Here is a 144,179-nt window from a genome sequence, read left to right on the forward strand (position 1 = left end):
CCACTTGAAGATCATATTTTAAGTCACTATCTGTTTTCCCCTTTCAGAACTTAGTAAGTTTCATAATACATTGCCTTCCTTGAAGTTCATCTTTTCAACTTGGTTTTGTTTTGCTTTGAATGTGACTGTTCCTCTCCTTTTCACCTTCAGGATCACTAAAAATCTACTTCATACTGATTTTATTTAAAGCAAGACTTTGTAAATAAAAATTTTAAGTTCAGAATGTGTGTATCATGAATATATTGCATATATGTTTATTCACTGAAAATAATGAAATATATACACAGTCATTCAAAAAGATACTTATTTTGCCTGGCGATATATAGTACATTTTTGAAAACTATGCATTTTACAATTGTTATGTAGTAAATTACTTCTCTCCAGTTGAATTTGGATGGGCTGCAGATAAATATCACAAAGTAAACTACTTAACATACCCAGAACAATAAGCATCTCAGGACTTTTCTCATCCATACACTATTTCATGTTATGTTCATGTCATATGTTCCTCAAGATGACAGACAAGTTCTAGATGTTTCAGACTGAGATTATTTCAGTCTGTCAAGTAGACATAATGGAAGTGGAAAATGAGCCAAGCCTTTGAAATAAAAATCACATATACTTTCAAATATATTGAAAGATAATTTATAATATTGTAGTGCTATCTAACTATTGCTTTAATACTGAAAATCCATAACAACTGTTAATAAACAGTGACATAAGAAAAACAAAAGTGACAGACTTTATTAATACATTTATTTCCATTTTCCATTGAGCAACTTAAATGGTGTTTATACTTCATGTGTCATTCTTCCTCCTGGCATAGTTAACCATTCTCATATACTACCTCAATTATTCTGATTTTAAGAATGTTTACATGTTCTCACATAATGTCTGACAGCATTAGTTGTAACGATTGTTTGCGAAAAACACTTGGGCTGAAAGTTGTTAGTCTTCCTCCGGTCTTCTGAAATTGTTGCATCTGAGATCCTACAATAGATGTGTGACTGTATACTTCCAGTGAATTGCTCTATAGATCATACTAAAATGTATTAATAAAAGCCATGAGAAGGAAGCAGGACGTTAGAACCTCTGGAGTAGAAGGACATCTCCAGGAAGACTTCCCAGAGCTGGTAAGAGTGTAAAACAAGCAGGTACCCTGTGATTGACCAGTTGGCTGGTCTTATTTAAGGAAAGGAGACCTGTGGTTACTTGGACTTTTTGTTGACTAAAAGACATGATAGAATAGGAAGAAACATGAAGGTGGACATTAGAAGAGTCATCTTTATGAAGCAGGCTGCCTTTAGAACAGACTTTCACTAAAAAGTGGGGTTTCTTTGCCATTTGCTATGGCAGATTTATCCTCAATAATATTTTTAGACTCCAATTTGATAGAGATTTCTAGACGTGAATTCCAGAATAAAAGACAAATGTATACTTAATTGCTTAAACATTACCCTAGGGTTCTAAAGAGTATCTGTATGTCTTTTCCTTTCCAGTTATAAATTGTAGTGTTTTTCTTCAAATTATTACTAATATTCTTTTTACGGTGAGGCTGATAGATAAAGAATAAAGAGATGTAATTTTTATAGTTTAAATTTTAATTTATCTTTCAATAAGAACACATTCTGTTTCATTGAATATTGCCATAGAGCAGTCAAGATTTAGAAATAAAGTAAGAAGAAAACACAAATTTCCTCCTCTCCTCCACAATTTGTATAAAGTTTCTATTCTAATACACATTCCCTTACTGTGGTCCATTTACTAATAAAGATAATTATACCCTAAAGTATTTTAACTTGAGCTCTTAGTTTGCATCATTGTCCATTGTGCTGTGCATTGCTTGGGTTTTGATATATGTGGGATGTGTGTTGAATCCCCAATAAACTCTTATGTAGAGTAGTGTCAGGGCCTAAAATAGTGGTGCTTTCCTTGCTCTGTCTATTTGTCTTCACCTTTCCCTCTCAAAAATGACCAAGCATTTCTCTGTCTTTATATTTTTCCCTTTTCTCCATTTTCAGTGGGAATCATATATTGTATACCATTTATTTCCGTTTGGATTTTTCTTTTAGACAAACTGCATACATAAGATGTTGTAGAATATTCATTAAAGATGTGTTACATTTGCTTATGCTGTGGAACATTTGTTTAATGATGCAAATATGTATTGCATTATTTTATGTTGCGTTTAACAGCATAAGCAAGCTGTGTTTTACATGAGGAGGGGGCCCTTTGTTTATCCCTGCTGCTTGGCTAGCTTAGCCATTGAAATACCCACACAGAAACTATGTTAATTAAAACACTGTTTGGTTGTTAGCTCTAACTTCTTATTGGCTAATTCTTACATCATAATTTAACCCATTTCTATTAATCTGTGTATCACCACATCACTGTGGCTTACTGGCAAGATTCTAACCAGTGTCCATCTCAGGCAGAAGATCTATGGTGTCTCCCAGTCTGTCATTCTTCCTAACATCCAGTACTGTCTTCTCTGCCTACCTAAGTTCTGCCCTATCAGGCCCAAAGCAGTTTCTTTATTCATTAGCCAATGAAAGCAACACATAAACAGAAGAACTTCCTACACCAGCTGTGTCACGTCGCCTGCCTAAAACACCTGATTAGTCTAATAAAGAGCTGAATGTCCAATAGCAAGGCAAGAGAAAGAAAAATGTGTGGGGGCTAGAAGGCATAGAGAATAAATAGAAAGTAAAGAAAAAAGTGAGTGGAATAAGAAAAGGAGGAGAGAAGATGCTGGAAGCCAGACACTCAACCACACAGCCAGACATAGAATGCAAAGGAAAGAAAAGAAAGACAGAAATAGAAAAAAGGTAAAATCACAAAGGCAAAAGGTAGATAGGATAATTTATGTTAAGAAAAGTTGGCTAGAGGAAAGCCAAGCTAAGGCTTGGTATTCATAAGAGAGAATAAGTTTCCTAGTGATTATTTGGGAGCTGGGTGGCAGGTCGCCCAAAGAGTGAAGAGTTAAAAATAAAAAACTATCTACACCACAATGTATTTTTTCCTCAAAATTTAAAATGAAAAAAAAAAATAGTGTTGCATCTGAGAACATGACTATGCCTGGAAGACAGTATACTGAAGGAAGGAAGCCAGCCCCAGGACAAGAAAGACAGCTATTCTGTGTATGTAAGGTATTTAAAACGGTTTCATATATGGAGAGGATTTAGTGAAATCTTACAGGAGTTGCTGTAAACAGGGAGAAATGAAGAGTAAGTTGGACACGTACGAAGCTTTGGCTATGCAAGACGAACTTTTTCTAGTGGTCAACAGTGCAAGATTATTCTTGTGGTTAAAGAGTAGTAATTCTGCATTTAAAACATGCTGTGGGTAAATCTTGTGGTAAGTGTTCTTACTACAATAATAAAATCTATTTTTATAGATAAAGGGAAGCTATTTTGAAAATACTTTGTAGTCTCATGGTATGTAGCAAAAGACTCAATACAGTAATAATTCCACTCCATTGTTTATATAATACTAAAAATCAAGTTATTTGAAAGTTATAAAATAAGGCAGTAATTCTTAACCTGTAGGTCACTACCCTCTGGGATCAAACAATCCATTCACAGAGGTAACCTTAGAACATTAGAAAACACAAATATTTATATTATGATTCATAACTAGTAAAAGTATAGTTATGGTATGTGGTAACAACACAATGAACTTTATTAAATAGTTGTAGCGTCAGGAAGGTTCACCTGAGACCGATTTTATTTTATTACGTGTGTATGTGTGTGTGTGTGTGTGTGTGTGTGTGCGCGCGTGCGTGCGTCTATTCATGTGGGTGCATGTGTGTTCATATATATAAGGATATCAGAATTCAACCTTTGGTTTCATTTCTCAAGAGCTATCCACTTTGCTTTGAGATAGGATGCTTCATTCACATATTGAGTAGGCTAAGCTGGCTAGCCACCAAATGTTAGGAATCTACCTATTTCATCCTCCCCTCTTCTGGGATTGCAAGCAATCACACCTGGCTTCTTTACATGGTTGCTGCTGACTGTACTTGGCTCTCAGGCTTGTGCAGCAATTTACTGTCTGAACCATCATCTCCTTAACCCTACTTATGGCCTATTTAGAAGAGCAAAATTATAAAAAGAGACATGGAGAAAATGGGGAAACTTTGAATAACAGATGGTAAGCACAATTAATGAATATCAAATGGAAATACAATTATTTTTAAATTTTCTGGGTGAGGTTGTAACCATGCAATTATCTAAGCAGATATTCATTAAGTTTTAAATGTGTTCACTAAAAACATCTGATGACATATATCTTAGGGTCACTAGTGCTCTGATGAAACATTATGACCAAAGTAACTTAGGGAAGAAAAGGTTTATTCACTTTATGCTTCCAAATCACAGTTCATCTTCAAAGGAAGTCTGGACTGGCAATCAAATAGAACAGGAGTCTGGAAGCAGGAGCTGATACAGTGGCCACATTGGAGTGCTGCTTACTGGCTTGTTTGTCATGACTTATTCATTGTGCTTTATTTATAGAACTCAGGATCACCATCCCAGGGATGGGACCACCCATAATGTGCTGCCCCTCCATGAATTACTAATTAAGAAAATGTCCTACAGGTTTGCCTAAACCTCATGTTATAGAGGCATTTTCTCAGTTGAGGCTGCCTTATCTTTGATGATTCTAGTTTGTTTTAGGTTGACATAAAACTAGTTAGTACAACGTAAGTTCATGAATTTCCCATGAAAAGTTTTAGTAGCACCAAGAAGTCTGCTAGATGAAACAAGATAATTTAGACTTTTGGTGATTAGTTCTTGTGTCATAATAAATTACTGATAAGTTTTGTGCAAGTAAAAACATTTAACTGAAAATTTAAAAATGTAAAATGACAAATTTTGAATGCCACTTTTTATTTATAGGACACTATAGTATAGTAAAACTGAGATACAAAGTCTAAAAACATATAAGTATACAAACCAAATTGAATAAGAAGTTTAATCATATAATTAACAGGTAAATGAGTACCAAAAGGAGAGTTCTATATAATAATAAAAAATATTAAAATACACCAAAAAGACATATGTGGAGTCAGAGAACAAGCATGGAAATAAAATAGTATAAAAACACAATTCTACATCTATAAAATTAAATATCAGAAATGTGTTTCAGGCATTATTAAAAGTGTATAAAATTCACAACATAGTAATGTGGACTAATAAATACCTTGAATAAAAACAGTAGCATAAAGTAAAAATATTCATTTATTTTCAAATTTATTTAATAGTGTTTTGAAATGAGTTTTTATTGGGTGAGATGAGAAAACTAAAACATTTCTGAAGCTGTGGTCAGGTAAGTGTGGTTTTTAGTACTCAAAGGCTGATGAACATACACACAAGTAACCAAATAGCGCTTATGAATAGCTACATTTTTATAGCACACATTTTCCCACATACCTCTTCAATTAAAAAAATTAGCTTAAGACTAATTCTAACAGCCTCTTCTCACCTTAGAAAACAATGAAAATTCTAGACAAAATTTAAAAAAAACTGATAAAAATGAAGGTAATGAGAGGAAAGTGGATGAGAGGACACTGAATGTGGGGAAAATTCTCATTCAAAATAGATTTCTCACTTTTGAAGATTTTAGCCTTAAGCTAAGTGCATCTGGCCTGGCATGTGGAGCTGAGAGAGGAGAATTAGTGAAGTAAAATATCCTGCTGACCTTCTTCTACCTAGAGAACCAGAAAACTGAAGTCAAGCAATCAAAGAGTAGAGGGACTTATGAAAGAAAGCCAGGAGGCAATCTACCAATTTAGTCTACACACACTGGTGGATTCTTGAATCACTCAGATTCAGACCAGACTCTTAGGAGATGGGCCTGAAGACAAAAATTTAGACCTGAGCCTCAAGCTACCTCTTAGTAAACAGAATCACTGTAATCCATTTCAAATTAATTATACACACACACACACACACACACACACACGCACACACACACACATAGAGAGAGAGACTGAATAAAATAAAAACACTGGACTCAAACTTCCTTATAAATCAACATCCTTAGTAGCCAGAATATAATCCAAATTATAATTTAACAATGGAAAAAAAACATGAGAACGGAATATATTCTTAAGGGAAAAATAATCAATGAAGTATATTCTCAAAATGAAGCAGCTATGGGAACTAATTGACAAGAATTGTTTTTAGGTGGCTCATAAAACTGCAGGTATGAAGAAAAATGAAGTATTTACCAATGAAAGAAAACCTCACCGAATAAGGTGAAATAAAAATAACAATAAACATGGTGGTTCTGAGTTTCACAGTAGTCTACTTTCTGACTCTAACCATCACTTAGAGAAGTGCTTCCTGACATGAACATAATGGGCTAAACCTCTGAACTGCAAGTCAGCCTCAATTAAATATTTTTCTTTACCAGACTTGCTATGGCCATGGATTCTCTTCATAGTAATGAAACCCTAATTAATACAGTTATCAGTTGTAAACTGGCTTATTCTATTAAATGAGTACATCAGCATTGCCTATAGCACTGACAATATCAAAGGTACATATTGATATTTTTGATAATACAAAGAAATAGACAGTTTTACTGGTTCTTTTGGAAAAAGAAATGAATAAACAAGAACATCAAAATGACCATGATTTGGAAATTATCTGATTAAGGAATTTATCACCCAATCAATTTAAAGTAAAATACAGAGACTTTCAGTAGACAAATTGAAACTAGGATTTTAATTGGTAAATTAAAAGTTTAGAATGAAAATACCAGGTTTCATCACATGGGCTTAAGTTCCAGGCACACCTTTGTGAAATCAACTCCAAACCAGACTGCATGAACCCAAGTACTAGGTCAACATCTGAGACCAGCTCACTTGAAGACTTTGTCAGAAAACCAATCAGTGGACGTTGATAACTGGTGCTGTAAGGTAATTCTACTCGCTAACAAGTTTTTGCCAAGGCTTTCTCATTCTTCATTATATGTCATGAACTCTCCTGAAGATCACTTTGGTTGCATAGCTCTCTCATGCTACTTAAGTGCAGAACTAATATCACAAGAACGTCACTAAGATTGGTAGCTTCTACTTTCCAGAGCAGTTATGTCTGGATGTACTCAAGCTGCCTGCCATGGTTAAGGTATACTGCCTAAAGTTAAGAGAACTTAGTTCCAAGGTGACATAGAGCACCAAATTCTTGGTACAGTTGGTATGTTTCTCTGGAAAATTTGCCCTCAAGGTCCTTTTTGGCCTTGAAGATTTCCAAAATATGTCATTCTCAATGTCTTGATGAGAAAGCCATAATCCTTTCTTCATACTAAATAATTTAATAAATTGTTGTTTGATCATTCCCTTAGTTTCATAGTTATTCACATAACCTTCATTATAAAATCCATCTATAATTAATTTTTCCCTCTTTTTAGCTGTAAGTGCCAAGAAGATGCCAAGAAGCATATAAATGGTTTGTTTAGATAGTTCTTATGCAGTATATTCTAGGTCACTCTTAATTTATGTTTTCTGCAGTCCTGGGACATGAAAGTAATTTTGTCAAGTTCTCTGCAACTGCGTAACATTTATAACCTTTTCTTCAATTTCTGATATCTTTTTTTGTTTCTTTCTAAGCCATCATGAAAATAGATTGGCCATCCCAATTTTTCCTCAGCATTTTTATAACAATGTCTTAAATTATTCCCTAAGAAGATTGTACTCTGCACCAGTTACACTTTATTGAGCTAACCAGAGTTCCTCTGAAAATTTTTATTTGTGGTGATGTAGGATTTTCTAGGTTTTTCTTCCAGATTTTTTGCTTTTACCACAGGTTCATAGGAATTTTTTATATTTTCTGGTATTTGTTAAATCCATAATTCCACTACTGTTTCTTTTTTATTGATTTATATTGAGCTCTACATTTTTCTCTGTTCCCCTCCCTGCCACTACTGTTTCTTAATTTCAGTTGTTTGTCTATATCTTTTTTTTGTGTTCCTACAAAACATATCATATGGGAGGTAATTTATGAAAAGCAGAGATATTTATTACACAATTCCATATCTTACTATAGAGATACATGCTCTCCCATGCTCATCTCTGTTTTATTGGCAATGTTCAAAAAAGTTGAAACAGCCTATATTTCCATCAGCTGATGAATAGATATTGAAAATGTGGTATGTTTACACAATAGGATATTCTTCAGATGTTTAGAAAAACAAAATTATGAAATTTGTAGGTTAATAGATGAAGTTGGATAAAACTTCTGAGTGAGATAACCCAGGTCAAGAAAGATAAGGTTTGTATGATTTCTCTTATCTGTGAATGTTAGCTTTGAATCTTCAGATATGCATGTTTCATTCATAATAACCATTGATTTCAGGAAACTACCAAGGGCCATGAGGCAAGGATTCAATGAAGGGAATAAGAAAGTAATGGTATAAAAGCTTAAATGGGATTAATGGACCAAATTGGGCTTTAATTGGTCCATTGGGTTAAATTGGGTGGGAGGCAGGAAGTCGGGAAAATGGATGGAATATTAATGGGACAAATAACTCTAAAGACTTTATGAGCATTTTATATGGAAGCCTACCAACTTCTGTAGAAAAATTCTAAAATTTGTACATGTATGTCATATACATATGCATATCCACAGAGGTTAAAATAAAGTTACCCTTTAATGGAGCAACAATGCCTCCACTTGAAACTACATCTATTTGAACATGACTGACCTAAGAGGTGCCATACTTCTAAAGAAAACTAATTCTACTTCTTCTAGCATTCTTCAAGGCCAGAAAACAATTTTCTTTTAGGCATCTACTGTCTCTGGCTTTCACAGTCTTTAAGCCCCTTCTTCCAAAAGATTTCAGAGTCTTAGGAGGATGGACATGAGGTGTTATAAATATACTATTTGTGTCTGAGTATTCTGCAGGCTCATTGCTGTACTTTGACCAGTTACATGTGTCTGTGTTGATTGCTATCTACTTCAAAAAGGAAGTTTGCTAGTAATGGTTGAGAGATACACTAATCTATATCTATAAGAATAATAGAAATTATTTTAATCACCTTGTGGAATGGGTGGGCTTTAATCTGACCAGAAACTGGCTACTTACTTCAACCATGCTTGTGCCATTATTAAAACAGTGAGCACATCTTTACTAGGCTGATAACTTATTGTAGATTTCAGGGTTCACAGTTCAATATTGCTCATAATTAATTTTTCTCTCCACAAGTGTGGATGACACCTTCCAGCACCATGAAATTTAACGTGTAGAGAAGAGTCCAGGTCAACACCACCCTCAGTTATCCAAGTTCTTTACTCAGGTATGATGAAATCCCTTTAACAACAGAGTCTTAATACTAAGCAATAAGGGTCACCTAAGAGCAATGGCATGAGACTTTTATCACACCAAACACAAATATATTTTATTTATATTGATTATATAAAAATATAAATAAATATACATATATCTTTATATTTAGAAAGTTTCTTCTGTAGTAATTATTCAAATGGCTTTTTCCAGGGGGTCTTTAATGCTATTTATTCATCCCTATACTTTGTAGTCTGCTGTGCCCTCACACTGCCATCCTTTTTAACCTTTCCTGTTCCATTATTTCCCTTCTATTTATATCACTGTGTTCTGCACTCTTGAGAGAACCCTTCATCATCCCTTACTAGCTCCCTAGCTTTTACAGAAGAAGAGGAATTTATATCTTCTTATTTAGAGAAATTTTTAGCCACGATGGTTTCACAAGAACATACAGACCTGTCCTGAGTCTAACTGAGCACTGATTTTCTTGTCAATCCATTTCACCAGGTAAAACAACTCTTGCTTTACAGTAACATTGCCTCTGTACATTTCTCCATGCCCTCGTGGATTTCAAATGATACAACCATTACTAACAGGTTTCTGGTATAAGTATGGCATCATTTTTTTTTTACCTGGCTGCTTTCAGTATCTTTGATTTTCACGGGATTATTCCTTATTGTCATGGATTTCTTTGTGCAATTAAAATTTAGTCTTCAAACAACTTGAATTTGAAGCTATAAAATGTATAGTTGAATTTCTGAAGAAGTTTATTTTCTTCATCTCTTTGAAGACTTTCCGACCCTTAATCTCTCTCTTTCTGCAGATTGTCATAAAATGCCATTTCCATTCAGTGTTTCAATACACATGTATTGAATAATACTTTATATTTCCTAATGTGAGTTTGTATGTTTTCATTAGTAACTGTTTCTTGAAGCAAAATTTAAGTAACAATTAGTTACCTTCCTGGTGTGTCAGTTTTCATGGCTCTGTTATCCAAGCACTGGCACCTCTCATCTCTTTAAATGGCTTGCCAGACATTCCTGGTATAAGAGCAATTTTCTACAGAGATCTGGAAAGATTTGCTTGTGTCCTGTGTAACAGTCCAGATTTAGCATTCAGACTCCTTAGACACCCAAAGGAGGGGAGCTCCTCATTACTGCCAGGCAGGATTGGGAGCAACAGTTAGACATTGCATCATCGGTCTTGGGTAGTTGCCTGTGGCCTCAGTACAGCTAGATGTTATAAAAGTCTCGATACCCCAGTAAGACTATTCTTCGTCTACCCAGTTGTGAGTGAAGGGTCTCTTTGTTTGTGCTGTATTGGTGTTGAATTTCTGAAACCTCATGAAGCCTGAACTGACACCTACAGAGGTGAGGATGATGTCAGTATTTGATGGAGGAAAGAAAATACAGGCTCTCCAGTTGATAGTCTCTGACACCACCTCTGTAGTAATGCAGCAAACAGTTCGAGACTACTCATCTAGCATTCTATCATGAGTTGAGGTGAGATAAATATTTGCATTGGAGTTGATCTAGAGCAGACAAAAGCTTTTATATTTATATTTTAATATTTCATATACATGTTATGTATTTATGTTATTTCTCAATTCCCTTCCCAGGTTTACACCAACCTGGCTGAGCCTCAAATTTATGGCTTCTTCTTTAGTTACTATTGCTACCTATTTATAAACTATATATATCCTACTGAGTCCATTTAGTGTTGTTTAGTGTTGCTTTCTTGTATATGTGATTAGGGCTGATCACGGATATTGGATAACCAATTAGGGAGGGAATGAGTCACTTTAACAGTCATTTATTGCCTCTAGTTTTTCATCTATGGTGGGAGCCTGTAGAATTTCAACTGGTGGTGTTTTGTTTGCTTATTTCTTGTTTCTTTGTTTGTTTTGGAATGACCAGGCTTTTGTCAGGACTGTTTTACCCCACTCATTGGCATTCTGGTTAGGTGATGTCTTGAGTTTCAGTGTGGAATACTGAAGGGGGATCATATTTGTGTTATGCCTGAGATTTCTGGGATCACAGCAAAATGCTGTTTTCTAAATTGTACTTTTAATGTTTGTTTTACGTGTAATATTTAGGGACTTAGACGTAGCTTAAGGGAAGGCATGGGGCAGAAAAGCCTACTGAAAAATTCTGGCAGCAACAGTCCTCTTTAGTTTTGTTTTTCTTTTTGAACTAAATGCCCAGAAATAGTGATATAGTATGCAATATGGGGATATGCTTCTAAGTTAAAACTGTAATACCCAGGATATTTGAAAAGGATGAGAATGTTTGTTAATGTGTTAGAATTTATGTTAAGTCCACAAAAGTTATTAAAAAAGATTTGGGGATCAATTTGGAAACACATTTAAAATTGTGATTAATACTGAAGAATCATGAATATACAATATATGCTCTAAAAGCAATGTTGCTAAAACTGTAGCTTTGCCAGCGTCAACCTGGAAGCTAAAATTCTTTAAACTGAATTTACAAAATGGTTCGCTTGCAAACCTTAGTAACAGGAAGGGATTGAGACCAACTGTAAGTTTTTCGGGAAACAATCATTTTGAATTAATATGTTGGAGCAACCCTCTCCCACCAAATTTGCAATTGTTCACCATTTCTAGTCCACATGGAACAATGAATCAAGATTGGGGGCTGGGTTCTCAGCTGCTTCCGTGTGAGAAATCATAACTTCTTGTAAATAAATTGCATTCAGATAGGGAACAGGTGTATAATTTTTAAAATTAAAGTGCTCAAACTTTGGCTTTGCTGAGTGTCCAGGTCAACTAGGTTTGGGGCCCTCTCAGTGCAAGCCTCCCGAGTCAAGCACCACCTAAGAAAGCCAGTCTGTAACAACTCAGAAATTACCTTCCATATTTTCACTTCAGTCACATTAGCCTTTTTTAGAGAGGTAGTCTGCTCCTCAAAGAGTGTACAATGATTAGGGCTACACCCAAATGCACTGATGTGATTAGCTCTCCAAAAATGTTTCTAATAATGCTAGCTTATCATTTTCGATATTTTGTGATAAATACAACCATAGGCAGAATGGTTCAAATCCATAAAGGACACCAGCTAAGCTACTATAAATTTTTCAAGAGATTTTACAACCGTGGGGTTTCTAAGTATGTTATTTTACAACCGTGGGGTTTCTAAGCGTCTTATTTTACCCTTTTAGGTGTTTTGCAGTGTACATGTTTTAAGTATTAATGACTTAATGCATGTTACCTAGCCATGCACTAAAGTGGATTAAGTTAGAAATCAGCACTTTGTGAGGTGGTTTATACACATTTCCTTCCCACAACTATCTTTTCCTTTCTACAGGGTGAATCTGGCCATCCTTTAAAGATTTTAAAGACATTGCTCCAACACAGTTTTTCTAAATTTTTGCTATGTTTCCAAAAAAACTTTTTTTTTATTATGTTTCCAAGATAAGTGTTCAGTCTGTTAGGACAGCCATTGCATGTGAATAACTATCTAGCTATTGGTTGTTTTCTCCACCACACACATACAAAAAAAATCCCCCCAAAAAATGGGTGAGGGTTCCTAAAACTAGGACATGGTGTTCTTAATTGTATTTATTTCTAAAGGTGTTTACCAACCACAGTGCCTAATTACTGCAAACAGGACTGGCTGTCAAGACTCCACTGTACAGTACCCTGATCCTTATGGCACATTCTGGAAAGTGGCTTAAGAAAATCAACAGAGCTCAAATCAAATTACATCTTGGTTTTCTGTAGGTATCTAGTAAGAAATTAATAAACTTAAAAGTTATTAAGGCTAGAGACAACCCTCAAAATACACAAATTGCAAAACTAGAACAGGCATCACAGGGCTCAATGGTCAGAGAAATGGGCTCTGGGAGGTGATGTGACATTCTTAGCTACCTGAATAGTCATTAGTGGATGACTTTAAAAACCTGCTCCCAGGAATCTTATATGATTGATTGCTATCTGTCAGGAGACTTTATGTACCATTGATTGTCTCACTAGTAAGAACTAAGTCAACAGCTTTTCAATTACTTGGCCAGGAAAAATCTTCCCCGGAATATGGTCTATTTCAGAGGCCTTAGAAATAATGTAAAACCTGACTGACAGTCTTTCTGGGCATTGTCTACTCTCCCCTCGGAAGAGAGTCTTGCTCCACCAGGATCCCTTTGGCTATCACCACTCTATTCCTTTTAAGGTGGCCAACTCTACTCTTAAAGAGTTCTGTCTGTCTTCTCCACCACCTCCTAGTGTCACATTTCTCTGGTTTCAGAGGAGCTTCAGTTACGAAGAAGCAGAGACGCAACTATGTGGTCCTGGTGATACAATTAGCATTAATAACAGAGAATATCAGATGATTAAGTTGTCTATCTAATTTTGCAAATTGTGACTATATTTTTAAGTAATTATTGACATTACCTAAGTATAACTCTTTTGACATAATATAATTCTCTTACTAGCATATACTTTAATTACTTTTATATTGCTTATAAATTCTATGCATATAGTTCTAACAGTGGGGGATTGTTATATGGCTACATGCTTTAATATAACAACAGAAAGATGTACAGGCTAGTGTTGTAGGAGCTGCGGGCTGTGTTCCTGCCGCCCCAGCTCCTGGTCGCCTGGCTAACTTTTGCCCCAAAATAACAACACACAAACTGTATTCTTTTAAACACTGCTTGGCCCATTATATCTAGCCTCTTCTCGGCTAACTCTCGCACCTGGACTAGCCCATTTCTAATAATGTGTGTAGCACTCCAGGGTGCACTTAATGGGAAGATTCTAGCCTATGTCCATCCTAGGTCGGAGCCTCATCGCGTCTGCTCCAGAAAGCAGAGCTATCGAGTCTGAGCTCACTTCCTCTTCCTCCCAGAATTCTGTTCTGCCTACTCCACCCACCTAAGGGATGGCCTTTCAAACTGGGCCAAGGCAGTTTCTTTATTAGCCAATGACATTCTTCCATCATTTCCCCTTTTTCTGTTTAAACAGAAAGGAAATGCTTTCACTTTAAGATAGCAAAATTACATATAACAAAACAGTTATAAAGCAATAATGACAGTTACAATATTTACATCTACTTTATCTTTTATCATAACTAAGGAAAACTATAACTATTTATATATTCTTTGATTCCATCAAAGACTCCAGAAGGATATAATATTACCTAATTAAACAAGAAATAAGCAACTTCCAAACTCTAGAAATGACAGACATCTCACTGCCTGGAGAGTCATCCAAAGTTCCTCTTTACCATTGGGGCATCCATCTTCGCCCTACAGGCCCATAATATCCAGCAGACTTTTTCCACGAAGCAGAAAATTACAAAGGCAGTTCAGTCACGATCTGCTGTGTCCTGCAGAATGTATCGCAGACTCTTTCATGAATCAGGAACCCTGATAGATCATCTCACCTTTAGGCAAGTTCAGCAGTCCTCTCTCTGTGGGTTCTCTGTGTCCAGTTTATACAATAGTCCAGGCAAGAGCAGTTTCTTGCCCAAATGGCTATCAAACTCCATAAGGATCCTCTTCGATGCCCATCTTCCTCTCGAAGTAGATTGGTGCTGCCAGGAGCAGAGTGTCTCATTGTCATGAGAAGTCTTAAGTTATTAAAATATTTTAAATGCCATATTCTGTAGCCTTTGAAAGATATGAAGACTGCCTATTTAACTGAAATATATCTCTATATATCTGGAAAATCTAACTAACATGACTATAAGCTTGATTATTATTGATTATCCATTAACAACCTATATACGTTACATTTTTAAGTGAACTACACAATCACAATACCTTAATCAAGATCAGAAATACATATACATATAACAAAATTGACCTTAAATCTCTATCAATAAAGCAAAATCTATACTAATGCAAATTATTCATATCTATATCATATCCCCCCTTTAAATGTAAAAGAACATTTACAAACAATATTTGGGAACATGGGCGCAGTTTTTTCTCTCCAAGCTGCTTTCTGCTGAATGGGGGCCCTGTTATTTAGGTCTTTTATGGTATAACCTGTGTGCTAGATTCATCTCAGTCAGCAGTTGAGTGAAGTATTTTTTGAAGGTGTTCACAGCAACCTTCAGGAGGGCATGGTCTATCATACCATATTGGGATGAAAGCAATCCACAGGGTCTCATCTCCTGTGGGGAAAAAAAGAATCTCTTTTCCAAAGTATCATATCGTTAGATCCAAATTCTGAAGTCAAGGTATTTTCAAAGTATCTATGTTGGATTAGTTCAGCAGCATTTATAAACAAATATCTTTTAGCAGCTGTTGTTCCTTCCTCAGCATTCAAACAATTCAAACAGAGCATAATAGCATAGAGTATCAAGATTCTCTGTGTATTTTCCATATTTGTACGGCTTTATTTTAACTCTATTTTGTTTATTTTTACTTTTTGAGACAGGTTTCTGTATATCTTTGTCCTGGAACAACTCTGTACACCAGGCTGTCCTTGAACTCTCAGAGATCCACCTGTCTCTGCCTCCCAGGCATTGGGATTAAAGGCCTGTGCCACAACACCTTGAAGTCACAGAGGTCAATATCCCTCTGCCTTCCAAGGGTTGGGATTAAAGGTGTGTCCTACTACACCCAACTACTCTCTTTCTTCCTTTTTTTTTTTTGTTTTTTACTTTAAGAACTTTAACTTTTAGTCTGCATATGTTTTCAACACACTGTAAATCATTTAGAGGTTTTCTTTGTTTTTGAATCTCTCTTTACTGTATATCTCTCTTTCTTTTTCTGAACCTTTAAATTACTGAGCAATACGGGTAGGATTAAAGCCATGGCTTTGCCAGCTAGATCCAGCCCATTCCTTAGCTTTCTGCCATTCCAGCCTTGTGGCTGAAGTACGGGCCACAGCTGTGTTCATTGCCACAACTCTACAATGTTTCAAGGTCCTTGCCAGCAAGCAAGCTACAATACTCAAATGCTCTCTCTGTAGCTGACCTCCTGCCTCAAAGAGTCAGAGTTTTCCCTGGCAGGACGGCCCAGAAAACCGGCATTTTAAAACAGCACAACTTTTTTCCTGCTACGGCTGAAAACAAATAATCATGCAGTCAGCTTTTATCAACACCAATTAAGTGTTTCATGGCAAGACCTCCTAAGAGCTGAAGGATTTTGCAGCTAAAGCTGAGTCAGGAAGCCTCTCTAAATAAACACTCCAGTATAGTGTTTCATATTATATTAATTGGTATGAACACATAATAGCTAATTTGCTTTGAACTGTAATAGATTTCCATATATGAAATGGTGGGGAATTCAGTTCACGATAGTTGAAAATCTAAATTTTCAAAACAGTTTCACTGGTCTCTGCTCACTCAATCTTATGAAGAATAGAGAAGGTTAGGAAACTGATTGAGAATCAAGAACTGATATTTATAAAATAATATCTCAATGACAAATATGTCACATTCCATAATAATAAAAATTCATGTTTCAAAGATGGTTTTTAAAAAAATGAACTCTGCTTTTAAATTTACATCATGGACTCTGTGCTATTGTTTTTCTGAATGATGAATATCTTTCATAGGATCAGGCATTTGAAGACTTGGTCCCCAGTGGTTGATACTATTTCAGGAGGCTTAGGAAATGCCTTGCTGGCAGAAATATTTTAGTTTAGGCCAGAGTCGTGTTTATAACCTCTGCCCAATTCCAGTTTTATTTCTACTATGTGCTTGTGGTAAAGTTGTAATCTTTCAGCCTTCTACTTCTGCTATCTTGCCTGCTGCCTACATCAATGTGATGATGGATTCTAATCCTCTGGAACTCATGACAAAATAAACTCTGTTCCTCAAGTTGCTTTGGTCATGATGTTTTTCCACAGTAGCAGGAATGTAATCAATACATATTAGGTAGTGAAAACTTTTAGATGCAGCTAGACCAGTGTCGAGGAATATATAGGGGAGATAATTCTCAGATGGATCAATAGCTTAAGCCCTATTAACCAACTAAGGAAATTTTTGATGTTGCAACTCAGTTCTCATAGAAAGAATCATTTAAAGTCCACTTGACTGAATCTTAAATTTGTGGGTGTCAACTCATAAACTACTTTTAATTATCTAGCTTTCTTTTGTTTCATCAAAAATTCAAGAACATATTTTGTCTTATACGCAGGTGGAACATATGTAGTTTTTAGTTTGGTAGAAATGAAGCATTTGGAAAACCAGAAAACTTTGTGTTCTTTAATTAGGAAACCAATGGAGTATGAAGTAAAAGTTATTTATACGAGACCCTAATTTCTTTGATGCCCATGATTCTCCACAGCTCTCAGATGAATTTTTTGACATTGTTTAGCAGCACTAGAGAGTCAGAATAACGCAAGGCTCAGACCTGCAACATCTGGAAGCAGGCTTATTGGCTTTGTGTTATAGGATTGCCTTGAGAAAATTAATTAAGCATTCAGTACAAGCTGCACTCCTTTCTATTTATTAAAACTTGTATTGAGATACTGCTTAGTGATATCAAGTTTAAAGAAACAAAACAATTCCATTGAACTTAACATTGCAAGTTAAGTTTAATACTGATATTTCACAACATTGTACTATAATATCAAATCATGTGATATTAATGATATCTAATTGCCATATTCATGTGTCTGTAGTCTTATTTGTATTCATTCCCTGATACAAATGTACATAAAATATATTTCATTTATCTCCAATATATATGTATACATACACATACACACACACACACACACACATATATATATACACACACAATTTTATCAAATTTGAGATTTTGTGTCTACCATTATCATGATGTTAAATAAATCATTACCAGCTTTTATTTCAACCATATCTCTTTTTTCTCCTGCCTGCACTAAACTCCTATGAAACATGATTTGTCTTACCTTTCTTAAATTATTTTTAACATGAATGTTGTACAGTGCAATATTTTATGGATGCTTACAATTTTTTCTTTCAGAGTTATTTTCTGGAGATTCACAGATGTTGTTGTTACATGAATCCAACTGGTTCCTTTTAATTGCTGTACAGATCCTCCTCATATCCTGATACCAAAATTTGGTTATTTATTGACTTCTTAAAATATACTTTGTTTTGAATATTAAGCTACTAAAAATAATACTAGAAGATCATGTGTGCGTATTGTTTTGTGCAAACCTAAGGTTTCTTCTTACTGGGATGCATACTTCAGAGAATGGTCCAGCATGCACTCTGTGGTGAACAGATTTACAAGGAATTGTCAGAATCTTTCAGATTTGGCTGTAGCACTTTAACTTGCAGTAGGCATACATTGGTAAGTCAGTTTTCCAGCAATCTTAATAAAATCTGATATTAATTTTTTCAGAAATCTGAATTAAGACTATATCTCACAGAAAACAAAATATTTACACATTATTGAGATGTGATACAGTGTCATACATACATTGCTTTACGTTTCAACCAATCTCATATGTCTTTTCATCATTTTGGATTAAGTTTATTTTGTGATTTTTATACTATGTTCAACTACCCCAAGATTTACTATACATACTATACTTAAATTAATCTATTATTATTTAATTTCAGGTTGTAAAATAATTTTTTAAATAGTTTATTTTAAAGGAAAGTTCTCATATATTTTAGGCTGCCCACCAACTCAGACAATTGAGAATGACCTTGATCCTCTGGCCTCTACCTTCTGAGTGGTGAAATGAGAAGTCCCTGTCACCATGCTCAGTATTATCTACAATTTATACTACTGGGAATGAGTCCAGGGTACTCTGTGTGAAAGACAAACATGCTGCCAACTGAGACCAAGCCCTAGCCCTTCAAGTTGTACATCTTATAATCAAGTTCATTTAATTCTTCAGCTCATTATATGTCTAAGTGTTACCTCACTATTTATTGATGGTCTTTCTTTCCATCAGATTGTTTTACCTCTGTTTCCAAAAGTGATTTTCTGTGTTTATGAGGTCCAGCTTGTCGTACATTTTCTACCACTGATTTTTTTTAACAGCATCTTCATGCTAAATGTTTGAAGAGAGCTTTGATGTGGCCAGAATGAATTCCTACTTCAGTTGTCTTTGTCCCATTAAAGTCTTTTAGTTCCATTTTTTCCTCCTATAAATACTTTAGAACAATGTTGACCATGCCTGTAAAAACCCTTGTTGAATTTATATGAAATCCTTTAAACTTGAACTGGGAGATAACTGGAGGAAAATGGAGCATCTGCCATAAAGAAGCTTCTAATAAAAAACACACCCCTTTCCATTTACTTCCGCCTGTGATATTTTCTCCATCATTATGTAATTTGATGAATATACATATCTGTTACATTTTTTTAATTGTGTGTCAGTTTCATTAACGTTGAAGCTACTTCAAGGTGGTAATGTATTTAAAAGGTCTTTTTTGTTACAAGCTCATTGTTAATGGATGAATTTTGCAGCGTTCCATATGCTATGGCCTTGCAAAACTTACTTGACAGTCAGAGGAATTTTTAACAGATTCTCGGAAGTTTCATATTCACACACATGTGAGTCATCTGCAAATAAAAACACACAAATTCCTGACTTTCCAAGCTGTCTACATGTTACTGAAAGAATATGATCTTTCTGAAAGTTTGAACTTGACTGGTCAGAGCAGAGATCATTATCATGCCCCTGGTTTTATTTGTTTTAGCCACTAAGTGTGACATTATCAGTAGGTATGTTTAATGCTGAGGTAATTTTCCTCAATTTTTAAGCAATGAACTTTTCTCACATATAGATATTGGATATTGTCTAATGTTTTTCACTATCAACTGATATAACCATATGGATTTTTTCTTTGGCATTTCATTTTTGAACATTAAATAACTCATGCATGGATAAATTTTCTTTTGTTATGGCATGTTACCTATGCACTGTTTTATCTGAACTTGTAGCTATTCAAGCTATACAACAATCCTCTCAAAAATATAGCAATATGCATCCTATTCAAGCTTATAACTGTTCAGTCTCTAAGTTATTCAATGATCTAGTGGTTCTCAACCTGTGGTATGTAAATTATAGTCATAAAGTGGCAATGAAAACAATTTCATGGTTGGGGGTCAGCACAGCATGAGGAACTTTATTAAAGGTTTGCAGCATTAAGAAGGTTGAGAACCATTATAAGCTAGACCATGTAGATATATTATCTTAGCGTTTTCAGTGAAGTACGATCAATAGGAAAAGAAATGTATAGTTTATATGCATATATGTTTATGTATATTTGTGCATATGTATATGAGTTTATGCATATCTAAGTGTGTCTGAGGCTGTACATGTGTGTGTGAGTTTGGGCATGCATGCATTTATAAACACCGTACACACACACACACACACACACACATATATATATATATATGCATGTGGTGTATATGTGCTGTGTGCACATATTCATATGCAGTCGATTGCATTTTTAGAAAGACTGAGAGACAGGGAGGAAGAGAGAGAGGTAGAGAAGGAGAGGAAGAGGGAAAGGGAAAGCAAAAGAGAGGGAGGGAGCAGAAAAGAGGAGAGAGGAAGGGGACCAGGGAGAGGGAAGGAGGGAGGGGAAGGGGGACAAGGGGAGAGGAGGAAGGAGGAAGAGAGGGAGAAGAAGAGAGAGAGGGAGAGGGAGAAGAAGAGGAACATGGAGAAGGACAGGGAGAGGGATAGGGAGAAGAATAGGGAGAGGGACAGGGAGAAGGACAGGGAGAAGGACAGGGAGAGGGAGAAGGACAGGGAGAGGGAGAGGGACAGAGAGAGGGAGAGGGACAGGGAGAGGGAGAGGGAGAGAGAGTTCAGGAAGTATATGAAGTTGTGGGAGTTCCCAACCTGAAGTTTGCATGGTCAGCCCTTTGACTGGAGTTTCCCAGAAGGTGATTATGCACCAGCTGAAGTCTAAAGGCTGTTTGCCTGTTTGCTAACAGAATCAAGCATGAAATCAGAGTCAGACAGATGATTCTCTCTGAGTAACAAGGAATTAAATTGGCTTTTATAAAAATAAAGATATTTAGATTATCTCCAATGTTTGGAAGCAAAATAAAACATTTCTGGGATAGAAAATATGATTTTAAGGAGAAAACAAATACAAATAAAAAAATATTTGAAACAAAAGTAAAATTAAAAATGTCAGAATTTTGGAGAGCCTTAGTAATGGTGCTAAGATGCTGGCGAGGTGCTCAGCAATTAAAAGAATGCAATGTTCTTACAGAGGAGCCAAGTGTGATTCCGAGAACTCATGTCATGCAGCTCACATCAATTTACAATCTCAGCACCAGGGATCTGGTGCCCTCTGACCTCTGCATGCACATGTAGTCATGACCACAATCATCCACACAGGTTTACACTTTATGCATAAGCAAAGTTCATTTTTTAAAAACAATTGCATGAAATACTTAATAATCAGTAAGCATAATAACTGAAGAAATAGAAAACCTCAAGGCCAATTAAGCCTTATGTTTACAAAGAAAGAAAATACTAAAGAGATATCAATAAAATGTTAAAAACATAGTGATAAAGAAAGATGAAGAGGTTAATCATAAAATACAATTATTAAGATTCCTGGGTAGACAACAGAAGAAGTAGGAGAAAATGAAAGCTCTCCAATATAAAGGTTAAGAAGCAAGGAAGCCTCAGAGACTTCATAGGCATTGAAAGAAAATATACCAAGAATTAAATAATAAATTCAAGACCTTAGATAAAAGTGGGGTAAAAAACCTCCTTAATAATAGAACCACAGTTGGTCCTATCACTTCCATGTGCACAACATATCTCACGTGCAGGGGCACATTTGTGTGCATGCACACACAGACATGTGTGGACAAAATGTCTAAATGGAAAAAAGCAATTTGATTCTTCTAAAATTTCACGGCTGGGGGCTGGAGAGATGGCTCAGTGGTTAAGAGCACTGTCTGCTCTTCCAGAGGTCCTGAGTTCAATTCCCAGCAACCACATGGTGGCTCCAAACCATCTGTAAAGCGATCCGGCGCCCTCCTCTGGTGTGTTGTTGAAATAGGAGCAGTGGGGCTGCATCCCCGGCACCCGGCTGCCCACATGGCTAGCTCTAGCTTATGCCCCGAAATAATTACACGGAAACTGTATTCTTTTAAACACCGCTTGGCCCATTAGTTCCAGCCTTTTCTCAGCTAACTCTCGCACCTGGACTAGCCCATTTCTTATAATCTGTGTAGCCCACGAGCTGGCTTACCAGGAATGATCTTAACCTGCATCTGCCTGGAGTGGAAGAATCATGGCGACTCACTGACTTAGCCTCTTTCTCCCAGCATTCTGTTCTGTTTACTCCTCCCACCTATGTTTTAACCTATGAGGGCCAAGCAGTTTCTTTATTGCTTAACCAATGAAATCAACAGATTGATATATGACACTCCCACATCAGCGTGTGGAGGCAGAAAGTTGTATACATAATAAATAAATCTTTAAAAAAATTTCATGACTGATACATGTGCCAGACTTTCTTAATCTGTTTTTCTGCTGGTAGATAACTGGGCTAGGCACACAACTTATTGATGGTGATGACCATTGGTGTAACCATGGGCCAAAACTATCTCAGGGCTTGTACCTCGAGGCCTATAGGACAGAAAAAGAAGGCTGGCTTGAGTTCAGGGCCTAGACTTCGGGGTCTGTAGGACATAGAAAAGCCTGGCTCGAGTTTGAGTGAGGATGAGGCAGCATAAACTAGGTAGACGACCCTCCAGCCAGGGGGAGCATAATTTATGTAGAAGACATGTAGCCGCCGGGAACAGACTTTACCCAGGAAGCCACAACCTCATGGCAATACGCAGATTAATGGAGATAGATTACTTTAAGATATGAGTTAGCCAGAAATATGCTTAAGCTGTTGGCCAACAGTTTGCAAATAATATGGTTTCTGTGTGATTCTTTCACGGCTGAGCAGCCAGGAACAAACAGCCTCCTACTACACATTCACATTCTTAAGCCAACTGGGTGTGGACCTGGTGTACTATAGCAAATCAAGTTCTGTTTTTATTATATTCAGGAATGTATGCATTCCAATATGGCAAATGATTTTTAAAAAGCTGTCTTTATTAGTTAACTTGGTTATTAGTTAAGTGAATAAATTTTTATAAAATAAAAATAAAATGTGGACGCTCACAATAATAAATTGAGTTCCCGCTTTGACTCTACTCCCTATAATGTCTGATTGTCCTAAGTCCTGGCTTCAGAATGGACATCCTGCATTGTGGGGCTGCAGAATGGGCAGATAGTGCACTCACCTTTCCTGGGGGAATAAAGAGGCTCAGGAAGCCTAAGACAAGTGCTGAATCACATGGCCATTAGACTTTTAGTTTTCTGAGGAACCTTCAAGCTGAATTACATAGTGGCTGCCTCAGTTTCTTTTCCCATAAGCAATCATAGAAGCTTCACTTTCCCAACATCTTTGTCAGGACTTGTTAGGGTTTGGCTTCTCTATCAGCACCACCCTGACTGGGATGAGGTAGAATTTTAATTAACATTTCCCAGAAGGCTAAACATTTCCAAATATTTCTTGGTCACCTGTATTTATTCTTTTAAGAATTGCCTATTTGTTTTATGAGCCTGTTGACTGATTTGGTGATTTTCTTTTTCTGTGTTTAGGTTTGGGAGTTCTTTGTTGATTTTGCACTTTGCTCACTTGGTTTTGCAATCCTGTCTCCCAATTGTGGGAATCACTTTGTGTGCTACTGTATTATCTTTCACAAAGTCCTTGCTGGGCTTGTACCACGAAGCATTTTTTCCCTCTCTTTCTATGTCAATTTCAGAGGAAGGTCTTAGATTAAAATGAGATATTTGAACAATGTTGAATTATTGAAAGCGTTGTTTTTTTCTTCCCGAGTGTGTTTTTTAACATCTTTGTAAAAGGCTAGGTGGCTGTAGCTTTGTGGATTTATTTCTGCATCGGTGATTCTCCTCGATTGATGCTTGTATCTGCTCTGTGTCAAGACTACAGTTTTATTTGTTTGCCTCTGTAGTATAATTTAAGATCAGGTATTGAAATACTGAAGGGATGATCATGCAACATGGGACTGCTTTTTCTATTTGATATCTTTTGTACTTGTCTGAATTTTAGGATTTTGTCTGTGAAGCATGACATAGTAATTCTACTGGAGAACACATGGAATCCTCAGAGCCTTTGGGTAGTATAGAACTCTTCATGATGTAATTCAGCCAATCAGCTCCTCTGAAAACCTGTGTGTGTTTATTTCAATGATTTACATGCAGTGTTAAGAGCTTGGAAAGCCCAATCCAGATCATGACCACAAATAACAGATGAGAATGGGGAAAAAAAAAAAGTTTTAGCTTTGGGCTTCTTCAGTTCTTTCTTCAGTGCCTGAAAGTTTTCATTCTGAAGAGTTTTCCACCTTAATTATGTGTATTCCTGTGTATTTTATGATGTTTTGAAAGTATTTTAAGTGAGATTTCGTTCTGAATTCTTCTATACATTCAAAGTTGCAATATAGGAAAGATATTGACTAGCTTGTGTGGATTTTGTATCCCTCTACATTGATGAATATATTTAACAGATCTCGTAATTTTCTGGTGGATCCTTAATGGTCTCATATCATTTTTACACAGAGATGATTTGATTCTTTCCTATTTGTACATCTTTCATTCCTTTATCTTGTATTATTGTTCCATCTAAGGCCCCGAAGACTCTATTGAGTAATAATATAGAGACTGGACACACTTGTTTTGTTCTTGGTTTAAGAAGAAAATGATTCAGCTTTTCTTCATTTAGGGTATAATGACTATAGATTTTGTCATAAAAAGCCTTAAATATTTTGTTTGTTTACTTCTTCAATTCTTAATTTTATTTCAGGGTTTTTGCCATGAAATGAAGTTGGTCTGTCTCAAAGACCTTTTCTTTATCCAATAAGGAGGCTGTGAGATTTCTGTCTTTATCTCTATGTATCTTCATTATATTTATTGAATCACATTTGTTGAATCCACCTTGCATCACAGTAATGAAATCTTCAAATCTCACTAGCAGATCAGAAATGGCCAGAAAACAGAAAATGTCAAAATGTTTGTAGAGTGCTATAAAGTACAATATTTCCTTTGGGAAAAATGTTCGAGGTGTCTTGAATTTGCATGTTACCATGCTCAAGGGCCCTGCCAGCCTTCTCACTGTTAGAATCATTTCTAGTATCCACCCTACCAGAACTAGACACTGTTACCTACCGTTTAAAAAGCTGGTTTTGTAACTGGAAAGTTTCAGTTAAGGACAACTTCACTCAAAGACAGATTCACTGGAAAATTCCATTTACTGGGGGAAAAAAAATCAAATCAAAAATACACACAAAAATTGTAAAACATGACAAGTGTTAACACTTCAATTTTTTCTTGTGAGACCTTATGCCTAGCACAAAAATGATATAAAAAGCTTTGAAAAGCACTGCAGATTATCCCTTATGAATATAGCTGTAAACATTATTAACGTAAGTTTTAGCAGCAAATCAAATTTACCCAAATATGAGTGATGCAGAAATTTAAAGATTTAGTATTGCTAAAATCAACCAAGGAATAATAATACTGGTGTGAAAGCCCACAGGTCCAAGTAACAGCACAGTCTAGAAACAAAGCCATGTATTCATAGTCCTCTGGTGTTCGCATTTTCTAGTAAAATGGAGACAGAATACTCTCTTTGATAAATGGTGGTAGAAAATTTTGGTAGTAAAAAAAACAAATTATTTCAACCCCATGTACAGAAATCTATTCAAATTCTATTGAAAACTAAGATATAATGCCTAGAACTTCAAAATTATTAGAAATAAAATGCAGCACGAACTTCCTTAACCTAATCCTTAGCAACGGAGAAAATCATAGACAATGAAGAGAAAAATTAAGTTGCATATCAAACAGAAAACTTCAATACAGAAGAGAAACTATTATCAGAGATAAATTAATCAGTGGAAATGGGAAATATTAACACATAGGATGTAAATGATATTAGGTGAACACTCGTTCTGTAGATATAATATCTGCAACTCAAGTTTTTAAAAATATGATCAAAAATAGACAAAATGCTTGAGTAATAAAATCTAATAAGAAGATGTCCATATCACCATTAAACATATAAAAAAGATGCCCAGCATAAGTTGTCTTTGGGAAAATAGCAGCTCAGACTTAGAAGGATTTATCACTTTGCTCTTGCTCTGGTTCCTAGAGGTTTCTATAAGCAGAAACAAGGTATCAGTAACTGGAGAGATGACTCACTGGTTAAGAACACATCCTACTCTTAATCTGAATTCAGATTTGTCTCCCATCATCTATAACTCAAGTTCCAGATCTGGAGGACTCTTTTCTGACCTCTGCAGATCATATTCTCATTAGCTCTTATGTAGAAAACAAAGCCAGCGTTCAATGACTTATGCATGGAGGGAGGATGCATAAAACCATCTAGCCTCTGTAAACAGCCAACTCCCAACCATTCTGAAATGGTTGAAAATGGAAGGCTCAATAGTTGCACTCACCCTGATCTATAGTAATACATTTTTAGATGTTAGTTTTACTCAGAAAATATACTTCAGTGTTCTTATCACACATTAAACAAAACCAGGGAAAGGAGTGAGAGTTGTGTGAGGTAATGGATGGGGACAGGCTTGGTTCATTTTCCAATGTCTCCATTCTCAAGACCATCAAACTTGCATCATAAATATATGTAACTTGTATTTTCCAGTTATATCTCAATGAGCTGAGAAACTAAAGATGATATTAAGAAAACAATCAGCCTATGTGTTCCAAACTATAATGCAAGGGGAGGAACAGGAGAAGAAACAAAGCTGGAAGAGGAGGAGAGGGGAGGAAGCAGATCACTTAAGAGGAAGAGAAAGATTATGAAAATTTTTTGCATTCATTTCTAGTTTAAAAACAAAAAGTAAATTAAAGTGTCAAAAAGTGGCAATATAAGCATACTTCCTAAATCTAAGAGAAACTAATTATAAAGCATCCGTAGTTAACATTATACCTGATGATGAAATAGTTCAGCCTTTCCTGTAGAAATGGGAAACATGGCTACTTACATGGCTCTGTGGAAAGGTTGCATTGTAGGTATTAGCCAGTGTAAAAAGAAAGAGGGAAAGTGGAACCCAGGTAGGAAAGGGACAATTCATCTTCTGCCTGAACAGATGGCATGATCTCCTATAGATATAATCCTATGGTACCTACATACAAGCTATTAAAACCAAACAAACAGACCATTAGCCCACTGACATTCCAAAAAAGGCAATCTTCAGTTCCATCTAAGTACTATGGATGAAGATCCCTCTTCCCTTCAGGATTAAGTCATCTTCATCCATGTACAAATACAGTATACTTTTCCATGTTCAGCTATCATGCTGAACCCCATAAAACATGCACAATCCATATAAGTTAATAAAAACAAAACAAATTTTCACTTTTAAAAAGTCGTCTTCAAATGATTTTTATTACATCCCCAGATGATAGGCGATACATATTTTGACAAGCTATGTTCATTCTCAATCATTAGCACAAGTCGCAAGTGGGCACTCACTTATTCTGCAAATGCTACACTTATTTTGACTCTAGAAACCTTACAGCCTGTTTTCCCTACTCTCTTCTGGCCAGGTCCACTCTCTTTTGCTGTTCCTCTCTATATCTTATCACTACAAATGCAAATGTCACTGGGAGTAGTATGTGGATTTTTCCAGAATTATATCAACATTCTTTACTCAGATAATCATGTTTATTTTTAAGCTGATTCTTGCAGCATTTACATTCTTAACATTTTCTTCCACCCCAGGGGGGAACCTAGCCTTCAACTGGAAGCCTCAGTGTAACTATAAATGCCTCACAACTAAAGAAAATTGTCTCCATACTCTTCTCTCATCTGCCTATCTTCTGGGCTGATGAGGAGTCCATCTTTTCTCAGATCAAACTTTTGACCTCATTATCAACATCACATCGAGAGAGTCAGGGTTTCTTTGCTTTCAGAGATGTAAGAGTACTTGCTCATTTAATACACATTGCATCAGTTCGCCTCAAAAATTATTTATCTACATTCTTCTCCCTTAGTGCTACTCTCAGTGCCTTTGTTGCTAGGCCTGGCCAGCTGAACATACTGACAAGCGTGAATCAGCCTGAGTGTGCACAGCTCTGGGGGAAGCCACACTTGCATTTCCCCAAGGATTAGCATGTTACAATACAATGTAAGCACTGCATGTCTGAGGTCAGGTTATTAAATATTGAATCAAACATGAAAGTTATAACTGTCCAAAGGTGAAAAACAATTTGGCCTTGGTTGAATTTTTCCACCTATATTTCATTTTGCCATTTCTAAGCACTTAGAGAAGTAGGCATGTTTTAACAGTGAATCATTTTTTAAAATCACTCATGATCCTTTTGGGCAAAAGAACTGTGCTTCTTTCTATTTGTTGCTCCCCGTACCTTGAAGATCAGCTGATACAGAGAAAGCAGGTAACACATGTATGTCAAACCGGAGTGTCATTTCTCTGTTCTTGCAAAACCTTGACAGTTTCTCAGGGAAAATATAAATGCTATGGACTCTCAGACAGTTTCCAATATGGAAGTGCCTAAACATTTTTCAGAATTAACTTTACTAACTCAAATATCCATGAAGTTATTTTTTAATATTTTTAAACTTGTGTTTTCAATGGAATATAAATTATTTTTGGTAGCACACTGGAAAAAAAAAGCAAAAGTCAGAATTTTACTTTATAAAGGGGGTCATTTTCAATTTTATAAGGTCTAATTCAAAGTATAAGCCTCAACCTTAGCAAAAAGAATAGTGTCAACTCTAAGCCCTCAAGGAAAAAGAAGGTAGAGCAATTGAACAGCTTTTGAAGGTTAAAACGAAATTTTCCAGTGATAGGCTAATTGACAGACATATTCAAAAGCCTGAAATAAACTTCAAAGATTCAAGATCATCCTTCACATATAAAATTCAAATTTTCAAGGAAAAAATAAACACATGACACTTTAAAAGAAAGAAAAAAAGAGAATATGTTGTTCTTTGACCTGGTGCTATGACATTTTTGTGAAGAAATAAACTTACTAATTTTAACATTTCAAACCTACTGAATCTATCTTATAATATCTCAAGACTATTAACGTTCCCCAAAATGTTCTTTTTATTATTTTTACTTTCAAATGTAAGACATTAGGATTAAACCTGGTTTCAATATATACATTAATAAATAATATCATAAAAATGGCAAGTTAAAAATTAATACCATTAGCCTGCTTCTCTAGAAAAGCAGTGAAAACTTGGTCAAAATCTTTAGAGTTGACATCTTTAGAACTTATTCAACAAACCAAAAGCTTGCAGGAACTGGATATTAACCAAGGAGAAGAAACAGCTCAATCTCGACAAGAACAATATGTCCTTGACATTTTATCTTAGCTCATGCTGTGGTCTGCTCCCTAACCTGCTGCTGGCACTAAAGGGAGTGCTCCATATTGCTGGTGTGGATTCCAGGATGGGAAGGCAGATCTGAGACCTCAATCACAAAAGTTTGCCTAACTTATTTTGATGCTGGTGGAGTAAAATGGGCTTGATTTTACTTCATCTTACTTTGAGATTTTACAAAGGTATTCACAGACAAAATACGTTTGTGGTAATAGTTAAGAAGTGATATAATTTAGGAGGAAAGGCAGAGCAAACAGACACACTGGGGAATGAGAACTTGGAAGTAGCCCATTATATTTCTAGCACCTGGACAAAGCAGCTGTGGTTGGGTGCAAAAGATTGAGTCAATCAACAGGCCAGCATAAATGACTATATATATATATATATGTAAAATATGGGCATTAATTATTATAACATCAACTACTTTTGTGGTCAACTTATTTTGCTCCTATTTGGTCTAGTCTGCATATAAGTAACTATATTGTACTGTGGAAGGAAGAAGTGTAATGAAGCAATTAAATTGGTTATTTTTCCCACGGTGACGCCTCAGTTTTTTGTATTGGAAAGTGGAATGCTGCTGTTTCTAGCACCCTAGAGGTGGAAGCGGCTTTGGAATTGTGCAGTAGATTTTTTTGTGCAGGGTTTTGAGACATTCGATTTTTATTTTAAAAAGAGTCCAGCTCCTCTGGAGCATGCTCTTAGCAGACGCATGGATGTTAAAATACTTCTGAGGAGAACCTAGGCAGAAATGTTGAACACATCTTTGGCACCAGAAGAAAAGCAGACCGATTATAAGCCATCAGAGGAGACCTCACTGCTCCGTGTTTGAGGGTTTTGTGGAAAGTAGAACGTAGGAAATAATGAACTCGGCTCTTCAAATGATGAGATTTCTAATGAAAGCATTGCAGGTGTGGCCTAGTTTCTCCTTGTAGCTTTTAGTAAAATGCAAGAGGGAAGAATCGACTGGAGGTGGAACGGCTAAGCAAAACCAAAGTTAAAATAAACAAGCAAGCATATAAACAAACAGCATTCAGGATCCGGAAGATTGTCAGCCTACCCAGGATCTGCCTGAGGATTGGAAGTTGTGGACGTGGTTACACAGATTAACTGTATGATGCATAAGTCCAGGGAACCATCTTAACCAAAAAGCTAGAAATAAAGACATGGTTTTCCAAAAAGTACTCATTTTAATTTAATTGTGTGAGCACCAGAATTTACACACAAAACAGATTTTAGAGTATTTTTATACTAGAATTACAGAATATACTTGTTTAGATAAAAAATAAAAGAGATAGGGCAGAACAAAGAAAACCCAGTAACTTTTAGAACTCATGTAGGCTGTCACCCAGCATAGAGGAAAGCACAGCACAAGAGAATACAGCACCGAGAAGTCATGACCTGCAACATGAAATACAGAGCCCAGGAGGATTATCCACAGCCTTTATATTCTGGTGGTATTTGCCTGAAGGTATTTAGACATGGTTGGAATGCATACTTGTTTTTCTTCCTTCAGCATTTTTCTTTTATGGATGAGAATGTTTTTTCTTATGGCTGACCCACCGCAGTACTTTATGAATGAGACTATCCTTCCTGCACCTAATCCACCATTGTGTTTTATGAGCAGATTATTTAGTGTCTGTTTTAATGAATGTCTGATTTACCTAGGTAGTGATACTTTTGTCTCAGAGTGAATAATATACTAAATTCTACTGATGTCCTCTTTTGATCCTATTTAAATAAGATTTTTAGGCTTCATTGAATGAGTTGGGAATTTTGGGAATGTTTCTGATGTGAGGACAAAAATTGTGCAGGGCCAGTGGGTGGGTAATAATATTTAGAATAGTGCTCCCTTCAGAAACTTGTTTGGGAATTGGTTCTTTGCAAGCTTGGCTGTTAGCTAAGATAGGTTGACTCCTAATCCATTAAGACTAGTAGTCTTATGATACCAGGGAAATCGGGACATGTTACAAAGGGCAGTGTCTTGGTCTCCTTTTTGACAAAATAATTTGAAAACAGAATGGAACTCTAAGACAACTCTACTGGAATTTGAAAGAAAGCAAAAAAGAAAAAAAAATAGACAAGAAAGAGACAAGATCTCAGTGATGGTGTAGAAGGAGATAGAGGGAAGTAAAAACAGCAAGTTGTACTGTGCCTGAAGTGAGCACCAGGAAGACTGAGCAGTGGATGTATGCTAGTAGCTAGGGTAGAGTGTCTTCAGAAACCAAGACTGTTAGGGCAAGTAGCTTAGGAGTTTGGCTGGTGTCATGAGAAGAAAATGGGAAGAGTGGGAAAGAGAAAAGCTTAAACTTCAGAATTCAGTCAATCTGTATGCACTTGTCTGGAGGGAGGGGCTTTGGAGCTCTGTGAAACATATGTCCCTAAGGGCAGTTCCTCTTCCCATTTCCTTATCGTGTGTCCACAGTAGCATATGTCACAAGCTTGCCTTTAGGTTTCAGTGTAATTCCCTTTTGGTAGGAGATCCCAGGGAAGCACCTGTTGTTTATATCAATAGTCACTGTTTCCAGCTACTGACCAAACTGTTTGTAAAGGGAGTCACAGACCATTTACCTTGCTCTTTGTGTCTGGGGATACCAGTATGCTATTCACGTATCATAAAGGACCTCAAGCAGGGGACAGACTGCTGTATATCCTAGAAAAGATGCTGGCCATGAACCAAGCCATTTGGGCCCCAGGAAGATGGAGCAAATAATGCCAAAACTCTAACTGGCATCCTGAAAGCAGCTGGCTGCAAATGTTTTCTTTTGTCCCCTTTCTTCCTCTCTACACACAGGCATATGTAAGATTATGAAAATGGGCCTAGAAGATGGCCAGGCACACAATAGGAGATAGGATGGGGCACAGAGAATTTTCCTCAGAGTCCTCGGGAGAAACCACCCTGCAGCCACTTTCATCTTAGATTTCTGGTGTTCAGAACCACGAGACAATAATCTTTAACAGAACTGGATGTGCTATTTCATTATCAAAGCACAAAAAAATTCACAAGGGGATAACAAGAAATAAAGAGAAATTCTTATTTCTCAGAGTTGAGCCCAGCATTCACACAAAAACAAACAATTTGGAAGTTGGCATTTGTAAATTCAGGTTGCTATGATCGAAAGACGTTTGCAAAGCTGTTTAATCCACAGTTTGTTCTTTTTAGGCTCTAATTTGTTGCTTTAAGATCTCTTTATATAGAGTGTGAATTATTACTTAGATTTTAACAGCAATTCACACTTGCAGAAAGGAAGCAACATCACTTTGCAGAACAGAAAAGTGTTTCATATTAACAAATTTGCATAGTCTAATTCATACCAGCAGTGGTTTAACTGCTTCAAGAGCAAAATATGCTTTTCTGTAGTTTCTGCCCTTTTCAAAATGCAGATTATTAAGTGTGGGAGACTAAATGAAAGATATGCAATTTCTAACCTTCACCTCTAATTAAAGAGATATTTGGCATGATAGAAGAGTGGAAAAATTGATTACCCTGGGGTTAGTTATTTATGGTTACAAAGAACAACTTGTCCTAAGTTTGTAACATAATTGTTAAACTCTGGTACTGGGACCACTGCCTCTCAGGACCTAGGTCTTTGCAGAGTAGCCCTTATCACTCTTTTGTGACATTTGACTGATAGGTTTAGCCACGTGTCTCTGGTTTAAAGTATTCCACATCTTATTTTCAGCATACCCTCTTTTGTTATCTTGTTAGAGAACTTAACAAAATTTCTCGATAGCCAGCCCATTTGCTGAGACCTTTTCTCAGATTACACTTCGCATACACTTTCCTTGGTACACACTGACACTCAGTGTGTAGTACCCAAGGCAGCTGCAATGATACAATCATTTTAAATCAATTGCTTAGAGTTGTTATTTTGTCCTCAACTTGCTGTGGTAATAATAATGGCATAGATAAAAGACTTTCGTCTTCTTTCGTCTTTCATTTCATCCTCTCAGCTGAGTTGAGAAAGGAAAAGTTTCCCAAACCAAGCTTCCTTCAGAAAGTGACCCCAAAGAGAAAAATTCTCTTTGGATTCTCCTAAAGGGGCAGAAGAGTGGTCTAGCAGGAGCACTGGAGGGCAGGATGGTGTGGCCAATCAAAATTGATCACACCTGAATACACACAGCTACTCTTATTTCAAAAGCAGGGATTATATGTAGGTAAATTGTACTCTAAGTGGCCCAAGTTTATAGAACTAAAGCTCCTCCCAAACAGAGGTCTTGCAGCCCATCACCATATGCTTCCTGCTGTTTTTACAGTGTGCTAAATAACTTTCTTTCTATTGTGATCTGAAACAGAAATTCTTTCACCACATCTACAAAGCACCCTACTCAACACACAGCAGCCCTATTATACCAGAGAGTCCAGACACACAACTTCTATTTCGTCTTTCTTCCCTTTCTCCTGAGAAGGGCCCAGACACAGAGCCACCTGAAGATCTGAGTCTGGGGTTCCCCCATATGCCAAAAAGCCTCCCCACTCTGACTCATGTTCACTGCTACCCAGAGAGACAGAAATGCAGCCTCTTGAAACACTTGCTGTCTCAGAGGACTCTGTTGAACCTTGTGTGATTTCCAAGTGGTGACAAATTTCCAAGTGGTTTCCAAATGAAAGACAAATTATTCTGTTAAATCTAATGATCTCACTGTTCTCAGACAACTCTGTGACCCAGAGTCCCTAATAGACTGATCAATGGGAAATGCTCATTCTTGTCTTGTATTCCTTATAATGGCATCATTTTCCTACTAGCTCAAGGGCTTCCTTGGCTACCGTTTCATAGCACTTCAGCCTCACCCCCATTCCTTGATTTCCCCAGGTTTCTTTAAAGGTTTAAGTTAACGTCTGCATCATTGAGACAGATTTTCTAATTTGTTTCTGAGTTTACTCTAAATTAAATATAACCATATGTTCTTTGAGTTTCTTCTTAGAGTCTTCTAAGGTGTTTATTTTAAGTTATTGTTTGGATCATTTTATCTGCCAGTACAATTGTTATTTTCTGTCTCTGATTTAATACTTGATAATTCTACCAATGTAGCTGTTTACAATGCCATCTTTAAGTATATGTAATGTGGTATGCTTATGTGCTACTATCCTCTCAAAAGGTTTTTATTCAATTGGCTTACAAGCAAGCATATTTATAAATTTAGTTCACCAACAAATTGTTTTAAATTTTTATAAGAATAGATAAATAAAAATACCTCCAGGAAGATAAACATAGCTTACCTATATCATAATTATTGGATATTCATGATGATGTCCATATTTTCTGCTTCAAACATGATGTACTAGATTTCCATCAAAACAATACATTACTGGTCTCTTAAAACAGTTACAAAAATTGGTTTAAAAACTTTATATTTTATCAAAATTATTTATGTTTTCAAATATACTTTTAAATACTTAAAAATAAGTTTGGGCTGAATCAAAATGTATTTGATGTTTTGTTAAACTTTGAATGTCATATATTAACTAATTTTTATTTTTTTTATTTTTATTTTATTTTTTTTAATTGAGAAAAGGAGAAAAAAAAAACAAGTTTCCACCTCATCCCAGTCTCCCATTTCCCTCCCCTCCTCCCACCCTTCTCCCCCTCCTCCCACCCTTCTCCCCCTCCCCCGACTCCTTTCCCCCTCCCTCTCCAGTCCAAAGAGCAGTCAGGGTTTTCTGCCCTGTGGTAAGTCCTAGGTCCTCCCCCCTCCGTCCATATCTAGGAAGGTGAACATCCAAACTGGCTATGCTCCCACAAAGCCAGCACATTAAGCAGGATCAAAACTCCGTGCCATTGTCCCTTGCGTCTCATCAGCCCTCATTGTTCGCCATGTTCAGAGAGTCCAGTTTTATCCCATGCTTTTTGAGTCACAGTCCAGCTGGCCTTGGTGAGCTCCCAATAGATCAGCTCCACTGTCTCAGTTGGTGGGTGCACCCCTCGTGGTCCCGACTTCTTTGCTCATGTTCTCCCTATAGGCTTTGCTGGAGAGGCTGTGGAGGAAGGGGTACCCTCATCCATTGCTGCTGGGAATGCAATCTTGTGCAACCACTGTGGAAGTCAGTGTTTCGGTTTCTCAGGAAATTCGGGATCAACCTACCCCTGGACCCAGCAATACCACTCATGGGAATATACCCAAGAGATGCCCTATCATATGACAAAAGCATTTGTTCAACTATGTTCATAGCAGTATTATTTGTAATAGCCAGAACCTGGAAACAACCTAGATGCCCTTCAATGGAAGAATGGATGAAGAAAGTATGGAATATATACACATTAGAGTACTATGCTGCGGTAAAAAACAATGACTTCTCAAATTTTGCATGCAAATGGATGGAAATAGAAAACACTATCCTGAGTGAGGTATCCCAGACCCAAAAAGATGAACATGGGATGTACTCACTCATAATTGGTTTCTAGCCATAAATAAGGGTCACGGAGTCTACAATAGGTGAATCTAAAGAAGCTAAGTAAGAAGGTGAACCCAAGGAAAAACATATAGTTATCCTCTTGGCTAAGGGAAGTAGACAAAATTGCCGGAGAGAAAATTGGGATCTTGGGGGTGGGGTGGGATGGGGGTAAGGGGAGATGGGGAGAGAAAAGTTAGAAGGGTAGGAGGGGGGGCCTTGGGGAAACAGGAGGATTGGGATAAAGGAAGGTTGGACAGGGGAGCACAGAACCACAATTCTTAGTTAAGGGAGCCACTTTAGGGTTGGCAAGAGACCTGACCCTAGAGGTGCCCAAGCCGAGGTCCCCAGTTAGTTCCTGGGGCAGCTGAGGATAGGGAACCTGAAATGACCCTATCCTAGAGCAATAATGACGAATATTTTGCATATCATCCTAGAACCTTCATGTGGTGATGTATGGAGATAGAGACAGAGACCCACACTGGAGCACTGGACTGAGCTCCCAAGGTCCCAATGAGGAGTAACTAATTTTTAAACAATAATTTATTTTTCAAGACACATGGAAACTGGCTTCTGGGCATTAAACAGGCACTCATAGGGTCCAAACCTAAAGGGGAGGAAAGGGATAGAAAGATAGTTCAAATGTGGAGTGCTTATTCAGAAAGATCCTAGGCAGGTCAGGTAGACCCTATTTTAAAGATTCTACATTCTGATGAGTAATCTATCATCTTGATCAGAGGTTATGTAGAAGTCAGGAGTTAGACTCCAACAGTATATATACTCTGTGAAGCAGACAGTCACAAAATAAATGTCTTCTAAGGGAAAGCCACATAGTCACCTTTGTCTACACAGAATGTGAAAGCACTGGTAGAAAAAAAAATTGTAAATGGGCTAAGAAGCTATTAAGTCCCTAAGACCAGTTTTTCTCAATCTGTGGGTCGTGACCATTTGCGGGGGGTCAAAGACCCTTTTGCAGGAGTCACTTAAGAAACATACCAGAAAAAAAAACAGATATTTATCTTCTTATTCATACTAGTAGCAAAACTACATTTATCAAATACCAATGAAAAAAATTATGTCTGGGGTCATCATAACAACAGGAAGAGTATTAAAGAGTTCACAGCATTAAGAAAGTCAAGAACCATTGCACCAAAACTAACTCTGAGTACTCTAGACCAACTATAACAAAAAGAAGTTACTTTAGGAGTCACATACACGGTTATAAACACCATGGAATAAAGTATAACCAGAATTAAATAATGAACAATATTTAAAAAGTTCGTCATCCCTACCTACATTTCTCACACAGAACTAGTTAGTTAGTTCAGAGAACATGGTGGTCCTAAACACTGGTCACTTTCTTTGGGGACATGAGTCTATCCCTGTCTCTCAACCTAATGGAGAGGAACTTTTGCCTTGGCATTCATTATTCTCTATATACCTATAGGGCATATAGAGGTATAGATCATATATACCTATATTTTAATCTTCTCATATTTCTTTCCCCCAGGGTTCAACATTCCAGCCCTAGAAAATGCTTCTACAAGGTTCTCAAGCTCTATTGTCCAAAACCATACTTCTTTTAAACCTACTAGATCCAGAAAAATGTGCCTTCTGCCTAAACCACTCCTGACTATGTTTTTCTTTTGAGACCCACTATTGGACACCTGCCAGGGTAACACACACACACACACACACACACACACACACACACTATGCCATGTTGCCCTTAGCTCAAAGGAGTTACTAAATAAAATAACAACATTTTGAATTTTGCAGGAAAATGCATGGAGCTAGAAAATATTATTTTGAGTGAGGTAACCCAGACACAGAAAGACAGTTATTACATGTACTCACTCATAGGTGGTTTTTAAACATAAAGCAAAGAAAACCAAGCCTACAAAACACAATCCCAGAGAACTTACACCGGAAAGGAAATGAGTTCTCCATTGGAAGTAGGCTCTAAAATAGAAGAACATGTCTCTACCCCACAAAAGCAGTCAACTAGTGCAGCATCAAAATAGTGCAACAACTGAAAGTAGCTGCAAGTGGGTACCTTAGTTTTGTCTTCATTCATATAGATGCAATTTCATGCCAAATTATTCATTGAAAGCCAGCATGTCTCCCAAACCGAACAAGGCCTCCTCAATGGACTCTCCTGCAGTGAATGATCCCATTTTAGCTGTTGTTCAACCACCTCTGGGCTCTCTGCTCCCTCTGTATCTTACTAATAAGCCGGATTAATCTGAAGATGGAATTCTTTCACCAACCACTAAGGCCCTTGCAATGCCAAAGGGTGTTTTGCTTGTTGGAATTTAGGAAAAGTTGTATAAAAGGGAAGAAACCCTATATTTTACCAATTTTAACATGTAGTTTAGAAAGACTTGATAAATAATCAACATGAGATAAAAGTGATGAATTCACATTCATGTTTTTCCCCTTTCTTGCTTGCCTTAATGTAAACAAAAACCATTTATACAATGTGAAATTTTAGCAGGAATGAAATAATACTTATGTTCAGATTAATAAATGTTGGCAGATCTACTGTTCATTCTTATGTTTTCCCTTCCTAGTTTCAATAATGAAAATAATTCCTGTCAGACACATCATATCCATTCCTGAACAGCATCGTCACTGTTTACCTGGAAGGTTTCCTTTGCCTTTCCATTTGCTATTGCGTTCCTATAGTGATAAGATTCAAATCACGTACACAGTGGTTCTAGGGACCTGGATATACTGATGTAAGATACTGTTTGATTTTTAAGTAAAAATCCAAACATGGGCATGGGTAAGTAGATACTCCAGAACTTATTTCAGTAATTCCAACACTACATGATATTTCTTTCAAGGTAAAGGCTTAGATTAAGTGATCTCCTCTTTTGGTTTAACTGTTGTAATTCTATACTTAATGATTTGCCTCTAGAAGATTTTTTTAAAGATATATTTATTTTGTTAATTTATGTGTACACATGTTTTTCTTGCATGTATGTATGTATATCACATGCCTGGTGCCTGGGCAGATCAGAAGAGGGCATCAGATCCATCTGAAATTATAGATAGTTGTGAGCTACCATGTGGGCTCAGGGAACAGAACCTAGGTCCTGTGCAAGAGCAACAAGTGCTTTTAACCACTAAGCTATCTTTCCAGACTCGGAAGACTTTGATTATTTAATTTTGATAAGATTAAAAGGATAATGATATGCCAATGAAGTAGTAGTTGATATTGTATTCAATAATAAAAAGGCTCATGTTGGGATGAGGGGGATTTAGTTCACACAAATGCTCATAAAGCAGAACACATAAGAAGCATTTATTTATATTAGTGAGATTCTCATCACAAATGAAATACACTTTAATTGAAGACTTGATTTATTATAAAACACAAAATATAATATTCAAATTTTAAGAAATGGGAATGATTTTCTAACTATTTCATGGATATGAATCACAGTAGCATTTTCTGGCTTCTTGCTGTCTGTGTTGCATTATCTGGGAAGTGAAGCTACTAGCTTTTATCTTCACTCTGTTTGTATAACCTGTAACTTTCTTCATTTTACAAAGTACAAAACCAATTATTACATGGCTACAAAAAGTGGAAACACTAATATTTAAAAGTTTATAAGACTGGCAAGCACTCTGTATTTCAGATTTATAAAACCATACCTCTTTTAGGGTGTGTTTCATGTAAGAGGAGGGAAGTACTGTGTGTGTGTTACTGAGGGCCCCTTTTGAGAATCTACAAACACACTGTGAGTGTATAAAGAAAATGCTGAAGCCAAGTGTGTGGTCTTGATTTCCCTGACCCTCAGTGCCTTACTTGCATAATAAAGTTAAGCCTGTGTGAGTTCCAAGGGTCTGTATAGCTCTATAATTCAGCCAGCAGTGTAGCATCACAGCAAGGCTGTTACATAGTCTCATAAAAATGAGATTTCTAAGCAGAGGCAGTATGATTAATGTACAGAAGATTCACTAAGGATATAATTTATTGATAACAAATGTTATACTGTCATCAATTCTTGTAGAAAGTCATAAACACAATAAATTTAAAAAAACTAAATTAGGTTTTTTTATACTTGCTATCTACAGCAAAATATGGCTTGTTTAGACCAAAAGTGTCCCTTATAAGTTTATAAGTCAATAACTTTCAGCAAAAGTTTCACGTCTTCATAACATCAGAAAAAAGACAGGTCAAGGAGGTCCAAGTGCATTACACACTTTGCATACTCTTTCAGGAAATGGAGCCAGCACTGGCTATGGCTTGTCTGTTTTCTTCTAAGACTGCATTCCCTCAAGCTATAATGTTCTTTACAGTTTATCTTGAGAAGAAAGCATTGGACCCCAAGTTTATTTAAAAATTAAACAATATCCACAGTTGTTTAAGATGCATGGTGCTGAAGTCATTCTTTGGGAAGCTTACAGATTTTGATTAAAGATGTATTTGAAGTACAGTCTTGGCAACCATAGCTCTGACCTTCTATACTGCTGAGAGTCCTGGCAAGCAAGGTGAGAAATACCAGGATATCCTTAGAGAAGAAAGGTAAAACCACTCTCTCTGATTCCCTTTCAGGATATAGGAAATAGGTGAAAACAAACATTGCCAGGACACAAGAAATAATTGTGCTTCCCCAGAGATTTAAATACAAAGCAAGCAGGTCCAAGGGTATTGATACTTGGCTTTACAAAATGTGGAGATACAGAGCTTTGGACTTTCAGAGAAAACGAAAGAGCTCAGAAAAGTTTGTTCTTTTCTGTGTCTTAGCCCACAAGAAGACAAGCCATCTCCCCTGCTGTTGTATTTCACTGTTTGTCATTACACGTCACTTTCACACTTGACTTAGCATCAAGGGCAGGGGTTGGTTTGCTTCTTATTGAAGTCAGCTCTGCTTGATGATGAACAAATCTGTCAGAAAACACTTGGTTAGCAAATTCGTGGATGCTTGAGTGGATGGATGCATCAATAAGTGATGAATGAATGAATGAGTGCCAGATGTTCAAAGAAAGACCCCTATCCCTGGAGTTAACTTAAACTGACAGTCAAAAAACTCCTGACCTCAATCATGCCAGTAGCAGCAACTGCTCCTTGAGCAAATTGCACAGTCAGTCTGTTTCTGTCTGTCCCTGTCTCTTTCTCTCTGTGTCTCTTCCTCGGTCTCTCTCTGTCTTTCTCTCTCAAGTCTGTCTTGGTCTTTCTTAGAAATCAAAGAGATTTTTTCACTAGCTGATGTACACTGCCAAGTAACCAGCGTTTTCAAGACTCCTCCATATAACAAAGCTATATTGGAGCCCATGACAGTGAAGATGCAACTGGGAGACCTTCTGACCAGGGAATTAGTGAATCTTTGGATTTCAGATACCAGATGAAAACTGTATGACATTGGTAATAAAGTATATGTGTGCATATATAATTGTATGTGTGTGCCTATCTGTGTGTTTGAATTGGAAACAGTTTCATATTTACCATCCTGTCTTTAAACATGCTATGTAACTAGGGATAAATAACCTTTTTGCCTGTACTTCCTGTTATTGGGATTGCAGATGTGTGACACTGTGCTCACCCCTCCTACCTACTTTTGAAAATATAGTGTTAGGGATTAGACTCAGGGTTTTATGCATATTAACAGGAGCTGAACCAACTCAGATATATCCTCAGCTCAAGACTAGATCATTTGATGCTGATCATGCTAGTAATATTGTAAAACAAACATTTGAGTGCAGTTTTACATATTCATAATTATTTTTTTCCTATAAGTTTTCATTTGTGTTTCTGCCTTTTTTTTTTCATGCTCCTTGCATTTCTTAGGAAGGTTTGGATAAGCAGCACCCCTCCATGACTTCTGAGTCAGCTCTTGCCTTCAGGTTCCTGCCCTGTGTTGAGTTCCTGATCTGACTGCCTTGGATAATGAACAGCAACCCTGTCATCTTCAAGCTGCTTTGGTCTCAGCGTTTCATCACAGCAATAGTAACTGTAACGAAGACAATAATATTGGTGTTCTGACAGTATATCCCTCAAGCACTCTCCACTCACTGAACTTGGAACTCACTGGTTGGACTGTCTAGATATCAAACTATAAACCTGTAATTCAATAATTGGAGATACTCCTGTCCTTCAAGATCCCAGTGCTGGAGTTACAGCTTCACTCTACCATGCCTGTCATTTCACATGTGTGCGGGGATCCATACTCACATCTTCTTGTTTAGAGGATGGGCATTTTACTGACAGCTGTTTCTCAACTCTGATATTCTTAATAATAATATGGTAGATTACACTTTAAAGCATTTGGCAATTTAAGAGACATTTTGAGATCTTCACCTAATTGGCATTATTCTTTTATGGAGTAGATACTATGATTCTCATTTTGTAGATACAAAGATAAACACTGCATGAATGCACACTGGCTTCTCTGGTTTCAGAATTTATTATTTTTCTTACCCATTTCATAGCTTAGTATGAAAATGCACATGGTGTAAGGGTGATTGGGGTATGCCAGAGCACACACATTTCAGCTGAGAGTGTAGTTCCTATTTCTTTAGTTGCAAACAAGTATTATAGGTATTTTGATATTTGTCCTTTTACGGTCCTCATTGACTTGCCACTCACTTACTCATATTCTGATCTATTCTGGAAAAAATATAAATTCTATATTTTAGAAATATAAAATAAAAATATCATTCCTAGGAATAATCCAAATTTATGACTCTTACCATCCTACACCAATTTTTATTCTGTCCATTAAGAAATAAATTATATATAGTGTGTGTGTCTGTGTATATACTCTGTATATATACATATGTATACATGTATGTATATACACATGTATGCATATATAAACATATACACACACATATATATACAAGTCTGTGTATACATAGTCAAGAAGTTAGATGGTATAAATTACTTTGCTGCATGATTTATTTCTTGATGGACAGAATACAAAATTGGTGTAGAAGGGTAGGAAGTAATTTTAAGTCAGTCATAAATTTGATTATACCCAGGAATATCCTATATAATATACAATGTCAATGTTTAATGTTAGGTGACATATGTCACCTATAACCTGATGCTGAGGCTTCTGCATGCTATCTTTCCAGCTTTTATCTTTCTTGACTATCCTACACAGAACAGTGTTTCTCTTACACTTTTAAAGTCCTTGAGGAAACTGCAAGGTCATGTTGACTTTCATAACTTCAGTCTTCACACAGTTTCTACACACAGGAGAGCTCAGGAAATGTTACCTATGCAATGTACTTGTACAGAGGAAACAGTGTCAGTCTGAATCTCTTCTACATACATCAGCTCTGATACTATGTAAAATGGTAAAGTGCTTGGTCCTCCATTCTTAGAGGTCCCATGAAGCTTCTTGCTTTATTTTGTATATTTCCTTAAATAGGAATGCAAGCAATATGATGCATGTGTAATACATTTAATACAGGTATGTTAAGATTATGGGGATAGTTGAGAGCAGGGTACGTGGTGCTATGTTATTCAAAGGGGCGGTATTTAATCTAATAGATCAATAGTTAAGAAAGCAACACCAATTTTCTTCAACTAGGAAAATTCAAAGGAGTCAGCTTTCTACAACTAGTGATGTCACACCGGTAAACCAAAACCAATGATATGTAAAAATCTTCAAAGTGGGTCTTGATGCCCTGTCCTCTTGGAAAGCTAGAGAAAAGTGAAGAAGCTCTCACATGTAAAGGATAGGATCTACCCCTGCTGTGGTCATTGTGTTTAGATAAGAGCTCATTGGAAATATGGTCATAAAAGCACACAGGTGTCCAATTTTTTGACTGATCAGGTCTGGTAGTTTAGCCTTCCATCTGTGGGGAGACATGGATAACAAGAGATACTGGGAGTATGAGTTGGGGAGGCTGCTTTTTCATTTTCCTGGCACACAGACTCAAAATAATCACTCAAAAACTATTAGTTACCACACTTTTTAGCCTATTAGCTTGTGCATATTTCTAGCTAGCTCTAACATCTTAAATTAAGCCATTCCTATTCGTTTATATTTTACCACAAACCTTGTGGCCTACCAGCAAGGTTCCAAATGGTGACTCGCATGTTCTCATCTGATGGCTACATGAAGTCTCATTGATTTCTCCTTCTTTTTCCCAGTATTCAGTTTAGTTTTACTACTTAGCTCTACTTTGCTATATTACAGGTCAAAGTAGCTTCTTCATTCATTATCCAACAAAGGCAACACATATACCGAAGGACTTCCCACACCATTTCCCCTTTTCCGTTCAAATATAAAGGAAGGTTTTAACTTCAACATAGCAGGATTACATACAACAAAAGTTTTTTAGCAAGAATTATAGTTACAATATTTATATATACTTTATCTTTTATCATAACTAAGGAAAGCTACAACTATAACTATATCTATTCTTCAACTCCATCAAAGATTCCAGAAGGATATAAGATTACCTAAGCAAACAGGAAGTGTATTGTAAGCAACTTTCAAAACTGTAGAAATGACAGAGATATCTCACTAACTGAATAGTCGCTCAAAGTTCTTCTGTATTGTGTTAACACCCATCTTCAGCCTACAGGCCCATAATATCCAGTAGATGTCTCCACAAAGTAGGAAATTTGAATATTTGTTTTGCCTTGTAAAGACAAAGTTTATCACTTGCATTTTTCTGTATCCTGTAAAATGTCTGGCAGTTCTTTCATGGAGCAGGAACTAAAAAGGACCATCTCACATTTAAACTAGTTCAGCAGTCATTTTCTGTGGGTCTGCATGTCCAATTTATACAGAATAACATCAAGCAGCCCAGCCAAGAGCAATTTCTTGCTCAAATGGTTAACCGACTCCAGAAGGTGCCTCTTTGATGCCCATCATCCTCTTGAAGTAGATTGGTACTGCCAGCAGTAGATGTATCTCATTGTCATGAAAAGTCCTTAGTTCTTAAAACATTTTTAAATACCATATTCTCTAGTTTTTGAAAAGTTTGAAGAATAACTAGCCATATAAAATACACTCTGTACATACAGAAAACCTATATAATATAGCTAGACGTTTGACTATTATATATGACTATCTATTAACTGTATTTTAACTACACATTACAAATTTAAATGAGCCGCACAAACACAATACCTTAATCTTAATATATTAAGAGCCAGAATATACATATAACAAAATTGACCTAAACTTTGTATAAGTAGACCAAGATCCATACCAATGAAAAGTATTAAAAACTATAGCATATCCCCCTTTAAATGTAAAGAAACATTTATAAACAATATTTGGGAATTTGTGTGTAGTTCTTTCCAAACTACTTCCTGCTTTTTGTTGGTTTAAGTAATTTTGGGAGGTGTTCAAGGCAACTTTTGAGAATCTTGGTCCATCAAACGACATTAGTTTGATAGGAATCCACAGGTTCTCATCTTACGTAGAAACAAAAGAACCACTTTTACAAAGCAACATATCCTTAGACTCAAATTTTGAAGTCAAAATATCTTTAAAATATATATGTTGGCTTATCTTAGTGGCCCATAGCATGAAATGTCTCTCAATACTTAGTTTCTTCACAGTCAAAAACTTCAAGGAAAACACAATCATGTACATAATCTAGACTCTCTGTGTCTTTTACATCTTTATGTGGCTTATTTTTCTTTACTCCTATTACTTCTTTTTACAAGTTTACTGTGTCTCTTTCAATAGTTTGTTTTATTTTTTTAAAAACCACTTATTTCTTTTTATAAACTCTATACTCTTTTTCTTCTCCTCTCTCTCAGGCCTATGTACATTTTTTAAAACACACTGTGACACATTTAGATGTATTTTTCATCTGTTGTGTTTCTTTATTGTGCATCTATAATCCTTTTCTGACCAGGACTGCTTCTTAAAATGCTAATCAGCATGACTAGGGCTAAGGCTGCTTTGCCTTTTGGTTCTGCCCAATCCAACTTGGCAGAGGTCCATTCATTGCTTCTGAGACTAATGGGTGATAGCCACGCTTACCACCTCAACTCTTGTCATCAGTTGGCTATGCTACCAACAAGTTATTTGGAGGATGGTGCCCACAAACCCCATTCAAGTGCTTAGCCTTCTGAAAGAATCAGAGTTTGTCCTAACAGTACGGACCAGGAAAACACCATTTTGAAACTTCATGGGTTTTTTTTTTTCTGCTACCGCTGAATCAGGAAGACCTCTTTTAAAGGAATTATGCCTCTGCTTGCTTCTAACAAACAGAGCATGCCCAAGAAAATGTTGCTATCAAAAAGCCATGCTTAACTTTGTGTTTTGTGTTTAGAATTCCTTTTTAAGCTTTCTCAGGTTTTATGTGGATATAGTCGACCATATTGGAACTTTCCATAACATATAAATGGGTAATAGTAACCCCCTTTTGTCCAATATTTTGCTCTTGTTTTTCAACATGGCCATCCATTCTCCAGTATATTAGATAAAATGTTTCAGAAGCAAATAACTCCTCTGTGTCCAAGTTAACATCACTCTGAATATATCAATGGACTCTTGCACTGTTCCCCTGCAATCACACAACATATGGACAGTCCTTTTGTAGCATGTTATCATTCTGTGTAATCCCTGTGCAATAAAGACTTACTATGTTGGTTACTTTTGGGTTAACTTGACACAGACTAGTGTCATCTGAGAGTACTGCACCTCATTTGAGGAATGGCTGCATCACATGACTTATGGCATATCTGTGGGAATATTTCCTTAATTAATAACTAATATGGGAGGGTTCTGCCCACTGTGGCAGGTGGCATCCTTGGGAGGGTGGTCCTGGGTTGATAAGAAAGCAGGCTGAGCAAGTGATAGAGAACAGGACAGTAAGTAGCACCCCTCCACAGCTTCTACTTCGGTTCCTTCCTCCAGGTTCCTGCCTTGAGTTTCTACTTGGTTTCCCTAGAGAATTATGGAATATAACCCAAATGCCCCCCAATCCTTTTCTCCTCATGTTGCTTTTGATTGTGCAACATGGATCATAGGAACAGGAAAATTGACTAGTATAGTAGACATCTTGGTTTTCCAATCAATTCTTGTCACATAATAGTGATTATGTAGGAATATCTTTTATTTATGTAACAAATAAAATTAATAGTCCATGACTGTAATTTTACTCTCATTTTTGCTATTAACTTATATTAGTGACTCTTATTCTACTTATTTATAAATAAATTTTATTTTATTAATAAAAATTAATAAAAATTTTATTATAAGGAAAAAAGACAGTGTATATAGGGATTGGTACTATCCACAATTTCAGGCATCCTCTATGGATTTTTGAATGTTGCCTCTACAGATAAACGACTGGGAAAAGACTCTGTCTCAGACCAGTCAGTTTTGTTATAGACGGCAAGGAAAAGAGGAGAGGAAAATTAAGCACTAGAAGGCTATGTTATACCTCTGTTGAGTATCAGAAATAGAACCAACCACATTTAATGTCTTCTAGATTCGATTATCAGTTTACAAAAAAAAAAGAGACACATAGATTTACAAGAAAAGTAAGAACTTTGCTTTGGATATAATAAATTTCAAAACTGTGCCTGAATGATTACAAGTATAAGATACAGTCTTTGGAATAGCACAAGTTCAGGGTAGGCTTCTGGATTCTATAGACACATTCACTGCACACATCTCAATTGATCAAAATAACATTTTTATTGTACCATTATTTACTGAGTAAGTTTACTTAAAAATTAGCTTCTCTCCAAGTAATGTGTTTGTAAATACAAATATTAACCCTCAAATCAGGAACACAAGGCTCAGAAACATGGAGACCTATAATGTAAAGCCTTGGTTGTCAGAACTTGGAATGATTGACAAGCACAATATTTAATCAGTCTTGCGATTTCCATGGGTATTATTATAAAGTATGAAGATGTTTCATACTTTATAGGGATAAAACCCTATCAATAGGATGTTGATGATTAAAATCTTGTATAATTCACCAACAATCTCACAAGTTATAGAAGTTGGTTCTTAGCAAGAAAGGATATCACTTAAAACATACAAATAAGACAATATTCTTTTAATGAAAAAATGTATGAATTTTAGCGCTATTTTGAAGAAAGAAAAGTGAGCTCAGTGATATGAGAACAAAAAAGGATCTGGATTGGGAAAACTGACATATTGCGTGTCATTGAATCTGGTTCTTGAAATAAGTGATCCATGAGCAGCAGTAATTGAATTTTCCTTACCATAATCAATAGAGTTACCTCTATAGCCCATATTGGTTTTCCAGCTGGAGTGAAATATGCTGCATAAGATAACAAGTTTGACTGTCACACAGTATGTGACCTGAGTGTATGTTCCTCTCAGCTCTCCTTTATGGGGTCTTCATGTGTAGTATGCTCCAGGTAGGAACATGCATCTCCTCAGATTATTCTTCCATGTGTGAGAAGCCTCTAGCACAGGGAACCTAAAACCTTTATTGAGCAAGTTTGTCTATATTCCATTCCAAAAAGCACAATTTTATTGTGTTGCAGAGGCTTAAACCAAGTCTCCTCTTAAGAGAGAGACATACTTTGTCTTCCAGGGTTGTTCACTAAATAGTCTCCAAATATTATTTAAAGCAAAGGTGTGACAGCTCTTCTACTCCTAAGACACAGAGAAATATCAAGGACCCATAGAAATTTGTGCCTAGAAATATCTAGCAAGTATCTTTGTCGTATCTCGGCTTCTGGTTGCATTCATTTTCCTCTGAGACTACTTCAGGTGATAAACAGAAGCTAAAGCATATGTTGACAAATATGTTTCACATAGTGTTTGAAAAGGTATGCATAGAACCTGGGGAAGACTGTCCTATAGTATCAACCCAACTTTGTCTATAGAATGAATAAAGCCTGAAACTTTGAAGAATAACCTTGGGAAACTGGATCACTTTGGCTCCCATGCCTGAGTGGATATTTCTTGGGATCTGGGCCAGAGTTTTTGTAAATGTGAAAATTCTGCTCAGTCTACAGGAAGAAATCCAAGGCAATTCCAAGGTTCATAGACTATGGGTAGGGAAGCTGACCTATAAGTTTGACTAAACCAAAATAGCATCATCAATCACTTCAACTAAAGTGATTCTTAATTATAAGTTCCTCATTACCATCATCCTGAAAATGTGGAAAGCCCAAAGTCAGTAAAAACCTAAAGATATTCATCACTGTAAAGCAGCTAGAACTACACGGATGTCTTTGTATTTTCCTGTGGAGTGGCAAGGTTCATTCCTAGTTATGACAGGCTGACGGTGATGGTTCACTGCTTTAGAAGCTAATGGAACAAAAGTAAACAAGAAAAATTGAGTGGTGTAAAGAAAGCTGGAAGAGGGCATTGTATTACAGGTAGTGTTTTGATTTACAGAAAATAGAACAGGGAGGTCTGCAGTGAGCAAGCAAGATGAGCGCTTCCACCAAACAGCAATTGGCACGCACTGACCCTTTAGTAGCCCTGAATTTTTGCCAGAATTTTAAATATGGTTAATATTTATCACTTTCCTGCAACATGACCACAAGAGTATGGAAGTAGGTGGAAGGAGAAAAGGAGGAGATGTTGAGAAACTTATATAATATATTCATACTATATCCTATACAAAAGTTACACAGAGCTACTGAAACTGGAATACTACAAGGACAGCATAGCTCATTCTTAGAAATCAAATATGTAAGCAAACCTATATATAAACATCTTCAAAGCTGGCCTTATTTTACACACTTTGATATACAATTAGCACATAGTTCAGTCCTCCACAGAATCCATTTTAATAATCAGGGATGCATGCAGTCGCTACAAGTCAACTTGAGAATACTTTCATCCACACACACACAAACAAACATGCTTTGTTGCAGGAGAATTGTCTGAATTCTGTCAATCATATTTTAAATAAAAGCTGATTGGTCGATAGCCAGGCAGGAAGTATAGGTGGGAAAACCAGTCGGGTGGTGCAATAAGAATAGGAGAATTCTGGGAATCAGAAAGCTCCCTTGCCCATTCCTGCCCAGACCACTGAGAAGCAAGATGTAACCTACCTGGCTGAGAAAGGTACTGATGCATGTTGCTAACATAGATAAGAAAAATGGGTTAATATAAGTTACAAGAGTTAACAAGAAGCCTGAGCTAATGGGCCAATCAGTTTATAATTTTATGGAGATTCTGTGTGATTTTCTCTGAGACTAAATGGCTAGGGGACCAGGTGGGACAGAAACTCCAACAAGCAGGCCCCACATATTACAATGCTTCATGTAATTTAACTGTAATAAGTCTTCAAATATTTCTCAAGCTCTGAGCATCAAAATTTGCTTTGTGACATCGGAGATTTCCCAGCTCTACACTCCACAAGAATGCAGTTACAGAGGTGTATGTGGTCCTCTGCAATAGGTTCTTTCACTTAGGATATATTCAAGTATGCAAGTATGTGTGACAGCTTCATTCCCTCTTATGGCTATATAATATGTTATCAGATATAGTCATTGCATTTGGCTTATTCATTTCCCCCATGACTGACATTTGGGTCATTTATAGCTTTTGGCAATTTTGAATAATTCACATGGGTGTTTGAGTTTTCATTCCTTTATACAAATACCTATAAGTGGAATTGTTAATGGCACTCTGTTTAATCATTTCTAGAGCTTGGGGAGTATTTTCAACTCCAGCTCCACCATTCTACAATCTTTGCAGCATTTTAGGAAGTACTACTGTCTCCATCATTTGATTGGGTTTAGTATTTGTTCTAGCTAAATGTATCATTAGCTTTGGAAGCTTCTTATAGTCTTCTTCTAATTTGTCCCTGTTAGGGTTTTCAATTTCTGTGATGATCAAAACAAGTAGAGGAACAAAGAATTTATTTGGGTTGCATTTTGAAATCACTGTCACTGAAGGAAGTCATGGCATGAGCTCAAACAAGGCAAGAACCTAGAGGCAGAAGCTGATGAAGAGGCCATGGAGGAATGATCTTTTCTAGCTTGCTCCCTCTGCCTTGGACTGCTCTGCCTGTTTGCTTATAGTACCTGAACCACCAGCTCAGGAATAGAACCATCTACCATGGGCTGGTCCTTCCCTCATCAATTACAAATTAATAAAATATCCTACAATCTTAGAGTCATTTATTAATTGAGGTTACCTCATTTCAGATGAATTTAGCTCTTCTTTAGTTGATATAAACTATCCAGCACAATTTACCCCTTGTCAACTTGACACACAAACACATCATTGTCAAGTCACAATACTTCCTGCGTTGATTATTCCCAAGAACAGACACTAATGTAATCACCACAATATAAAACATTTTACAGACTTAAAAGGTCAAACAGTATTACATATCCAAACACTTTTAAAATGCAATCGCTTTTAAAATCCTATGTCTTTCATGTGGGCTCTTATAAAGTAAAAAATAAATAAATAAATAAATAAATAAATTGAATACTTTCTTATTTCAAGGAAGAATAATAAAGGCATATTCACAATCAGATCAAAGCAAAAACAAACTCCCAAAGCACACACCACTCAATAGCAAACATCTGGGATTCACTCAAAATTTTATGGACTCCTCCAAAGACCCTAGGTCATTTTTCTGACCCCCCTTTATGTACACACAGCTCATTTGCCTCCTCAGATTAAGCTAGGTCCACTTCACAGTTACTACTGTTCTTAGGAGTTGTCCCATGTTACTGGCATATTTAAGATGCTCGGATCTTCTGCTATAATTGGGGTGTCTTTTTTTTACCAATAATCTCACCTAGGTTCTTTTCATGATTACAAGTCTCAATTTTTCTCCATGACTCTTCAGTCCTGGATCTTCCACTGCTACTGAGGCTGTACCTTCAACAATGGCCTCTCCTGACCACTCACAGTGCCAAGTCTCAGCTTCTCCCATTTCCCCTCCAGACCTTCAAATCTAATACAACCTGGGAATCTTACATGTGACCAAGTTTGGCTGCCAGCACAAAGTACAAACTTGACCACCTCTGAACACAGCTTGCATGTGCTGATTCTGAGGAAATATTTCCCAGAAGATTTCACCTCAAAAAAGCAAGTGGCCATTATAGAGTTATTAAGGGACTTTCATATTTACCTCTAGAATTCACAACCCAGGCCTCTATCATCTGCATTGCTCTCAAATTTCTCATCTTCCAAGATCCCCAAAAACGTCTCAGTAATCTTGGAACACTCAATAATCTTGCTTGTCCAATGGTCCAAAGTCATTCCACAATCCTCCCCGAACAGTATAATTATGTCTGTCAGAGAAATACTCTATTCCTAGTACCCATTTCTGTATTATTTAGGGTTTTTCTTGCTGTGATTAAACACCATGATCAAAGAAACTCGTGGAGGAAAGGGTTCATGTGGCTGATGCTTCCAAAACACTGTGACTGAAGGAAGTCAGTACAGAAACTAGAGCAAAGTAGGAACCTGGAGACAGGAGCTGATGCAGAGGCCCTGGAAGAGAGCTACCTACTGGATTGTTTCCTCCTGACTTGCAGAGACTGTTTTCTAACAGAACTCAGGGACACCAGCCCAGGGATGGCACCATCTAGAATGGGCCTGGCTCTCCCTTATCAATGTAATTAAGAAAATGCCCTGCAGCCCAATCTTATGGAGACATTTTCTTAATTGAAGTTACCTCCTCTTGGATGACTTTGCCTTGTTTCAAGCCAACATAAAACTACTCTCCAACATGTCCCTCCCTTGTCTCTTTTCATTCTGTAACAGCCCTTCATTCTGTTCTCTCTTGTTGACATACTTGATCCTTGTATGCATATTGGTAAACAGAGAAAGAAAGCTAAGGGAGGAACCATTTATGGTGCCTTATTGTCCATCATGATGGTGTATTTTTTTTCTTTCTGTCCTGCTGGGACAAAATACTTGACAAAGACATCTTCAGGAGGAACAGTTTATTTTAGCTGAGATTTTAACAGTACAGTTCATCATGGTAGGAAAACCACAGCTGCTGGACTGTAGAGCATCTGTTGACACCGTAGTTCTAACCAAGAAGCAAACATAAATGAATGCTATCGCTCAGGTAGTTTTCTTGTTTTTATGTAGCCTGAAAGCCCTGCCTATGCTATGGTCTTTCCCACATTCATGGTGGGGATCTTCCTTCTTTAATTATCCCTTACAGAAATACCCAGAGGCTTGTCTTTTAGGTATTTCTAAGTCCTGTCAAGTTGACACTCAGTATTATTCTCACAATGAAAAAAATATGTTGGCAGGAACATAGTCATAACTGCACCCACAGAAGATGAACAGAAGATTAATAGAAAGTAGGTCAGGCATAAAACCTAAAGACTTGCTTTTACTGAACCATTTTTTCCACCAATATCCCACTTCAACTATCTTCTACTATCATCACACTACTAGCTGGGGACCAATTATTCAAAGATATGAGGTCATTACACATCTAATCCACAAAGTGCACATCTTAAGAGAAAACCTCAGCCTTTGACAATCCTTAATTGAAGTGTGTTTCATAAAAAGGTAAGAAAAGAAGCCTACAGTGGACTGGAGTTGAATGGATTTTCTAATATGGTTCCCTCGAGAAGCTTATGTGTTGCAGTCATTCCTGGCTATTAAATGCAACCCCTGATAAGGCAATGGATCCTAAAAGCTCAGCTCTCTCAGTTTGATTAATCCATGAGTGGAGTCAGAATATGATGACATGGAGAGGTGTTGTGAGCAGGATTGTGGAACTCTCTGGAGGAAGTAAGTCATGGGGTTGTGTCCTGAAAAGGCTAACTTGACCCCCAACCATTTCTGTCACTCTGTCTCAGGGCTGCTGGATGGCAGGTAGCTTTTCTTCAACCCTTCCTCAGGGACTCACCACAGACCTAAATGAGACCTCTGATACCATGAACAAAAGACAAACAAGAGAACAAACAGCAATGAAAATCCAACACCCACAACTTTCCTCCTTCAAACTGTTTCTCTTGGTTATTCATCATAGTGATTTAAAAAAATCTAACCCGGATCTTTAATTACAAATGCAGTTTCTGTGTTTCTACTGAAAGATATATCCTGGGTTTTTGTTTTATTCATTTTAAGATCTTAATTATGAGAAATTATAGGCAAAGCCAAGGCAGTGCAGAATCCTGAATGCTTTCTCCATCTTATGAAGAATATGCAGCATCAACTGTTCTTATGAAAGACCCTTACAAGTTGTCTAGTCTGGTCCCATTGGTTTCTGCTCTAAGTAAGCTGGCATTGACTACAACTCTTTCCATTTATCTTTCCCTTCATAATTGGGGAGTGACCTTTGCCCTGCTCCCTCAATACTCTTATGAGTCTATGGACAGTTATCATAAATATGGCAGTAACAACTTTCAAGAACTTTACATGTCAGAAGAAAAATGACATGAGCATTTTAAGAAGCATATAACACACACATTTCTATTTTAGACAGGGTCTCCCTATGTAGGCTTGATTGATTTTGCAACCATTCTTGTCTAAGTTCTCTGAGTACTAGGATTACCTAAAGTATAATGAAAGGGTGGGGGGGGGTAGGGAGAATCCTCAATGGTTAAGAACACTTACAATTTTTTCACGGAACTTGAGTTTGATTCCTAGTATCCTCCAGGAGATTCAAGGTCCGCTTCTGGCTTCTTCAGTCACCTTCCACACATAGTTCACAAAAACTCAAATGAATACATTCACATGCACACAAATGTGAATATACATGTTGGATAAACTTTCTCTGCATGGATAAATATTAAGATATGAAAATGAAGGAACAAGTTGCAAAATGTCTTGTTACTGCACTATTCATTGTTACTTACATAAATTCTGAATTGTATGTATTAGTCAAGGTTCTCTAGAGTAGCCAAACTTATTAAAAGAATCTCTTTATGTACATAATAAGGGAATTTATTAAAATGACTTTAGGCTGTGGTCTAGTAAATTCAGCAATGGCTGCCTGTAAACAGAAGGTCCAAGAATCCAGTAGTTTTTCAGTTCATGAGGCTGTATGTCTGAACTGGTCTTCAGTACACAATGGAATCCTAAAGACATAAGCTTTAATATCAGTGAAGGGATGGACTTTCCAGGGCGAGTCAGAACAAGTAGGCAAAGAGCAAAACTTCCTTCTTCCATGTCCTTGTGTAGGGTTTCCATAAAAGGTGCTGCCCAGGTTAGAGTTGAGTCTTCTAATCTCAAAAGATCTAGATTACAAGTGTGTCTTTCTACCTCAAAGAGATGGGATAGAAGTGAAACTTCCCACTTCAAATTAAGAAAAAAAATCCTTCACAGGAGTACCCAAATTTGTAATTTTAGTTAATTCCATATGTAGTCAATTTGACAACCAAGAATATTCATCACAGTATATAAAATGAAACTACATGCCTTATGGTACAAGGTATTAAGGTGAACATGGGCAAAAGAACAATTTCTGGTAAGGTTCTCTCTCTAAGGTTCTTCCAGAAGAAGGGACAATGCCAACGTGTTGGCTACATCTCCTAAGATGAATAAATGAGGGAGGACTGTTAAGTGTTAAAGCTGAACAACTGCTCTGTAAGGCAATGTCTGATAAAAAATATATTCTTCTCTATGATGAAGATATTTCACAATCTTAAAAAGTGAAAATTAAGTTGAATTTTCTTATCACAAATATTAGAGATTTATTGTAGACAGTGGTCAATAGGTATGTTGTACACTGTGATGCTATCACACTTAAAATGTGAATGTGCACACAGGATTATCAAATTATTTAATATTTTCCTCCAAACTATAACTTTTCAGTTTTCAGTTTTTCAGCACTATCTCTGCTAAAAGAATCTGTTTTCATCTGTATCAGGTATCAGACATGAAGGGTACTACACAGTAGGTCTCAGAGTCCATTTACTGAAGAAATATATATATATATCCTTACCCACTAGCCTTACATATAGTAGGACATATGTAGAATATTTGTGGCTGTGCACTAGGCATCTTATCCCCTATAAATTAGATTGATTTTTGAATCATGCAGCTCAGGTGCTGGATTAGTTTGTTTTATTTTTATTTTTATGTGACTAGAAAAGAAAATAGAGGAGATAGAGGGAAAGTATACACAGGTGTTTGATATCCACAAAAGGCTGAATGTGAAATTTATAGTTGAATATTGTGCTTGTAAAAACTACATAGAAGTCTCAGGCATTGTGTTTATAGAAATTAGTCTACTACACCTTTCATCTTTTCTTTGAAAATAATAACATGGTGACTCTGAGAATTTCACAGAGGAATCTCAAGGCATTTTCTCCAACAAACAAGCCTCAAACATCTCAGTGTTTCGTCATTATACTGACATTTTCAAACCAGGCAGGGTCCTAAGGGTACTAAGGCTGCTGTCACAAACTGGAACAATCTGTCTGCAACTCTTTACATTTAGAAATATTTGCAATCAACACATTTTCCAAGTGCAGATGTCAGCTGTCTTTGCATCATTTAGATCTTGCTGGATGGAGGATTCACATCGCCATATTTGATATCTTGTAATTTACAAGGGCGTGTGTGTTCCTGGTATACAGAGGTTCCTGTTTCAGGATGCCCTCAGTATGTAAGAATGATTTCATCCTTTCTTTTCTCTGGTGCCTTCCTGTCCTGCTAAACTTGCTTCTCTTTGGACTCAGTGTCCAATGTCTCTGCTGTAATGGCCTCTACCTCTAGACTATCCTTCTGCAGCTATACCATCTGTCTGTGTATCAGTCTGCCTGCCTGCCTTTGCCCTTTGCACTGTTTAGCATCATTTCTTATAAGAAGGAACATCACTTGCTCACCTAAGCAAATTACGTTCTGCTATATTTTCCCTCATTTGTTGCCATTCTGCTCTTATTTCAATCACAGCTCCCAAGAGGTAAAAGTGCTGAGGCCATAAACCCCAGAACATCCCCTTCACTGTTCCTGTTGGGAGAGGAGCAAGGTCTTTCCTCCTCCAGCTTCTCTTGCATTCAAATGCTTTTCCCAAAGTCCCACCAGGCCTTTCTCTCAGAGACTTCGGATTCCCTTTGAAGCTTTTGTTACAGAGATATAAACAGAGACCTACAAAAACACTGAGGGATCAATTAATTCTGCTGCAGGGAATCAAGGAGGACATCAAACAGAAGGAGACTTTGGAGCTTGCCCTTGAAGCTTGATTAGTAGTTTTTTTTTTTTTAAAAAAAATATCAAGAATTGAACCAGAAAGAAAATCCAGTCTTTTGCTATCTCAACCAACTGTCTTGGATAAAAACTGATAGACATGCATTCTAAATGGCTTGGAATTTTTTTGAACCATTAAGCCCTGCCTCCAGAAGCGCATCAGCAGTACTAGTGATCACTCTGGAGATGAGAGAGCATCAGCGCTGTTTGCTTTTATGGCCCCGGGTCAGTTACTGCATCTTACAATCAGCAGAATCAAGTGCATCAGGATTCTATCCCACCTGACTGCCCCGGGCAGCAAAAGCTCCTAAACCCAAGATTTTGTCCTCAATTCTCACATCTCTTTCTTTTTCCTCAACCTCCAGTGCAAAGCCCTCAAATGACATTAAAATGAAGATTATGAACAGTGCATTCAAAGCCAGAAACGGATATTAATGGCAGCCTGATTGAAAAGTAAAATGGCTGATCTGTGTACTAGATAGAAAACTGCTTTCACCTACAAACAAACCAGAATTTCAACATAGCCACTGAAAGAAATCACTTTGGCTGTCTGAGTTTCCTTTCCTTTTTTTTCCATGTTTAAAATGAGGACAAATGTATCTCCTGTGTTTTGCTGCAGATTTAGAATCCGGTATTTGTTGTATAGCGATTGATAGTAAACACCTCATGACTATGATATGACATATATTAAATTATTCTACATCATGAAGTTAAGTTACTAAATCTTAAATTTAGTCGTCAGAATGTTTTCTTGAATCTTGAGAGTTAATTCCCTGACAACATGGCCCATCAACCAGAAAATCTCCCGGAATTAAGCTAGCAGTTTAGGAGAACAGGATGTTTCCCTGAATTAAATGTTTTGTTATTTATTCTAACATTAGAAAAAGAACAGGAATTAAATGTGTACACATTCAAGTTGTCTTTTGCATTTGCAAAACACAACTTAAAACATCTGCAAACATTGAAAAACTGAAAACTCAGAAAGGTTTAAAGTGCTTTGTTTCATTTGAGATGTCTTAATTCAGTTAGTAGAAATAGTGAAGTTTCATTTCTTAGATGAAATAAGATTTCTACTAGTTACATATAAAATCAATATATCTGTCAAAATTAATCTGGGGAAAAAAGTTAATCCGTTTTCAAAATGAATACTGTAAAGGAATTCTGGGATGGTAGTCAACTACCAAGATGAGTGTTCTGTAGAAAGCAGACACTCCTTCTCCAAACCCATTTACATGCATTTGGGAACTCTTCCACAATTATTCCCTCTAGGTACTTCATGGGAATCCTTGGAATTTTGCAGAGTAATTAGTATAGAATATGGTTAAACATGGTGTGTTCAACTTGATAACTCCTTTGCCTGTACAAGACCTGTACAAGATCAGTCAATCAACATTCCAGCATGAAAAGGGGAGGAAAATATACAAGTTAACATCTAGCTGAGGAATTGTTGGTAGTTAATAGCTGCTTGGTCAGGGAGAGTCATTTGGTTTCCTTCAGGGATTTGGCTTCTGGGTGTTGCCTATGTTGTGCTGGATATGGGCCCTATACATATGTACATATGAGCAAGAGAAGCTGGGCATTATAGGTTATAAAAAAGGAAGAAAGAAAATAAGAAAGAAAGAGAAAAAAAAGAAAATGTTTAGTTGGGAAGTGGGGGGGGAGAGGGAGAGAGAGAGTGTGTGTGTGTTTAAGAGGAAGATTGGGAGATAAATATGATTAGAATACACATTTCTTGATATAAAAAAGTTCTTCACAGTTCCTGTTTCCAACATAGCTTAAAATATTTTCTCTTTATATAGCAGCTGCTAAGGCTAGAGGTTCTAGAGAAAAAAAGCTGGGTTTTCAGGATGTAAATATGATCCTACATCCACGGACTGATATCTTAGTCTTACTTTGCTTAAGTTACTTTTAAAAAGGGGGGAAATAATAGTTCTTAGAAAACTATAGAGAATAAAATTCATAGAACACATAGTAATATATAGAGTATGGAAATGGAATTATAAAAAATAATATTTTTATGGGACCATTGTACCCATTTTAAATTGCTATTATGATCACATGAAATAATACAATAAAATCTTTCAACAGGACCTGGAACCAAAAATGGATTGGCTGTGGCTGTCTGTTTTTGCTATACTTGATATTCATTGATATGTATAAAGTTTTAATTCTCAAAATAATCCTTCATACATTTGCATAAATATAATCAATTTTAGATGAAAATTAAGAAAATTAGTGGTAAAGCTAAATTTCCGAGGTAATGTAGCCAAATGCTGATTCAACTCGGTTTCTAACCTCCTGCATGGGTTCTAAGGTCTAAGACCTTCTCCTTCCTGCCCACTTCTCAAGGCCTCACATGAACTCTGCTCTATGTGGCCACAGCACTATGTCACACCAGCCCCAGAGATGACAAATTCTGTGTCATTATTTCTTACTGTATCATGGTCCCTTACCCACTGCAAGTACTATGTTTTTCATTGCAATTACACAGAAGATAAAACATAATTGGCTTTCATTAGCCTAAAAAGCTCTTGTATATATCTTTCCATTTAGTCTTCCACCTTAATCTTACCAGCAGCATTCTTAGTTAAATTTATATCACCATAAACGTGGTCCTTTTGACTTTCATATAAATGGGATTTCATCGCATGAAGTCCCTGGCATCTAAAGGCTTTTTACCTGCATGATGTTTTTACAGGCTTCTATACTGTTCAGGGATTGACAACTTGTTCACTTTCTTATTTTCCTCTATTTCTTGCCAAGCATGATCCCCCCTTGTTGTGCTGGACACCTGATAATTCACACTTTGATGTGGTATTACCCTTTGTATGCTGTGAATATGATTGGTTAATTAATAAAGAAAAATTGGTTTGGCCTGATAAGGCAAAAGAATAGAAGTAGTCAAGGAAAACTAAACTGAATGCTGAGAGAAAGAAGGGCAGAGTCAAAGAGAAGCCATGTAGTCCTCTCAGAGACAAACAATAAAACTTTAGCCTATAAGCCACAGTCACTTACACAGATTAATAGAAATGGGTTAAATTAATATGTGAGAGTTAGCCAATAAGAAGCTAGAGCTAGTATGCCAAGCATTAATTTAATTAATACAGTTTCTGTGTGATTATTTCGGTTTCTGGGCAGCCAGGAAACAAACAAGCAACCTCTTCCAACAACACTTTGGGTCAGTGGGATGAAGGCTTAGGCGATGAATATTCCTGCAAATATATTTCACAAACACATATAGATAAAAAGCTTGTAGCAAAGTTTCTTGGTCACCATGTCACTTTAAATTTAATGTTATGAGAAATTTGTCAGAATATAAATGATATATACTGGCAAAATATTGTCCCTTCTCCACAACTTTCATCTCGGGTGTGTTACTTATAGTAGGATGCTTATCTGATGGTTTATTCCAAGATTTTAGTTTTTTAAAATAACTTTGTGATTCTTTTTGAGATTTTATGCACTTTAAAATCTAACTAAATCTTGTTTTATTTTTTATGTATTCCATTTGAACTTCATGTGCCCTTTCAAACTGAGTCCTTATGTCTCCATTCTTTAACGTCTTTAACATGCATGCATTACTTATATTTTAATATCCCTAGCTCTTAGCTTTGAGGTCCCTGTCCTCTATCCATTACTGCTGATTTCTGTCTGAAAATTTTGACCTTGTCTATTAGCCTACTAATTTTATTTTACTTAAAATATTTTCCTGTTCAACTCGTATTCCAAGCATTTTGCTGCTAAATTTTATTTATTCAACTGTGTAACTTATTGATATTTCTATGTAACTACTTTTTCTGCTTTTTATGTATTCTCCAGAGTGTCATTTAAAGCAATCTTGAAAGCTAATTTTTTCCATCACATTGGCTTATTTTCTTTTAGCTGACTGCCTTTCCATACTCTCTTTTTAATTGAGATAACTACTCCTCTCCCGTGTTTGTATTTTCTGACTTTTCCTCATCTCCTTTTGACGGTCATAAGTTCCCCACAGTACCACTGAGGTAGCAGTGCTTTGTCTTTGCTGATACCCTGCCCTGTTGAGTACAGGCTGTAAAACAAGGATAATTCTATCAATATCAATAAAGCATGCCTAGTGACAGTAGTGTCTGCCCTCTAAAGTTGTTTTGGGTATTGAGTGGCACAATGCATGTACAATGAAGCAAATACAGCAGCATAAAATAAATGTTGAGCTATGCATCTGTGGCTATGGTTCTTTAGGTGGTCCTTATCTTGATTCTAAACTAGCTGAAGAGACATTAAAGCGGATGATCTTAGAGAAAGATTAACTTTCTAGATATTACCGGATTAGACGCAGGCATTATTTTACTATTATTATATTCACTTTGTTTTCTCTGTAGTCCTAGTGGTATAGAATTGATGACTCTCTAAATCAGCATTTCTCAACCTGTGGATCGTGACCCCTTTAGGTGGGTCATGTATCAGAAAATCTGAATACCAGATATTTATATTATAATTCATCACAATAGCAAATATATAGTTACAATGAAGCAACAACATGGTTAGGAGTCTCCACAACATGAGGAACTGTATTAAAGAATTACAAACATAGCAAAGATGAAAATCCTTGAAAGAATGCATAATCAGTGAAGCAGAGATGCAGATTTATCAAGCAGACAGGATGAATGTGAATGTTGGAATTGAGTATGCTGTATGCACCCATAGGTCTATCAACTATTCAGGAATACAATGAAAGGAGATAACTTGTACCCAAAAGTTTAAAGTCAATCTTGGAAGTATACAAAGAGTTCATATATAAATGTTCAATTGGTATAGACTGTTCAATATACTACAGAAGGCAATCCATAACTGGTATTGAAGACTGGTTAAAAGTTATGGCTAGGGAAGACATAGGCTAAGGAGGAAGACATGGCTTTTGCTAGATGGTCATGTCAAACTGCCTTTGAAATCTTTATGTTTAAATTCACAGATCCAACAGAAGCTTTTTGGTGTAGTAGGCAGTTGTTGAAGCAGAGATTCATAACCGTTCAACGTCTGAGAAGAAATGACTGTGAGTTCTTGGCTATAGATGGGTATCTATAAAAACTCCTCTCCAATCCACACAGAAGAGGACAGGAAAGGAAAGTAAGAAGTGAAGGATGGGGCAGAGTGCTGTGTAAAGCTAGCCTCTGTACACAACACCTGCATAAGGTCAAGTCAGTTAAGCATTCCAGTACAATGCATTAGGGGTTCCAGAGCCCCTGTTTCCAAGAAGCTTTCAGCACCTGATGACTACTGAAGAGTGAGAGCCACTTTTCTTTGGTGGTGTGGGTACTAGAGGGTTCCCTATTTCCCAAGAGATATTCCAAGTAGCCATCTGAATATGGAAGAAATAAGTCAGAGAAAAAGAACATAGCATTGGGAGAAAGATGTTTTGTGGGGAGATTGAAAGAGAGCTAGAAAGAGATTGTGAGGCATGGATATGACCAGATGTCTCATATATGCATTTGGTATTTTCAAATCATGAATTAGAGGGAGAGAAACTGAAAAGACAAGAAAGTGGAATAAATTCTGCATAGGATTCAAAGGACAGCAGTGATTGCCAGTGAGATTCATATAGGGAAAAACAACAACAACAAAACAAACAAACAATAAACAACAGTGTTCTTGTAGCTTTTCTGTTACTGAGAGAAAACTCCAAGAGCAAAAGAAACTTGGAAATGAAAGTATACATTTTTACAATTTTTAATTTATTTTTTATTTTTTTTAAAGAAAATAAACTATCCTTTTTTTTTTTTTTTTACACATACCAATCCAAGTTCCCATACCCTCTTCTCCTCCCATTCCCTCCACATACCATCCAACTCCCCATCCAATCCTCAAAGAGGGCAAGGCACACTGTTCTGGGGTAGGTTCGAGGCCCTCCCTACTATATCTAGGCTGAGCAAGGTATACATCCAAAGAGAATATGTTCCCAAAAAGCCAGTACATGCAGTAGGGATGAATCCTGATGCCACTGCCAGTGGTCCCTCAGACTGCCCCAGTCATGGAACTGTCAACCACATTCAGAGGGACTAGTTTGATCCTATATGTGTTCCTTCTCAGTCTTACTGGAGTTGGTGAGCTCCCATTAGCTCAGAGAGACTGTTTTAGTGGGTGTACCCATCACAGTCTTGACTTCCTTGCCCATATTCTCATTCTTCACACTCTTCAGCTGGACTTTAAGTCTTAGTCCAGTGCTCTGATGTGGAAATCTGTCTCTTTTTCCATCAGTTGCAGGATGAAGGTTCTGTGGCAGTTTTCAAGGGAATCACCAGTATGACTACAGGGTAAATCAAGATCTGTCCCCCTCTCCTTTATTGCTTAAGATCTTACCTGGATCCATTGTTGTGAATTCCTGGGAATTTCTCTTGAGCCAGGTTTTTTGCTAACCCTATAATGGCTCCCTCAATCAAGATATCTCTTCCTTGCTCTAGTCACTGTCCTTCCTCCTTCTTGACTATCTCATTCCCTCAAGTTCTCTTCCCATTCTCCTTTCCTCTTCCCTCCCACCCTACTTTCTCCTCTCACCTCATGCTCCCAATTTTGTCAGGCAATTTTGTCTGTTTCCACTTTGTTGGTGGATATATATATGTTTTTCTTAGGGTTCACCTTATTACCTAGCTTCTCTAGGATCATAAACTATAGGCTCAATATCCTTTGTTTATAGCTAGTATCTACTTATGAGTGAGTACATACCATATGCATCTTTTTTCTTCATCGATGATGATTGAAGGCTTTGCTGGATATAGAAGTTTGGGCTTGCATTCATGGTCTCTTAGTATCTACAGCACATCTGCCCAGGTCCTTCTAACATTCATGGTTTCGATTGAGAAGTCGGGTGTAATTCTGATAGGTCTACCTTTATATGTTTCCTGAGCAACTCTTAATATTCTTCCTTTATTCTGTATGTTTTGCATTTTGATTATTATATGGTTAGGGGACATTTTTTGATCCAGTATATTTGGTATTTTGTTAGCTTCTTGTACCTTCATAAGAATATCCTTCTTTAGTTGGGAAAATTTTCTTCTATGATTTTGTTGAATATATTTTTTGTTCCTTTGAGCTGGAATTCTTCTCCTTCTTCTACTCCTAATATTCTTAGGTTTGGTCTTTTTATGGTTTCCAAGATTTCCTGGAAGATTTTTGTTAAGAATTTGTTGGATTTAATTTTTTTGACCAATGAAACTATTTCCTCTATAGTATCTTAAACATCTAAGATAATTTCTTCTCTTATATTTTGTTGGTTATATTTGTCCCTGTAGTTCCTGCTCATTAACCCAGATTTTCTATATCTAGAATTACCTTGGTTTGTGTTTTCTTTTTTACTTCTATTTTAACCTTCAAGTTTTGAACTGTTTCCTTCACCTGTTTGATTGTTTTATTTTCCTGGTTTTCTTTGGCTTCGTTGAGGTATTTATTAATTTCTTCTTATTTGTTGTTTATCTTTTTCTCCATTTCTTTAATGGGGTTTTTCATTTCCTCTTTAAAAGTCTCCCTCATTTTCACAAGTTATCTTTAAAGTCATTTTCTTCTGCTCCTTCTGGGTTAGTATGATCAAGTCGTCCTGCTATATGACCACTGGTTTCTGGTGTTACCATGTTACTTTTTAGGTTATTGCATGACTTCTTGCATTGGCACCTGTGGCACCCACCTCTACTACGTGACAGTATGGTACTATTCCTGTATTGCTGCATTTGCACTACAGGACCATTCACAAGCCGGGCAAGGGTCTGGAGATTTAAACACACAAAGAAACACAGACAGAGACATAGGTCCTCCTTGAAACAAGAATGCTCCCTTTATTGTGTACCAGAGCTGCTTATATATGGATTCTTAACTAATAGCCATGCCCCAGCCAAAACCACCAGAAACCATTCTCCTGCCATCAGGAACTAATGAGGGTCTTGTGCTCAGAGCAGCTGCAAGTACAGCAAGTTGTTTACAACAAATTCAGGATCTGGAGGTTCACAGCTTCCAACAGGCACCTACCCATCTCTTCCTTCACATGAGGCTGGTAGTGCTTTGTGCGTTGGCCCAATCCTTATAGTGGCTCTCTGAGTGTTTGGGAATTTTTCTTGGTCTGCTCTGTACTGTCAATATCTGTGTCTCAGGAAGGCTCTGAGATTTTTATAAGCCTGCTCTCTTGGTCTTCTCTCCTGGTTCTCTCCCTTGGTCCTTTCTCTTGGTCCCCTCAGTGTTGTATTAAGTTCTTAGTCCCATTGGTATTGTAGCAAGCTCTTAAGTCCCCTCAGTAACGGAGCAATCTGTGTTTCAGAGTTTCACTAAGGTTGCAGGAGGATAGGCAAGTTTGGGGGTGTGGTGGAGCTAGTAGTTTGGAAGGTCAAGTCTCAGTTTACATTTTATAGTTCATCATGAAGGAATGTCAGGGCAAGAGTTCAAGTCAGGAACCTAGAGGGAAAGACTAAAGTAGAAACCATGGACAGATGTTGCCTCCTGGCTTCTTCCTAAGGCTTGTTCAACTTGCAGTTTTGAGTACTACCAAGTATTATCAACTCACAGTAGTCTGGGGTCACCAATATCAATCACTAATCATTAAAATGCCCTCACAGAGTTGCCTGCAAGCCAATCTGATGGTGGTAATTCCTCAATTTTCCCAAATGATCTCATTGGTGTCAAGTTGACAAAAAACCTAACCAGCACAATCACTCAGGTTGCACATAATAAATTTAGCAAATAAAAGTAAAGTCAAGTTTTCTTTGATGAAAGAGAAAAATATTTGCCTAGGCAAAGCTACAGGCAGTACACCAGCTGTGTAATAAGGAGTAACTGAAAAGTTACCGACTTGCACTTTGTCCATATATGGTAGGTAGATTATTTTTGCATTATTGGGCTTCAAAAGAAGAGATCTTTTGAAAAGTGTCTTGCATAATAGCACATTGCAGTTACCACGGGACAGTCACAACTACAGTAGATAGGACTCGAACCATTTTTTTTACACTGTTCCCAGCACATTTATTAATACACTGGGATACCTGAATGTGCCCTTGCACTGGAGAAACAGAGTCTAGCTAGAAGCATGCCAATCAGTGTTCTGCCCTTGGAGCCCAGCAGGGTTGGACCTGTTGCCCCTGGCTTAGCTGAAGCCATCTGAATGTCTGGTGGACAATGGTAGATCCTGCTTCCCAGGAGTGCATGGAGAGTAAGTATTTCATGCATTCAGTTTATCTGTATAGCTATGCACAAGGCTTAGAAACCAGTGTTGAAGGAGTGCAGTAGTGAGGAGCTAACTGAATCCATTATCACCTATGTCCTAATGAACTCTGGAGCTTCCTTGGACTGAATCCAAGAGCTTAGAACTATGGCTGATATTTTTTTTCCCAGTAGAGAAGAGACTGGAAGGGGAAAGTGAATATAAACCCCATTCTCTTGCCTTTGCCCTCTGGCATTCGGGTCCTCCATGACCTAAACTATGCTGGAAATCAAAGTGAATGAACGCCTACCAACTCTACGCCAAGTGAGAGTGCCCTTTCTCAACTCTACCCTCTTCACAACCTCTCTTCTAAACTCCTACAGCTTCACCACCAAGATGGTGGGAAGTTAGAACAGAAGTTCAGTTTTATGTTCACCCAAGGAGGTTTCTAACCATATTGTGAGAGATAAATGCTATAGGAACCTTTATTAAATTCAATAAATTAAAAGTTAAATATCAGCTAATGTTAATTGTCTTGATCAAGTATTCACCAAGAAACTTGCAACAAATATAAAATAAGCAATTTTGCTAATACTGTATGCACCTATCTCTGAACCAAATTGATATATTTCATTTAGTTTGCCAAAATTTCTGCCATTTATCTTCCTACACTCCTAGGATGTGGACTAAATACCCACTACAATGAATAAGAACTTCTAAACAATATCTAGAAAACCAGAGGTAGATATACTACATCCTCGAGGTATTGCATGTTACAAATGCAATTTCTAAAGAAGGATGCAGCTTTCGTGACAACATTGGGTAAACAATGTTCAATCTACCATGTCTTATCACATGCTGAATTGAGTAGAAAGAGAGCATAGCCAGTTAACTGTTGCCAACTAACATTTCAGATTGTTCCAAACTGATAATGCCCCCTTGGCATTTAATGTATTAAATACTATAGAAAGGACTGTGTTTAAAATGAAAGGTGTCAAAAATGAACAAACAGCCCAGCATTATTTTAAGGCATTTGGTACAATCTAGGTCTCATGTTCATGTAAAATTTACAGGCCCATAAAATTCAACCATCAAGGGTTTAAACAGTAGAGTGTCTTAACCACGAGCAGATGCAGATGAGCATTTATCTAACCTAAGTGCACACAACTTCTCACATCGTGTTACTCCTGTCACCCCAACCTCTGATAAATTGCTTGTACTCTATGGCAAACTGGAGTTTGCCCAATGCTGTGTTTTTCTGCATAGTATTTCTTGCTTGATTTGTATTGTGTATTCAGAATGCTTCCTCCCTGAGTGTTCTTCGATGAAATATTTATAACATGGCAGACCATTAAATAAACAAGCAATTCTATTTTGGATTTACTTGTGTGCCCTCAGCAAACCTTTGAGTTCTGTAGAGTTCATTCTTTTGAAGCCTGTAGACACTCCTGAGTGTAGGGTACCTGTAATGATGTCCTTCATCTGCTCCTCTTTCTTCATTTACATCATACACTGTATCACTTAAGGTGCACTGAAAGAGCTGAAAGTAGAATTATATGTCCATGAGCTGAACACATGGCAACACATTGATTTTATGTGATCCTTAAGAAAGAAAAATTACAGCCACATTTTAAGTTTCTATTACACTCAACCTCAATTTTTGTTCTCCACTGACGAAATCACAAACTCAAAACATCCAATGTTATAGATGTTATATCTTAGTAAAAAATCTTCCTCTAAAATTATCTATGGTATATTATGCAAATCTGCATTCCAAAAAATTATTTATCTCAGGTCTTAACGTGTTGATGTATTACTGTGAAAAATCAAAAAGTGTTTTGGCTTATAAATATGAATACAAATTGTGATCATTTCTTCTGAAGGAAAAATAGGGCTGAGAAAGGAGTTTGGGATAGATGTCAGGGGAATAATGAATCTATTTTATAATCTCATTAAATATACACATATGCGCTAGAGCAAATGGAAAGAAGAATAGCATTAGCATGAAAACCAAGTGAGAAGTGAAAGAACTCCAAGTTCCAGAGTAATTACAGATAACTGCAGACATCCAGGAACTTGAGGGAGGGACCACCATTGAAAGGCATAGAAAAATTCTTTTTTCCTTTGTTTGTTTTTGTTTTTTCTATTGATTTTTATTGAGTTCTACATTTTTCTCCTCCCCCCCCCCTTTAACCCTCTCCCAAGGTCCCCATGCTCCCAATTTACTCAGGAGATGTTGTCTTTTTCTACTTCCCATGTAGATTAGATCTATGTAAGTCTCTCTTAGTATCCTCATTGTTGTCTAAGTTCTCCAGCACTGTGGTTTGTAGGCTGGTTTTTTTTTTTTTAGCTTTATGTTTAAAAACTACCTATGGGTGAGTACATATGATAATTGACTTTCTGTGTCTGCTTACCACACTCAAAATAATGTTTTCTAGCTCCATCCATTTTCTTGAAAAATTCAAGATGTCGTTATTTTTTTTTCTGCTGTGTAGAACTCTATTGTGTAAATGTACCACATTTTTCATATCCATTTTTTGGTCGAGGGGCATTTAGGTTGTTTCCAGGTTCTGGCTATGACAAACTATGCTGCTATGAACATAGCTGAGCACATGTCTTTGTGGCACAATTGAGCATCCTTTGGATATATACACAAAAGTTGTATTACTGAGTCTTGAGGAAGGTTGTTCCCTAATTTTCTGAGAAGTCACCACACTGACATCCAAAGGGGTTGTATCAGCTTCCATTCCCAATAGCAATGCAGAAGTGTTCCCTTTTCCCCACAACCTCTCCAGCATAAGTTGTCATCAGTATTTTTGATCTTGGCAATTTTTACAGGTGTAAGATGAAATCTCAGAGTTGTTTTGATTTGCATTTCCCTGATGACTAAGAATGTTGAATATTTTCTTAAGTGTCTTTCAGCCATTTTAGATTCCTCTGTTGAGAGTTACCTGTTTAGGTCTGTACTCCATTTTTTATTGGATTATTTGTTCTTTTGATGACCAATTTGTGGAGTCTTTGTATATTTTGAAGATCATACTCTCAGTATCAGCACCACATGTGCCTTCAGGCTGTCATGTTCCCTGCCATGATAATAATGGACTGAACCTCTAAAGCTGTAAGCAAGGAACTCCACTTGTCATAAGAGTTAATGTGGTCATGATGCCTTTTCAGAGCAATATAAACTCTAAGACAAGTGTGCTGTAAGGCGGGTGAGTTTGCACACACATGTGCATCTGTGTTCATTTCTCTTACTATGTTCCATGGTCTGTTGTATCATCCCTTTCAGTTTCCTATGAGCTACAATTTTGGAGTTTCACCATAAACCCTGAAATCCTTCTCTTTGTTTGAAGTTAACTCACTCTTACTTTGCTTCCTTCCAATTGCTCTGCTGGGATTGGAACTCCTCTTACTTCATATTGGTTCATTAGTTAAATTTTTCTTTATCATGGCTGCATCTTCACAGTTCTGACTTGTGTTTTGATCATCATTTTCCAACGATGTGGGGGAAATCTTTATATTTCCAGATCATCTTTGTATTCTCTGCATACAAATTATGATAGTATTCTTAGGTTCTAGGAATTGTTGTACATAGACTTTGGAATGTAGATAGTAATAAAAGGATTTATAACTATGTCCATGATACCATGATTCACTAATTATTTCATCCCCTTGGTATAGTCTCTCATCTATCATCTGAATAACAACTATTTTACAACCTTCTTCACTATAACTGAAAAATTTTACCCCTATAATATATTTTAAACACAAAAATAATTAATTTGATAATTCTAAGCTAGAGTTATGTGTCTTCTATGAATATGCAAAGCTAAAAAATACAAATCAGGGTTTATTTTTCCATTCTTGCTACTGTTTCATTCTTCATTTTTAATTTATAAATGTATTCATTAAATTCTGCTGTCCTTTCATTACTGAGAATATTGAAATATGGTGGCTAAAATTAATGAAGCCAATGCCTGTGTCATAGTTTTATTAAACATTCAATTTTGGTATTTATAATTTGAAAAAAATATTCTATCATTAACATAAAAAGACATCTCAAAGAAGTGTTATAGTCAGATAAATATAAAAAAAAATTAATTACTTATTAAAAGCTTATCCAAAAAACTACACTGTTTTATTTTACCAAGACTTTTTAAATATTTTGAAGTACTGGATTTTAGAAACACGAGTTACAAAGGAACTTAATTTTCAGATGGACTCAATTTTATGAAAGTTAATTGTCCATGCTTCATTTATTTAATTGTTTTTAAAATTATCCTTCTCTTATGCCTTATACCCTGACCACAGTTTCCCCTACTTCCACTAAATCTACTCCCCTCCACAACACATACCTCCCTCTTCCCCAGATCAATTTCTCCTCTGCCTCTCTTCAGAAAAAAGCAAGAATTTCAGGGATATCAACTGAACACAGCAGAGAATGTTAAAGTAAGACAAGACATAAAGTCTCATATCAAAACTGGGTGAGATAACACAATGGTAGGAAGGAAATTTCAATAACATGTCAGAAAGAGTCAGACACACCCCCACTCCCACTTTTAAAAGTCCCACAAGGCACTAACCTAGCAATCATAACATATATGCAAAGGGCCTAGAAAGATCCATATGGGCTCCATGATTTTCAATTCAGCGTCTGCGAGCCCCTACAAGGCCGGCTTAGTTGACTCTATAGGCTGTTGTTCTTCTGGTATCCTTGACCCCTTTGCCTCCTAAAATTCTACTTCCCCATTTTCTATGAGGTTCCCCTAACTCTAAGGGGAGGGACCAGATGGAGATCTTCAATTTGAATTCTCTTTCTGCCTAATGGTTGACTGTGGGTCTCTGCATCTATTCCTATCAGCTGCTGGAGGAAGCTTCTCTGCTTATGATTGGACAAGACACAGATTGATGTGTATACCAGAATATAATTGTGTAGACAGAGACTGCTCATTTGCTTTCTGGCCGCCCAGACCCACAGAAACTATATTAATTATAACATTGCATGGCCTATTAGCTCAGGCTTCTGTTTAACTAGCACTTACATATTAAATTAACCCATTTCTATTAATCTATGTATCACCACAAGGCTGTTGCTTACTGGGTAATGTTCTATTATGGCATCTTTCTACTTTGGCAGCTACATGGTGTCTCTCTGATTCTGCCTACTTTCTTTCTATATCTTTTGCAGCCTAGCTATATTCTGCCTTGCTATAGAATAAAGCAGCTTTTTTATGTTAATGAATAGTAATAATATATATTCATAGCATACAGAGGGACATCTCACATCATCTCCCCTCTCCTGTCTAAATTAAAAGGAAGGCTTTAACTTTGCTATAACAAAATTACATACAACATAACAGGTTCAAGCAAGAATGACAGTTACAATACTTAGTCTATCAGTATCTAGCAAAATTACAAAAAATAAACTGTCATCTATTTAATCTTTTTGAGTCTAATGTTTCATATCTAATTTATCTTTTATCATAACTAAGAAAAACTATAACTATCAGCCTTCAAAGACCCCAGAAGGATATAATATTATAAAAGTAAACAATAAGTTCATTGTAAGCAGCTTACAAAGCTTTAGAATTGACAGAGACATCTTGCTGCCTGGACTGTCATCCAAAGTTCTTCTGTAACACTGGGGCATCCATCTTCAGCCTAAAGGCCCATAGTATCTGGCAGATTATTCCATGAAGCACAAAGTTTGAAAGAGTGTTTTGCCTACAGAAGTTTGTCAGTCACTTTCTTCTCTGTCCTGAAAAATTCTGGAAGTTTCTTCTGTGGAACAGGAACCCTGAAGGACCATTCCAACTTTTAGAAAGTTCACCAGTCACTTTTCTGTGGGTTCTGCATGTCCAGTTTATACAGCATAACATTAATCACTACAGGCAAGAACAGTTTCTTGCTCAAATGGCTAGCCTTGTCTCATTGAAGACAAATTTCATAACAAGATTTTCAATGTCCATCAATGTCTTGAAGTAGATTGGTGCCACCCAAAGCTGGCATATCTCATAGTCAAGAAAAGACTAAGTTCTTAAAACATTTTAATGCCATTTTCCTTAATCTTTGAGGTATTGAAGATTATTTATCTAACAGAAATATATATCTATATATCTAGAAAACCTAACATGGCTACAATTTGACTATTATAGATGGCTATCTATTAATCCATAATTTTTAATTTTATGTAATATTTTTAAATAAGCTGCACAAGCACAATACCTTAAACAAGAGCAGAAATATATATATATATATATTTACATACAGTATAACAAATCATCCTTAAAATATATCAATAGACCACGATCCATAATCAATAACAATGCAAAGTACTCACCTTGTATCATATCCCCCCCCCATTCTTTAGAAATTAACTGTGACCATTAACTATTTATAATCAACCCTTTTAAAATGAAAGTAAACATTTATATCCAATCATTTTGAGAATTTGTGCATAGTTTTCTCCAAACTGCTTTCTGCTGTTTGTTGGACAATGTACTTTTAGGGTTCGTGGAGATCTTTCAGGGGCTCTTGTTCCATAAAACCACACTAGACTGGAAGGAATCCAAAGGTTCCCATCCTCTGGGTAAAGAAAAGCAGGATCTCTTTTCCAAAGCAACATATCTGTAGACCCAAATTTTGAAGTCAAGATACTTTTATGTTGGTTTATCCTTGCAATACCCAGAATCAAGTATCTCTCTGCAGTCAAAAAACTATAAAAGACACAGTAATATACATAATCCAGACTCTGTGCATATTCAATCTTTATGTGGTTTATATTTCTTTATTCTTTTAATCTATAACAGTCTGTATTCTTTTTATATTACTTTTACTGTTTCTTTAAAGACAATGACTTTACTTCATTTTATAACCATCTGTACTTTTTCCTCTCTCTCCCAAGACTACATATATTTTAAAACGTACTGTGTCTCCTTTAGAGATATTTTATGCCTGAATCTTTCCTATTGTGTAACTGAAATCTTTTTCTGTCAAGAAGCATTTTAAAATTGTAAGCAGTGTGGTCATAACAGCCCAGGACGCTGGTTCTGCCTTCCTCAGACTTTCAATGATGGAAGTACATTTATTGCCTCTGTGAGTCATTCTTACTGCCCGAGCTCCAGGGTACAGCAGGTCTATGTTGCCATTAAGCAACTTGTAGCACCTTGTTCACAAACCCCATTTAAGTGTTCTTTAGCCAGACCTCCCATGTGTTCCCCACAAGAGCTCTCATTGTTGCGTATCCTCTCTGGGTCTGTTGATTCTTTTCTTTAAGATTTTTTTTAATTATTATTATTTTTTATTTTGATTTTCTTTAAGTTGAAAAGAAAAAAATTTCCGCCTCCTCCCCATTTCCCATTTCCCTCCCCCTCCTCCCACACATCGCCCCTTCCCTCACTTCCCTCCCTCTCTCCCCCTCCCCCAACTCCATTCTCCCTCCCTCTCCAGAATGAAGAGCAGCCCAGATTCCTTGCCCTGCGGGAAGTCCAAGGTCCTCCCACTTCTATCCAGGTCCAGGAAGGTGAGAATCCAAACAGGCTAGGCTCCCATAAAGCCAGTTCATGTATTAGGATCGAAACCTAGTGCCATTATCCTTGGCTTCTCATCAGCCATCATTGTCTGCCATGTTCAGAAAGTCCGGTTTCATCCCATGCTTATTCAGTACCAGTCCCGCTGGCCTTGGTGAGCTTCCGATAAATCAGCTCCACTGTCACAGTGGGTGGGTGCACCCCTCGTGGTCCTGACTTCCTTGCTCATGATCTCCCTCCTTTTGCTCCTCATTTGGATCTGGAGCTCAGTCCAGTGCTCCATTGTGGGTCTCTGTCTCTATCTCCATCCATCGCCAGATAAAGGTTCTAAGGTGATATGCAAGATATTCATGAGTATGACTATAGGATAGGGTCATTTCAGGTTCCCTCTCCTCAGTTGCCCAAGGTACTGTCTGGGGACAGCTTCCTGGACACCTGCAAGCCTTTCTAGAGTCAAGTCTCTTGCCAACCCTAAGATGGCTCCCTTAATTAGGATATATATATATATATTTCTCTGCTTCCGTATCCACCCTTCCTTTATCACAACCATTCCATTCCCCCAAGCTCTCCCCATCCTCCCCTTCTCACGTTCCTCACCCCATTTCTCCTTAGCCCCATGCCACCTCACCCCCAAGTTCCCAGTTTTTGCCTGGCAATCTTGTCTACTTCCCATATCCAGGCGGATGACTATATGTTTTTCTTTGGGTTCACCTTCTTATTTAGCTTCTCTAGGATCACAAATTATATGCTCAATGTCCTTTATTTATGGCTAGAAACCAATTATGAGTGAGTACATCCCTTGTTCATCTTTTTCGGGTCTTTCTATTTCCATCCATTTGCATGCAAAATTCGAGAAGTCATTGTTTTTTACCACTGAGTAGTACTCTAATATGTATATATTCCACACTTTCTTCATCCATTTTTCCATTGAAGGACATCTAGGTTGTTTCCAGGTTCTGGCTATTACAAACAATGCTGCTATGAACATAGTTGAACAAATGCTTTTGTCATATGATCGGGCATCTCTTGGGTATATTCCCAAGAGTGGTATTACTGGATCGTGAGCTAGGTTGATCCCGAATTTCCTGAGAAACCGCCACACTGCTTTCCAAAGTGGTTGCACAAGTTTGCATTCCCACCAGCAATGGATGAGCGTGCTTCTTACTCCACAACCTCTCCAGCAAAGGCTATCATTGGTGTTTTTGATTTTAGCCATTCTGACAAGTGTAAGATGGTATCTCAAAGTAGTTTTAATTTGCATTTCCCTGATCGCCAAGGAGGTTGAGCATGACCTTAAGCGTATTTTGGCCATTTGAATTTCTTCTATTGAGAATTCTCTGTTCAGTTCACTGCCCCATTTTTTAATTGGGTTAATTAGCATTTTAAAGTCTAGTTTCTTGAGTTCTTTATATATTTTGGATTGTATGAGTGTGTGAGTGCCTATGTGTGTTTATGTGTTCAAATAATTTTTGTGTGGCTCATGTGTATGTTCAAATGTATGTTTATCATCTTTGTGTGGGCATATGTGTGCCATAACATATGTGTAGTAGACAAAAACTTTTGGAAGCTAGTTCTCTCTTTCCATTCCAAGTACCAAGGATTGGATTTAAGTCATCAGACTTGTTTGGCAAGCATTGTTATCTGCTGACCTCTTTTGCCTGCCCTTTCAAAATATTGTCACATTTTGTGTCACTGTCCTTTCAACTTTATACTTAGAACAGGATGGAATTTCAGTAGGTACATGAAGAGCTAACACATCACAAGAGAGGACTTAATGCAAAAGATAACACTCCAATGACAATATCTTTATTTATTTATTTATTAAAGATTTCTGCTTCCTCCCCGCCACCGCCTCCCATTTCCCTCCCCCTCCCAGTCAAGTCCCCCTCCCTCATCAGCCCAAAGAGCAATCAGGGTTCCCTGCCCTGTGGGAAGTCCAAGGACCACCCACCTCCTTCCAGGTCTAGTAAGGTGAGCATCCAAACTGCCTAGGCTCCCACAAAGCCAGTGCATGCAGTAGGATCAAAACCCAGTGCCATTGTTCTTGAGTTCTCAGTAGTCCTCATTGTCCGCTATGTTCAGCGAGTCTGGTTTTATCCCATGCTTTTTCAGACCCAGGCCAGCTGGCCTTGGTGAGTTCCTGATATATCTTAATATCCTTACAAATGAGTGCTAACTATACAAGTTAATGGTATTCCAAATTAGAAAAAAAATATTTTGGAAGAGCAGGAACACTCATACAATAATCTTAAATATTAAAGAAAAGAATAAGGAAAATTTAAAAAGTCTGATTGTGAATGGCCTATTTGATACATATTTTGATGTTTCTAAGCAAAATAACTAAGTTATATTTCTCTAAATAACCTGTAATGAAAATTTCCCAAGTGAAATAATGACTATCCTAAATACAAACTGTACAGTCCTAAATGTGTATCGTCTAAATATGCGACATGAAATAAAATTATGATTTATTTTCTTCTCTTAAAAAAGAGAAAATTAATAAAATGTGAAATATATTAAAACAACAGAGCTTTTGTACATACGAATTCACAGCAGTGTGCAAGCTCAAACCACAGAAAATCAGGCATGGAGGTGCTCACCACTAAAGAGTTAATGAAAACTGACAACTAATTGAAGAGCAAGAATCAATTGACTTTTTTTTTTTTCTTTTTCAGGTTGTTACCACTCATAGGTCAATCACCCTCCAGAAAATGACCAGAAATCAGAAATATATGGGGAGCACAAATTAGACATAACGGTTGAAAGAGAGAGAGAGGGAGAGAGAGAGAGAGAGAGAGAGAGAGAGAGAGAGAGGGAGGGAGAGAGAGAGAGAGAGAAAGAGGAAAATTGGGAGGAGGTAGGCAGGTGGGAGTGGGTTTGTGAGGACACTGCAAGAGTGAGGATGAATATAATCAAAACTCATTATGTATGAAATACAACAACATGGAAGATGGATATGTATGCTTATATATAATCCTCAAACATAAGTATCTTGAGTGTATAGTGAAGAATTGCAATGCTTGCAGTCATAATAGAATAAAATGATTTAGGAGAAGATATTTGAATGTTTGGCATATTACTTGGTAAAATTAATTGCTTTAGGAAAAGGTTTTTGAATTCCGTAACCATTAAGGCAACAAATCAAAAGAGTTTCTCTACAAAGGGAAAATAATTATAGTTTCTCCGTGAAACATTTAATTCAGAAACAATTACAGCATAGCAATCGTATTTGTTCCATATGGCTGTTGTGATAACTCCTGAGTTTTGTAAACACCTTCTCACTGCCTCACGATGACTAAGATGCTTGGATACTGCAAAGAACTGTTCCAGTAGGATACTGCTGAGTTCTACGAACAATGGGCTTGACCCTAAAGCCCATGAGTACCACCAATTCACTCTGATTCTAATATTGGTAGAATAACCTCATTACTTCAAAAATTACTTCCATGTCAGAATTGTAAAAAGAGAAAGATTATGTCTAAAGAAGTCTAATTGGGTGTTGTTTCAGAAAGTAAGAAAACTGTGTAGTGAAAGTGAAGAAGTTGTAACTGAAGTTACACTTCAAAAACATGATTGATTGGAAAGAGCGATGTGAACAGATGGATTTTTGGCTACCAGCTCACAAATAATGACGCGAAGACTTGTTAATCATGAAAGCTCAGCTCTGAGCTTAAGCCTTTTCCTAACTAGTTCTTATAACTTAAAATTAACCCATATCTTTCAGTGTATTCTCTTTTAGGTGATTTGGTTACTATTACTCCCTTTACTCTGGACTCCCTATGCTGCTTGCTTTGTGGCTGGCTGGCGATTCCAACTTTCTTCTTCCCAGAGTCCTCTCTGTTCCTGGAAGCCTTACCTAACAGCTTCCTGTCCAGCTATTGCCCATTCAGATCTTCATTAAGAAAGTACCTTGGCAAAGACACAACTTCACAGTATAAAATGATATTCCACAACAGGATGAGCTCGGACTGATACTTGGGATCAGGGTCTGCCTTATTGTCTGGCCTTTGGAAAGTACATTCTTACTTCTTCTTTAACAGAAAGTAGATGTATATGTGGTGTTTAGAGAAATAAACCTAGGATACAGTGGAGTTAACAAGGTAATGACTAAGCACTCAATAAATTTGTCACATTTTGTTTACTATGCTTATTTTTCTATTATATGCTGATGATAAAGAGGCAAAAGACGTGCCTCTTTTCTTAGTAAATTGAGTAATGACAGCAGAGTAGACAAATGCACAGATGAGTTTTTATTGTGTGATATTAGTTTCAGCTTAAGGAGAAGCATGTCAGTAGTGGACATATGAAGAGAGTGAACCTGGGCAAGTGTGGGAGCGATATTCAAATACTGTTCTGCATTCTGAAAAGAGTAGGACCTCTGAGCTGCAAGGGACCTGGGAACTGGAACAGGTAATCAGAGCCAATGAGGAAAGGCAGAGGTCTCAAAGCCATAAGTGCTTCGAAAGTGAAAGATTTCCATCCCAAATCCTTAAAAGGTTTTGATAACCATTGGAAGTATGTGAGCTTTTTAACATAGATAGAACCATTTATCTTTTGGAGGGCAGGAGGCTTCCAACAGGTTGTTTTCTTTTCTTTATGTTAAATGTATTTTAATTAACATATAATCACATCAATTTCCTTTTTTATACTCATGCCCCCTTCTTAAATCTACTACCATGTCCCTTCCAATCTAAAATTGATAGCTTCTTTTGCTTTAAATATACAATCTGCAAAGTGCATTTTTGTTTCAGAGCTGACCCTTTTATATTTCATAACCTATTATGGGCCCGTCCCAGGGAGAGGCTAATCCTTACTCTCTCTGCAGTTATTAGTTGTTTATATTTTATCTTGGGAAAGATCCTATGAGATTCCTTGCTCAATGTTAGCATGTCTATAGATATCGTTATTTTCATGATTTGTTTGTGCACCCTTTTTTAGAAGAGAGTTTTGCAGCAGACTTACTGGTATTTTGGCTCTTATAATCTTTCTGCCTCTCTTCCAAGATGTTCCCCGAACCATTGATGCAGTAGCTGTTCTGAAAACTTATCTGTTGCTGCTGAGATCCCCATGATCTTTTGAACTCTACATTGTGTCCACTTTTGTTTGTATGTGATGATATACAGTTTCTAAAAAGAGAACCTTTTTTGGAAAGGGGGTGATAGCTACACTGGCTTGTGAGTATAAGAATAAGATTTAGAATAAAGGAAGGGATTAGGCTGGTCAAACAAGGTGAGAACAGTAGAGTAAGTTTCATGACCTTAATAGTCCCCGTTTCTAGTTCACTGGCTATAGTTTTAATAGCAAGCAAGATGTTTATCCTGCTGAGTGTGCCTTAAATCCAATTAGCCAGATGTTGATCATCACCAATATGTGAGTGCCACTAATGGTATATTTACAGATACTTTGTTATGTTGGGCATGGTTGACTATCTTAGGTATCAAATCACCATAGTTGATTTAATTTCTTGGCCACTTGCATAGGACTTTTTAGTACCATGGCAGCTAGACAGCAGGAAAGAGATTTTTAGGTTAGATACATGTCAAATTGGCTAACTCTTATGTTTTAAACCTGCAGTATCTTCAGCAATAGGTACTACCTTTAATATCTGAGAGGCAACCATGGGTAATAGCAGTAGCCTACATTGTTTTGGGAGTCACTTGGACTATCATGAGCAGCACCTTGAAAGGAGATTTCCCATGCCTGGCATTGGGAATTTTATTGTTGTATGGTTCTTCTAAAAAGCATTATTAGCCCAGTTTCATTTCCCATCTCCATTGTTCCATTCCCTCTTCACATCATCCATATCCCACTCTTTCCCTTTTACACACTACACAGCATATTTTGTACTTTTCTGGTTTCTGTAGTTTCTCCATGTTGTAGATTCACCTTTGAAGACTGAGGTTTAGGAACCACAAATGAGAGAGAAATTTTAATGTTGATTCTTCTGATATTGGTTACTTCTTTCAATATAATAAGCTTTAGTTTTATTCATTTGACTACAAATTTCACCTTTATTTTCAGCTAAATAATATTGCAATTATCCATTCATTAGTAGGAAGGCATAGTGGTTGTTTCCATATTTTACCTATTGTGAATAGAGCATCAATGAACATGGCTGATCAAGTATCTGTAGAACAGGATGTCAAGTCCTTTTGGCCTATGCCAAGTAATCGCACAGCTGGGCCATACAATAGATTTTAAGTTGAGTTTGACTGTTTTTGTTTTTTGTTTTGTTTTTGAGAAGTCTCTATACTGCTTTCCAGAATGGTCATATTGGTTTGCATTCTGGTGAACAGTGAATGAGGGTTTCCCATTCTCTATAACCTCACCAGCATGGTTTTTTATAAATTGTTTTAGTGACTTTAGCCATTTTCAATGGAGTAAGATATAAGAGGTGAGATTCGTTCCAGGACTAGAAAATATACTCAGTCCAATAGATTGAACTGAAGTACATCATCATATAAAGTAGTAAAATCAGTAAATTTTACAGTGTGTATAGAATAAACATAAAAACCCTTTCTCATGATACTCAAATTTTAAAGTATTATAGGCAAAATTTCTTTTACTCAGGATGTTTTTTATGCATTTTAAATGGAGCAAAATGACATTTGTTAGATAGATAGGTTACCTTTTTTCATGTGAACATAAAACATGTTCACAATTCAAATAAACTATAAAATTCTTATTCTGCTGCTTTATTTGATCCATTTGTACCTCAAACCCTTTGAACATTTTGTATCTCTTTTTCCCCTCTGTTCAGACTCCTATGTCTTATGAACTTTGGGAATGGGCAATCCACAAGATTTACTTTAGGTATATGCCTTGGGCTATATTTTATTTCTTACTGTAAATCAACCTAATGTGCTGAAGAAAGAATATTATTAAATTAAAACCTATGATACCTCCAGGTGTGACTTCATTTTCATTCTGTAGAAATTGCCTTAAGGTTAGTAAGTGATTAACTTAGATTTTAATAGACATATTCCAGCACAGTGAAATGAAGTCTTGTGGGCACAATGTTAAATCATAGATATGAGTGCAGTCCCTCAGAATAGCAAGGAAACCTGGAATTTAAAAAAAGAAAAAAAAACTTGCAACTTCTTTACAGTCCAACATTTTGAATTTTACTTCTTTAATAAAAACATTTATTAAAAACCTTCAATAAAACTTTGACTTAAGAGTATAACACGTATTTATGACATTGAAGTCTTTACGTGTATTCATAAGCATCTCTCGTGTTGGGGGGAGTTGATGGGTGGTTTAGGGCATATGTAGCATGTTCCTCCATGTTGAAGAAGAATTATTGTTTAAAACTAATAATGATGTACTTCATAAATAATTTTTTTCCTTATCAGTTTTTGAGATTTGAAATTCTTATTGAAGCATACCTTATTTTAATATACATGCCACCTGTTTATTGCTATGACTAATTAATCTACACGATACATATGTAATGTGGGATTTGAGAAGTGTCTATTAGCTTATAGCTACTCATCATGTTTTTGAGTTTACACCCAAATTCATAGTATTATCAATTTTTGCTAATAAATGTGGTATATTAGTTGATAAGCTAATGAACAAATGACAATCAGCTCATTGCTAGAGGTGGTAGGACTCAGGAGAGTGTATTATTTTGATTGGAATGGATTTCTGTAAAAACAATAGTAAAAAGAACTCATAAATACAACCCTATTTCACACAGAGCAAGCATAGAACTGAAGGGGAAAATGGGAGATAAAGCATACTGGCCCAGTCTCATTGGAATTCCCTTTTTCAGTATGTGCTACTGAGCCACTAGCAAGCCACAGGCAAAGTCATGATTCTATGCACTATGACCTCATGGGATTTGACTCATTCCCCAAGACTCAGAGCATCTTACATCCTCATAGAAGGAAGAAAAAAATAAATGCCTTTCCCTAAGATCTGATGCTATTGCCTACGTTCTCTGAACCTCAACTGTTCCAAGTGCTTCAGAATACATTAGAACTTATTCTAATAAGTTCTGAACACAACTTCTGCTTTTCTATGCTTCATTGTGTTGGGCATAAAGTTGATTTCCGGTGGAGAGAGGGTAGACTAGACTGAAAAATTAGCTTTAATTTCTTCTTATGGTACAGTTCAAGTTCTGTCACCTAATAATTTTCCCATTTCATAGTCTTACTTTTAGCCTACTGCTTTTCAGTGTGGAATTAAGAAGTTTTCAATACTAATGCTCTGTTATTGCAAAGTGATTATTGGATTCTTTTAAGTTCTGTGTAGATTCTTTTACACTCTAGCTATGTTTTAGGCTGTCTACTTTCATTATTATAACTTGAAAGTTTGACTAGATTTAATATTTAATTATTTACATCTTTATATATTTCAATTCCTTTTTTGTGGATAGTTTGGTTTTGATTTTGGAGATTGCAAATTTCTATACTCTCCTAATGTTTTCAAAATTGTATTTTGTCGCTGTTGTTAAGGCACATTTGCTGTCTGTCCCCATTGTACACAGTATTGCATTTCATTTGTCGCTGTTGTTAAGGCACATTTGCTGTCTGTCCCCACTGTACACAGTGTTGCATTTCATTTTTTAATGCAAGTGTCACAGCTCTATAGTCAGGAATACCTGTTTAGAAAAAAATAGTTTAAAATAATTTTACCATCTATTTCTTAAAAGCCAACTTCCCTCCTAGAGCTCTTTGCATTTGCTCCTCTCAGCCAGTATAATTTTCTACGAATCACTAACCGTCCTGTGAGGAATGGGCCTTGAGGAGGACCACCAAGCACATATCTCATGTAAAGATAATATGCAAATTACAGAAATTGTTAAGTGACTTTTTAAGACCATTTTTTTCACATGCTCTAGCAGATGGCAGATGTGGGGTGGGTCAACACGTAACCCTGGTTCTGGGTCTAGGTTGTTGCAGGGATAGTCAACAAGTCCAGCTCCCCCTTGCCCTCACCTCCAGGGAAAGGTGCTTGCCTGCATCGTCCTTGTGAGTTCAGCCCTTGCCGTGATAAGCAAGGGGCAGGACCAGTTCTCCAGTTTTCACATCCTCAGGGTCAGATCTCTCGCACCTACACTTTCTGTGACAGTTCTACTGTATGTCCAAACATGGCATTGGGGGCACTCTCTGGAATGCTGTAAATAATGAGGGGCAGGACCAGCTCTCCCACTCTTATGACTTCAAGGACAGCCCTCCCACCTGCCTCACACATTGGTAGGTGGTGGGGGAGAGTAACTCTCTCCTGCCTAGGCTATCAATGACAGATAAGTAATGGGGGTAGCTCTCCCAAGCTTACAACTTCCCAGGCTGGCTCACCCACACTTCCACCAATGGGGTTGACTCCATTTTGCTGCCAAGGTGAGGTGCCAGGCCTGCTTTCCTGCGTGTTGTATTTGGTGGCAGGCAGGGAAGCTCTCCTCACCTTATGACCTTGAAGCCCGCTCTTCCACCTGGCTCAGGCATTGATGGGAGGAGGGGGGACATCTCTTCCTGACCTATGCCACCACAGGACAGATGAGTAATGGAGACAGCTTCCCATGATCACTTCATAACTGGCTCATTCACACCTCCTGCAACAGGATTGGTTCTATTTTCCTGCCCAGGTAAGTTCAGGACCTTCTCTCCCCAAAGCTGCAGGATTTCCACAACACAGGGCAGCAGCAGGATAACCAAGAGGAGTTCCAGTGAGGGCTCAGCATTGATAGTGTTGAGTCCTCTGTTTTCTGCTACACTGTAGGCATTGTATTTTTTCATAATAAGCTGACTTCCATTTTTAATTTTTATTTTTCTTTCTTTAGTATTTCATGGATGGTGATATAGAAGAACACAGAATCTATAGAAGAAGAACACATGTCAGCACTTGGCTAGCTCTCTTCAAAGAAGTGATGCTAAAATGGTCTTATTTTAATCAAATGAGCGGTGGGACTTGTTTTGAGACACTTGCAAAACAACCAATGGAATTCCAGAAATTAGGATATGATTCAGAGATCCAAATCAGGGGTAGAAAGCTTAGAAGCTCTTTGAATGGGTAAGAAATCCCCATGGGAGTTATGTCTGTTCTCTAACAGCAGAAATACTTATATTGTCATCTTTTCATGATGGAGATGACTTCAGCTAAGACCCCATATCCACTGTCAGGAAAAGCCTCCAGAGGAGTCCTGCACGTTAAATGCTCAGAGCTCTAGAGTCTTGTCTCTAAGAGAATCAGTTGCACCACAGATGACTGTAATTTCAGCTCTGAGTAAGATCAGTCTGCAGTGGGTAAGAAAGAACATAGTACACACTTACCAAAGCAGCTCATATTCAAAATATTCAATTGGGGCCTCCCCTCTTTTGAAAGGTTATATGAGGGAAATTATACTGATTTAATTTGAAATGCCAGCATTCAAGAAAAATAGATTGATTTGCATTATAACAGAAATTTTGCTAATGGAAAGGGCAGGAAGAAGATATAGGCAGAAATATTTTGAATTTTCTTTTTATAGGAGTTTGGGCAGGAGCATGGATAGAATATATTACATCAAATATGCTTACTGGATTTTCCCCCCACTCACTCAGCTGAAACAGGAAGTACTTATCACTTTTGAAAACACATACTGTTACTGTCAGAAGCACTCTGTGTTGATAGAATGGAGCTTATTCAAAATGATTTTAACCCCTAGTAGAGTCTCACTTCAAACCCTGATGAGAATTAGTGGTATGATATTCCAGAAAATAGCCTTGTTGGATATGATTATATGTTCTTGAGGGGACTCAGCGTCACAATTAATATCAATTACGAGTAACCAAAAGGCAGCTCTATATCAAAACTAATCATGGAAATTTGTGCTGAATATCTACTGTATTTTCCTTATTATGCTACATGAAATAGATAGCAAAAGAGAAGTAACAATAAAAGCATATGTTGTATAATCTTCTTTGAAGACAGGACAGACACTCAAGTCACTTGTACCAACCTTTATAGGACAACTACTTCATGGATCTCTCCACAGTGTAAAGAAACATATGTAGATCATTAAAAGTGAGAAAAAGGCATAACTTGATGGTTAACATAGAATGGGGTTTGGATTTATCATTTCAAGAATGGTATGAAGAACACATAGGGGTTAATCTTAATTGTCAACTTGATGTCTGAGGGATTAGTATAGCACACCCCTAGGGAGATTTCTGATGGCTTCAGCAGAGATGATTATATCATAGGGTTCTGGCTAACTGCAGTGATGAATCCTTATTTCTATTCATTATAAGATGACATCATTGCGAGACAGTGAAAAATATGAGGTGGGGCCTAGACCATGTGAAAGATTGATTCAGTTCACTAGGAATATGTCTTTGGGTACTGTGCATGGTCTGAGGCTCCCTTATGTTCTCTCTCTTTGCATCAGCTATAAACACTGTAGATTTATTTCACCTCCAAGTGTTGCAGTTAGCATGGTGTTCTGCCTCAGAATGGGTCTAGAAGCCTACATGCAATCAAGTGACACTGAACACCTTCTAAATTCTCACCTGGGGTTTCAGTGTCCTTTTAACTGCTGAACCCTCTCACTGCCCCCCCCCCCAATTTCTTTAATTAAAAATTTCTTGTAAAATTCTTGTTATCAAGGAATCTAGAATGTTTAGATTATCATTCTAATAGTCTCTTAATGGAAATACCCTAGCAAAGATATTCTATTTTTAGTACAAATTTCATTGTTTTGAAGCCTTTAGTGAATATGAATAATATTTTTAAACAATTAGAAAAGTAACAACAATGAAGAGTTTAATTTTTGATGAAATTACATTAACCAAATATTGAATAAATACACTATTATAACTGCCATCCTTGAAGATATGGTTTTATCTTTGATTTAGAAAATACCATCTATTTTCAAAAGGTACCAAAAGTATTTTCCATTAATGTATTTCTAACATGCATGTCTCATTTTCAGATTCCACTTTATATTTTTATGTGGTTCAAGATAATTTCCCAATGTAAAATAAATTAATATGCTTTCTTACCATAAAACTATGTATTTTCAATATATATATATATATATATATATATATATATATATAAAACAGTAAAATAAAATAATATAAGACAAAAACTAAGAAAGAAGAGGAGAGAGCAAACATAAGGGAAAGGACTCAAGGAAAGCACATGAAAGAGATATAGATGTAAAGACTCTTTTATAAACTCAGGAATCTCATAAAAACATTAAAATGGAAGCCATAATATATATACAAATGACTTGTAAAGATAAAGAAAATAGATACAAATAAGATAAAATTTTAAAAATGAAATGAAGTAGTGACACAACAGTATGAGGCAGAGAGTCTCCAGTGGCACTGTCGAGTTTGTTTTCTGTTGCCCGTCCACTGCTGTGCAGCCTCACTTAACTCTCCTATGACTCTCATGGAGAAAACTAAAATTTCATTTGCAAGTAGTTATTAATTGGAGATAGCTTCAGTGATAGGAATGGGGGCACACTGTGTTCATTTCTCCTTTCCTCTTTACGACCCCATCTGGTATAGAGCCATGAACCGTGCATGCTGCCACATTCTCTGGGAGTTCATATGTAAACTGATCTTGTTGATTTAGAGGATCTTGTTTTCTTGGTGTTCTCCATCCCTGCTGTCTCCTATAATCTTTCTGCCTCCTTTCTGTAATATACTCATTTCCTTCAGGGAAAGGATTAGATGGGACGTCCCATTTAAGACTGATTATTCCAAGGTCTCCCACACTCTGCATAATGTCTGGCTGTGGGTTTCCGCATTTATTTCCGTCTGCAGTAGGAGGGAGTTTCACTGATTATGTCTGAGCAAGGCACTCATCTATGAGTATAGTTGAAAATCTTTAGGAGTCATTTTATTGCTACGATTCTTTAGTAGAACAGTAATATTTCATATTACCCGAGGTCCCTGGGCTATGTGGTCTCAGATCCTTAGTCAGCTTAACTGTATGGTTTTCAACTCATGGGGTGGACTTTAAGTTGAATATTGGTTGATTGCTTCTACAAGTTTTGTACCACTATTGTATTGGCATATCTTGAAGATAGGACACCATTATAGATCAAAGAGTTTGTAGCAGGTCTGTATTTACATTTCTCCTTTGGTAGCATGCAAAGTGCTCTTCTGTACCAAAGATGTTAGAATGCAGAGATGAAGTCTCTATGTAGGCACCAGCTTGACTTTTTATGAAAAATGAGGTGTATAGTTGTTATCTTCAGCAATGGTACCTTGTTGTCGGTGTGTAGGCACCCACCTAGTTTTCATAGTAGCCTGGATTATTTGGTAGTTTCCATAGGACCACTTTGCCTAACAACTCAATTAGATGTAAGCCAATCTTGGTACTAGAAGCTTCCTTTGGTACAAGAGATGTCCATTTGGAGCACAGTTTCCCCTGTTACCCGGTGATTTCACTTCGGTTGTTTTCCAATATTTATATATTTTATGAAGCTGGATTTCATACTACCCCTCAAATGCCCCTTAATTTTAGCTGTCTCTCCCATATTCCCTTCTTCACACCACTCCTCCTCCTCACATGATCCTCCCATTCTAGCCCCACTATAATCTACCTTTCTAAGGAGATCTATCCGTCCCCATTTAGTCCCTTACTCTACACCTAAATTCTGTTTCTATGGATGATAGTTTGACTTAAGAGCTAATAAATGTATATAAGAGAATACCTTATTTATCTTTTTAGGTCTGGGTTACCTCACTCATCTTGATTTTAAAAATTCTATTTACCTATGAATTTTATGATATCATTATTTAACAGCTGAATAGTTTTCTATTTTGTAAATGTATCACATTTTTATCTGTTCTTCTGTTGAGAGGATTCTAGGTTATTTTTAGTTTCTGAATGTTTTGAATGATGCAGTAATTAGCATGGTTGAGAAAGTGTCTTGGTAGACAAAGCATACTTTGGGTATAGGTCCAAGAGTGGTTCAGATGAATCTTGAAGTAGATCAATTCCCATCTTCCAGAGGCAACACCACACTGATTTCCATAGTAGCTGTACACGTTTGCACTTCCACAGACACTTGATGAGTGTTCTCCTCATTCCACATTCTAATCAGCCTGAATTGACATTTGTTTTACTATCTTAGCCATTTTGATTGTTAAAAGATGAAATTTCAAGATAATTTTTTTAATCTACATTATCCCAATGACTAATATATTGAACATTTCTTTAAGTGTTTCTCAGTCATTTAAATTTCTTCTACTGAGATTGAGAATTCTCTTTTTAGATCTGTACCTTATTATTAATTGTCCTATTGTTTTCTTAATATCTAGTTTTTTATTTTTTAAGTATTTGGGATACTATTCCTATAACGAATATGTAATTGGTAAAAATTCTTTTCCCATTCTGTAGTTTACTACTATTTCAAAATAAATTTTCTTTGCTCTGCAGAAGTTTCTTCAGCTTCATGAGGTATCAATTATTAAGTGTTGATCATGTGCTTTTGCTAACTGTATTATTCAGAAAGTCAGAAAGAAAGCCAATGAATTCAAGGTATTCCACATTTTCTCTTCTATCAAGTTCAGTGTATCTTGTTTTATATTAAGGTCTTTGATCCATTTAGTATTGTTTTATGCAAGGAGATAAGTATGGTTCTATTTTGATTATTCCAAATGTACTCCTCCAGTTTGACCAGAACTATGTGTTGAAAATGCTCTCTTTCTACCAATACTTATTTTTGGACTTTTTCTCAAAACTAAGCTGTTGAGAGGTGTTCTGACTTATGTCTGAGTCTTCAGTTCACCTGTCTGTTTTGTGCCAATACCATGGTTTTTTATTACTATAGCATGGTAGTAACATTTGAGAATTGGGATGGTGATGCTTCCCAATAACAGGTTGTTTTAGGTATCTTGAATTTCTTTTTGTTTCAATATGAAGCTGAAAATTGTCCTTTCAAGATCTGTAATGAACTGTCAAGGAATTCTGGTGGGGATTGCATTGCATCTGTATACTGCCTTTGTTAGGATGGCCATTTTTATTATGTTAAATCTACCAATCCGTGAATATGGGAGATTTTTCTATCTTCTGATATCTTCTTTGATTTTTTTCTTCAGTGACTTGAAGTTTGTTTGTTTGTTTTTTATCATACAAGTCTTTTGCTTGCTTGGTTAGAATTATCCCAAGGTAGTTTGTAATATTTGAGGCTATTATGAAGGATGTTATTTCTTTGATTTTTATCTCAGTCTATTTGTAATTTGTATACAGGAGGGCTACTGATTTTTATGAGTTAATTCTGTATCTAACTACTTTAATTAAAATGTTTATCAGTTGTACGAATTCCCCAGTGGATTTTTTTTTACATTATCTGCAAATAAAGATAATTTGATTTCTTCCTTTCTAATTTGTATCACCTAGAACCCTTTCAGTTTTCTTATTGTTCTATTTAAGACGTCAATGACAATATTCAATGGGTATGGGGAGAATGGACACCTTTAACTTCTTCCTGAGTTTAGTGGGTTTGCTTTGAGTTTCTCTTCATTTACGCTGTGCTTGACTGTAGACTTGTAAAATGGCTTTATTTTATTGAGGTGTGTCTTTTTTTTTAAATTTATTTATTTATTAAGGATTTCTGCCTCCTCCCCGCAACCGCTTCCCATTTCCCTCCCCTTCCCCCGATCAAGTCCCCCTCCCTCATCTGCTCGAAGAGCAATCAGAGTTCCCTGACCTGTGGGAAGCCCAAGGACCGCCCACCTCTATCCAGGAAGGATTAGGAATACAAAAGACACACCTCATAAGGGGAGCCTAGGCAGTTTGGATGCTCACCTTATGAGGTGTGTCTTTTGTATTCCTAATCCTTCCAGGACTTTTACCACTAAGGTGTGTTGAATTTTGTCATAGACCTCTCCTGTACCTAATGAGATCATGTCTTTATTGTTCTTTCAGTTAACTTATATGGTGGATTACACCTATCAATTCATATATATTGATCTCTGGGATGGAGCCTATTTGATCACTGTAGATGATCTTTTTAATGTGTCCTTAGATTTGGCTTGCAAGTATTTTATTGTTTATTTCTGCACATGTTCATAAAATAAAATGATCCATAATTCTTTTTCTTTGTTGGGTCTTAATGTTTTGGGTATCTGATTAAATGTTGCTTCATAAAAATGAATTGGGCAATGATCCTTCTGTTTCTACTTTGTGGAATAATTTAATGAGTATTAGCATTAACTCTTCTTTGAAAGTTTGATAGAATTCTGTGCTAAAAAACATCTGGCCCAAGAGTTTTTGTTCGGAAAAATTTTAATGACTGTTTTTATTTCACTTGGAGTTGCAGGTCTGTTTAAATTGCTCTTCTGGTCTATATTTAATTTTGGTAGGTGGTATGTATCAAGAAAATTATCCATTTCTTTTTGCTTTTCTAATTTGGTGAACTATAGCTTCTTAAAACACATCTTTATGATTCTACAGATTTCATTGGTGTTGTTGTTATATCCCCCTGTTCATTTTTAATATTGTTAATTAAGATATTCCCCATTTTGCCTTTTATTTAATTTGGATAAAGGTTTCTTGAGCTTAATTATTTTCTCAAAGAACCAATTCTTCATACATGGATTGTTTGTGTTGTTATGGTGGGTTGTTTGTTTGTTTCTGTTTTATTGATTTCAGTCTTGAGTTTGATAATGTCTTGCCCTCACTTCCTTTTGGCTCTGATTTCTTCATTTTGTTTTAGAGTTTCCAGGTGTTAAATTACCAATGTGAGATCATTTTAATTTTTTGATGTAGGTGTTTAGTGTTATAAACTTGCCACTTAGAACAACCTTAATTGTGTTCCATAAGTTTAGGTATGTTGTGTATTCATTATCATTCAGTTATATTAGATTTTTTCCTTTCTATATTGACCTGTTTTTTTTTATTCATTCTTGAGTTGCTCAGTTTCCATGAGTTTGTAAGCTTTCTGTCTCTTTGTTGTTAATGATATTCAGCTTTAATAGTGGTCAGATAGGATGCAGAATACAGTTTTTTTAATTTTCATGGGTGTTATTGACATTTTCAGGTAGGCATTTTCCTTTTGATGCCTTCTGTAGGGCTGATTTCATAGATAAATAATACTTATATTTGTTTTTCTCTCATGGAATGCCTTATTTTTGCATCTATTGTTATTTGAAGTATTTCTGGGTATAGGAGTCGGGCTGGCATCTATTATCTTTTAGTGTATGTAGAACATCTATTCTGGCTTTTAGAGTCTCCATTAAGAAGCCAGCTATTATTCTAATAGATCTGATTTTATACGTTGCTTGTTCTTTTTTTTTGCAGCTTTTAATAGTCTTTCTTCAGTTTGTACATCTAGTGTTTTGATTACTGAGTGACAATGGTGAATTTTTTCCTCTGGAACACTCTATTTAATGTTTTGTATTTTTCTTGTATCTTCGAAGGCATGCCCATTTTGACATTGAGGAATTTTCTCTAGGATTTTGCTGAAAATATTTTTCTGTGATTTTTGACCTGTACTCTTCTTCTTCATCTATTTCTATTATTCTTAGTTGGTATTTTTATAGTTGCACAGATTTTTTGTTTGTTCTGCATCAGGTTGTAGCACAGTTAATAAAAACACAGTGACAGATATTGGGTTTCAGTTGAAGGTTAGAAAAGCAAAACAGCCAGCCACGGGCTCTTGCTTCTACCTCAGTCTCAAATATGGCAATCCTGCCTCCTGAATCCTCAGAGTGAGATTGTGTCTGAAATATGTCTCCTCCAGTTTTATATTCCTTTCTAGGGCTAGGACTAAAGTCATGCACCACTAACTCCCATTTTCTATGGCAAGCTTGTGTGTCTACTGGGTTTAAAGGTGTGTGTCACCACTGCCTGGTCTGTAAGGATGACCAAGATGACTATTTTACTCTATGATCTTCAGTCAAGCATTATTTATTAAAATTCAGATGAAATATTTTGATACCAGGTTATTTTTTAAAAAGAACATTTGCTTTGACCTAAGTATCCATTTCTTTGGTTGTGTCTCAATGCCCCGAATCCTCCATTCCATCTCTTTATTCCTTAGGTAATTCCTTCGGTAAGTCTTGTGTTTCATCTGCATTTATGAAATTTGTAATTCTAGGTGCTGACATCTGGTCTTATCTTTGTTGAGTGGGTTTTTATTCCTTGGTTTCTGTTCTCTCTCATGCAAAGGATGGTGTGGTGTCTGTTTGTTGCTTGGTAAGAAATTTTTCTGGGATCCTGCATGGTGGTTGCTGATATTTATAGCTAAAATGAACCACCATTTAGGAATGGGGCTGTGTGGAGCATGCTGAGGGGGTCTACACTCATGGTCCACCATGATCTGCTTTGCAGTCTGGGAAAGGGGGCAGAAAGTGTAAAAAGGCCACTATGGAGGTGGTGATGAGACTTGTGGGCTGGATATGGGTGATAGACAGTGAAGCTATGAGGCTTGCCTACATGCTTTCCTGGCCTACTTGCTTCTTTCACAGGTTTGGCTGACAGGTTCCCAAGGAATGCCTGCTGGAGTTCAAGGGTAGAACAATAGGATGGCTGGAGAGGAAGTTTGGACAAGAAGACCTTAGTGATCCATTGGAGATGGGGGCAGAGAGTATGGAAGACACATGGCCAACTATAGAGCTGAGAGGGCGACTTGGGGATTGGATTTAGAGGAGAGGAAGGAGAGGTGAAGATCTGAAGTTAACTTACCTGTTTTCATAGCTGGAATGGCCTGGGGCTTCCCATGGGATGGAGTATCAATAATAATTATGAACATTTTGTTGATTTCTTATTTTGGTGAACTATAGCCTTGATATACAGTCTAGGATGGCCGTTGGCTTGTAATTCTTTTTCTTCATTCCCCTACCTGCTAAGATAACAAGATAACAGGAAGCTTTATTTTAATTATTATAGAGTTCTTTTGGTACATGCTTGGTACTATATCTGTTCAGAAAGTTCTAAAGAGTAGAGACCAATTAGGCAAAAGGAAATACCTTAATCAGCTTTTGTTACCTGTATTACTATTCCAACCACTTCTACCAATGAACATTTTCCTTAGGCAACTCAGAAAGTTACACATACAGTTCTCAATATTAATTTTTATTAGTAAAAATGTGAAGCAGAAGTTATAAAATTTATTTTTTGTTTGCTATATAAATGCCTTTCCTTATGAAATTCTATTACTTTTATGACTCTTTTCCATTGCATTGTGTTGTAACTAGCAATTATTTACATATTTTGGCTCCAGTTTTCTTGTCTGCTCTATATGTAATAAATACCTCTTGCTCTACTTTGGTTTTAATTATTTCATTAATGCTTACTATTAAATAGTCATTGTTTGAACAAACCCATTTATCAGTCATTATTTATGAGTTATGATTTTTAAAACACTTGTTGACTTACCAAAATCCGCAATGATTTTTAGGTTGGTTTCTTCCAAAAAATTCTTTTTTCATTGAATCTAAAATCCATCTAAAAATTTTCCCATCAAAATACCCTGTAGTTGTGTCTGTGGAGCATTCTCTTGATTCACTGTCTTCTGCCACAACTGAACTAGTAGACATGAGATATATAAAAAGGGTTACATGGCTTCTTGCTGACTCTGTCTACTCTCTCTACATCTCTGTTTGAATTTCTTGCTTGGCATTACTCTGTTAAGCCATTGGCCAGAAGCAGCTTTATTCATTAGCTAATAAAAACAACACATGTACAGAAGGATTTCCCACACCATAAATCCAAAAGTGGTATTACTGAGTTCTTGGGGTAGGTGGTTTCCTAATTTTCTGAGAAATCACCATTCTGATTTCCAAAGCAGCTGTACCAGTTTGCACTTACAGCAACAATGGAGGAGTGTTTCTTTTACCCCACATCCTTTCCAGCATAAGCTGTCATCAGTGTTTTGATCTTGGAAATTCTGACAGGGGTAAGAGATGGAACCTCACAGTTGTTCTCATTTGTATTTCTCTGATGGCTAAGGATGTTGAACATTTCCTCAAGTGTCTTTCAGACATTTGAGATCTGTCTGTTGAGAGTTCTCAGTTTAAGTCTATACCCCAATTTTTATTGGATTATTTGCTCTCTTGATGACCAGTTTCTTGAGTTCTTTGTACATTTTGGAGATCAACCCTCTGTCCAATGTGGGATTGGTGAGGATCTTTTCCTAATGTGTCTTGTTGACTGTGTCCTTTGCTTTACAGAAGCTTCACACTTTCAGGGTGTCCTTTTTTATTTATTGTTGATCTCAGTGTCTATGCTATTGGGGTTATATTTATGAAGTGGTCTTCTGTTCCAATGCATTCAAGTATACTTCCCACTTTCTGTTCTATGAAGTTCAGTGTGGTTCGTTTTATGTTGAGGTCTTTGATCCATTTGTACCTGAGTTTTGATTGTTCTACATGTTGATATTCAGTTATGCCATCACCATTTGTTGAATATGCTTTTTTTTCCATTTTATATTTTTTGTTTCTTTTTCAAAAATCAGGTGTTTGTCAGTGTGTGGATTGATATCCTGGTCCTCAATTTAATTTCATTGATCCTCCAGTCTGTTTTTATACCAACTCCAGGCTGTTTTTTGTACTCTAGCTCTGTAGTAGAATTTAAAATCAGGGATTATTGAAGCCTCCAGAAGTTCCTTTATTGCACAGGATTGTGTTGGCTATCTTTGGTTTTCTGCTTTTCTGTATGAAGTTGAATATTGTTCTTTGGAAGTCTGTGAAGAATTTTGCTGGGGTTTTGATGGGCATTGCATTGAATCTGTAGATTGCTTTTGGTAAGATTGCCATTTTACAATGTTAATACTACTCAATAGGATGGGAAATCTTTCCATTTTCTGGCTTCTGCTTTAATTTCTTTCTTCAAAGATTTAAAGTTCTTGTCATAGAGGACTTCCACTTCTTTGGTTAGAGTTACTTTAAGACATTTTATGTTATTTGTGACTATGGTGAAAGGTGATGTCTCTTGGATTTTTTCTCGACCCATTTATCATCTGTAAAAAGGCGGGCTGCTGATTGTTTTTATTTAATCTTGTATCCTGCTGTTACTGAAGGTTGTAGGAGTTGTAGGAGTTCCTTGGTAGAATCTTTGGGGTCACTTATGTAAACTATCATATCATCAGCAAATAGTGAGAGTCTGACTTCTTTTCTGCCTTGTGTTTCCTTGGACTCTTTTTGTTGTCTTATTGCTCTAGCTAGAAACTCAAGCACTTTATTGATTAGACAGAGAGAGAGTGAACAATGTTGTTTCGTTCCTGACTGCAGTGGAATCACTTTGAGTTTCTCTTCAGTAGTTTGGTGTTGGCTTGCTGTTTTTTGCCTTTATTGTGTTTATATATGTTCCTTGTATTCCTAAAATACCTTCCACAAAATACAACACCCATTCATAATGAAGTACACTTCTAAGACACAAACTCATCTTCATTTTGATCTGTTGTGAAAACTAATGGACCAGAGTACAACAAAAAAGATTATGGTAAAAAGTTGGTGAACAAGATAGAGGTACTAAGTTGTAACCAGACAAGGAAAATGGAGGTTGAGATTTCAGGATTGATAGCTGCCATCTGTTAAGTCAGTTTTCTACCACTAAATAAACCTTCACTTCTTTCAACATCATTACTGCGCTGAGTTAATTATTCTGTTGCTTAACTCTGCATGACTCAATAGAAACTGCAATTTGATCTATAACACATTCAGCTAATGACTCCTTTTCTCTCTTCTTTTTTCCTCCCTCTTACTCTGAATTCATTTAAGATAATGTTTACTAAAATCTAGGGGTGTGAGGGATGTAGAAGAAAGGTAATCTTGGGCTAGCAGAAATGGAAATTTTGAGATAACTATGCTAAAGTTTTAGACACAGAGCAGGCAAATATAGGTCCATACATTACAGGTTTGTTGAACATGGTTAAACAAATCTACCATTGAATACTTCCTCCTCTAAATTCCAGATGCCTAGATTCCCAAGTCCTCTTCTGTAGGCACTGGAATCACAAACTGCAGTTTTCTTGAGGATGCTGACTGTTGTCCCACATGCTAGTCTAGCAAATTCTCTCATCCTCACCGAAAATAAATCTACTTAGTGTTCCTGAGTCATGTGGTCGCCTTTACTTTGGACCACGGATGCCCCAAGGTCTCTGAATCTCATGCACATTACATTGAGGACCTGGTACCACAAGGGGTGGCCACTGAAAGCCTTCAGCCAATTGTGAATGGAGATGAGGGAGGGTGAGGCTCTTTTGTAGATCACCTCCTCCCAATTCCCTGAAACCTTTGAAACTACCTCCCTGGAGGCATGCAGATGGACACTGCTGCTATTGCACTGTACTTGGCCCAGACCCCTGTCAAAGGTCTCCCACGTGCATTTCTCCACTCTTATTCCTCTTCACATTGTTCTTGTCTTTTAAATATTCATATTACTTTAAGTTAAGAATACGACAAGGTCAGGGGAAGCATTGCAAATATCATGGTGCTTCCATATTTATACAATTTCCACATTCCCTTCTGAATGCTCTTCGAAGAGTGTGGCCTGTTCTGATATTCAGGACTGGCATTCCATTTTTCATGACTCCTCAGGAAGTTTGCTTCAACTCAGCCTTCCTCTGTGTTCCACCTCACATGAGTGATGGCTCCCAAGGCTTTGTTCTTACCTTATCCACCATTGATAAGAAACTGATGTTAGTTGTCAAACTTTCTACTTACAAAAATTAAAGCATTGAAACAAGGCAAGAGAAAACCTTTGTTTCTAGTAATTTCAGCTACAAAACACTGATCCAATCAAGGCTTGGGAACAGTAGATTAAGATGAATGGACCAGATGGATACCATATCACTCTATTGCACAGATACTGCAGTGGCAGCCATATTGCTAAGACCGTAGGAAACTGCCTCCTACTTGATGATGGTTAGTAAAAGACACCTTGTAGAGAGACCTTGTTAGAATCTAATAGATAAATGTTGTTAATTAATGTTATTATCCTCTTATACAGAGTAACGTCCATACTCAAGAAAAAGAAAGTATAAATTTTATATCTATTCTGTTTTAATATACCTTTAATTGAGATGAATATTTAAACACAATAGAGAAAAGGTGGGTGCTCTCCTTTGAACCTATCTCAAAGTGAGTTTTAGAAGATACAACAACAAAAACATGACCCCTCTCTTATCAACTTCATGTGCAATATGAACTGACCTATAAACTCATTTAAGAAATAATAATACATACATTAGTTTGTGATCAGCAGAGTATAATGAGTAAAGGAGAATTCTGCTGCACAGACACCTGTAAGAATGCCACCAGTTGTTGTTTTGCTTAGAACAGGGTTCCCATCTAGAAACAAAACTGGCACTCATAACTTCCCAGATACGGCTTGCTCTATAGGTGTCAACCACTTGCTCTCAAAATGCTGTGCAGAAAGTTTTGTAAAATCCATGAAGTAGAGTTTATTTCCATAATGAGTTCTCTCAAGGACCACATAAATTATTCAAATGCAGAGGTCAGTCTAACAAGAACACTTAAAGATGTGCTTGTGTTTGGCTTGTGACCTCATGTGGTCCATCATCTGTAAATGCCTTTAATTATGAAACCAGCATAGAAGCTGGGAACCTGGCTCATTATTGACACAGCACAGTGAATGGCAGCATTTTCATGGGGAGATGACAGACCATTTCTATGCATGTGTACCATTCTGTGAGTACCATTTCACAACCGTTAGCTATTTATACTCTCCTGCTCCTCAAACATTGCTGCAATTTGGCACACTACTCTTTTTTCAAAAATGAAAGTAGATATGTTGGCAAAACAAACATTTCTCAAAAAACATAGTAGAAACAAATTTTGTGTTTTCAGCAGAAGCAGAAAATTATAAGAAGGAATGTTATTGTTATGTGTGATAATGAGGGAGATGATGTGAACATCTAAACTTACCCAGTCCCTCTGATAAGCTTCATGACTCTATTACTTTTATCCTTAAGGTGATGTAGACTGTCTAGTATCATATCCACTGCCAAGTCAGTGAATTTGTGTCACTTCTTCAAGAACTGCATAGGAGCACTTCCTCAAACTTGAAGGGGAGATAATCTTTCTAACATTTGCATTCATTCATACAGTTCTTGGGAGTAGCTCTGAGGGATAAGTAGAATTCACTATTTCTAGATAGTTAAAGGAACGAAATAGTATCTATCCAGACATATCTTTCAGGTCTTTGCATGTGTAGTGGAAAATAAAGAGGAAATACAGAGAAATGGGTAAGATATTATTATTGCTAAACTCAGAGGAAGCAGTGATCTGATAATGGTGCATTAGCATGAAAAGCTTATTCTACTTGGTTTCAACAAAAGATGGAAAATACCCAAATGAAGATGTATGCTAAAACAAAATATAGCAAAAAGAATATTAAAATTTTTCATGTTAATGTTGTCTGCAATTATATAACTTCTAAGTTCATTGATTTATTAATTAATCAAAGAGTTACCTGTGTTATGAGATCCAATAAATTGTTTTAGGTGTAATAATCTTTATTGTGCAACAGATATCTTGGTTCCAGAGTCGTGACTGGCAGTGCAACTGGTGGAGGCAGGGATAGTCCTGTGCAGCTATGGCCTTCTGCCTTTGATGCTGGTCAAATGCAGACAAATATGCTTTGTTTAACAACCCAAAAGTAATCAAATTAACTCTGTACACAGAGCAAGGATCCTAGGACTCATGAGCAGGGAGCGCAAAGCAGAAACTGTGCAAGTTGCTGCCTGTGGCAGGGAACAGGGAAGTGGTGGGGGGAAATGTGCATGAGCTTGGGAAATTTCCAAGTCCCCACGCACTTAACTATGCTGAGGCTGGGGTTTTACAAAAAAAAAAGAAGAAAAAAACCCATCTTATTAGGTAAAAGTAAGCCTTGCGGGCAGAGGTGGGAGACCTTTTAGGCCATGGACTGTTTGGGTCTTTTTGACTGGTCCACCTAGTAGGTGTGGAGTTGGGATTCATGGGGGGCACCAGATGAAGACAGACACTAAAAAGAAATCCCTCACTAGCTCAGAATTGAGTACAATAAAGGGTTATTTATTTAGACTCACAGATCACAGTCCTCTGCTCTAATGGGAAAACAGTAATGGAATCCAGCAGCTGAAAAAGAAGGTGGGCACATACTTTACATCAGCATTTATAGTATAAAAGACCACACCCACGTGGGATGGTAACGTAAAGGTTACTGACTAAAGGATTTCCTATAGCACCCAAATAGTCTTTAAGTCTAACAATAGATTGCCTTAGATAAATATCCAGTTTGACTAATATTTTTGGTTCCTCCAAATTATCATAATATTATCTACTTGCATGATTTTACTTTGAAGATTCTATATGGGATATGTTGACATATCAGATCTAACAGAGGTATATATCATTAATCATAACATATTTGTTGCCAGTGATTATTAAAAATTTCTGATCCAAATCTTTTGAAGCTGAATATCTAGAGTACCGTTCAAATCAGTCATTTTGCTTGTTTGTACAAATGTGGTTGTTGATGATTGTTGATGGAACTATCAAGGAACCCAGCAATCCATGTCACTACAGAGAAGCAAGATCAAGGGTGGGTTTGAGCATCAGTAAACTTTCCAAAAACATTGATGGCTTTTAATTCAACATTCTGCTAGCATGCTGTGTATAATAGCAATAAATGACCAATAATCTCAAGCATGTTACTTAGGTATTCTGCTTTGTTTGGCTTTGTTCTCTGTTTTATTTCCACAGGCAGACTTGTTCTTATATGATACATATGGTTACAGGAGGCTCACTTCAAAGCATATTAACTATTAGGTAATAATTAAACTTGGGAAATATCTATAAACAGCAGTTGGTTTTTGGCTCTGTGGAAAATATGCAATGGCTACAGGAAGATGCATAACAAACTGAGGTTTTAAGTTTAAATAACACAACAATAATTATTTGTGTATCTCCATACACACATGATAGAATGTGAGTGTTCTCCACATATTCACATGTTCGCAGGTTGGTTTTAGTTGATATCGGGAGATTGAAGAACCATTATAGATTGATTGAGTCTTTGGGAAGAAATTAGGTTATTAATAATGGTAAATTACTCAAAGAGGGCACAATCACACTCAAGTCAAAGCAAAGAAAAGCAAGGCAAAACCCTGATCCAAGGTGAAAAATTCAGTATCAATCATCTGAGATTTATGGTCTTCTGAGTTCCAACAGGCTTGCCACAGCACATGCAGTTTGTTCTTCGTCTCAGTCTGGCTCCTTTCCACTCTATAGCTGCTGCCATCCTTGGGGACTGTGATGGTTTGAAAGAAAATGCCCCCCCCCCCCCCCCAGAGTGGCACTTTTAAGAGATGTGGCTTTGTTGGGTTGGTGTAGCCATGTTTGAGGAAATGTGTCAATGTGGGGGTGGGCTTTGAGTTTTCCCATGCTCAAGCTATGCCCAATGCAATATTTGCTTCTGCCGCCCTCAAATCAAAAAGTAGAACTCTCAGTTCCTTTTCCAGCACCATTTCTGCCTGCATGCTGTGATGTTCCACCATGATGATAATGGACTAAAACCTCTGAAACTGTAAGCTACCCAAAATTAAATGCTTTCCTTTATAAAAGATGCTGTGTGTGGTTATGGTGTCTTTTCACAGCAATAGAAATTCTAACTAGACAGGAGCCTCCTCATGGTACTAATGTCTTGAAAATGCTCCTGCATCTGGGCTTCACCTTCACCAGAAGCTTCTCCTGTGCTCTTTTCAGGGACTCCAGTCCTACCACAAAGTGTCGAGTCTCAGATATTCTTCACCACCCCTTCATGCCTTTAGAATCAGTATTACCTCTGTGACTCTTATACTACTAAGTTTGGCTACACAAGGCAACACAAGGTAGAACCTGGACTACATTTTGAACAGCTGCTGTGTGCTGACTCTGAGGAAACACTTCCAAAAAGACTCACCTCAGCGATTCTGATGTCATCTGAGTCACAGATTATTCTCCAACCCTAGATGACCAGTATCAATTATCCTAGTAAAGCAGATATTTTACTTTAATGGTTCTTTTTAAAAAATTTAGATGTAATATAATTTAAACCGTTATCCCTGCACTTTCTTCTCTCCAAACCCTCCCAAATACTATTCCTTGCTCTCTTTCAAATTCATGGCCTCTATTTTTGTTAACTGCTATTACACGCATATATGTATTTACATATATTCTTAAATATAATCATCTCAGTCTAAATAACATTACTTATATGTATGTTTTCAGGGATGACTATTTTGGTATTGGATAGTCAATTCGTGTATGCTTGCCCTGTGAAGACTATTTTTCATGCTCTCAACATTCTTTAGTTGTCTACAATTATTTGGGTAGAGTTAAGGCTATTTTTCCCCATTCACTTATCTATTGGTACCTCCCTTGTTTAGTTCCTGTTAAGTCAGACATGTTGGTGTGACTTTATGCATATAGCTTTTGATATGGTTTTGATATTTCTGTGAATAAAAACTGACCAAGGCAACTAACAGAAAAAAATACTTGACTTGGGTCTTGCTTATAGTTTCAGAGGGTGGGGAGCATAGTGGCACATAGTCAGACATGGTGTTAAAGAAGTAACTGACAGAATAGCATTCTGATGCAGCATCCAGAGAAACATAAGCACTGGCCCTCCCATAGGCTTTTGAATCCTGGATGCCTACCCCCAGGGACAACTCCTAATCCAAGGCAATGTTTACTCTAACAAGGCAGCATCTCCTAATCCTTCCAAATAGTTCACCAACTGGGAACTAAGCTGCAAATATGTATATCTATTGGTAGAATTCTTAGTCAGTCCACCACATTCTACTTCCAGGTCACCATAGGCTTGTAGCCATATCATAATGCAAAGTGCATTCATTCGAACTTCAAAAGTCCCCATAGTCTTTCATAATCTCAACATGGGCTAAAATAATGAAGTCCAATTTTTTCTGAGAATCTAGGTAATCTCTTCAGTTTAATCTTCAGTAAAATCAAAATAAAAGACTAGATTACATACTTCTAACACACAATGACACAGAGTATACATTATCAAATCAAAATGGAGGGAAGAGAGCATTCTGGAGAAACACTGACCAATAGCAACATTGAAACCCAGCACGGCAAACTCCAAATTCTACATCTCAATGTCAAATGAGAAAGAACACTTCAAATCTCCAATTCCTTTCAGTTTTATTGACTGCAACACACCTCTTTCTTGGGCTCATTCCGTACCCTGTTAGCAGCTGTTTCTAGCATGCATCCCATTGCTCTGACATCGCCAACATCTTAGGGTCTCTAATACAAAACCAGCCTTTACCTTCAGAGCTTTATGTAATGGCCTCTCTGATCCTCCATCCAGGAACTTCCTCTCAGGAACCCCTTAGCCATACAGGGAGATTCTATAACCCCTTTCCTGTATCTTTGTCTCTAAATTCAGAACCACATGGCCAAACTGCCAGCTTTGTCTGCTTGCTAGGACTGGAACCTGGGTCTCATCTTGACTTGCATTTGCATAGGCTTTCCATTGTTGATGATTTCCTTTGAGCCTTAAGTTTTCCTTACATAAATTTTCACTAGTTGGAAGCTTATCTGGGTGGGGTCTTACCCTAAGAGTACCGCCCCTTTTATTTATAAGAATCAGGCCTTTCTTATAATTTTATCTCCTGAGCACAAGACTTGGTTCCAAAGATACATTTCCTGGTGCTTTTTTTCTTATTTTGCTCTCAAACTGTACATTTTATATTTCCCTTTGTCCTGCTTTCCCTTTTTCACTGTAGACCTGCATAACACTGATCACTAATAGCCACATGACACAGTCAATAATAGACTGTCTTAAAACATCCTTTAATCCAAAACACTTCAATTTAGCCTCCTACAAAATTCTGAGATGAGGGCTAAAGTCAGGCACATTTGTCGTGAAAATATCATAAAATGATCTTTAGAATAACTGATAATAGTCTTTCCATGTTAGAGAAAGTGTGTCACTGAGGGTAGACTTTGGGGTTCCAAAAGCACAAACCAACCCCAGAGTCTCTTACTCTGCCTGCCTATCAGGGCCTAGCTCCCATGTACTGCTCCAAGACCACATGTGACATCATGCTCCCTGCCATGATGATAACAGACTAGGCCTCTGAATCTATAAACAAGTTCCCAATTAAATACTTTCTTTTGTAAGTTTTCTTTGTCGTGATGTCTCTTCAAAGCAGTAGAACAGTAACTGTGTAACTAAGACAGCTGGAAATCATTGACTCATTTTAATATAAGATTTGCTAGTAATATGTTCTTTACTAGCATTAGTATTAGAGCAATATCGAATATTATTTGAGGTATATTCCTTAAATAGAATCACGTTTTGGAAATTTAGTTTTACCGGATTAATGGGTTAATTATTTTAATGACAATAATAGCTAACAATAGAATTGTCACAAACATCTAGGTCTCCACAATTGACATTGCATTTTAGAAGAAACAATATTTGGTACTAGAATTCATTTTTGTATCAAAAATTGTGATTATTTAATGACTCTACCATTAAATTCCAAACAATTCCTATATAAAACAAAGATTAATTTAAGGCCTTGTTTCTTGCAATATATATTTTTGTTAAACATTTTCATGTAATAATATTCTGATCACGTTCATTCTCTCTCCCCACTACATCCTTCCAAGTACTTGCTCTCTCTCTCTCTCAAAATACCAAATAAGAACAAAATACAAAACAAAAAATAAAACCTAAAACAAGCAAAATACTAATATGACCATAAGTACCCAAATAAAACCCAAACCCTACAAAAACTAGAGATCACTTTGTGAATTTAAGGATGTTTTAATACTTAAGAATGTTTAATGAAACGAATTTGACAAGGTACTTGTTTTAATTAAAAAGTCAAACTTTCCTTGTATTATTTTTCCAATAATTCATTAAAACAATAAATACTCATATTGTTAACCAAAAATCTCACAGGAAATTTAACAAACATGAATAGAAACAGGATAAAATTTGTGTTAAAACCAGTCTTCGAGATTTAACTGCTATTTTAGTCCCAACCATGTTTCTTCTAGACAATGAAATAAAACTGCACAACTCCTCAGAAATTCTAAATCTGCCTGTTTTTAAAAGTCCTCCAGGAACTCTCAAACTTTTTGCAACTACTGGGACAAAAGAGTATTGGTTGTTTGTTACTCAAATTTAAAATAACTATCTCCATGGCAGATATTTCCAAAATAACCCAATGAAATCCTTGGTTTGCCACATTCCATGGAGTATGATGAAGTCACTTTCCTTATTTAGAACCTGGATAATCTCAAACATGGAGATTGTCCTTTCTGGTCTGGTCATGTCACCATGAGAGAGACTGTGCAGAGAAGGTTTCTGACAGACAGCTCATGCTCCACCTACTGCATCACCTTTTCCAAACGTGTCTGGATTCCTTTGGAAACAAATTAGATTCTCCTCATCACTGCCTACAAGAAGTAAATGTCTCCTGAGTTCCACATGGCAAAGGTATGTTTAATTAGGCTTAACACAAGCCAGAGGTAGAGGCTTCTGTTTTGTTCTTTGTTGGTGTTTTGTGTGTTGCTTTCATTGGTTAATGAATAATGAAACTTCCTTGGCTTAGTTGATAGGGTAGAACTTAGGTAGGTGCGGGGGACAGAAGTGAATTCTGGGAGGACAAAAGCAGAGTCAGAGAGAAGCCATGGCTCCTCCACCTCAGACGGATGCTGGTTAGAATCTTGCCAGTAGGCCACAGCCACGTGGTAATACATAGATTAGTAGAAATGGGCTAAATCAAGATGTAAGAGTTAGCCAATAAGAAGTTAGAGCTAATGGGCCAGGCAGTGTTTACATTAGTACAATTTCTGTGTGGTTATTTTGGGTGTAAGCTAGTCAGGTAGCTGGAACAAACAAGCTGCCTCTCCCTTGTTACACTTTGTTGCAACAAAACTCTAAAAATCAGTTTCTGGCAGGCATTAGGTTTTCCATGACCAGTAACTGGTTTTCTTTCATCTTCTCTTGGACCATGTGATTTTCTAAAGAAATGGAATTTTAGCTGTGTTATGACCTTCCATTTGTCTTACCTGGAAACAGGAAATACACTTTGACACAACCTTATTTGAATTTGCCAAGGTAAATTCACCTTCTTATCAGACTATCCAAAACATGATTTAAGAAGGTGGGATTTAAAAAAAAGTGATTACTTTGCTTCTGGAGCCTGTTTCCTTGAATAATGTCTCTTGACAGTCATTGTTTCAAAGCCTAGACAAAGACAGAATTTCTGGATATGTATGCCAGGCAAAATAAAATGAATCACAACCACCCTTAAAGCATTTTTGAAGACTGAGATTAAAGTGAAGTGTATTATAGGGAAATTTACATTATGGATTCCATTCAAATTAACATTACATATTAAGCATGTCAAAGTCTACTTTTCACTGTCATTAATATTAAAATAGTGACACACTGTTGCCAAATGAATCAAAAAAACTACTAATGTGAGAAACAGGAGAAAAGAATGGATTTCAATTCTATTCTCTCTCAGTCAAGCAAATCGCTGCATAATTTTTTAGAGTTTTTTTTTTATGTTTCTGGAATTGAATTCAAAGCTTTAGGCCTGTTAGTCAACTGTCCTACCTCTTTTATAATACTCTATCTTGATGGTTCTGCTGTTACTATTTGGAAAATAAAGTAAATATTATAGAATTGGAGAATCAGACATATTTATAATCCATTCATGTCCAAGTAAGTTATGTTTTGATTAGGAAAAAAAAGGTAGGAATCAAATGAGATCATCTGAGTTCACAGTTGCACACTCTTGTGCGTTTTGTCTAGATGTTGTCCTTTATTCTGTCTCCAACTCATCCCTTCCACTTTTCCAGAGTAAATTCTATCTTGATAAGCTTGGGACACTGAATTCAGCAAAAAACTGGGGTGATCCATTCACACAGAAAGACATGCCCATTCTGAGGCCAAGAGAATAAAAATTCCTCCCTATCCACAGGTTGTAAAGGGTTCTTGAGAGACTACAATTATCAACTTCCTTCAGATATCCTGGGTACATGGATATCTTCTTGCAGGACTGGCCCTCTTGGTGATGACTATCTAGGAACAATTTATGCCAAGACACAGGGTCCTGATGGCTGATGAGAAGAGTCAGCTTCACTGGCACATAAACTGTATTGGTGGGTGGAACTATTTGGGGCTTTTACCTTTCACCTTTGCTTAAGTGCAGAGCTGAAATAAGGTTATTTGTTTACTATCAAATGCTGCACAATGATGAGAAACGTCTTCCTTATTTTCTAAAACTCCCTGTTGTAAAGAGTATGTTTCTCCATTTAGCTTAGTTATTTTAAATTTAGTTTAGTAGCCTATTTTTGACTCCATAAAACCATATGCAGATCTTATAAGTTTTGATAATTTATGAAACTCAATGTGAATGAATTATCAGGACAAAAAAAAGAATTTTAAGAAAACCTAAAGACATTCTATTAGACATTCATTATTTAATCATGATTTACTTTTTATCAGTAATTTTTGTTTTGTTACATACTGAAAAAACACAGAAAATTTTAAAAATTAAAACCTAAATATTATTCCTTGAACATATCTGTGTAGGTGATAAATATAGGGGATTATGTTTATTTAATTCTAGTACTCTATTATTACTGTCAATAGAAACTAAGTGAAAATTGGATAAAAATTTTGATTGTATACATTACTAAGTATAGAATTTTTAACACTAACATTTCAATGTTTAAAGATTTTAATATGACTAATAAATGTACTTGCTTAATAATCAATATCCTTTATCCTATATTGGCACTATATATTTACTTAAAGTAATGTGCGCATTAACTGTTTTAAAAACTTGTTACAGAAATATTTATTAAGGTATTTCAGAATATGTTGACAGGAATGGCAAAGTAACTAAAATTAAAGGTGATATGTACAAGATCTAAAAGGAGTTTTAGTTCCAACATCCTGATGATTTCCCCCACCCAGTAGCTATAATGATAAGTCTTTTAATGTTAAATTCAAAGAGCTAGAAACTATACCATTACACATTTTACTGGAGAACTCTCCCACTCTGGCTCCACTTTGCTCTGGTGCGGGGAAGCAAGACTATCCTGGAGACAAGTCGCCTTTAATGGTTTATGCTTGAAAGAAGCTCCTCAACCTGTAGCCACCACAATACTTATGACAAGTGCCATTTGAACATACATCTACAGCGTTAAAGCTCAGACCACATTTGAGAATAATCTAATACTCTGCAATTTCATGTAGTTCAGAGTTTCCTATGCTCATCAGAATCAAGCTAGGGAAACAAAAAAAAGCTCCAAACTCCCTCATCTGCTTCCGCTTCAAGGCTGCAGTAACTGTGCAGAGCCGCCACCTTCCTCAAACAAGCATTTCTAATTAAGCCTGTCAGTTGGGCTCTGCAACTGTGGGTGCTTAGCAACTGTGTTAGACAAACTGCTACATCTAAGATATGTAGTATTGAACATCTGCTTGCTCCGTTAACTCTTCATTGCAAAGCGTTTTTAAACCGCTCTATGATCTTAAACACCTTTATCTATGCCGTCTTTGTTAATGCCACCTGGATTTTGGTGGTGCATTGGTTTATCAGTTAGTATATTTCTCAAAATAATACTGTTTTTAGCTTTTGACCTTCAATTACAGCCTCACAACAATTCAAATCACGAGAGTTGTGTTGACAAAACTAGGAAGAAATAGAAAAATGATAGCAGCTAAATTACAAATGAGATGATTATCTAGAATTAAGCTGGCAAAGAAAGGTATCTGCAAAGCATATTTTCAGTTAGGATACGGTGAGTCTACAGACTATAAGAACTATGTAGGTATACCAGACTCTTTGTGGGCTGTCCACACTTTCTTATAAATGGAAAGGTTACTAATTAAGAAACTATTTGACATTTGTTAGATCTGAAGTCATACAAAGAGACAGCAGTAGATGGGGCTAAAGCTAGACACGTGTGTTGGGCTTGAATTATAGTCTTGTGCATAACAGGGACAGTAGACATGAGTGTCCATTTATGAGAAACCTTCCTGTGATGAAGAATAACAAATTAAAATTGAGTAATTACATGTTTAAAAGATTAGTTTATAAGTTGATATCATGTCATTTCAGAACACTTCTCTCTTATTCTTAGCCCTGTCCCACATCCCTCTTCTGAGCTCTACTCCTCTCTTGTTAATCTCCTCCCTAAACTCCTACCCCCACCGAGACTATAGGTTCTACACATGAAAGACAACATAAAGGATTTACATTTCTCAGTTGCTCTTATTTTACTTAACATAATGATTTCCAATTCTATCCATTTTCTTACAGCTACACAATTTTGCTTTTAACTATGGCTTAAAAAGAATACATTGTATTCATATATGTATTTTATTTTCTTCATCTGTTCAACAGTGTGTAGACATCTAGACTTGTTTTAGTGATCTGATATATTATGAAAGGAGCAAATAACCATATGAATATATAGATATATTTCTATGGTAGAACCTAGATATCTCTCTCTCTCTCTCTCTCTCTCTCTCTCTCTCTCTGTGTGTGTGTGTGTGTGTGTATGTGTGTGTGCACGCGTGCTCACGTGCGTGCATGTGTGTATATTTATAAGTGATATAGCAATATAGTAAAAATGATGGCTTGAAGTACTTTTCATTTGTTTTGAGAAGCTTCCATTACTGATTTCCCTGATTTCCATAGTTGCTGTGCCAATTTACAGCCTCACTAGAAATGAGTATGTGTTTCTCTTTCCTTACATATTTGACAGCAGTTATCTTTTGTTTTCCTGATGTTAGACATTCTGACTAGAGTGCAACACAATCCCATTAGTCAATTCTTGAAGTTATGTATCATGCTATCGGAATCCTTTTCAGGAAATTTTGCTAGTGCCTTTATCTTGGAATGCTTTCCTCCAACACTCTCTATGATTCAGGCTTTTCATTGTATTATGATCTATTTTGACTTTAGTTTTTCACATGATGAGAGATAATTGATCTAATTTAACTCTACTGTCTGAGAATATTCTGTTTTCTAGCAAGACATGCTAATTAAATATTTTTTCCCAATGTAAGCTTACGATGCTTTTGTCAAATACTAGGTTGCTGTAACTATGAATTTTTATAACTGTTGAGGGTGTTCTCTGTAAGATTCTATTAGTCTGCCTGTCTTATTTTGTCCAGTTCTATGTTGCCTTCCTCTGTAGTGTGATTAAAGATATGGTAATTCAATACCTCTGTCTTGTTCATTCTGCTTAAGTACTGTTAAGCAAGCTGACATATTTTGTGTTTCCATGTGAATTTTCAGATTATTTTCCTAGTGTTTTGAAGACTATGATTGAATGCTTGATAGGGATCATGTTGGATCGGTAGATCACTTTCATAATACTAACTCTGTCAATCCATGAGCATGGGATGCCTTCCAATCATCTAGCTCCTTTCCCATTTTCTCAAGTGTTTAAAGTTTTCACTGCAGTGCTTCATCTCTGTTAAAACATCTATTCATAAACATTTTATTATTGCTGAAGTCCTTGAACATGACTTTTTTCAGTTCTTTTTTTTTTTTTGGAAATTTGTTACTCTTCTATTGTTTTCTGATTTTTGTGTTTATGTTACACCCTGCTTCTTTGCTGAAAATGATCATCAGTTCTGAGTTTTCTGGTACAATCCTTATTGTCTTTTAAATAGAGGCTCACTTTATCTGAAAATGGGATTGAGTCCTTCCTTTCCTATTTGTATTCCTTTCTTGTCTTTATTTCCTCTTAGTATTCCAAAAACTTGAATATGACCTTGATTAAGTCTTAAAATTACTTTTTAAAAAAGAAATTCTGGACATTAGAATAAGTGTTCTTGGTGTTCTCCCATTTACTATTGTCAGCATATAGGTTTGTTGAATACCAGGCATATTACACAAAGGTGCTTCTTCTTTGTTTAGATACTTTAAAACTTATATCAAAAGAGAGGTGAAACTTTGTAAAAGGCATTTTCTATGCCCACTAAGAAAAGAAGATACTAATCTACCCTTAAGTAACAGTCTTAGTTACATTATCTTTCTATTGCTGGGATAAAATATGATGACAAAAGATACTGAGGGGAAGAGAAGAACTGGCCCTGATCCTGGCTACACGTACAGTCAGAGAGCTCATCTGGGTAGTGACAATGAGGGGAAGCAGGCAAGCTGGTCATCACAGCTACCACCCAGGCCCAGAACACCCAGTCCCACCCTAACATCTACCTCATCCACATGTTAGAGCATGTGGAGGGGATGAACCTGCAGATACAGAGTTGTGGGATCTTCACAGCAGCACAGGCCAGCATTAGGCTATCCAAGAGAAGCCCCAGTGAGAGCCCGTTATCAATGATGTACCAGATCAGAGGCCTCGAACTAGACCAAGGACGAAGAGCAGTGAACACTAGCAACTATAGATTAATGAACTAAAGGATAAACTCCTACTTATTACTTTGTTTTGTTTGGGTTTTGGTTTTTCTTTTAAATTTTGTTTTCTTTGGAGGCAAGGTTGAAGGGGAGGAAGGCAGAGGTGCAGGGAAGGAGACACAAGGAGATGGGTGGATCAGAATGTATGATGTGAGATCCACAAAGTGTCAACAAAAATTAAAAGACTAAAAAAATAGAGACACTTAAGGGGGACAGAGTTTATTTACTTGAGGGGGACAGAGATTATTTCAGTTTAGAATTCCAGAGGTACATAGTTAATCACAGCAACAAGACATGATAGCAGGCAAACAGGACCAGGAGACATGAGCCAAGAGGTTAAGTAGTCGCCTTGCATCCGTGTTCAGAAATCAGATAACATACAAGGATTGATGCCTGGCTATAAAGCCTCAAAGCCCACCTTCAATTACAATTCTTGCAGTATGACTTCACTTCACAAAGTCTCTACAATTTCCCCAAGAATTGCCACGGGCTCTGGACCATATACAGAGAAATAAACCTATGTGAGACTTTTACATTCAAACTAAAACTCTTATGCCAATTGATTTTCAGATGTTGAAACAATTTTACAACTCTGGGTAGAAATAAAATTAGTCATGGTTTATGATCTTCTTATCCTTTGGTTGATGTTCGATCTTATTCAATTTGGTTAACCACTTTTTTGTTTATATTTATCAGGAAAATTGCTCTGCTGTTACCTTTTGGAGTTGTGACCTAATCTGGTTTGAGTATCAGTGTGGTAGTTTGAATGCATTTGACCTTCATAAAGTCATAGGGAATTGCACTATTAGGAGGTGTGCCTTCTTTGGAGGAAGTGCGTCACTGTGGGGGTGGGCTTGGGGGTTTCCTATGCCCAAGTTACTCCCGGAATCACAGTTGATTTTCTGTTGCCTGAAAGATATAGTACTCTCATCTATCTCTCCAGCAATATGTCTTCCTGCATGCCACCTTTCTCCCTACCATGATGATAATGGAGTAAACCTCTGAAACTGGAAGCCAGCCCCAAGTAAATGTTTTCCTTATAAGGGTTCCTGTGGCCATGGTGTCTCTTCCAGCAATAGAAACCTAACTAAGACAATCTGGATATTACTACATTTCTAGAATAAATTTGATTGCTTTCTATTCCACTGTTCTATGTCAAGTGCTAGCAATAGATCTTCCATAAAAGATTAGTGGAATTCAGAAATGAATTCATGAAGTCTTGAACTTTTCTTTGTGAAAGAAAGCATGTTGTCAATCTCATGATTGCTTATATGAAATGTGAGTTGTATATATCAACTTGATTTAATTTGGCACATAATATTTGTTGGAATTTATTCAGTTTCTAAAAATAGAAGTTTGCAATATATTCCCCAGCAATGATCTGGATTTCACTGGAGTCTGTTGTTGTATCGCCCTTTTCAATTCCAGTTACATTAATTTTGGTCTCTTCTCTATTTCTTTTGGTTGCTTAGGTTGGGGTTTGCCAATCACGTTTACCTTTGAAAAAACAGATCTTTGTTTGATCCATTGTGTGTGTTTTCTTCTAGCTGCCATTTCATAAATTTCTAGTTTTATTAGTAGTAGTTGCTACCTACAGGAATTTCAAAGTATAGTCCATAATTGCAGGAGAGACACAGCCACAATGAGGGAAGGATGGCTATTGTTTTCCAATGACTTTGGGGTTTATCATTGGGTTATTTACCCATCCCCATCCTTTCTCACTCAGCATGCATTTACAGATATAAATTTTCTCTCGAAATTGTCTAACCAACATCCCAGAACTTCATGGAAGTTTTGCTAGTATTTTCTTTTAAAATATAAGAAATTTTAAATTTCCTTTTGTATTTCCTCAGTAATTCACAGTTTATTTTTCACGTGTTTTATACTTTCTGTAGTTTCTCTTGCTGTTGATTTCTTATTGTATTCTAGTATTCCACTATTACCTGATATGATACAAAAAATTATTTTGATGCCATTGTCTTTGTTAAACCTATCATGTGATCATTTTTACAAAAAGATTAAGGGCTGCTTGGAAGAATGCATTATTTCCTATACGTTGATTGGTATATTCTCTCTTTATCTTTTACACCCTGTTGTTCCATAATGAAGTTTAACTCTGAAATTTCTTTGTTGATTTTCAGTTTGAACAATGTATTTCAGGGTGAGAATAGGGTGCTGCAGTCCTCCACTATTACTGTATCTGACCTTCTCTGTTATTTCATAAATATTAGAGATTAATTTATAAAATGTGGAGTTCAGTGATTAGACAAAAGCATATTTGCAATTGTCATATTTTCTCTATGAATTTTTGTTTTATTGTTATAGCAACCTTTGCTTTTTCAACTAAGTTTTGTTTAAATTTTACTTTACCAGATATTTAAAAAGCTACCACAACTAGTGTAAGGCTTTTTTTTTTCTCATTGGTTGCTTTCCTCCTTTTGACTATTAGTCTGTGATGTCTTTGATAATGATACATGTTTGACAGACAATTGGATTTTATTTTGCAATCCAGTTATCTAGTTTATATCCCATTAATGGCAAAGTGAGGTCCTTTGTATTTAAACCTATCATTAAGAGTCACATGTTTACAGTTCTGTTTGCTGTTTTGATTTGTTAGATTTTTGTTAGTACTTTCCTTCTTCCCCTGGTAATATCAGAGTTTGCTGGTTTCGTTTGTTGGATACGATGTGTTTCTTCTAAGTACTCTTTTGTCCACCATTTCCTCACATAACAGTTGTTGTTTCTTGTGGTCTTATGGATGGAATTGTCTTTTCATTAAATAAGCTGTCTGTCTTTTAGACTTTATAGCAGCTGTTTTCTCCATGACACAGATGGTTATCTTTGTGTGCTTATTGAAACTCAGAGTACTTAGAAATTTTGCTCTTTTTTTTTACATGCATCTTCTTGTATTAGTATCTTGATGTTGTTGGTCACCCTTAAAAGTCATTCTTTATTTTTTGATTGTTCTAGTATCTAAGGTTTTTCAATGTTTTTATTTGCTTTGTTTTTTATTCACTCATTACATTTACAGTATCTCTGTTTGCTTCTTTGCTTTACTGAAATTTTCCTTCATGTTTTTAATTTCTCTTTTAAATTACTGACTTTTTCAGCAACTCGACCAAATTTCTTATCTAGGTCCTGAATTGATTGATTTATTTAATTCATCTTTTCAGTTGACTACTCCATGTGGTCATTGAATATTTTTAAAACTAATAATCCAAAATGTTTTTCTGGTAATTCAGCTATTTTATTATCTTTGTTTTCGAGAAGTGAGGGAAAATGAGTGTAATGCAGTATCACAGTGGCTTATTTCCATTTTTTTGTGTGTGTGTGTCTGTTGAGATAGATGTATATTTCAGCTATTACATCACCCTTTTCGCAATTTTTAAAATATATGTCTTCCTGGTGAATTACTATCATTTGAGTTTATGTTTATGACTGCTATGCATGGGAGAAGTCAATTTCACTAACAGTATAGTAATTAGTCCTCCATCCTGGTGTTGCCCTGCAGTAGAATACACTTGCATACTTCAGTTGTATCATATGATCTTAAAAGAAAGCAGCCCTGGGATAGCAATTGAAAAATACAGCTAATAGAATTTTACCGCTGAAAGTATTCACAATTAAGTAGTAAAACAATGAGGAAATGGGAAAAAGAATAAGGTGTGGAGGTGCATGAGTTAGAAACATGAAAGGTAACTGGGGAAATACTAGAACTGGATGCAGAGAAAGAACAACCATAAATGCGTATTCAAGGAAAACATAAGATAAGCAAAAGAATTAAACAAAAATCAAAGCAAAGTAAAAATAGACTAAGAACTATTTCTTTTTGAGATGAATGTTTTCTTCATCCCCTCCCATCATTTTTCTTTTTTTTTTTTAATTTTCTAATGTAGGATGACCTTCTGTTTATGTGTTTCTTTTGTTCATTGATGAATAAAGCTGTTTTGGCCAATGGCTTAGCAGAGTAAAGCCAGGTGAAAAATCAGATAAGATATATATAGCAAGAGTAGGCAGAGTCAGGGAGACTTCATGTAGCTGCCAAAGGAGAAAGATGTCAGAACCTTACCTGTAAGTCACAGCCTCACGGTGATACACAGATTAATAGCAATGGGTTGATTTAAGATGTAAGAGCTAGCTAGGATTATGCCCAAGTCATTGGCCAAACAGTGTTGTAATTAATATAGTTTCTGTGTGATTACTCGGGTTAGGGTGGTTGGAAAAAAGAAAAGGCATTCTCTAATTACAATTTTCAGAATAAATTTATTTTAGGCCCTATATTGTATTTTTTACTGATAAACTTGATTAAAGTAATCCCCAAATCTCCCTCAAGTCACATTAAATGCTAATTTCAGTCAAGTGTTGCAGCTGCACGATGTTGTCTTTCAAAAATCCTCTGGATTCCAGATAAATTCTGATTTTACAACGTAAGTCACAAAAGTTTTGTAGTAATCTAAAAATTAATATCTCTCTATGTTGGAACAACTCAAAGAGTTTCTGTTCTGGAATATTTGTTTAACTGGGCAAAGGTGTTACACTTATTTATGCTACATTTAACTATGTAAAGATGTGTTGCATTTGCATTAATTAAATAAAATTAGCATGGGCTCAGAGAGGTGGAGTTACCAACTAGTTGACAGGAAGTAGCAGGCAAGACTGTAGTTTGGGTTTTTTAGTTGGGGCAGTGTGTAAGCAGAGAGCTTCTGGGAACACCAGCAAAGGGAGAAAGTTAGCCAGTTGCTATTCTAACTCTCTGAGCTCACAGGTTTTCACCCTGGCCTTTGAATTCAAGTTTTATTAGAATGATAGGGATTTAGTTAAAACTGCCTGCAGTCTAACAACAGAGCCATTGTTTAGGGGACTAGAATTCCCCAATGCTATGGCCTGAGTGGCTAGTACTTTCCCCTGTGACAAAGGTCAAACAGAAAGTTTCTTAAGTGATTCATTGCTCAGTGAAGGGTTTATAATTTCACATTACTTGTGTATTCAAAATGCACACACATCAAACATTATGTAAATTTATATCTTTTTATATTATATAGGTATATTACTAAATAATTTTGATGGTCCTTTTATTTTCTGATCTTAAAAAATTTTCATTAATTATTAAAGAATTTTGTACAAAGTATTTGGATCTTATTCATCCTTTCCCACAACTTCTTCCAGATCCTCTCCTGCCTCTCTACATATAGTTACTTCTGGGTGTGGGATAAGCCCTGAGTGTGGTCACAATGTCAGGATCACCCCATTGGAGAAAATTGAGTTCCTCTCTCTCAGCAGGAATCAAATGCTAATGGATCCTCAGTTAGGAGTAGAACTTCATGTTCACCTCCCCTCCTCCATGCTGAGATTTTGTCTGGCCTAAGCTTATTTGAGACTTGTGCATGCAGTCATCTTTGCTGAGTTCATATGTGCATCTGCCCTGTTGTGACGGGAAAGCACTACTTTTTTACAGCCATCCTTCACCTCTGGCTCTTACAGACTTTCCACCGCCTCTTCTGCATAGATTGCTGAGGCTAGTAGGCAGGGGTTCGACAAACATCTCATTTGAGATTGGGCACTCCAATACTTCCAGTTCTTTGTGTTGACCACCTGTGTGTATCTATATTCACTGCCATCTATTGCAAGAAGAAACTTCTCTCACTAGGGTTGAATGGTGATGAAGTATCTGAGTAGAACAATAAGTCACTAGAATTATTGTATTATTACATCCATTTAGCAGAATCGTAGTAGTAACTTTTCCCTTAGGGCCCATGACTTATTCACCAAAAGGTTCCTGGCTTCATTGGTAGTGCCAGTGCTGGAGTACATCTTGTGGTATAGGCTTTAAATCTAATACAAAATGGATTGGTTACTCCCATGTAATATATCACACAAAAAATGTAGACTCTATGTGTTAGGGACTCTGAGATTCACTTATCCATCCATCCCTCCCTTTGCTCCTGGCAACTACTTATATTTCATCTCTCCATAGTATCAGTTTTTTACAGTGTTAAATGATTGAAACCTCACAGTATGCAGTCTTTTCAGACTAGCTTGTTTGTATAGTTGTATATTTAACTGTTTTCTGTGTTTTTCCAGTTTGGGAGCTTCCCCCATCTCCAGCAATGAATAATGCTTCATTTGCTTATTCCTGTTTCTTGAGAGTCTTCCTCATTCCTCTTTAAGGACTAAAGTTGTCTTACTTGAGGAGATATTTTGTATAATTTTGCTTTTCCTGAACTGACTGATGACTATCTTGAATATTACCATAGAACCTTTGTCGGGCAATGGATGAAGACAGAGACAGAGACCCACATCAGAGCCCTGGACTGAGCTCCCAAGGTCCAGTTGAAGAGCAGAAAGAGAGAGAATATGAGCAAGGAATTCAGGACCACTAGGGTTTGGTCCACCCACTGAGACAGTGTGCCTGAGCTAATGGGAGCTAACCAACTCCAGCTGGACTGGGAATGAACAAGCATGGGCTCATACTAGACCCTCTGAATGTGGTTGACAATTGAGGCAGACTGAGGGGCCAATGATAATGGCACTGGAATTTGATTATAGTGCATGTATTGGCTTTTTGGGATCCTATTCTCTTTGGATGCATATCTTCCTAAGCCTGGATGTAGAGAGGAGGACCTTGGACTTCCCACAGGGCAGGGTGCCTTGCCCTCTCTTAGGTCTGGAGTGGGTTGGGAGGAGGGTGTGGGGGGTGAGCAAGAGGGAAGTGGGAATTTTGATTGGTTTATTTATAAAGTAATAAAAAATAAAAACAAACCAATTTTAAAAAGTATTTTAATTTAAAATCCTTCCTAAACATGCCCCCCATGCATTTGACAAAATTAGTGTTCTCCTATTTGGAAAAATATTCTGTCTGTCTCAGGCACATTTGTTCTGTGACTTTTGGGATGCTGTTTCCTTCCTGAAGTGCTGTCTGATGCTCTGCTCATTACTGAAGTTACTTACTGTTACTGCTGTCAATCATTCTAAGCCAGGTGCCCAGTGAAACTTCAAGACTGTCAGATGGCTTGCTGATGGGAGCACATTGTTTACCACTGTGTCCTGATGCATAACCTGCTTAGCATTCCATATTGCTCCTCCCCCTTTCCTCTAGTGATTTGCTTTTAGCTTACAGATCTTTTTCCCTTTGAAGTATTGCTGCCTGTACACTTGGTTAGAATTTTTGTCGAATAATTTTTCATTTTTTTAGAGCTGCATTTAGTCACATTTGTAAACACATTTGGCTTGCATTGTTTTCTTTGTCATTCAACCTCAGTATCATTTGGTTGGGCAGTTTCGTAATTTACTGTGGAAGTGATTGCTGAGAGGTAAAACTTTGCAATTGTCATTTTGTTCATTTTTTTCTAATTGTTTCATCACAATGCTACTTCTTTCATCCTCTTTTGATGCCTTTGGGAAACTCTTGTTTTTGTTTTACCGTGTTGTTGTTGTTTGTAAATCTATTGTAGAGTTTTATTTTGTAATTTTCATGAAGCTCATATGTGACAGCTTACAGTTACAGTTATATAAATAGAGTATTAAGTTAGTAAGAACTAAATTGTAATTCCAGATAGAACAATGCACTTTACTCTCATAGAACAATGCATTTTACTCTCATAGGCAGACTTTCTCTGTGTCTTGGCAGTCAACCCTGTCCCACCAACTGGCTCCCAAATAACCACATCAGATTTAATATTAAATATAAATGCTTGGCCAATGGCTTAGGCTTGTTTTTAGGCAGCTCTTATTAATTAAATTAACTGATATTTGTTATCTAAGTTCTACCACGATGCTCATGGCTTGCTCATTTTGTACACATACCGTTCCCTCTGCATCTGGCTTGTGACTACTCTCACTATGCTCTTCTTCTTCCCAGCTTTGTCCTTGCTCCAAACTCCTGCTTAGCCTTTGGCCAATCAGCTTTGTATAGACAATGAAAGCCATACATATTTATGGTGTACAAAGATTGTTCTGCAGCATGTTCGCTATCTGTATTTTATGTTTTTGATGTTTTAATTTACATTTTTGTATACTGTATATCCATAAACAAATTATTTTATTTACAATTGCTTTTAATATCATTGTCTTTTAATCTTTAAATTGGAAGTCACTAGCATCACATTATTCCAATATTTTAAAATTGAATGTTTATATATATTATATGAATATAATTGCATGTATATTCTTAATGTTTTCTCTGTTCATCTGGTAATATCTTTATCTATCCCTCATTTCTCAAAAATAAACCCCAGCAATTTCAAAATATCCTATTTGTACATTTTTTTCCTTTCAGCACTTTAAATATTTTACCACATGCTTCCATTGTGTGAGGTTTCTATGAGAAATGTGCTAGAGAGGACAATGATGTGTACCCACAAGTGTGACTGTCACATGAAGCCACCACAGACAGTGCTGGCAAAGAATGGAGAGCCAAACCCTCCTAAACTGCTTATGGGAATGTTACATGGTGCAGTTGCTATGGAAACCTCCAGGAAACTTCTTAAAACCTATAATACAGAGTTCCTATATGACCTAGCCATTTTACTCTGAGATGAAATAAAAATACATGAGAAATCAAAGCATATAAAACAGAAAATCTTGTGCACAGATGATTGTGGTAACATTATTCATAACAGCTCTTCAACAGAAGGAGCCTAAAACATCTGTCATCAGCAAATGGCTAAAGAGATGTGGTATATCCACATGGTGGAATACTATTCGCCAATAAAAAGAAATGAAGCATGCTGTGAACACATGAGGGAAGATTGAAAACACAAAGCTAATTAGGAAAGGAAAAGTAGGAAAGGCCACACACTATGTGTTACTGTTGCACGACAGGCTAAGGTAAGCTAGGGTGCAGAAAGTGGTGTCCAAGAATTTTGATATGTGCAAATGAGATAATAAAAGTGATGAGACCGAATAACTGAACACTGGAAAGACTGAACTGGACATAATAACTAGAAATTACATCACAAAAAAAGCATCTACAAAACACATAAAGAAATGTGTTAGTTTTGTGGTGACTCCCTTTTGTGTCATAAATATTTATTATATTGTTTGTTCAAAATTCTTTTATCTCTGGCTCTCAGCAATCATGTCTTGAGGTACTCCACTTTACTCTCAGGTGTCTGGAGCATTTACAGTCTTTTATCCTGAATGATGGTTGTCGTCCCCAGATTTGAGAGGCTTTGTTTTCTTTTTATTTGATACATTTTGTTTCCTTCTCTCCCACTTTTCTTCTACATAGGTTCTACATATTTTATTCAGTTTATATGGCATCACATATATCCATCCTTTAGGCAACCTTCAGATTATTTATCTATTTTGTTTTATTTTTTGCCTCTGATTGGATAATATTAAATGATTTGCACTTGGGTTTTCTGGCTTTTCTTCTGTTTGATGTGATATCTGTTCAGTTCACACCTGTTAAGTATTAGTTGGTATGGTCTTAAAGCTACCAGATCAGATCACTAGAGTTTGGGAGGCCGAGAATTCAGGGTTCAGGATTTTTTTTTTTTAGCATCTAATAGTGGACATGAACAGAGACAGCAATAAGAGACCGTTTTAAAGCTCTTTATCGTCATTCTTGGTTTGTTTGCTTTGTTGTTATGTTGCTTTAGCTTCAAACAATTTATTGCCATATTCTTTTGCTCATAGTAATGGATTTCATTTAACATTGTCGTATATATGTAATGTGCTTCGATCATTTTTAGCCCTGTCATCCTCTCTTGTCCCTGTCTCATTGCCATGGATCCCTCCATCTGTCCAACTAGCCCCACTCTTACTTTCGTGTCTTCTGTGGGTGTGTGACCCAATAAGTGTAAGTTAAAAGGAGCTGGGCGGTGGCAGCACACGCCTTTAATTCCAGAACTTGGAAGAAAGAGGCAGGTGGATCTCTATGAATTCAAGGCCAGCCTGATCTATAGACAGTGTTCCAGAACAGCAAGGGCATTACTCAGAGAAGCCCTGTCTCAAAAATTTTTTTTAAAAAACTTTCTAAAAGCAACACCAGTGAAGGGTTTTTGACTGGTGTAAGCTGCATGAGTGAAAAAACCGTGCATAAACTATTGCATGAAACTTCTCTCAGGAACGAATACCTCAGGAGTCCCTCTCCCCTAGGGGGAATCACTGCCAAAAAGTCTTCAGGGAAAGGCAGGACTTGTGGGCCTTCTCTTCTACATGATGTTACCTTGACAGATCTGTTATGTGTAGGTCCTGTGCAGAGACACGGTTTCTGTGAGTTCAGGAGTTCATTGGCTTTTGCATGCCTTAAAAGAGTGCTCCACAGTATTCCTTCCATCCCTCTTTTTACTCTTATGTTCTTTCTGGCTCCTCTTTTAAGACATTTCCTGAACCTTGGGCAGTGTCATATAAATGTTCTATTTACTGCTGAGAGTTCAATAGTCACTTATTCTCTGTGTTTCGATCCGTTTTGAGCCTCTGTAGTAAACAGTGCCCACTCTGACAAAGAAGTGACACTGACCAAAGCGAAGAACAGCATTAATCTATAGGCAGGAAGATATAGAAGGCAACCTCAACAGGCAGGTTAGTTCCACTTAGTGAAATAGTCAACAATAGCTTCACTACTTCAGAGTGAGACATAAATCCAACCACAGAGCCATTGACTACTCCCAAAATAGCCATGTAACTGCTGAATCACTGGGCACATCTTGGCTAGCAGGTCAGTAATGTGGCACACCAAGTCCACAGCTAAGTAAACTGCATAGCACCTTATAACACGAGAAGCTAGCCAGCAGGGTGGAAGCTTTGTTCTCAGTTCCGGAAGAGATTCTCTATGTTCTACACATAAGAATGTGGTGTCTTCATCAATAAAGTCTTACAATTTAGTTCTGTTGGTTCACCAAGAACAACATCAATGGGCTGTATTGCTTTTGGAGCTTTGGAGCACTCCCTAGCCAGCAACTTGGAGGCAAGAAGCCCACCCACAGTGCTGGGGTTTTCCTTTAATACCTATCTGGCTCTTGGAGTCACTTTATCCACCTACATAGGATATCTCTACTTAAACCTTTATATTACTCTATTTTATTTGGCTTACAAATTGGTAGGTTTTCTTTTTTTTTTATTGAGAAAAGGAGAAAAAAAAACAAGTTTCCACCTCCTCCCTGCCTCCCATTTCCCTCCCCCTCCTCCCCCCCTACGCCCCCTCCTCCCAACCTTCTCCCCCTCCCCCCACTCCTTTCCCCCTCCCTCTCCAGTCCAAAGAGCAGTCAGGGTTTTCTGCCCTGTGGTAAGACCTAGGACCTCCCACCTCCGTTCATGTCTAGGAAGGTGAACATCCAAACTGGCTGGGCTCCCACAAAGCCATCACATTACGTAGGATCAAACCCCCGTGCCATTGTCCTTTGCGTCTCATCAGCCCTCATAGTTCGCCATGTTCAGAGAGTCCAGTTTGATCCCATGCTTTTTCAGTCACAGTCCAGCTGGTCTTGGTGAGCTCTCAATAGATCAGCTCCACTGTCTCAGTGGGTGGGTGCATCCCTCGTGGTCCCGACTTCTTTGCTCATGTTCTCCCTCCTTCTGCTCCTCATTGGGACTTTGGGAGCTCAGTCCAGTGCTCCAGTGTGGGTCTCTGTCTCTATCTCCATCCATCACCAGATGAAGGTTCTATGATGATATGCAAGATATTCGTCAGTATTGCTCAAGGAAACGGTCATTTCAGGTTCCCTATTCTCAACTGCCCAAGGAACTAACTGGGGACCTCAGCTTGGGCACCTGGGAGCCCCTCTAGGGTCAGGTCTCTTGCCAACCCTAAAGTGGCTCCCTTAACTAAGAATTGTGGTTCCATGCTCCCCTGTCCAACCTTCCTTTATCCCAATCCTCCTGCATTCCCAAGGCCCGACCTCCTTCCCTTCTAACTTTTCTCTCCCCATCTCCCCTTACTCCCAACCCACCCCACCCCAAGATCCCAATTTTCTCCCCGGCAATTTTGTCTACTTCCCTTAGCCAAGAGGATAACTATATGTTTTTCCTTGGGTTCCCCTTCTTACTTAGCTTCTTTAGATTCACCTATTGTAGACTCCGTGACCCTTATTTATGACTAGAAACCAATTATGAGTGAGTACATCCCATGTTCATCTTTTTGGGTCTGGGATACCTCACTCAGGATAGTGTTTTCTATTTCCATCGATTTGCATGCAAAATTCAAGAAGTCATTGTTTTTTACCGCTGAGTAGTACTCTAATGTGTAGATATTCCATACTTTCTTCATCCATTCTTCCATTGAAGGGCATCTAGGTTGTTTCCAGGTTCTGGCTATTACAAATAATACTGCTATGAACATAGTTGAACAAATGCTTTTGTCATATGATAGGGCATTTCTTGGGTATATTCCCAAGAGTGGTATTGCTGAGTCCAGGGGTAGGTTGATCCCGAATTTCCTAAGAAACCGAAACACTGACTTCCATAGTGGTTGCACAAGATTGCATTCCCACCAGCAATGGATGAGGGTACCCCTTCCTCCACAACCTCTCCAGCAAAGGTTATCGTTGGTGTTTTGGACTTTAGCCATTCTGACAGGTGTAAGATGATATCTCAAAGTTGTTTTGATTTGCATTTCCCTGATTGCTAAGGAAGTTGAGCATGACCTTAAGTGTCTTTTGGCCATTTGAACTTCTTCTGTTGAGAATTCTCTGTTCAGATCATTGCCCCATTTTTTAATTGGGTTAATTAGCATTTTAAAGTCTAGTTTCTTGAGTTCTCTATATATTTTGGAGATCAGACCTTTGTCTGTTGCGGGGTTGGTGAAGATCTTCTCCCAGTCAGTAGGTTGCCTTTGTGTCTTAGTGACAGTGTCCTTTGCTTTACAGAAGCTTCTCAGTTTTAGTAGGTCCCATTTATTCAATGTTGCTCTTAATGTCTGTGCTTCTGGGGTTATACATAGGAAGCGATCTCCTGTGCCCATCTGTTGTAGGGTATTTCCCACTTTCTCTTCTATCAGGTTCAGTGTGTTCGGACTGATATTGAGGTCTTTAATCCATTTGGACTTGAGTTTTGTGCACGGTGAAAGATGTGGGTCTATTTTCATTCTTCTACAGGTTGACATCCAGTTGTGCCAGCACCATTTGTTGAAGATGCTTTCTTTCTTCCATTGTATACTTTTAGCTCCTTTATAAAAAATGAGGTGTTCATAGGTTTGTGGGTTAAATTCCGGGTCTTCTATACGATTCCATTGGTCGACTTCTCTGTTTTTATGCCAGTACCACACTGTTTTCATTACTGTAGCTCTGTAATCGAGTTTGAAGTCAGGGATGGTAATGCCTCCAGAAGATCCTTTATTGTATAGGATTGTTTTGGCTATCCTGGGTTTTTTGTTTTTCCATATAAAGTTGATTATTGTCCTCTCATGATCTGTGAAAAATTTTGATGGGATCTTGATGGGGATTGCATTGAATCTGTAAATTGCCTTAGGTAGAATTGCCATTTTTACTATGTTGATCCTCCCAATCCAAGAGCAAGATAGATCCATCCATTTTTTGGTATCCTCTTCAATTTCTTTCTTCAATGCCTTAAAGTTCTTGTCAAATAGATCTTTCACTTCCTTGGTTAGATTTACCCCAAGATATTTTATGCTGTTTGTGACTATCGTGAATGGTGAAGCTTCTCTGATTTCCCTCTCTGCTTCCCTATCCTTTGTGTATAAGAGGGCGACTGATTTTTAGGAGTTGATCTTGTATCCTGCCACATTACTAAAGCTGTTTATCAGCTGTAAAAGTTCTTTGGTGGAGTTTTGGGGGTCGCTTAAGTACACTATCATATCATCTGCGAATAACGAAAGTTTAACTTCTTCCTTTCCAATTCGAATACCCTTGATCCCATTATGTTGTCTTATTGCTATTGCTAGAACTTCAAGTACTATATTGAAGAGGTATGGAGAGAGTGGACATCCTTGTCGTGTTCCTGAGTTAAGCGGGATGGCTTTGAGTTTCTCTCCGTTTAATTTGATGTTAGCTGCCGGCTTGCTGTATATAGCTTTTATTATATTTAGGTATGACCCTTGTATCCCTAATCTCTCCAAGACTTTTAACATAAATGGATGTTGAATTTTGTCGAATGCTTTTTCAGCATCTAATGAGATGATCATATGGTTATTTTCCTTCAGTTTATTTATATGCTGGATTACATTGATAGATTTTCGTATGTTGAACCAGCCCTGCATCTCAGGAATGAAGCCTAATTGATCATAATGGATAATTTTCCAAATGTGTTCTTGGATTCGGTTTGCCAGTATTTTGTTGAGGATTTTTGCGTCGATGTTCATGAGTGAGATTGGCCTGTAATTCTCTTTCCTGGTGAGTCTTTGTGTGGTTTTGGTATCAAGTAACTGTAGCTTCATAAAAGGAATTAGGTAATGACCCTTCTGTTTCTATATTGTGGAATACATTAAGGAGTATGGGTATTAGCTCTTCTTGGAAGTTCTGGTAGAATTCCGCATTGAAACCATCTGGTTCTGGGCTTTTTTTGGTAGGGAGGTTTTTGATAACAGCTTCTAATTCTTCGCGACCAACAAGTCTGTTTAGATTGTTCACCTGGTCCTGGTGTAACTTTGGTATATGGTATTTATCTAAAAAAGTGTCCATTTCTTTTACATTTTCCAGTTTTGTGTTATACAGGCTTTTGTAATATGATCTCATGATTCTCTGAATTTCCTCTGTGTCTGTGGTTATGTCCCCCTTTTCATTTCTGATCTTATTAATTTGCGTATTCTCTCTCTGCCGTTTGATTAGTTTGGATAGGGGTTTATCAATCTTGTTGATTTTCTCCAGGAACCAGCTTTTTGTTTCATTGATTCTTTGGATTGTTTTCTGTGTTTCTATTTTGTTGATTTCAGCCCTCAGTTTGATTATTTCCAATCTTCTACTCCTCCTAGGTGAGTCTGCTTCTTTTTTTTTCTAGAGCTTTCAGGTGGGCTGTTAAGTCTTCAATATGTGCTTTCTCGGTTTTCTTTAAGTGGGCACTTAGTGCGATGAACTTTCCTCTTAGCACTGCTTTCATAGTGTCCCATCAGTTCGAGTATGTTGATGAATGGAGCAGGGGGGGGGTGGTATCCAGGAGCGCGCAGGAAGCCTGGTGCCAGAGCTGAAGGTGCCCATCTCCCTTACAGGGGACCCTGAGGCCTGCCCAGCTGGCAGGCACTCACCGCTCTGGGTGGGTCGCCTTAGTTTAGGAGCTTAAGACTGTAGTTGAGCACTGGTCCTAGCATACAGCAGGGCAGGGTTGGGGAGGGGTGCTGGGTCGTGCGAAAGAAAGATAGCCCTGCAGAAGGAGCTGGGGGAGGGGGTTTGTGCTCTCTTTGGGGACAGTCCGCCCGCCCCTGGGTAGCACACACTCACCCGTCCTGATGGGATTCCTCAGCAACTAAACAGGGCCGCCGGTAGCCCAATGATCCAGGGCCAACAGGATGAATGGAGCAAGTCACAAATTGGTAGGTTTTCATACAGGTTTTTCAAAAATATTTACATTTTTTTTAACCCATACTCCTATATCTATACCATATCTTGGCCTTTCGTTTGCACTACATTTTATTTTTACTCCTAGTATTCTGCCTTGCATTTCATATCACGTGTTTTCCTTTGGGTACATGCTAAGACATGGTCAGCTGAATCTGTGTAGTTTTTTTTTTTTTTTTGAAAACTTCCAGACTAATTTGCATAGAAATTATGCCAGTTTATATTCCCCCTAACATTTAGTAAGGGTTCCTTTGCTCCACACCCTCAGCAACATTTGTTGTCATTTGCATTCCTGATGACATCCATTCTGGGAAGGGTGACAGGAAATCTTAGAGTAGCGTATGTCTATAGAGAATTAATGTCTGGAATACACAAAGAACTACAAACCTAAACAGAAGAAAAGAAACAAAAAAACTAAAAAAAAAGAAAAGACAAATCATCAAGAAATGAGCATAGAGTTTTCAAAAGTAGAAACACAAAGGACCAATGAATATTGTTAAAGTAATAATTAGTGTTCTCAATCACCAGAAAAATGTGAAGCAAAGTTTCTCTCTTTTTTGTTATCTACTGTGATGTTACATCTTAAACTACACTCTTAAACTGTCCCAGAGCTGTTTTCTATAGAGATAGATTTTGGGTAGGTTGTGGGTTTCTTTAGGGCTGAGATTGTTGTATGAAGGCCAGCATTTTCTACTCTATCACCTTATGTTACATATTATAATTTTTGTATTCTTTACCAAATCTGAATTTTTTCTGCAATATATGAGCATTAGGTTAAGTTCTGAGGACAAAAAAAGTTATTTTAATCATTACCACTAGCGTTAAAAGAGACAGAGAACAGAGATAATGCACTTTATCTATAAAGCCATTATTTCTTGTAGCCACTACATACCAAAAATTGACCATTACGAGAAACAAAACTTTGAAGACAAGGAGATGAATTTAAATGATTATTCTTTATAATTAACTTGTAAGTTGACTACAAATAAAGGTTTTAGTCATAAACTCAAAGAGAATATGGTAGTTGCTCATCCTTACTTTGAAAGAAAATAGGAAAAGCATGTATTGTTTCATTGTTGATATTTGGTCTGTAGTTTCTTTCTCAAGTCAAAGTTAAACCCTCTTTGGAATCTACCTGTTGTCAACACTGGACTGTAAGTTTAGATCTAAGCACACTGAGTGGGAGCTTCAGGAATCAGTGGGGAATGTTTTTAAAGTTAGTGGTGAATAACATAGTAGTAGCATCCCTGGAGAATTTGCCACATGTGTAATCCAAATATCATGCTGGGTTTATGCTGCTAAATGTCTTGAAAGATGTTGGATACTGGAGTCTCCATTTGATTCTGCATTTCTTTATTGTTTTAATCCTGCCTGCTGTTTTTTGTAATTATCCTTCATACACAGCCCTTGGGTTAGTTTCTTTTTATCCAAGTTCTGATATTCTATTATCAATGGCTTTTCTGACTCAACAATGTGCTTGAGTGTCTGCATACTGTTGGGTATTCCATGCTCAGTGGCAAGAGTATGAATTACTACATTCAGCTAAAGTGAATATGTAGAACAGGAATAAGGAAGCTTGGCAAGAAAACCATCAATAGACCACAAACAACTAAGAATTAAGTTTTGTAAAGATGCCTTTTTCTTATACTGCTAATACCATACTCTTATTATGAAAAAGAATGATTAGATAATTAGAATCTCTATTTCAAATGAATGAGCAACATTGAGGGCATCTTTAGCACTTAGAGTTATTTTGAATATTTATACATGACTTTAAGATTTACTGGTAAAGGATGTCTGTGTGTAGAAACTATACCATCCTTGTTATCTCCATAACATAGGTAAATTATCTACTCTTTACCATTTTCCACATCTAAACTAGGAATAATAATGACTGTAGTCCAAGACTTCTCTGAGTATTAAAGAAGAAAAGACAAAATGTAAAATAGCAAAGAAAGAAAGTAGACAAAGAAACTCCCTTATAAATTATATTTTGGTTTGTCATTCAACTAACCTCATTTAACAGTCAGAACATCCACAAGCATCCACGGACAGGGTTAAGTTCAAATGGGTATATACTGTATGACCATATATATTTTAATCTCCACAAAAACTGCATAATAAAATTATTTGTGAGAGAAGAAAATGATGGAACAGTCCAAGTGAGTTTCTGACAGATTGGCTGAATTACTAAGTAGGCTTACATAATAAGAGTTACATGTTCCTGGGCTCCAGTTCTCTGATTTATTAACACATTTTAGTTCTTGTCACTTCAGAAACAAAATATAATCATGATATTGGGGTACAATTTATTGAGCTCCATTTTCCCTAATAGTTAACTTATTTTCAAAGATGACTGATCTTTAACAAATGAATGCTTTCTATAACAGAAAAAAAGATTATATTCATTACATGCTTGAACTTGGGTCCCCTATTTAATGTCACTCAGTGTGTGCATTTTCAACTTCTGTTAACTAAGCTCCATGAAAATAACTGTGAATGACAAAATAATCTTATAACCTAAACCAACACAGATAATAAGATGGGGCCATAGAGCTTGCTTTTTCTGCCTAAGCAACTGAGTAGATAACATTCAGAGAATACGAGAGGTAATTATGTTTTACCACATTGGAAGTTTGAGGTAGATCATAGCCACGTTGTTAATGATCACAGGATTCTAAGTATTTTCTTCCATTGAAGTCTCAAATAGCTGGTCTTGAGGTTTTCATTCCATATTCTCCAAGTATCATATCCTTGCTATATACCCAATGATAAGAAGTAGCATAAGTGCAATTTTTCTCTTGAATGATGTCTTTTGTGGCTACACTTAAAACATTGGAGTAAAGGAGTAAGTCACAAAACAAACCCACACCAGTTTGGAATTATGATTAATAAAAGAGTTATTTATTTAAAGGTAAAAACTTACAGACCACTGTCGTAGACAACAGCCTCCTGCACGACCAGGAAAACTGGTAGCCAGAAGTGGAGTCCAAAGCAAGAGAGGGAGCACAAGGCTTCTGCTGCTTTTTCAAGCCAGGGAGACCACGCTGGTATCTTAAAGGCTATTGACTGAAGGAGCTCCTGCATTATTGGAGAACATAGTCTTCCTGTGATTTTCATGATTTTTCTACAGCCCACTTCTTAGTGGTGAGTTCTTGTGCTAAGGAGTCATCTTGGTTGAGTAGTATGAGTATGTTGCAAGTCAAACTTTGTTCCTACTCCCAGTCACTTCATGAGCTTCTAACTGCATGCCCCAAATTTTTATAAACATTTGGAAAGATTCTGAAACCTAAATTCCTTCAATCACTTATCTATATGTCTGTTCATTTCTCTAGTTTTTTTAAAAAATATTTTTTTTTCTTTTTGGAGATTATAATAGAATTAGATCATTTTCTTCTTGCCTCTCTCCTTTCAACCCCTACCATATATCACCCTTCAAATTCGTGAAAATAAATTGCTACTTTCTTCATTGAATAAAGAATTGTAGTCTTGAGAGCAATAAACCCTTTTCCAGTAGAATTCTATTAGCAGGTTCATACTTTAGTGAGGTAGAGAATATAAGTGCAAAAGGCTTGAAAAATGATGCAGCCCCATTTTATCAGAGGTATGCACACTGAATTCATTCAATGCTTTATTCTTGGAGACAGAATTTGACATATTTTTCTATCTTTTGGTATTCTTACTACTTCCGTCTGATCTTCAAGCTCTGTTAAAGGAGTTTGGAACAAAATGAATGGATAAGTTATCACAGAAATTATTTGATAGTTTTTGTACATGCTGTCAATGATGCAGTTCTGTGGAATTTTATTATCTGTGTAGATTTTAGAAATGATTGCCGCAATCAAAATTCAGAATGGCTTGGTTATCACAATCTTTATTACCTTCAAACTCTGTGGATCATTTCCTGTGCACACTAAAGTGGTTTCATGAGATTGTATTACTTAGTGACATTGTAACCACCATACTACAAACACACTATGATATTTGTATTTTATCACCATATAATAATATTTTTCAGGATGTATCTCCATTATTAATTGATGCTATTTTTTCCATTAGTTCCTAAACTTACCCCTTGCAACCATTGATCTGTTCTTCATTGCCTTAAGACTGTATCTTTAAAAAAGCTCATAGATGGAATCACATAATATGTAATTCTTTTATACTGACATTTTTAGTTCAGTACCTTTAACCTCTCTTTTTGCCCTATATTATTGCTAAGTGCTATTTAATTGTTCAGCTATACATTTTTAAATTCTGTCTATTCATTGAAGGACATTTGACTTGATTTTCAATTTTGTGCACCTCAAATCAAGCCTTTATGAACATTCATGTACAGTACTATATGAACACAATGTTTTATTTCCCTAGGAAAAAAATTATTAGGTGTGTGATGTCTAGATACTATAAGCATATATGCAAGTTTACTTATTTTGTACATAAAAATCATTTTGCACAATGACTCATCATCCTGCATTCTCAGGACAAAAGTTTGTGCATAAAACAACCAGATTATCCCTACTATCAGCATTTGATATGCATAGGAGATATTGTTTTCTCATTTTGATAGGTGTATCTCAGTATCTTACCAAGGTTATAGTTCATGTTTAATATCATATCTCCTGGAGATACAATAATATACAGTTGTAGTTCACCCAGCATGGATGTTCTTACCTGCTAAGCCAACTCTCTAACCCACTTCACTCTATGTGTATGGATGGGTGCATATTGACCTGGGAACTGAATCTATACTTTCAAGGAAACTGGGCAAATACTAACCACTGAGTTCCAATCTCAACCATTTGTTTTCTTTTCATGAACCATGACTATAATGGCTTCACTTAATGCTACATCACAAAAATCATATATTTTCTTCTGAAGCCCATCAAGTTTGACAGTATAAATTTGACATATTATGTGTGAATTTTATATAATATGTAAGGACTCATCTGAGTGATGCTTTTGTGTTCTTATGAATATATAATATTTCCAACATAATTTACTTTTAAGCCTCTGTCAAAACATAATTGCTCTTTCAAACCTTCTTCTATTCTCCTGTTCTCATGTTTTCTTTTTTATCCTAGTGATTTACTTGTCTACCTTCTGCCAATGTAACTTTTAGTGGCTGCTCAAACTACCTAGTGCATTAAATATCAGATAATGTGAGTCCTAAGTACTTATTTCATTATGCATTGTCACTTTTCAAAGGCTTATTTCTAATTGTGCATATGTGCATACGGATGTGTGTGTGTGTATGTGTATGTGTCTGTGTCTGTGTGTTTATCTGTCTGTGTGTGTCTGTGTGTGTTTGTATGTAGGGGTAAATGCACATAGCTACAGGTACCTGCAGTGGCCAGAATAGGGTGTCAGATACCCTGGAGCTAGAGTTACAGGTGGTTGTGTGTTGCCTTGTGTGATGCTGGGAATGAAACTCCTGTCCTATGGAAGAGTAGTACAGTCTTAATAGTTTAACCATCTCTCCAATTCCTGCATTATCATTTTTTAAACAGAATTCTTTATACTTCAAATATAGTGAATAATAGTACAGATTACCTAATGCAAAAGTTTTTCTTTTCTTAACTAAACACTCATATTGTTGTATTTTCAGGATATAATCTTCTAACATATTTTCATGCATTTGCTATTATATATATAAACACAATAAGACTTTGGATATTATTTATTGTATCATTCAGATTTTAAGTTCCCCTAAGCACTGTGAAATGATCAAGGAAGTAATCAAGAAAACGACATCTGTTTCTCATCCCAGGAATAACAATCCCAGAATGCCACACACTGAATAATTTTCAGGGATTGGTATTATCAAATAAACTATGAAAAATACAGGCATCAAAGTGAATTACTATCTAGAATTTAAAAATAACCACAAAGATTGAACACTAAATGTTTATCATTATCTAATGAACCAAATAAATTCTTCTTCAAAGGGCAAAAGAGAACTAGGTGGTGAATCAAGAGGTAAAGTAGAAATGCTTGCTCTGCAAGTATAAGCACCTGCATTTTGTTCTCTAGAATGCAAATAAAATCCATACAGGTAATGGAAATGCAGAGATCAGAAAATTCTCAGATACTGGTTAGCTAGCCTTCTATATGAGGTGGAAAAACATTAAAGGCCTTTTCCCAAACAAGGTAGGAGGTGAGGACCAAAACACAAGGTTGTCTTATGACCTTCACACATATGCTATGGCATGCCCATTCTCACACTTACACATATGGACATGCACACACAAGACAAAGAAAATTATGGTGATTGGCATCCTTAGAAATCATTTGAGATTCTATATATCTCTATCAGAATAATATTATTTATGTAAACAGATAATAAATACTGGGAAGTCTGTAGACAAAAAGAAATTCAAGCTGTGGAGAAAATAAGAATTTATATGCAAGCACCATGGAAATCAATATCGAGCTCCTCAGAAAACTAGAATTAGAACTGCCATATGACCAGGATATATACCAAAAAGACTTTTAGTCTAAGTACCACAAGAATGTTATGTCCCCGTGTTAATTGATGTAATTTTCACAATAGCTAAGAAACAGAATGAGTCTAAACAACCAATAGATGAATGGATAAGAAACATGATAGATATGCACAATCAAAAATTTTACCTGTAAGTAAAAATGATTTCATATATTTTAGGAAAATTGAAGGGAATTGGCAATCATTACTGAAGTCTAATAATGATAAAGACTGTACTATCTCTCTTATATGTTAATCTAGATTTAAATTGGTGCACCTGTGTGATGGAGAACAAAGAAGTTTTAAGGGAAGGCAAAGGGGGGATTAAAGAGGGTAATAGAATACATATAACACAAAGATTGAAGACTATTTGTGAGGCAGAAATGAGCCATCGAGTGGAGGACAAGATTAAGAGGGATAGCAGTGGGCATAATATAATGGCATATATGCATGAAAATGTTACAATGAAACTCATGATTTGAGTGTTAACTTTTATGAGAGGCTTTTGAAGGACAGAATAGTAGACATGATTTAGGGAAGATGAAAGGTAAAGAAAAATCAATATGACAAATTTTGTATGAAAATGCTGCCAGGTGGTAATGGCAAATCTTAGCACCTGGAAGGTGAAGACAGGCAGAACTCTATGAGTTTGAGGCCAGCCTATTCTACAGAGTGAGTTTTAGTACAACCTCCAAAACCCTATCTCAAAAAAACCAAATAAACAAAACAAAAAACTAAACCAAAACTGCCATAATGAAACCAAATACTGAACACAATTTAAAAAGCAATTTAAAATAGAAATGTGCTATGCATATATAACTGAATATTATTTACTAATAAAACATTTACTAAGAAATAATATCTAAAGTTATTGACAATGGAAAAAGGTATGCTAATCCAAGCACACATGAATCTCAGCTCCCCAACTGCAGCCCAAAGGAGAATTAATCCAGATGGAGCCAAGCAACATAAATCAAAGAAAAGAGGGAGCCTGAAAAGGAGCAACAGAAGAAAGATTTCTCACCAATGTGGCAACACTCACAGCTTCATCATAGTTATCTCAGTGAAAACTTTGTTGATTAGAATAAATAAGGTAGAATGAGGTTTTACAAATCATTGAGAAAAAAAATTTCTAACCAGGAATATTTTATTCACTATAGTCTTTCTATAGAAACTGAGGTGAGAAAAAGACTTAGAGAAATAAATTCAAGGGAGCTCACTGCCATAACACCTACCATACAGTAAGTGTTAAAGAAATCATTTCATTAAACTGGAGAAAAAGGACAATGGCTAGCAGGATGAGAACACCAAATATAAAGTAACTTATAACAGCAACTGTAGAATGAAATAAAAATGTCATAATACTGTAATCGTGTATGTAATTGAGATATATTTTCAGGATTAGATTAAAATATAATTTTATTAAAATGATTGCCAACTATAACAATATTTAAGTGAAATGCAATACAAAAACATCGTATGAAAATTAAAGGGGAGGAAAACCCACCAATTTTCTGTCATAAATTTACTGCTTAAGGGAGACAGCTATATTCTGGGCCTACAGCGCCAGCCTACGACGGGGAGCTCAGAGGTTCCTTGGCCCCCTATCCTTCTTGGGCTCTCTGCAGGGCCTCTACTCCCTGCATACCGCCTCTTTCTTCCTAGCCCACTCAGCTTCCATCCAGAACCCTCCCCACTTCGGCCCCTCCACCCTCTTTCGGCACATAACATCACCCAGCCCAGCCTGTTTGGGCACTGGGTCCGAATCCTCGAGGCACCCAAGTGGGTGGGAGTTCCTTTGTTTCTATGGCCTGCCTACACCAAGCAGCTTAGGTGCTTTGTTTGCGAGCTGCCCAACCAGCATGGAGACCTGATCTCTTGGCGCCAGGAGAGCCAACGTTGGGGAGAGCCAGCGTTGGGTAGGCAAGAAGACCTGATCCAGTAAAAGAAGATCCATAAGGGAGCATTTGGACAAAGAAATGGGCAGATGCCAAGGCAAGAATTCGCCCAACAAGCTGAAAAGCAACATGAAGCCACCAGAAACCAGCGACCTCACAATGGGAGGACATGAACACCTTAATCAAGAAGAAGTAGAAAAGATTGACTTCATGAAAGTGATTGACGCCCTTAAACAGCATGTAAAAAACACCCTTATAGAAATGGATGAGAAATATAACAGAAAGTTTGAAGAAGGAAAAACAATCAAGCAGATAATGGAAACAGTTCAAGACTTGAAAACTGAAATGGAGACAAAGAAGAAAACACAAACAGAGGGCCGTCTGGACATGGAAAATTTAAGTAAACAAACAGAGTCTACAGAAACAAGCATAACCAACAGAATACAAGAGTTAGAACAAAGAATCTCAGATTATGAAGATACCATTGAGAAAATAAATACACTGATCAAAGAAAACAGCAAGTCCAACAAACTCTCATCACAAAACATTCAGGAAATATGGGACACAATAAAAAGACCAAACCTAAGAATAATAGGAGTAGAAGAAGGAGAAGAAGTGCAGCTCAATGGTCCAGAAAATATATTTAATAAAATTATAGAAGAAAACTTTCCCAACCTAAAGAAAGATATACCTATGAAGGTTCAAGAAGCATACAGAACACCGAATAGGCTGGATCAAAAAAAAAAAAAAATCCCCTTGCCATATAATTATCAAAAAACAAAGCATACAGAATAAGGAAAGAATATTAAGAGCTGCAAAGGAAAAAGGCCAAATTACTTATAAAGGTAAACCTATCAGACTTACACCTGACTTCTCCATGGAAACCATGAAAGCCAGAAGATTCTGAATTGATGTACTGCAGAAACTGAGAGACCATGGATGCAAGCCCAGATTACTATACCCAGCCAAGCTTTCGTTCACTATAAATGGATAAAATAAAATTTTCAATTATAAAAACAAGTTTAAACAATACGCAGCCACAAATCCAGCCTTACAGAAAGTAATAGAAAGAAAATCACTAACCAAGGAGTCCAACAATGACCACAATAACTCAGACATCTAGAGACCCTTCACCAGCGCAAATCAAAGAAGGGAAACACACAAACTCTACGACTAAAAAAATGACCGGAGTTAACAACCACTGGTCATTAATATCACTTAATGTCAATGGACTCAACTCACCTATAAAAAGGCACAGGCTAAGACATTGGATACGAAAACAGGATCCAACATTCTGCTGTTACAAGAAACACACCTCAACCACAAAGACAGGCACCTACTCAAAGTAAAGGGCTGAGAAAAGGCTTATTAAGCAAATGGACCTAAGAAACAAGCAGGTGAGGCCATACAAATTTCTAACAAAGTTGACTTTAAACTTAAATCAACCAGAAGAGATGGAGAGGGGCATTTTATACTCATAACAGGAACAGTTCATCAGGATGAAGTCTCAATCCTGAACATCTATGCCCCTAATATAAAAGCACCCACGTACATAAAAGAAACATTGCTAAAACTCAAGGCAGCCATCAAACCGCACACACTAATAGTAGGAGATTTCAACACTCCCCTCTCACCAATGGACAGGTCAATCAGACAGAAACCTAGCAGAGAAATAAGAGAATTAATGGAGGTAATGAAGCAAATGGACTTAACAGACATCTATAGAACATTCCACCCAAATAGGAAAGAATATACCTTCTTCTCTGCAGCTCATGGACCTTCTCAAAAATGGACCTCATAGTTGGTAACAAAGGAAACATCCACAGTTACAAAAAAAATTAGAAACCACCTGTGTCTTATCAGATCACTATGGATTAAAGTTAGAATTCAACAACAATGCTAACCCCAGAAAGCCTAAAAGTTCATGGAAACTGAACAGTCAACTACTGAACCATACCTGGATTAAGGAAGAAATTAAGAAAGAAATTAAAGTCTTCCTGGAATTCAATGAAAATAAAGAAACAACATACTTAAACTTATGGGACACTATGAAAGCAGTGCTAAGAGGAAATTTCATAGCACTAAGTGCCCACTTAAAGAAAACAGAGAAAGCTCACATTGGAGACGTAACAGCCCACCTGAAAGCTCTAGAAAAAAAAAAAAAGAAGCAGACTCACCTAGGAAGAGTAGAAGACTAGAAATAATCAAACTGAGGGCTGAAATCAACTAAATAGAAACACAGAAAACAATCCAAAGAATCAACGAAACAAAAAGCTGGTTCCTGGAGAAAATCAACAAGATTGACAAACCCCTATCCAAACTAATCAAACGGCAGAGAGAGAATTTGCAAATTAATAAGATCAGAAATGGAAAGGGGGACATAACCACAGACACAGAGGAAATTCAGAGAATCATTAGATCTTACTACAAAAGCCTGTATGCCACAAAAGTGGAAAATGTAAAGGAAATGGACACATTTTTAGATAAATACCATATACCAAAGTTACACCAGGACCAGGTGAACAATCTAAACAGACTTGTTGGTCGCGAAGAATTAGAAGCTGTTATCAAAAACCTCCCTACCAAAAAAAGCCCGGGACCAGATGGTTTCAATGCAGAATTCTACCAGAACTTCCAAGAAGACCTAAAACCTATACTCCTTAATGGATTTCACAATATAGAAACAGAAGAGTCATTGCCAAATTCCTTTTATGAAGCTACAGTTACTCTGATACCAAAACCGCACAAAGACTCAACCAAGAAAGAAAATTATAGACAAATCTCACTCATGAACATCGATGCAAAAATCCTCAACAAATACTTAATGTGCTGGCTTTGTGGAAGCCTAGCCAGTTTGGATGTTCACCTTCCTAGATATGGACGGAGGGGGGAGGACCTAGGACTTACCACAGGGCAGGGAACCCGGACTGCTCTGTGGACTGGAGAGGGAGGGGGAGAGGAGTGGGGGGAGGTGGAGAAGGGTGGGAGGAAGGGGAGGGAAATGGGAGGCTGGGAGGAGGTAGAAACTTGTTTTTTGTTTATGTTTTTTTCTTCTTTTCTTAATTAAAAAAAAATAAAAAAAAGAACCAGAAGCAAAATACATTAAAAAAAAATCCTCAACAAAATACTGGCAAACCGAATCCAAGAACACATTAGGAAAATTATCCATTATGATCAATTAGGCTTCATCCCAGGGATGCAGGGCTGGTTCAACATATGAAAATCTATCAATGTAATCCATCATATAAATAAACTGAAAGAAAAAAACCATATGATCATTTCATTAGATGCTGAAAAAGCATTTGACAAAATTCAACATCCCTTAATGATAAAAGTATTGGAGAGATTAGGGATACAAGGGTCATACCTAAATATAATAAAAGCTATATACAGCAAGCCAACAGCTAACATCAAATTAAATGGAGAGAAACTTAAAGCCATCCCACTAAACTCAGGAACAAGAGAAAGCTGTCCACTCTCGCCATACCTCTTCAAAATAGTGCTTGAAGTTCTAGCAATAGCAATTAGACAAAATAAGGGGATCAAGGGGATTCGAATTGGAAAGGAAGAAGTGATACTTTCATTATTTGCAGATGATATGATAGTGTACATAAGCGACCCCAAAAACTCCACCAAAGAACTTTTATAGCTGATAAGCACCTTTAGTAATGTGGCAGGATACAAGATCAACTACAAAAAATCAGTCACCCTCTTATACACAAAGGATATGGAAGCAGAGAGGGAAACCAGAGAAGCTTCACCTTTCACGATAGCCACAAACAGCATAAAATATCTTGGGGTAACTCTAACCAAGGAAGTGAAAGATCTATTTGACAAGAACTTTAAGGCATTGAAGAAAAAAACTGAGGAGTATACCAGAAAATGGAAGGACCTCCCTTGCTCTTGGATTGGGAGGATCAACATAGTAAAAATGGCAATTCTACCAAGGGCAATTTATAGATTCAATGCAATCCCCATCAAGGTCCCATCAAAATTCTTCACAGATCATGAGAGGACAATAATCAACTTTATATGGAAAAACAAAAAAAAACCCAGGATAGCCAAAACAATCCTATTCAATAAAGGATTGTCTGGAGGCATTACCATCCCTGACTTCAAACTCTATTACAGAGCTACAGTGTTGAAAACAGAGTGGTACTGGCATAAAAACAGAGAAGTCGACCAATGGAATCGTATAGAAGACCCGAATTTTAACCCACAAACATATGAACACCTCATTTTTGATAAAGGAGCCAAAAGTATACAATGTAAGAAAGAAAGCATCTTCAACAAATGGTGCTGGCATAACAGGATGTCAACCTGTAGAAGAGTGAAAATAGACCCATCTCTATCACCGTGCACAAAACTCAAGTCCAAATGGATTAAAGACCTCACTATCAGTCCGAACACACTGAACCTGATAGAAGAGAAAGTGGGAAGTACCCTACAGCAGATGGGCACAGGAGATTGCTTACTATGTGTAACCCCAACAGCACAGACATTAAGGGCAACATTGAATAAATGAGACCTACTAAAACTGAGAAGCTTCTGTAAAGCAAAGGACACTGTCACCAAGACAAAAAGGCAACCTACTGACTGGGAGAAGATCTTCACCAACCCCGCAACAGTCAAAGGTCTGATCTCCAAAATATATAGAGAACTCAGGAAACGAGACTTTAAAATGCTAATTGACTGCCGGGCGGTGGTGGCGCACGCCTTTAATCCCAGCACTCTGGAGGCAGAGGCAGGCGGATCTCTGTGAGTTCGAGACCAGCCTGGTCTACAAGAGCTAGTTCCAGGACAGACTCCAAAACCACAGAGAAACCCTGTCTCAAAAAAAAAAAAAAAAAAGCAAAAAAAGCAAAAAAAGTAAAATGCTAATTGACCCAATTAAAAAATGGGGCACTGAACTGAACAGAGAATTCTCAGCAGAGGAATTTCAAATGGCCAAAAGACACTTAAGGTCATGCTCAACCTCCTTAGCGATCAGGGAAATACAAATCAAAACAACTTTGAGATATCATCTTACACCTGTCAGAATGGCTAAAATAAAAAACTCCAATGATAGCCTTTGCTGGAGAGGCTGTGGAGGAAGGGGTACCCTCATCCATTGCTGGTGGGAATGCAATCTTGTGTAACCACTTTGGAAATCTGTGTTTCGGTTTCACAGGAAATTCGGGATTAAACTACCCCTGGACCCAGCAATACCACTCCTGGGAATATACCCAAGAGATGCCCTATCATATGACAAGAGCATTTGTTCAACTATGTTCATAGCAGTATTTTTTGTAATAGCCAGAACCTGGAAACAACCTAGATGCCCTTCAATGGAAGAATGGATGAAGAAAGTGTGGAATATCTACACATTAGAGTACTATGCTGCGGTAAAAAACAATGACTTCTCGAATTTTGCATGCAAATGGTGGAAATAGAAAACACTATCCTGAGTGAGGTATCCCAGACCCAAAAAGATGAATATGGGATGTACTCACTCATAATTGGTTTCTAGCCATAAACAAGGGTCACAGAGTCTACAATTGGTGATCCCAAAGAAGCTAAGTAAGAAGGTGAACCAAAGGAAAAACATATAGTTGTCCTCTTGGCTATGGGAAGTAGACAAAATTGCCTGGGAGAAAATTAGGATCTTGGGGGTGGGGTGGGATGGGGTAAGGGGAGATTGGGAGAGAAAAGGGAGAAGGGGAGAATGGGGGGAACTTGGGGAAAAAGGAAGATTGGGATAAAGGACGGTTGGATAGGGGAGCACAGAAGCACAATTCTTAGTTAAGCGAGCCACCTTAGGGTTGGCAAGAGACTTGAACCTAGAGTGGCTCCCAGGAGCCCAAGGCGAGGTCCCCAGTTAGTTCCTTGGGCAGCGGAGGATACGGAACCAGAAATGACCCTATCCAGAGCAATACTGACGAATATCTTGCATATCATCATAGAACCTTCATCTGGTGATGGATGGAGATAGAGACAGAGACCCACACTGGAGCACTGGACTGAGCTCCCAAGGTCCCAATGAGGAGCAGAAGGAGGGAGAACATGAGCAGAGAAGTCGGGACCACGAGGGATGCACCCACCCACTGAGACAGTGGAGCTGATCTATTGGGAGCTCACCAAGGCCAGCTGGACTGTGACTGAAAAAGCATGGGATAAAATGAGGGCTGATGAGAGGCCAAGGACAATGGCACGGGGTTTTGAACCTACGTACTGTGCTGGCTTTGTGGGAGCCTAGCCAGTTTGGATGTTCACCTTCCTAGAAATGGACGGAAGGGGGAGGACCTAGGCCTTACAACAGGGCAGGGAACCCTGACTGCTCTTTGGACTGGAGATGGAGGGGGAGAGGTGTGGGGGGAGAGGGAGAAGGGTGGGAGGAGGGGAATAGCAGGCTGGCAGGAGGTGGAAACTTGGTTTTTTTTTTCTCCTTTTCTCAATAAAAAAAGTTAAAAAAAAGGGAGACAGCTATGAAATTACATATATGTGTATGTGTGTGTATAAGTCATGGTAATTACAAAGCAAAAATTATATCAAATGCACAAATAGAGAAAAGAATTAATATATAGGTTCAATATATGGCTCTTCAGCGAATCATCAAATCACAAAAGATAGAAGGCCAAGAGACAGTAAGGATCATAGTAATCATGTAGAAATTTTTCAAACTGCAGGAATGATCTCTTTCTAAAAAAAAGTTTTAAACAGAGTAAATTTCTCTTTTGAATATCAAAGAATGTATTTTTTTCTAACAGTAATATTCATACTACAGAGACTAACTTTAGGTGTAAAACTTATAACGTGAAGTGGAAGAACAGCTAAAGATGTCAAGTTGTTATGTAGCTGCTTCCCTTGGATGGAAATACCTTCAAGGGAAATGCAAACTTTTTACAACTCAGGAAATAAAAAATTTCCCATATTTAGGAAAGGGAAAACTTAACAAGATTCAAAAAGTTCCCCTTTCCAGAATTCTAGAAGTAACCAGCTAGAGGAAGAGGTTCTAACCAGCCAAGTTTCAGAGAGCATCTCAATCCTGTCCAATTGCCTGCAAGTTGTGCAGATAGCCTGAGCCAACACTTGTGTGATGATCTTTTGAGAGATCAGCTGAAAATAGATCAAAAACTACTCTTATAATTAAGCTTTCACCCATATTCTTGTTAATAATCATAGTAAAAGCACATTCAGGCACCAAGTTGGGCTTTGGTGCAGTTGTTACGTTGGTCTATTGTGGGTTTCCATTATAGGGTGCGCATGTGAGTGTGTATGGGCCTATATATGTATCTGTACAAACACATACAGTTGCATATTGCATCTCCTAAGGAAGAGTCTTGCATACAATATATGCATATAATGTATAGAAACCTAAAGATAGTAAATCTAACCTCAATCATGTGAAAAAGTGTCTTAAACTCCATATATAGAGAGTATATTAAATGCATGTGGGATACACACACACACACACACACACACACACACACACACACACATATATATATATATATGTTAGGGATATATATATATATATATATATATATATATATATATATGACTGTAATATCTATGGGTTAGATGATAGACAGACAGACAGACAGACAGACAGATAGATAGATAGGGCCTAATAGAAGAATAATATTAATCTAACAAGCCACAGCAATATTTGCATAATAATGTTCATTGCTGCTTTATTCACAATACCAAGGAAATGCAGCCAGTCTAGATGTCTTTCAGCAGATGATTGAATGAAGAAAATATGTCACATATACACAATGGAGTTTCATGTATCCTTAAAAGGAAATGAAATCATGCCATTTTCTACAAAGTGAAATTTATTATGTTAAGAGAAGTAAATTAGATTTATGAAAAAATCTAAATATGGTCTTGTTATTTGTTGTCTGTCTTACTGATTTTTCTTAAAGAACCAGCTCTTTGTTTCATTGATTCTTTGTATTGTTTTCTTTGTTTCTATTTTATTGATTTCAGTCCTCAAGTTGATTATTTCCTGTCTTCTACTCCTCCTGGGTAAGTCTGCTTCTTTTTGTTTTAGAGTTTTCAGGTGTGCTGTTAAGTTGCTAGTGTGAGATTTCTTCACTTTCTTTATGTAGGTACTTAGTGGTATGAAATTGTAGGAAAACCTACAGCCTTTAGCCTTTAACTTACCTGCCCAGGTGGGCGTGGCCTCTTATACTATAAATGCTGTTGTAAACCATGCATTCCCTCTCTCTTCTGGCTGCTGGATGCGGTTCCTGTTCCCCGTTCATGCAGAGGACTGTGATCTGTGAGTGTACCCCTAAATAAGTAACCCTATAGTATACTCAATTCTGAGCCAGTGTGGAATTTCTTTTTAGCGTTCATCTTTATCTGGTACTCCACGTGGTTCCGAACTCCACAACTACTTGGTGGACTAGTCTAAAAGGCCCAACAGTTCACAACCCTTGTCTCCTGCTCCCGTCCATTTGGCTTGCTTTCACCTACTAAGCGTTTTTGTTTGTTTGTTTGTTTTTGTTTTTGTAAAACCCCCACCACAACATAGCTAAGGGTACATGGTGACTTGGAAATTTCCCAAAAGTGTACACACCCCCCTCCCCCACTGCCGAATTACCTGCTGCACTGCAACTTGCATAGCTTTCGGTTTGTGCTTTCTGCTCCTGAGTTCTGGGCTCCTTGCTCCAGGTACGGAATTGATTTAATTGCTATTAATTTGTCAAGAATGCATATTTGTCAGTATTTAACCAGCACCAGGGCAGAAAATCAAAGTTGCATGGGTCTGTTTGTGGCGCCATCATTGGCAACCACAACACCTGCTAGACAATAAAGATTATTATACCTAAAACAATTAACAATTTACCGGACTTCATAACACAGGTAAATATTTTATTAATTAATAAACCTCACAATGGAAGACGGAAGATGTGCTGGGTTGGGAAATGGGTTTTGCTCTTCTTTCCACAGGAGAAGAAAAAAAGTTATAGATACCACCAAAATTAATAAAGATTTAGTTTGAAAAAGAAAAATCTCTTGAGAAAGAGAAATAATGACTCATCCACAGAGGTGACAAGCATACCTCATAAGGGTTGGGGCAGGATTCTGTTCCTATCTTTGCTATAAAATACTCATCTTCAGAAAGTTAAGAGACCCTGGACTTATAGATGCCTAAAGAGGAAAATGTAATTATCCAGAAAGTATCACCAAGCAAAGAGAATTAGCACTTATGAGGACAGGTCATCTGAGGTTAAGACTCTCTGAATATTAACTAGAATAATATCATGACTCACTTAAAAATCAAAGCTGGCTGTGGAGTTGGACAATGACTCTGGCCTTCTCTAAATCCAAGCATTTTATTAAAAAAAAATCCGAGTTTTTGTCTCATGTCAGGAGCCTCCTGGTACGGGACAGAAAGAAAAAAGAATTTAAAAAAATTTAGTTTTCTTCATACCTATTTTTATCTCTATCATAACTTTCCTTGAATATATGTCTGTATAAATAATGTTTAAGTTTTCAACAGTGAACAATAAATTTTCCTGCACTAGTCTTTGAAGTTTCTAGGAAGAAGATAGGGCCCCACAACAATGACTCTACCTGGTTGATATAAGACCTGTTTTGGGTACCAGCTGCTCAAGATGATTCCAACTTGGTTGGTTGAAATGGTGCACTTTTTTAAATGTTATGGACAGAATTCCAAATAGGAATCTCAGAAAAACCCTACCGAATACTCAGAGACTATTTGCAATTATACCAGACAGTAATCTTGAAACTTAACCATCATTTTACTTTCACAGGATCCCATAGAAAGAACATCGCCCCCATGACATCTGGAAGTAATTCTAGAAGATAACGTCCCCTCTCCCAACAAAGTTTGTCCTCAGGGGTAGGGATATCATTTATGGGTTGATTATAATTGGTATAGGGTTGGGGGTTGGGGAGGGAATTATGTAGGCTCAGGGATGTCTTTGAAATAAAGGGAAATTGGATTGGATAATAAATTAGTGTGAGTTTACTCACACTAATAATAATATTGAGTAATAGAATGAATACTTGTGAGCTATTATTTATAGGCAATTTACATTAGTATAGATTCTTAAATATTGATACAAACTTAAATTATATTGAATATGTGCCTATTTTCATCTACAATATTTGTATACCGAGGCAAAGTTATTTTGTCATATTGTATGCATGCATGCTTCTACCTCTGCTTAAGACATTTTGTATATTGAT

The sequence above is a fragment of the Microtus oregoni genome, unplaced genomic scaffold, assembly GCF_018167655.1.
Source record: "Microtus oregoni isolate MIOR12 unplaced genomic scaffold, Mior012 000019F_ref0000042, whole genome shotgun sequence".
Classification (NCBI taxonomy): domain Eukaryota; kingdom Metazoa; phylum Chordata; class Mammalia; order Rodentia; family Cricetidae; genus Microtus; species Microtus oregoni.